The following is a 144,179-nucleotide window of genomic DNA, read 5'->3' as shown; positions in this document are numbered from 1 at the left end:
GGAATACGAAGGTCCGAATGAACAAGCACATGTAAAATGTGCAGATAAAAGTAAGTGACTAGAGATATTTTTTTAATGGCATCACCCGTCATGATAATAACAGATAACACCTCACCCAAGGGTATAGGAAGTTTTTATTTTTTCTTTAATAAATGCATAAAAGTATTCCTTGACTTTTTTTAAGCAGTTCAGTTTGGATGAATGAAATATATAACCATAATCGTAGTTAATTCCGTAAAAATCTAACTTTCTAAGAATAAAATGGAAGATTTTAAGGAAAGAAGAAACATGTACTATTTTGATTTTTAACAATCAGAATGTTTCAAATTTTGAACCAAAAAACATATGCAATAATTAAGAAAATCCAGTTGCTTTTTTTTTACCTATTTTTAACTTTCCACGACCTAAATTTTTGTTTAAAATGCAAAACGTGAAAATAAGCTTGACTTCATTTTTGGGGCGTACTTCTAATTTTCAATGAGTGAAATACTCTAGTGGAGGCATTAAAAATACCTCTGATTTCACTTAGAACTGTTTAAACCAATAATCATCAATGTATATAAATAATTATTAAGTCAACGCAACGAAAGAGGCAAAAAACTACAAAATGTACTTATGTACCAGCTTGCATTGACTCAGACTATTTTCAGGATTTTCCCTATTCCAAGACTTTTGTACTTATGAATCTTAATGACCATGATGTGTCAAACACAACAGTACCAATATGGACAGAAATAATATTCCTTAAGGATAAGTAAGTCCGGTTTATTACGGTAATTATCTTCGTTAAAAAGGACGAATACGGCATTCAGACTTCTAGCTCGGAACTACGCATTAATTTAATACCACGTTTAAGTATTTTCACGGAATGAAAGCAGTCAAGTTCAGTTGCGCAATGAAAGGGCAGCGTTCCTTAAGTATTATGTTCAACAAGATAGGGTATTAGACTGTCTTATTTTGGCCTCAGATAAGTAGACAAGCCTAAAGATGATCAACTGCCATCGTAAGTCTAGACTGGACTACAATGCGTTTACTAAACTAAAAGTATTATTTAAAAAGCTAAAGGAAATGACCAGTTCATTATCTTGTAAGGCACTATTGAGGGTCTGTATTCAAGTATCTCCAAGAGGCAATATTTTGAAAAATATTAGTGATTTTTACGCGGTCGTTTTCCTTAAGTTTTTTAAATTGATTAACGTTTTCAGACGCAAGGGTGGCGACAAGGGGGGAAGATGGCACAATCCATCTAAATTTGGGGGGGGGGGGATTTATTTTATTTTTTAAATTTATTTCATGTTTATTGATTATTTTTTGAAGGGAAATTATTTACTTTATTTTATTTTATTCTATTCATATTTTATTTAATTTATTTGTTTAGTTTGTGTGTATATCGTTGGTATAGCACAGAACGTTTCTAATAAAGTCATAATAATAATAATAATAATTAAAAATAAATAAATACATAAAAATATTTTTAAAAAAATTTAAAAAGCGCTAAAAAAAAGAAAGAAAGAAAGTTGAGAAAAGCAAATGACTTAGTTCATCAATTTCACCTAAAACCTGGATGCGTTCCAACGGAACTCCTAAAAAAAGGAATAATAATAGTAAAAAAAGAAAGAAAACTCCCAATAAGATATTAGATCTGTAATGAGAACGAAATAGGGCTTTTAAGTTCTTCAGATAAAAAATGTATTATGTTTTTGTACATTTAATGAGCCATGTTTTTTAGATTAGAAAAAAAAGGATTTATTTAATTATATCGTCGCCTCAGAGCAACAGTAAGATATCTAATCCCAGGAATAAGATATCCTACTGTTGCTTTGAGGTGACGATGTATGAAAAAATATCAATATTTTAGGTTTTTTAACGTAAGTACAAATAAAATAATCTGGCCACTAGTCTTAAAATCTAACTTTGCTCGTTATGTGTTAATCCTGCATTTTGTTGAAATGGCAATGTACTTATACAAAGAAGAGAGATATAATACCTCCCATACAATAAATTGTTTGGTTTGTAAGATTAGATTTTATTCCATTTTCCCGAAATAAATAAATTTTTTAAAACAGTCTTACTTCCACAAAGATTTTAAGTACGATTCAGCAAATAACACAACTTTTAGGTTTCGGATACAAACAAGAGCATGTTTGTTTTAATTCAATCAAGAACTCTTTACTTTGTAATTGAATGTTTTTCGTCAGGTCTAGTTTTATGATACTTTATCATGCTGAGAAGCAAAACTGTTGTACACTTCAGCCTGATTGAAGACACGATGTTTCTTTCGGACCCCTATTGCTTTTAAATACGCCTCATGCAGACATTTAATCTTGTTTTTTTGGTCTCCATGAAGCTGATTCTTCAAACGTGTCACTTTTTAAGACTTGCATGTGGTTTTATTTCTACCCTTATCTTCTCTATCTCTTATATTTCTGTCTCTTCCTAATAAATATTAAAATAAGATATTTTGGAGTAAAGAAGTCTACCCAGGTGTTTTCGGCAGACGCTTTTTTTTTTTTTTTGAGATTTTATTTTGTATTTTTGGGAAAAGCTTATTAATCTTGCGAGTAAATGTATTTAATCAAGCATGTAGGATCTTAAATGAAGCTGATTCCGGAAGTGTGTCCCGTTATAAAAGTCAAAGTGTTTTTATTTATCCTTCATTATATTTTCACTTTCGTATTTCCGTGTCTCTTCGAATAAATATTAATAGAGAAGAATTTCGAGTAAATAAGCACATACAGATATTTCAGAAAGGGGTACTTTTGTGATTTTTTTTTTTTTTTTTTTGGCAATAAAAGTTGCTTATTGATGTCACTTTGCCGTGCCTCAACGTTTCTCAATCTATTTTCTTTGTGATTGGCAGATAGTGAGTCACGTGATCCATTACTTCATGTGGCTAGTGGATCTTTGGTCCTACGATATTGTGTTACCGTCAGTGGATAGCGAGTGACATGATGCATAGTTTTTTACACATTTTTTTTTCTTTCTTTTTTTTTTTGGAGACGGTTAAAAATGTTCGCATCTCATTTTTTTTTCTTTTTTTACCCATTTAATTATTTATTTTTATTATTATTACTTTTTTGCATGCGGTATTTTTTTTACATCTTATTATTAATTCTTTTTTTTTGCCCCAAACGTTATTCACAGGTGGTTTGTACTGTTTAGAAAGTTTAAACGACGTAATTTGTGTACTTCAAGTAAATGAAAATTTTCTTCTTCTTTCTAGACAAAAGATTTTTTTTTTTTGTCTTTTGTAAATGTTATTTTCATATGAGACTTTTGAAGATAAGAGTCCTAATTCAATGTTAATTTGTGTAATTTGAAAAGTTAATTTTGTGATTGTTTTTTATGAAGTTGTCACAGTGTGCATTTTTAAGTAATTACTTGGTGCAAAAGCCAATGATTACGCAAACGTCAAAGGAAATGAAAAAAAAAAAACGAGCGAAGTTAGAGATTTGAATATTACAATGCGTTTTATGTCTTTTTACAACAGAGATGCATTTATTTCTATGATACAAGTGAAATGTAATCTTCACATAGAAAACTAAATTTTATTGATGATTTATTTTGGCTCAATTACGTAATTTTCCTTTTTAATGAATAGGCTAAAGCTTTCTTTTTCCTTTTTTGTTTTGCTGGAAATAAAATTGTTTTAAAGCAGTTGTTCCTGCCCCATGGTGATAGATAGTTAACTTAAACCATAATGATAGTAACAATATTAACTTTTAGTACCATAAACATGTAATTATTAGTGATAAAATAAAGGAGTGTTGTATTTTAATACATAGTATTTATTAGATGCGCAAGATATTTAGTTTTATTCATTCATTCATTTATTTCTTCTTCGGAGAATGCTGCACATTTAGTCCTTTTACTGTAAGAAGGATTGAATTATTGGAAAGGGTTCAACGGAGGGCTATACTAGGTTAATAATTTTTTTAATTTACACTATGATTTTAGGCTTTAAACGCTCAATACGTATTATAAACTAGGATAAATAAATGAAACCGAGGTGGTAAAACTAGGGGTCATTTTTAAAAGTTTTTATAATTCCAAGCTAATCTAATAAAATTAAGTTCAACAGATAGCGGCCATTTGGAGTTGTTTAACAAAAGCAGCTACTATGTGAAGTGAATAATAATAAACGGGCTCTTGGGAACTGATAAATTGTAGAACTCAACCGATGCATCGGGCTGGCCGATGCATCAGTCAGGCCGGGTACATCGGCCGGGTACGCATCGGCCAGGCCGACCGTACCTTTAAGGCCGATTGGAAACAATAGGTCTTAAAGGTACTCCGATCTTATGAACCTTTAAGACCTATTGTTTCCAACATAGGCACCGCTTCTTATGGACTGGCCAAATTTCTCACTTCTAGGTTTGCCCCATTGCTGGACTCCAACACACATTCTGTCAAAAATTCTGTTGATTTTGTTAATATTCTTCGTAGGTTCAAACCCAATAATTTACTTATGGTTTCTTTTGATGTTAAATCTCTTTTTACCAATGTACCTGTTATTGGAGCCTTACGGTGTCTTGAAACAAGACTCCGGGAATTCCATCACATCCAACACGAAATTTCCGAACTTGTAAATTTGACTGAAATTTGTCTTAAACATTCAACCTTTATTTTTGAGAGTACTTTTTACCAACAAACTGACGGCCTTGCTATGGGCAACCCTTTGAGTCCCATCCTCAGTGAAATCTACATGGACTTTTTTCAACGTAAATTGTTTCAGTTATTTGACTTTCCACTCTGGCTTAGATATGTTGATGACACTTTCACCCTCTTAGATTGCACTGTTGATTTTGTTCCGTCTATCATTGATCTAATTAACTTCGTCGATTCTAATATTCAGTTTACTGCTGAGATTGAAAACAATAATTCTTTGCCCTTTTTGGACGTTTTAATCTCGAAGAACAATAATAAGTTTTCTACTACTGTTTACCGAAAACCATTTGCTGTCTGTCTTCCCCCACACTCTCGTTCATGCCACCCGAAGACGCAAAAAATGTCTGCTTTTTATACTTTTGTCAACCGAGCCATCTCCATATGTTCTGATCAGACCCTTCTCAATAATGAACTCAATTTTTTGTAAGGCGTGGCTCTGGACAGGGGTTATCCTCTTCAAGTCATCGCAGTGGTTGGAAAAACTACATTTTTTTTGTAGCGAACTACAACTACAACTACTTTAGCACAAATGTAGTTAACTACAACTACAAACTACTTTTTTCAAAATGTAGCAACTACAAACTACTTTTGAAATGTAGTCGCTACTTCACTACTTTTTAAAAATTAAATAAATAAATAACATACACATACACACCGTTTGAGATTGAAGGAAAAAATTAACAAAATTTTCAGATTGATATATTAGCTCATTTGAACATGGAATATTGCTATAAATTATTTATTCTTTCTTCCTTTACTGAAACGATTCGTCAATCGAAACATTTTTTACCAATTGCACGAATATTCCCTGCAAGAAAGGATTTAAAAGTGGAAGGAGTTCAACCTTCAAATTTTTAATCCTTTCCTGACAGTAAATAGTATTTCATTCAAGAAGAGCAACTCGGCTACTTGAAATTGAGATAAATCCAATCGTAATTTAATTATAAATTTTACATAGACTAGACATACATATACATAAAATTGATTTAGATGATGAAGTGCATCAACAAAAGAGAAAAACTTAAATTTTCATTATATGAGTTAATTTTAAAGGAACTTATATTTCATAGTTAGGGATTCATAGGATAACATTAGTTATTTCATAGGAATTGATTGCTTTTGAGCTTGAAGCTAGGGTTCCAGACCTGGACACCATCTCTTTTCTTACGCCCCTGATAAAATGAAATAACAGCATTTTTCTATTTTGCCAATAACCTCAAAAACTCACAACATTTAATAATTGACTTTTAATATGTTAATATATCAACACTCAATCAGTAAAAAAGACAAAATAAAGAAAAATGAAAAATATCCCAATCGGTACTACTAATTATCCAAAACATGAAACATAACTAAAAATGATTACTTTACTTCAATGTGCAATTTTTAACAACAGTGGACTAGGGCTACAACGCAATTCGACTAACGCGAAATGTCTATATAGAGCGAGTTTTACTCGAGGAACGAATTTTGCAGCTGACACGAATTCCTCACCCGCTACACGAAAATTTTCTTAACGGAAGCGCAGGGCTTATATCACCTTCTTTCTTGGGTACTAAATATTAGTTCGACTGCATGTGCAAATGGCATTAATACCGAAAGCTTTTTGCTTAACGGGCAAAGTTTGCAGGAAACGGGAAAAAAAATCGTTTCTTTCTTTTTAAGCCATGCTCTATTCAAGGCGAATATTGGGAAAATGTGAAAGTTTCTATGCCAAACAAAGTAATGGCGTCAAACAGATACAACACATGACGTCAAAATTATATGTTAGAGGTCAGCTCGAATTTTTCAGTCTTACGAATCTGATTGGTGCAACTTTTACTCGCGTAAGAGTTGCACCAGTCAGATTCGTTTGAAAATGCGTTTTTTTAAAACTTGATTCAAAAGTAGTTTCCAGAAATCGCTACAAACTACTTTTTTTTGTAGCTAACTACTCGCTACTCTACTTTTTTAAAAAAGTAGTGCGCTACACTACAAACTACTAAAAAATGTAGCTACTACAGTAGCGTCGCTACTTGTAGCGCGCTACTTCCAACCACTGAGTCATCGACAGGGCTTTTTGTAAACTTTCAACCCGGAATAAAACCTCCAACATACGAAGTTTTTCTTCTACAAATTTTGTGGTTTTACCGTTTTATTCACACATTTCTTTTCGTATTTCTAGAATTCTCAGTAAATTTGACTTTCGCGTAATTTACAGACCCATAAATAAACTTTCTTTTTCCAAACTGAAGGACCCAATCCAACCACTTGATCAGTGGGGCATGTATCACATTCCTTGTCAATGTAATATTGGTTACGTGGGACAGACAAGGCGTTCACTTAAATTTCGTTTGAAAGAACATGAAAACCACGTTAAAAAACAGGAACTGAACAAATCTTCAATTGCTAAACATTGTTGGGACACAGGGCACAATTTTGTCTTTTCGGAGGCCAAGATCATTTGCAGACCTACAACAGTAGGTGAATTAGATTTTCTGGAATCCTTTTACATTCATAAAAACTTAAATAATCTTTACAATGAGTCTTTTGCTGTTCCGCATTTTTCTCCAATCTTATTTAATCTTACATGTTAGAATACGTCATATTTTGCCTCAGCACTCGCTGATAGCTGATTGGTCAATGTTTTTCCGGTTACGCATTTAAACTCTCCCTTGACCTTGATTCATCCATTTGTTCATTTCGCACTGAAGAAGGAGGCTATTGCCTCCGAAACATGTCTGCGTTTTTAAAAACTTTTTATCCTTTTTGTTTTTTTAAACGTTGTTCCATTTTTATCTAATTTACCTTGCACAAAGCTATCGCTTTTCAATCATTTAAGCATGTTTTACTTCATTTAAGAAATGTTTTAGTCTTTTAATAAAATTTTCACGTTCAACTTTTATGACTTAACAATGATCAATTTGTAAATCACATCTTTATGAAAAAAATAAATGCACGAAATTACTACATTAAAATCGCCCTTATGACAAAGTTAGTTGTTGATCAAAATATTATAAGTTACTGTCATAGGGAAAGATTATGAAGTCTTGAACTAAAAAAGAAATTTTGAAGGAGTTAAAACGAAAATGAAGGAGTTTAAAGGGTCCTTCAAAAACACTTTTTAAATGAAGGAGTTTTGAAGGAGAGTACGAACCCTACGTGCTACCAGTAGCGTAACTAGGGTGGGGCGAAGGGTGTGGTTCGCCCAGGGCGGCATTTTTTTACGGGCGGCAAATTTACCCTCAATATTTTGGAAAAACAAACGTATTTTCCCAATACGGATAGTATATTTTTAATCTATATTTGCAAGCAAAAAGAAAATCTCTTAGAAATGTAAGTCTCTCGTATCACTGCCAGAATAAAATTACTTAGATACCAAACAAGAGGTTTTCTTGATAGCATATCAGTACTCTCTTAAAAAATTCCAGCGATTTTAACTCAGACTGAGTAAATTTTTACTCCTTTCCAGTTTCGAACACGCACTTTCCTTATAAAAGTTATTTTCACTCCTTTTGGATAAGCTAATTTCACTCCCTTTTGATAAGTTATTTTCATTCTTTTTTAAGACTAAATTAATATCCTAAATGAGTGGCTGCTTTTCGTTTTGGAAAGCCGAATATTTCACTCTTTTTTAGAATAAAATAGGTAAAATCATTTCACTCTTATTTGGTCAAATTGCTTTTTAAACGTGTTTTCATGTGCTTATGCTGTGTATTTAAATTTAAAACTGTTTTTAAAACTGTTATTTCATTTGAAAAAAAATAGATTTTAGGTTAAAAAAATGGGGAAAATTTTTTTTTAGTGTTTCCGAAGAGGATGCACAAAAACTGTATGGTAAGTACGAAGAATTTTCTTTTTTATTAAAACTTTAACTGGTAATAATTCTTGAACTACTCGTATATCGTTGCAAATCACTCACGTGCAATATTACGTACATTTCCGAATCTAAAGATTGAAATAAAGTTAAAAAAAACCCACACAGTTCCAAATAAATAGATTTAAAATTTTGAAACTCTATATTGATATTATCGGTGTGCCTTTTAACATTAATAATGTTTTAAAAGTTTCATCAGTCCAAATTAATTTAAAAAGTCACTCATAAATTATGACAAAATACGTTTGAATTCAATTTTGATTCTTCGGGGCTGTTGGTCGCTGGTAGTGGACTGTATAACTTATTTTGAGAAATAGCTGAGGCTGACACAATTGTAGTTTTTTTCTTGGTTTTATTGAAGAACCATTATATTGTATACATTATGCCGCCGCAGTCTTACAGTTTCTCGCGCTCGTCCCAGAGACCGCAGTATAAAACTGCAATCCCAGAGGCGTTGCCACAGGAAAAGTATAAATATATAAATTTGTATATGCACAGTAAAATACATACTCCCGGCGTTGAAATTGATAGATTTCAAAAATATTTACCAATAAATTTATCAGTAAAATACCATAAAATGCACAGAAGTAAATTGAACAGATATAATACTCAATTACAATCAAAACATTCAAACATGAAAATATGTATACACAATAAAGCAAATATACTTTACACTGAACTCTTTCGATTTGATTTTTGATTATTAAAAGTTCTTCGTAAGTAAAAATCAATTTGCCCATTGCGCATTTTAAATGAAATTTAAATGATTTGACACCACTTTCCCAAATGCCTCCAAAATGAGGAGATTTGGGTGGGATAAACCTCCATTTTATTCTTTCAATAGAAAGAAATTGATAAAATCTCATCTGGTTGACTCACTAACCTTTGCAAGCGGTCGAGCTCTTTGTGAGCACCGATATATGTTTTTGCGTTATCGCTAAATAAACCAGCACATTTTCCTAGACAAGGCACAAATCCCTTTAGCAAAGCAATAAACGAATCAGATGCTAAAGCCGACACAATTTCAAAATGAAAAGTATGGGATGATAAACATACAAATATTGTAAATACCTTTTGCAATGCATCTTTAAATTGATATTGAATTTTGATATAGAATAGACCTACGAAGTCAGTGCCAGTATTCAAAAAGGGAAAGGTTTGTTTGCAGCGTTCGGGTGGGAGGTCTCTCATTTTATGTTCTAAAATTCGTGGTTTGTATTTTGCACAAATCACACATTCATGTACAATTTTCCGAGAGAGATCTCTCCCCTGAGTTATCCAAAATTTTAATGTAAATGCATGCAATCGTGCTTGCACACCTAGATGGGAAATTCTAACGTGTAAATCTAATAAAATAAGTCTTGATAAATTATGATGTTTAGGCATTGCTATTGGATGCTTCGCATCAAAGGATAATTCGGAATTTGATAAACGACCTCCAAGTCTTATGATATTTAAATCTTTATCATGAAAAGGTAACAATTTTAATTTACCTGAGATTTTAACCGGATTTCCCGATTTTAGCTGCTGAAAATCATTACTAAGACATTCATGCTGGACAAACGATAAAAGTTTCAATTCACTGGCAGTGACCTCATCTGCAGTAAAAGGTTCAACCTTCTTCATTTCATTCTTGCAGTTATAAATGAACCTAAGAATATAACTAATTACATTAATTGATTTTCGATAGTTATTACTCAAATTCAGGAAATTTACCAACAAATCATTTTCTGTAGCAATTAAAACAGTTTCAAGAGTATCTTTCAGTTTACTGAAATATAACGATTGATTGAGATTATTCAGTTCAAAATAATGTTCACTTAATAGAGTTATTAAAATCTTTGGTCCTTCCCACCTCTCCTGATTTGACAAGAGAACACCCGCTGGTCCATGGAAAATAATATCCGCTATATTATCTTTGGAACAGGAATGTTGACACTGGTAATGTCGATCCATAGGTTGACTTACCTTCATTCTATTGGATACAAACGGCTTCAACTTCTCGGGAGGGTTTTTAATCCAGGTAAGAACAATGGTCGAGCCACTATACAAGTAAATATGGTCCATTGGCAACTGCAACACAGGTACAATCTTGGATGTAAGTCGCGCTAATAGAAGGAACGCTGAAAACTCCAAACGAGAAATTGTTGAGGTCTCTAGAGGAGCTACAGCTAATTTACTGCACAAGAGACTCGTATTTGCGTATCCAAACGCATCTATCGAATTCAAGTAGACGACTGTTCCAAAGGCTTGTTTTGAAGCAACAGCGAATCCGCGTAGCTGAATAGTAATTGCGTTAGAAAGATGACTGTACCTTGGAATTTGCACTTGATTTATAACAGGAAGTTGTTTCAAACAACTCCACCACTCCTTAGGGGGATAAGGATTCGACCAGTTGAGTAACAACACCCAAAGTCTCTGATGGAACATTTTATCCTTCGAAATGAATGGTTGTATTGGACCCTGGGGTTCGAAAATTCTAGAAATCTTAAAAGGAACTTCACCTTTCGTGTAATTTTCCTAGATATCCACAGTCACTCTAAATGTAAAATAATCCAATTTTGAACACCAAAACATTCCCAATGTCTTGACAGTTATTTCTTAAGATGTGAACGAGTATTCATGATGAGTATCCCCTAGTATTAATTCAGGATGGTTAGACACCCATTTATGGAGTTCCATTCCTCCTCTCTGCAAAACTTTAATGAGATTAGACTGTAGGAACTTAGCCTGATCCAAACTTTCTGAACCCGACAGCACGTCATCAACATAAAAGTCGTTGCGAACTACTTCACATGCATCGGAGTAATCTTTAAGTTCGTCATCTGCCAAAGCCCTTAGCGTTCGAGTGGCCAGAAATGGCGCACATTTTGTGCCGTACGTTACAGTTTTTAAATGATAAGTTTCAACGGGGCCAAACGGATCCGTTTTCCAAAGAATTTTTTGCAGTTCTCGATCCTCAGGATCTACTAATATCTGCCGATACATCTTTTTTATATCAGCACTGAAAGCATATTGATGTTTTCTAAACCGCAATGCAATGGAAAACAAGTCCTGTTGAACGATACCTCCGTTGAATAAAATTGAATTTAGTGAACTACCCTCATTTGTTTTTGCTGAAGCATCGAATACGACCCGTAAAGGCGTAGATACACTATCTGGTCGTAAAACGGCGTGATGTGGAATGTAATAACCATTGTCCGTGTTTGAAGGACACTCAATTTCCCTTTCCATGTGCCCTAGATGCAGATATTCGTCCATAAAACACTTGTATTGACTTGCCATATCTTCGTTTTCGCTTAATTTTTTCCAAAGTTGATTCAAACGTTTTTCTGCGACATCTCTGGAGTTTCCCAAACATGAACTCCTGTTTTCCCTTATCGGAAGTTTAACTATATATCTACCAGAATCATCGCGTTTAGTTGTTTTAATGAAATATTCCTCGCAGTACAACTCTTCAACAGAAACATTTTTGTCATCTCCAGCATCTCCAGGAAACGATTCAATCTCAAAAAATCTCTGAATTGTACGATTTAAGTTTTCCTTTTCGGAAGTCAAACCCGCAAAGAAATTTACTTTTACGTTATTTATCGTTCCTGATACTACAAATCCGAACACTGTGTTTTGCAAAAATAAAGAATTATCTTTTGATTTAAATTTCCCCGGCTTAAGCAATTCAAAAAAGAATTCACACCCAATTAATGCATGAATTTTGTTAGGAATAAAAAACTCAGAATCCGCTAATTCGATTCCGCTGGGAAAATCTAACCGCGACACATCCAGACGCCTCATCGGCGTTAGTCCCGTAATTTTTGGTAAAATTAAGAAGGTTGTAGTTTTTGTATAATCTCCCTTCTCGTTCGAAATTGTTGCTGTTACCGACTTTTTTACAAAACTTTCTTTACCATTGATACCAGAAATGAAAATATTCGATTCTTCCTTTTTTAACTCAAGAAATTCAGCGGCTTCACGAGAAATACAGTTTACAGTGCTGACACTATCTAAAATTCCTCTTGATTTTACTTTCCTTCCACTCGCATTGGTAACATACATCAAAACGGTACATAAAATTCCTGACTTCTGAGCTAGGAGCGTACTAGCGAGTGACGCTTCTTGTTTATACGATGATTCTTCTATCGCGGAAAACGAATTATTAACATTTACATTTGAAGGTACTGATTTACTGCCATTTTTGTCTTTTTCATAATGTAGCAATGTATTATGCCTTTTAAAGCATACCGAGCATTTGAATGTTGAACGACAATCAGACTTGTGTTGCCTTAAGCAATTTCTACACAATTTGTGATTCTTTACAAATTCTAAGCGCTGAGAAATATTTAAATTGTTGAACTGGTTACACTTAAATAAAGAATGTTGTTCATTACACATAAAGCAAAGTTTAATGTTTTTATCGGCATTAATAAATAAATTTCTGGGTTTTGACATATGATTTTGAAACCCTTTTACATTTTTGTTAGAAATACTCGTATTTAATTGATCAAGCACATTAGATCTGTTATCTATAAATTGTAATAATTCATGTAATGACGGAATTTCTTTAGTAGCTACAGATAATTCGTATGCCTTTCTAGAATCTTTGTCTAGCTTTTGAAGAACAATGTTCGTTATTATCGCATTTGAAAGATCATTACATTCTAAATTAAGCACTTTTAAGCCTCTTAAATTCTTTTTAACTTTATCAGATAAATTTCTCAACAATTTTGAGTTTTCGAAATTTATTTTTTCTAATCCCAATATTTCCTGAATATGGAGATCCACTATTGCACGTTTATTTTCATACCTAGCCTCTAATGCACTAAACAAGGATTTAAACGTGTCCTCACTAGTTTCTAACATTTTTGCTTCACCTTGTAAGGCAGCTTTTAAATAGAACAATTTTTGAGTTTCTGAAATGTTTTCATTAGCAGAAATCATGGATTGAAACTGACCCTTAAAGTTAGCAAATTCTTCAATTTTACCGCTAAATTTAGGTAACGGGATAGTAGGCAATTTTGCAGCGAAATCAAACTTTAATGAATTGTTAGCGCTAAAGTCTTCAGTTTTAGACTTATCCGTTTTATCAGTAAACCCAGTAAGGAAATATTTAATGTTTACCTCCAGAGTGTCGCAGATCGAATCCAATTCCATGAAGATTTCATCACACTCGAATTCTTCTTTTTCATCCAACTTTAACTCACCGTATAACTCGAAGAGCCTTTTCAATTCTTGTTTTAATTCCGAGATATGACGTAATTTACTTTCCCATTCAACTTTAGTCTTCTCACACAATTCTTTATCTTTTTCATCAAATTTAGTTATAATCGTGAGCTTTGCTTTTACGCGTCCCCTTAATCGGTTCAACTCAGCTTTATTATATGTTTTAGCCATTCTATTATCCGGCTGCTGGACCATATGTTGGTCGCTGGTAAGTGGACTGTATAACTTATTTTGAGAAATAGCTGAGGCTGATACAATTGAAGTTTTGCTTGGTTTTATTGAAGAACCATTATATTATATATATCACGCCGCCGCAGTCTTACCGTTTCTCGCGCTCGTCCCAGAGACCGCAGTATAAAACTGCAATCCCAGAGGCGTTGCCACAGGAAAAGTATAAATATATAAATTTGTATATGCACAGTAAAATACAGGGGCCATTCATTAATTACGTAAGGACAATTTTTGACCTTCCCCCTATGTAAGGGTATGTAAGATCCCCCCCCCCCCATCCTACGTAAGATTTTTTTTTCTTCACAATAATACAAAAACAAATATTAACATCACTGGGATCGTTTTTAAATTAACTATCATTATTTTTTTTAAACTTTTTTGAGTAAAGAAATGTTTACTCTAAGGAATATAGACCGAATGTTTTTCGACAAATAATTTTTGTATATGATGCGATAAAAATTAAAAATAAGACATGCAAAACACAGTGCGATTCTTTTATTATATTTTACACGTTTCATTCTTTGAAACACAAGTGAAAAACAACTCATCCTATAATACATACTTTTACCTTCTTGAAGCAAATGAAATATAATATTTGCCAAACCACTTGACCGCGGATTTCTAATATAAAATATCGGCTTGGAAAATATTACGTAAGAATGGATCTAACCCCCCACCTCCAAGCAAGGGTATGTAGAGAATTTTCCACCCCCTCCCCCTCAGGACCCTTTCTTAATTACTGAATTGCCCGTTTCACATATGAATGAGTGTATAAAACAAAGTTTATGATACTCTTTATAGTTTATTATACACACAAACAATATTTGATTAATTTAAAATAAACGCAGTGGTTGGAGCTCCGACCATCGGGAGCGGATTCGGTATCCGATCTATAGATTTGCGCATGGTCGGGTCTGTAACACCTGCCTAAAATATATATACATTACACAAACACACCAAAGATGATAACGACTGTTTCAAATGTCATATTTTTGATTCGATGAACGAAACAAAATTGTTGATGAAAGTTTCATTAATTTGGAAGAAAAAGTTCGCCGTAACATTGCACGTGGGTGATTTGTAACGATATACTAGCAGTTCAAGAAATATTAACAGTTACAAGTTTTAATAAAAAACTTACCATGCATTCTTCGTACTTACCATGCAGTTTTTGTGCATTGCCTTCAGAAACCTCATTCGGCAACAAAAACTGTCTTAATTCATCAAATGAAGACATTTAGATAGCGACATCCACTTGGTACTCGCGGCCAACGTTAGTTAAGCCGAACATGGAGGTATAGAAGATTTTTCCCTAAACAAAATCACGTGACAGTATCGAACCAATGAAAATGTTTTTGAGTCCTTCTTTTAAAGAATGTTTTTATTTTTCGTTCATCAAAAGGAGTGTTTCCGAATTTCATGCCAATAGGAAAAGTTTTAGTCTTGGTTTTTTTTCGTAAAGCGTCTTTTTTTCGATAAAGATAGCACTCAGAAAGAATGAATGCACCCGCAATAGATTTCACTCTTTTTAAGAGTTATTTTTTCGTTCTTTTGAATTAAGAGTGTACAATTCCTTGTTTCTCAGTGAGAGGATGGCAGAAGAAAATCATGGAACCAATGTTTTTTTTTTTTTACTGTATAGGTTAACTCGAGGAAGAAGAAAAACAATGAAGTTTTCCTAAATTTCGTTTTCAGAAAAAGTTAACACTTGATTATAAGAGAGTTTCTTGAAAACTTCCTAATAAAACAAAAACTTCCTTCTTTAACATCAGGAAAATGGTTGCAAGATTTAGAAAGGGAGGGGGGGGGGATCCTTTAAATCCCTGACAATCTTAACAATTTATTTTCGTTTGATTTTTTTTTTTTTTTTGACATCGGCCGTCGACATCGGCCATCGGCCATCAGCAATCGGCCATTTGGAGAAAAACAATCGGCCATCGGCTATCTTTGAACAACCGGTCGACAATCGGCATCGGCCCATCGGTCAAAAAATGCCATCGGTCGAGCCCTAATAAATTGGCTTAGAGTAGCACAGCTGAGCCCCACACATGTTGCTGGTCGCCAGTCTTGTATTTATTTATATCTGAATTTTGATTATTTATTCCTTATCGATAAATTTTGTAGGAAGTTATGAAAGCGGTCGGATAAATTTGATTGTACGCGAATTACAGACATACAGGTAACTTGCACAATGATTTCAATAGAACTGCAAAAAATCCTCGATTCTCACGTCTCATAACAACTAGGATTCCAGTATAATTACAGTAAAACCCCTCCTAACGGACACCCCTCAAATGCGGAAAATTTTTAATTCCCCGATTTCAATGCAAGTAACATTATTAAACCCCTATCCTGCGGACACCTCTCTGTTGCGGACAAATTTTTTGCCCCGTTAGTGTCTGCATTAGAGGAGTTTTACTGTAATTATATTACCTTTTCTCCGTAGCCCTTAATATTTGATAAAGCAAATGCTACTCGAATATTTAGGATATTACTGCTGTGAGCAGGTAAACGGCAGTATTCACAGAAATGAATTTTTGAGATGGTTCAAGAAACGCGTTTTGTATTCCATAGTAACAAATGAAAATTTGAATTTACAATTGAAATTATACGGTTTTTTCGCGCTTTTTTTCCAGCTAAAACCAATTAAGCGAGTTTGTACAATAAAGCTAACGTACAATAGATGGAAAAAATGCAAATAAAAAAAGAAAAAGAAAAAGAAAAATTTACAGTTACTGCCGTTTCTGCCCGTGGTAGATTAATACTGAACATTTCTTCGGTTTAAATTTATGGATAATGCATATCATTTGTTAAAATTTTATTACTGAAATATTGGTTCAAGTAGAGCTGACTAAACATTTACAAGTTCATCTTCTTTATTTAATTGAAAAAGTTCAATTCAGGAAACCTGACAAGGAAGCTTAGCTTTTAGGAATTCACAATGAACATCAATTAATCCTCCCTTATATTCAGAATGCACACCAGAAAGGATGTTAGTGCGAGAAAAATGACAAAAACGATTAGTATTCATATAACGTGCCACATTTTACTCAGCTAAATCTCATTTAAGTCACACCTTTAAACATTTCGTCGAAGAAAAAGCTCCCCAGAGCTTGCATCAAAAATCATTTCACCAATTTTGGTGCGGAAGTCCATAAACAATTTCTCCTGAGTTAACGAACTTGGATACACCTACAAACAAGAGCCCATATTCTGTCTTAAGAAAGAGATTGAGTACTGACAGTTCGATTTAACAGCCGATGACAGCATACCAACAAAAGAACCTCCGGATGGAGACAATGCATAAGTATACCAATAAAAAAGCGTTGCACCCATGAAACGACAACCCACTCAACACGAAATAACCCATGTAGTCCCACAGGTCGCCCACCGATGTTTGAGATGAACCTTAAAAGCTACACGGGTTGTATCTGTTTAATTCGTAGAAAAGGTAGGGTTTCCGAAACAGCTTCTCATAATCGTATACACCGTCTCGACATTCATTATTTGCCATACTATTATTATTTTCAAGAACTTCCCCGATTTAAGTCATTGCTCTCTAATGAGGATACCCACGCCTATCTTTTATGGATTAGTTTATTGGTGATGTCAAATATTTAATTTGCGGCTCTTTGGAACTGAAAAATGCCTTAATGAAGCACCCGAGGTGATAAGGTATAGGATTCTGAATTAATTAGACGTAAAAATAAGTTTTATTAATTATATCAGTTTTAGTTCTAAATCAGGATGTTCTTAGGATTTTGACGCTAAGCAAAAATGTTGCAAGAATTTAGGGATGGATAAAGAAATAGTTTTTGGAAGGGGTACCAGAGAGTAAATGTCAAATGTCCATAACAAAAAATGTTCCATAACAAATTTTTCTCGAAGTTATTTTAAAAGGTTTTTTTAGGTTGCCTTAATGTTAATTGCTGATTCTATCAAAAACGAATTAATGGACTTGAATTTGTAACTCATGCTCTTTTTCTAGGACAGGAAGAACTAAATATTAATCTTCTATATCTGAGACCCATTCATATATTCCTTCACACTGACCTCTGACTCCAATGTTACTGCTATAGGAAACAAAAGTGATTTTATTCAAATATGCTATGTGTTTATTTGTTTTTAAAAATAATAGTTTAAAGAATTTATTTGCTTTGTGTTATGTGGAAATCAATTAAAGAATACTTTAGTTAAACTAATTTTATCCCTGGGGGGAGGGGGGGGGCTTCCCCCCTAAAATCCAGTACTGCAAGAACTGAAAATATATTTGTTTCTGATCAATTTGCCTTCATGTTACCGCTAAAGCTTGAAAGCTGTTGATATGCACATTATTAGCTGACATGTGCGCATTAACATCTTCCGTATCGTTAAAATTGAAATGTTTGGTTTCTGTCAACTAGTTTGCAGATTGATTGTATAGATTCTTAAGATATCGATTTTTGACATTCAAGTTATAATATTATATTTACAAATACTACGCTCTCCATTTTACTTCACGTTCAAAATTAATAATAATCAAATCATAAGATTTGAAGCAGGTAATAAGAAAATATTGGTTAAAATAATTTCATTATACAAAGATGCATCTCCTGTGTTTGCAAAAGTCACCTAGCATTTTCATCAGACAATAAAACAAATTTAAGTTCTACACAAGTACCGAACTTTCAACTAATATCAAGGCAGTCCTTTTATGCTTGAAAACAATTAATAAATTCAGAAAGAATCTATTCAAAATATTTCAGAAAGCATAGTGGCAATATTCAAGATTGTATCGAACACATGAAACATTAAAAATCAGGAATTTGTATTTTAATTTTAAATAGCAAAGAAAGTCAAAAGATAAGTTTAATCAGGGCTGAATTTCTAATAAAGGTTTGAGGGAGTCATACAGTCTAGCAAACTTATTTTCTTGCGAAAATATTCCGTCTGATGCTTGAAAATTCACACGTAATGCCACAGAAGTACAGGAGTTAAGCTCTCGTGAGCTCTAATGAAAATTAAGCCCTGATCTGAGTAATAAGAAAAGCAATCACGACAATAAATTTTTTGAACTTCTGTCAGATTAATCTCGGGGGGAATCTTACGGGAAAAAAAAAAGGTATTGTCTCCTCGATGAAGAACCCTGAAACCTAAGCTGTATTTTTGAACTGAAATTAATTAGCTATGAATTAAAAAAAATAATAAGGGGTCAGTCTTAATTAAAATTATATTTCATGGGATTATAGAGACAAACAATTTATTTCTCTTGCTTATCCATTCATTCTATTTCTTTTTGAAAGAGAGGAATAAATGCTTTAAATATTTTTCACATTTTTTGCTTACAAATATTTTCTACCAAAAGTGATCAAATTTAGGCATAACACCATTCATTTGGGCTAGCATAGCTTTGAACAGCATTTAAGTATTGGTGTTTAAGCATTTCTAACTTTATGGTACTCTTATTTTTGTTTTCATTTAAATCATCAATTTGCTGTTTATTTTTAATTTTTTTAAGTTGTGAAAAACAATGTAGAAAATAAATGTCAAGGATCAATTTATTCTTAGTTTATTTTAATTTCTAAATAAATAGCTCATTTAGAATCCATAAAAGGGGCATAAAAACTCACAGGGCACTTATTACTGGGGAGACCTAAAAAATTATACACTGCTTAATATTTTAGCCCTTGAAACTTTCTTACCAATGAAACAACGTGTGAGCAATATTTTTGCAGTTTGTGCTTTATAGCGTTGATTTTTAATTTAATATTTTTTTTATTTAAATCATTGGAAGGCATATTATCCTCTCACTCTTATTCTGTCTGGTTCGTATATTTTTCCGTTTGAAACACCGAGACACGTCCAATGAAATATTTTTACAATTTGGGCTTTATAGTGTTGAATTTCGAATTTATTATTCAAAATAATTTAAATAAATATCTTCGCTATCTATGAGTTCATAAATTTTTCCTTTAAAACGCGGAAACAACGTGAGCAATATTTTTGCATTTTGTGCTTCATAGCCTTCGTTTCTTAATTTATTATTCAAATTAATCGAAATATTGTCTTAACAATCTAGTTCCGGCCAGTTCATCAGTTTTCCCTTTAGAAACACTCGAATAAACCCTTGGAGGCTACTCAAGGGCTTTTTCCAAGGATATCTAGATTTACTATTTCCGTATTTTCCTTTTTATTAAAAGTCAGGAAATTCCTTCTCAGTTTCTCTTTGTTTTCATGATCCCTACAGAGCCTCATACTTTAACCACTCCTAACATTAATATTCATCGCCGGAAACGGTAGTTGGAACATTCTGCAAACCCATTTTTCCTTTTTTTAAATTTTGGCTCCACCTTTCTAAGTTCCGCCACTGGGGCTCCAAGCCCTTGACAATCGAGAATGCAACCTGCAGAGGCGGAGCCTTCAACTGTTTCCAGATCACGGAAAGCAGAGCTTGAGCTTAGCGTGTGCTCACTTTTCGGCTCTTTTTTTATTTTTAGTTTATCCTCTTGCCTTTAAATGGTGAGGCTAGTTTAGCTCTCCGGACACAGGTCACCAGTGGACCGTGAAGATCAAACACTCAGTTGAACGGGTTCAGAGCGAGAGAGAGAGAGATGGCATTATTAACGAAATGACAACTCGCGGATCCTGGATGTTAAGATGGTGTAGGTCTTCGTAGCTCGAAAAGGTTTCGATGTTGGTGATAACGAAACTTTCTGGTTGGCGAGTTAAGGATTCGATTGGTCGACTTTCTGTATAAATTGTTCACGCGTTTGCGTATATGCGGAAGATTGTTGTTTAAAAAACGCAGCGTTATCAGCCGTAAATTCCTGTTTGCTCGTATTCTCGCATGTTAAGGAAATTCGAGAGATAACAGTCAAAAATTACTAACATTCGAAAATTTTCCAATTAACTTGCTAATTTTTGTAATTCTGGATTGTAATGTTTGTAACTTGTACAATGTTTTAAACTCTAGTTTTTAATTGTAGAAGACCTAATAGCTCATTTTAGTGCTTATGTAAAGATCTTAAAGTGTCATTAAACCTTAAAAACACTTTAAGGCAGGGGTTTTCAACTTTCTTTCAATCCAAATACCTTGTATTATTTACTGTTTGAGCTCACAACAAAAACAGTTTGCTTTTGTCAAAATGTATTATATTAATTAACGTTTCATTGCTGATGTAATAATTTCATTACAAATAGGCAATTTCAACTAGAAACAAAAAATTTTTGTAATGAAAATTTTATTACAAACCTTTTATTAATCAAGCATAAACTTTAAAAAGTACACGAAATAATTAGTGAGAGCGCTGGGTTTGTTTTTGTTCATCAATGTTTAAAACTGCATCATCTTAAAAAGTCATCTTACAAACAACATCTTAAATTTAAGGTTCTTTCTTTACTTCCTCTTGAAATAAGTAAAACTCGAGACCCATTTTTTGCGAAATTAAGTTGTAAACACTGCAAGATTTTTCACAGCAAAGTCTGTTAGTTCTTTAGGATCTTTTTCAGTACCAGCCCAGAAATTAAATGACTAAATATTGCAATACCTTTGCTTCAAATTCGAACACACGAACATTGTTCTGTTTTTTGTCACAACTAGTCATTATCGATATAATTTTTGTATACGCCTTTGTAGTCAATCGCATACCCGGTACATACTTTTGCGTACCCTAAGAGGTACGTGTATCATCGGTTAAAAACAGTTGCTTTAAGGCATTTATACAAACATACATTTAACCTGTGACTAGTAATTAATTTTCAGTTATTTTTTAAAAATCTATCCAATGATTATGATTTCATCGTCGTGACGTCTAACTATAAGAATATGATAAATGATGGAATGTGCAAACGGACCGTATTTCGATTTCTTCCCAAAAAACACAAACTTAAATTTTTATATTAAAACTTATAAGTGCAAAGCCCCCTTTTTTGCACATGTGATTTACTTACTGAACTAAAACTTTCTTTGCTGCACAATCTTTAAGAGAACGAGGGAAAAAATCTTAACATGAAATCTATTTTGCGATTCAATTAATTTCAACAACTAACCACTAATTTTGCTCCCTCTCCCTCCCCATAAAAATATGTTTTTTTTATTTTTGGGCAGTTATTTTTCTCGGGCGAGCTCTCTTGTTTGATTTTTGTAGAATGTGTTATTCTGTTATTAAGATCAAAACATAGAGAAACAGGCTATGACCCATCATTTAAAGATTAAATTTTTTTATAAATCATCAAAATTGAGCAAGTTGATTCATTAAATGCCAGTTTTAAAAATTTAAGTTGTTTTTAAACTCCTTTTATTTTAAACATTTTCAAAAATAATGCACTTTTCAATGTGAAAAGGGTCTAATTTTTAAATTTAAATTAAAGAAGAAATCAAACTTTTTATTGTGCCTTAAACAATAAGAGTGTATACGGCTATGTTCAGCTGCCTAGCAGTCAATAGCAAAGTGCATTGTTACAAAACAATAACTGCAGTTGATTTTTTTTTTTTTTTTGTCCGTAATGTCAAGGTACAAAAAATGTCATTCCAATTTATGTTTCTCCACCCCTCACGTCCTCACGTAAAAAAAAAAAAAAAATCTATCTACAGAATGATTCTTTTTTACAACCTTTCAGTTATTGTGCTCGTTAAATTTAGCTAGAGACCTAAGTGTAGTTTTTTTTCCACCCTCAAAAACAATGATTTACTTCTAAAAATGCTTAAAATATTTCCAAGATGTAGTCGTCGCAAAAGCAGAGGTGCTGCCATCTAACGAGGAAAATAAAAGCTATTAATAATGCGCTTCAGTTCAAAGCGTTTCTCAAAAATTTTCGACCTGTGGACCGGTAAAGATTTTTGATGAAATTTCGCGTACCGATAAGTCTTTTTTTTTTGTTACCTAAAAAAAAAAAATTACTAGGTATTAAACAGATTACTGTATAAATTGCTTGTAAAAGATTTGTATTATCACATAAGTAAATAAAAATTTAAAAAATCGCAGATTTACAAAAAAATAATCGCAAAGTAAACGCATAACTATCGAATAAAACGTTATCATTGTTAATAGTAGTATTTAATTACTTTATTTATTTTGAATAAAGTATTTTTTTAGCTTGGATATGTAAAAAATATTAAAAATATTTTTAATTCTGAAGACTATTTCTATACTATAAGCTTGGTTCTCAGTAAAAAGTATGAAATAATATAAGTATATTATTTCTTGATTACAACACACAACATGTGAATTCTCACCTTCGTGGCATGTCACACACCTGGTGTGACTGTTTATGTTGCTTAATAACTTGTTCAATTAAATGTATATATTTATTTATTTATTATTCCTTTCCTAAGTGTCTCAAACACTAATTTTTTAAGTATATTTAATTTTTTAATATTGCATTTTAGTTCGTTTTTTTAGGATAAGTAGTCATGTCACACAAAAATATTCACCTCCGTTACCTAAACTTAAAATACCATTCCTCATTAACGCGTGGCAGTAATGACATCAAATTTTATTTTCCACGATACAAGGGAACCCCTTTGTTTATTTTCAGCCATAGTTGAAGTTGTGAGATTTTTGTCGAAAATCAAGGAGATAGATTTTTCTGTAAAAACTTAGTGTGGTTATTATGACTCCGTGAACTCAAATTTCAGGGATGTAAATTAATGTAAAAAAAGAAGTGAACAAGTTTTCATATGCTTGATATGTGTAGATTATAGCAATGAAGAAAAAACATATTTCTCTTTAATGGAAAATTTCTCATCTCCGTGAATCTCACCTCCGTGACAGACCATATCAATGTCATTATTTGTGAGGTGAAAATAAATGATGGAGGTTATCAATCGTAGGCATTCTATTACAATTATAAATTGCCAGTGTATTCTCAAATTTACTAAATACTATTTTTAACAAATATTTCATCTAAAACGATAACTACTAACTAAGCCGTACTTTAATTAAGAGCTTAATATTAAATTCCAACTAATCATTAAACTAGCTCATTGTTTGCACAATTAACAAAATTACTACTTTGATATTAAATTGGCCTCAATTTTTAAACATTAAAATTTTTTTTTTTTTTTAAATTTCCGTGAACAGGGCATTTTTTAATTTTTCATTTATGAGTAAAATAAATGGAACTTAGCTGGGCCATCGTTTATGGTTACTTCTAGTAGGTAACACTTTCATGTAAGAATGAAAAAAAAAGAAAACAAAAGGTTTCGAAATTGAAAAATATTTGCGTTCAAAAGTTCCTTTTTCTGGAGAATGACCCATATCTTTATATTTAGGTTAATTCCAAGGCAGTTAAAAAGAAAATAAAATTTAAATTAAAAACTTGAGAGATGAAATAGGCGGTGCATAGCTTAGTGCAACTATCTTTTACCATACCGCCTTTATTTTTTCTTCTATCAAATTTTTATCTTACATTTTTTGGCTGCTTTGGAATTGAACTAAACATAACGATATTAGGATTAACTGCAATTTTTGAGTGTTGTAATTAAGAAATCACATTATCATTTTATTTCATACTTTTTATTTCAAACCAAGCTTATGTAAATAATTTTTAGAGGTGAAATTTTTGGAAATTTAAAACATTTTTTCCTTTTTCCTATCTTTATTTAAAAAAAACGGTATTGACTTTCATTTTAATAAAAATGTATTTCAAATAAAGAGATAATCTTTTTTAATTTACCGTTAATGTTCTCTAAACATCGCAATTTTATATGCACGAACATAAAAGCAGTTTTCAACAAGTATACAGTGAACAAAAAAGCCCTTTTAAAAGGTTTTTAAACTGATGACTTGAACCAAAAAATGTTTCGAAAACCTTCATTGTTTGAAAAGTTTAAAATGCCCAAAACTCGCAAATCTATGCCGAAGTTCAGCCTTGAAATGAGCTTTTTGAATTTATTTACAAAGGTAACTTTTTAATTTCTATTATTTTTTTAATTCAGAACCGCTGGCGTAGACTATATTTGGAAAATGACAATGCAAATATTACCAGAAAAATGTTAATTTGATAAACTTCTGTGGAAATGACGAGGTATGTGATTAGTACAGAGAAGCTTTTAGTAGCATCTCTTCATTGCAACTTTATAATGGAAAGATTTTAAGAAATAAAAAAGAGGCTATTTTGAAAAAAAAAGTAAGTTCAGAAAATATCTTTTTAAATTTTTTACCGGTTTTGGGAATCTGAAGAGACTTTACCTTTTTCTTATTTCTTTTACAAAAATGTATCCATACTATTAATTTGTTTTCAAGCTGCCTCTTGAAAACGTTAGTGCTGCCATCTGTTGGCATAACCATCAAATAATAAGATTGAAAACATAATTTTTACTATTTCTTTCAGGGTAATTTCGAAACAAGTAGCATCAATTTTAATTGGAAACTTATAGTTTTAATTTTTTTATGGATCCTTAAAATCCAAGTGACCAAATACTGATAAACAAAACTTTAAGAATCATATAACGTCGATTGAATAAAAGAAATGATAGATATATTTTTTATTTCATTTTTGAGTTCATTAAAGAATATTTCAACAATTTTATTCCTTAAAGCTGTGCTGTTACAAAGTTTATATGAAATATAACAATTCATTCATAAGCAGAGGAATGCTAAATTAAAGAATTAAGATTAAAAAAATAAATAAATACAGAATGCAGGATTTGAATAAATAAATAAATATGCTCCTTTGTTAATTTAAAAAACAGAAAAAAGGGGAAAAGAAAAATTCAAATGATAATGTCATTGCTACAGGGAGATATAAATTAAAAATGAAAGAGAGAGAGAGAGAGACAGGGAGAGAGAGAGAGAGAGAGAGAGAGAGAGAGAGAGAGAGAGAGACAGAGAGTGTAAGTGGGTCAAAAAAATAAAAAGATCCAAAAATCAAATATTTTCATTTCAAAATTTATGATACCCAAAACAAGCAGAAAAATAAGATAGGTGCAGCATAATTTCGAAGAATAAATATTTAAAATGTTTCGTGTGAAAACTTTTGATTAATAATTATAAATAAATAAATAAATTATATATATATATATATATATATATATATATATATATATATATATATTTGAAAAATTCTGTTTGCTTAATTTTATATTTACTTGGCTTTTTAGTTTTGCTGCGTTGCGCATCTATGGGCTCTTGGTGTGGTCTTTTCAATATTTTTCACTTTTATATATATATATATATATATATATTAAATTGCCTATTATTATCTGTTAAAGGGGTGAAAAATTACTTGCACATATTAATGTTATATATCGTTAAAAAGGGTAGAATTTTCTGCGTTCTAAGCAATTTATTCCAATGCTCGAACTTTTTTAGGCTTAGCTGAAATTTAGGCACTACTTTCTTCATTAAATCTATCAATAAAAAGTGAAGGAATTGTCCCACAGTTTTCTTTTTGACAACATTGGAAAAAGCGAGATTTTTTACTCCAGATCTCTCTCGACCTATGGTCGAAAAAATTAGCTTCTATCTTCAAAGGAAAAGAAGTTACAAGCGTTTTTAAATCAATTTCGAAATATGTCATTTTGATTCAAGTATTATTCATTTTATTTTCGCGTTTCCATGGTTACGCTTTTTGAATCCATAGTTTATTTCCTTATTTTGCATCTGATTTCTTTAACTTATTTTATTTCATGTTTCCATGGTTACGCTTTTAAAATCCATCTTTCGCATTTTAATTTCTTAAAAGTATTTTACTATCTGTCGTCATTGTTTGGGAGGGTAATTTTGCATGGTGTTTTTTTTTCTTTTATTTAAGTTATTCTTTAAGTTATTAAGTTATTCTTTTAATCAATCGTTTAATATATGTCACTTGACACAATTTTTGTTCTCAAGGTAGACCGGGCAAAGCCGGGCAACGCAGCATTTGAAAGCTAACTGTTAATGTGATTTTATATTTTTTTGTTTGTTTGGCGAAACATTTATTATTGCCAAAAAAAAAAAAAAAAAAAACATCCGCTTCACTCGCAATTGGGCTGGGTTCCGGTAGCGTGATCGCTTGGCACGTTAGGCGCTGAGCAGTTCAGTCTAGGAATATTGTTTTAAGGCAACCGTTAATGTAATTTTTTTTTTTTTTTTTTTGGCAATTTGTTTTGAAAGAAAAGAAACTTTTGATTTGTTTTTATCCGAGTGAAATGTACGACATTTTCTTCTTTTTTCTGACGATGATTTTTAAATGTTCCATGGGATGTTTTTTTTTCGTTAGACGGATGGATTATGATAGCGTGGATACTGGGCAAGTTTGGCGATAAACAATAGAGCTGCGGAATTATTTTTACATTTGAAAGATATTATTTGATGTCTTTTTTTGTTTAGTTTACGAAATATTTTAAATTACAGTAAAAACCACTTCACTCACTAAATAGAGTTTTAAAGCAACTGTAAATCTAATTTAATGATTTGACGAAAAGTTTTAAATTCCAAAGAAACTTAAATAGTTTTTTTTTTTTTTGAAAAGTTGTGTATGCCTTTTATACAAAGAAAAAGAATCATTTCACATCAGAGGGGGAGGGGGCGTCAATTTTTATTTTATTCAATGGACTTTCATTAAATTTTTAGCACGGGCATCGCTGTGCGACTACTGCTAGTATATATATATATATATATATATATATATATATATATATATATATATATATATATATATATATATATATATATATATATATATATATATATATATATATATATATATATATACAGGGTGGTCCCGAATTCATGGTACAAACTTTAATGGTAGGTACAGGACATTATAACAAGGATTAATTGTATAGGAATGTATAGTCGCAAGTGACGTGGTTAGGCGTAAACAGGGGAAATAACGGCCGAAAGGAAAAACTAAGATTTTATTGAAATCGTTGTTGACAATTGTCATGTTTACAGTAAGTGTTCAAAATTGCGTCCACCATTAGCGATACATGCTTGACAGCGTCGGTGCAGCGATTGGCGTACACGTTCAAAGATGCCTGGTATTTCACGCACACCTGCAGCAGCTACAGATATGCGAGCGACGAGATCCTCATCTGAGTCGACTGGAGTCTCATAAACAAGCCTCTTTAGATGTCCCCATAGAAAGTAATCGAGGCTCGAGAAATCGGGAGTTCGGGGTGGCCAAGGGACTGGTCCACCACACCCAATCCATCTAGCACCAAACGTGGCATTCAGGTAAATCCGTACATCAATGCTGAAGTGTGCTGGGCCCCATCGTGCTGAAACCACAGCGGTTACGAATGGCGATCGGAACATCATGCAGCAGTTGTGGTAACACTTCTTGCAGAAAAATAAGATAGTTTCCGCCACTGAGTCGCGTGAGTAGTAAGTATGGGCCAATCAAAAAGTCGTTCACAATACCAGCCCACACATTAATACTGAAACGTTGTTGAAACGCATGTGGACGCGTTGCATGTGGATTATCGGTTGCCTACACATGGGAATTGTGCGCATTAAAGACACCCTCGCGTGAAAATGTCGCTTCATCTGTAAATAGCACATGACCTACGAAATCCGGCTGCAACGCACATTGCTGCAACACCCACTGGCAGAAGTTCACGCGAAGAGGATAATCTGCCGGATTCAATACTTGTACTTTCTGAAAATGGAAGGGGTGTAAGCGATTTTCCTTTAACACTCTGCATACAGTCTGATGACTCACACCTACGTCACGCGCAACAGTTCTTGTACTTGACTCGGGTCTATCAGCCACAATGTTCACGATGCTTTCTTCCAGCCTTGGAGTGCGTACAGCTCTTAATCGACCAGCGTCACGTCTGTTGACGTCGAACGCACCTGTTTGACAAAGTTGACGATGTAACCGTTGAAAAATTCTATGATCCGGCATTCGTCGATTAGTATACTCCGCGCGATATATTCGTAACGCAGCTCTGGCGTTACCATTTGCACGGCCGTACATGTAATGCATGTCTGCTTTTTCTGCATACATAAAGTCACCCATCGTCTACGGCAGCACAATTGTGAATGGCGCTTTTCTTTACTGCGATTTATCATGTTCAACGGCGGCTAGAGATCCACTACCCTCTACCGACAGTGATACCAACCGATCACTCCATTTTTCTTTCCTTTTATTTCCTCTGTTTACGCCTTACCGCGTCACTTGCGACTATACATTCCTATACAATAAATCCTTGTTACAATTTCCTGTACCTACCATTAAAGTTTGTACCATGAATTCGGGACCACCCTGTATATATATATATATGTATATATATATAGCGAGATAAAACTTTCATGCATGCAAATAAAAGTAAAAGAAGTGAAAAATCGCTACTTGATGTAAGCATATCTATGCACAAAGTGGAGAAATTGATTGCTCAGAAATTTTTATTACAGATTTTCAAAAGCAGAGAGAGAATGCAACGTTTTAATTGTTTTGTTAGTAATTATTTTGAAAATATTATTGTATTCCTTGTTTTTAAATTTTGAAAGAAAACTCTAGTTTTCCAATAAGTTACAAAATATAGCACAAAAACTCTTTACAATATTAACGGAAATCTGCCATGAACCGAAAACTAGGAAAACGGAATTTCTTTTCCATAATAATAAGCCTGGAGAAAATATTTTTCACAGGTGTGTTACAAAATCCTTAAAGGTAGAAACTAAGACAAAATTGCGAAATGGAAGCAAAGATCGATTATTATTTTTTTAAATTCTAAATTTTATTCTGAAATAAAACGTTGTTAGACTGTTACGCAATAAATAATTTTACTTTATACTGAATACGATGTTGTTCATAACGGTATTCAAGGAATAACTGGTACGTACATATACTATAAACATCAGAGGTACCTGCAAAGAGTCCGTAGTATACGAAACAATATTTTACACCATACCTCAAATTCAAATCAGCTATCTTCATCAAAAAAAATTTTCCTCTCTTTCATTTCATAAAATAAATAAATAAAGATAAAAAAAATAGATGAATTTTTTTGTTTTATTTTATTTACTTTTTGATTTGTATTTTTATTTTATTGCGCATGTTTAGATTTGTGACGGAATTATATATTTTTTTACAAAAATTTCTTTTCGTCACAAATAAAAAAGAATTGAAAATAAATAAATAAATAAATAAAAATGCAAGCATTTTGTCACATTTGAAGAGATAATAAAAGCGGCCGAAAAAGGACAATCACTTATTCCAATTCAAATTAATCTAAGAAAAATAATTTTATTCCGAAATACATACGAGAGGAATTTTATTAATTTGATAGCAATGCTTTTGCTGTTCAAATTTATCACCTGGTCTTTTATTAATTAATGTATTTCATCTGTTTAAATTTACTAACATGGAATTTTCGTTGTTTGTAAGTTTGAACTTGAAAGCTCTATATCCATAACTTTGTCATTCCGTAGGTTCGAACCAAACAGAAATTTTTTGACAAAGCATACGTGCTGCCATCTGTTGACAATATTTTAACGTTGAAAATAATCTTGAATCTGGAATTGTTATTGAAAAATATTGTAAGAAAGTAACGTTTCGTTTTCAAATGCATGGATTCTGTTTATGAATATACTAATACCCACAATGTTAGTTATCAAAAAAGTTGAAATGCACCGAATAAAAAGGAATTCTGTTCATTTCCATAAACTGTAACCGATACAACTGCGGACTCTGGATTGAGTCTTATCATCGGTTGGCGAATATTAATACTCAAACGAAAATGGAGTTGCGTTTCCGAAGTAATTCAATAAAACAAAGCGTTTCTGCCGTTTTAATTTATTGCAAGTAAAAATGATCAAAGTTTCTTCGTATTTTTAGAAAAGAAAATACGCACGAAATATTACACATTGGTTGCGTTCGACGAATCTCACCGGTTAACCGGTAGGTAACTGGTTACTAACCGCATCGTTCTATGATCAACCGGTTACCACAGCGGTTACCATTCTAGGCAGTTGATTGGTTGATTGGAGCACGTGATCATTAGCTGTCACGTGATTAACTAACCGGTCGCTCTCGGTCGAGCTCGTCGAACGCAACCATTAAAAACTATACAATTTAATAAATGAAAAAAAAAAAAAAAAAAAAAAAATGGATCGTCTACATTTGCAGGCGTTTAATATGTCATTTCTTTGTATGTTCTAAATTTTAAAATTTTTAGAATGAAAGCCATCTACTGATTTTCTTTTTAATTTAGAAGACGAAAATGAATGTAAAAGTATTCTCAAACCATGTAATTTTCATAAATAAAAGTTATATTTAAACATTAAATAACCGGGGCCATTAAATTAAAAAAAAATCGTAAATTGATTTATTCCATCGAAACAATGGCTTAATGTCAAAAAAAAAAAAAAAAAGTCTATATACGTAAGCAATCGGTATCTTGAAACAGCAGAATATTTTTTTATGATTTATATTATTTTAAAACTAACCAATTTCTTTTAATAGTGGATGATTTATTCAGTAATATATGCAGAAAGATCGACACATGAACAAATAAATTTTTAGTTGCCTATTTTTGAAATTGGAAGTTTCGAACCCAACAAAATGTTCATTTAAAAAAACAGACACGCTGCCATCTGTTATTCATATTCAAACATGAAAAAAATCTTGAATGTGGAATAGTTACTAAACATTATAGTACAAAAATTTGAAAGTTACTTAAGAATATGCTTTTCCCATAATGTTAGTTATGAAAACACTTAAATACGCTGATTAAAATGAAATTTAGTTCTTTATTATTAACTGGAAACCACAGTTCGCACTAGGAAAAAACTAAGGTGAGCTATCCCACCCGGACCAAAATTTTAAAATGGGATTTTTAAAAAGTGAAGTGGATTTTTTAAATATTTTTTTGCAGTTTAGTTTACTGCTTGAACATTTTAGATTAGAACAATAAAATTTTGGTTTGAACAAATATTTGCATATCATAAGCAGAATCATTTGTTTGCTGGAACAAAGGTGCGTCTTATTATTTTGGCGATATCGACGAATTTTTTGAAGAAAAAATAACCTTAAAATCTCTTTCTATGTTTGTAACATACACTATGCATATAAACAGCGTATCGCGTCCATCCGTCTGTTGTGTATCTACATTCGAATGCGGAAAATCTTTCGCACCTTCTCATGCCCTGACTTTGTCGGATCTAATCTTTACTTCTGTCTGTGAAAAATATTCATTTTGAAAGACTTCAAACAGGGATGGCAATTTACACAGCACGCGTGCCAAACTTGACGTATCATTACATCTTTCTGGCACGTTAAAGAATGAGAAATGTCCAGAAAAGTAAAAGAAAATGAACGGCAGTCATGGAATTGGCCGACAGGAAATATGCTTTTATTGAATAAGAAAAGCTCATAATGTTTAAGTTGATAATGATGAATTCATAATTTAACCTGCTTCAACTGAAACGCAGTTCGATTCGTTGTTTCAATATTCCTTCAACATTACGAGGGTCTTGGTATATTTTATATCAAATCGTTTAGTAATTCCTCTAAAGCGAAACATTCGTTTGGCAAACGGCTAGTGCGTTCGGCTGTTAACTGAAAAGCTAGTGGTTCAAACCCACTCGAGAGAGTGATAATATACTTTTCTATTTCAAAGAAAAAGTCAGCCTCAGGACTGGCCGACAGAATAAGCTACGTTTTTTATTGAATAGCATAAGCTAATAATGTTGAAGGTATATTGAAACAATTAATCGGAATTAAGTTTCAGTTAAATTTATCACCTTCAACACGAAAGCTTACGTTTTTTCATTGGTCAGACCAGTGGCGTAGCTAGGGTGTGGCGGAGAGGGCGGTCGGCCCCGGGTGGCATAATTTTGAGGGCGGCGATTCAGCATCTTTGATGTGAAAAAAAATCTGAATAATCTCAATAAAAAATCTCAATAATCACTTGAAATCTATCACTGGAGGCAAAGAGAAAAAAAAAACCTCTTTGAAATGTAAGGTATGGGTACAACTGCGCTTCTCAGTGTTCAAAGTAGAAATATTTCCATACTGAGCCCCTGAACCTTCCTCATTCCCTTAACGTCTACTAAGATAGACTTAAATTGTATTTTTTAAAGCTTAAATTTTTCGGAAATTATTCTAGATAAGACCCCGGCTTCCTAACGTCACCAAAGACTCCAACTGATTTCAATTTTGATAATGATTTGGGAAATAACCTTTCCCCCAAATGTTACTTTTAACTTCCGTTTTTAAACGTAAGTTCAGAATATTTTGCTGGAATAAGCACCTGAATCCCCTCCTCCCACCTTTCTTTTGTAGAAAGAATACGGATTAAATTTGCTCCCTTTCTTCCTTAAATAAAGTTTTCAATTTTAAGTTCAATAATTTTCGATGGTTTAATGTATTAGATCTGTCTTAATGAAAGGGCGGCAAGTAGAGGAACCGCCCCCGAGTGGCAGAATCTGTAGCTACGCCACTAAGTCAAGCCAATCTCGCGATTGCAATTTCCTTTTTCTTCCTTTTTTTCTTCTTCTTTTTACTTTTGCGGGGAAGAAGAAAAAAAAAAAAAAAGAGTTGGTTGTCTAAACGTATCTTTACCCGGCAACATATCTAAGACAGTGTCCGCTCAAAATCAAATAGTTCCAAGAACTTCTACTACTCAATCTTCGCTGCCGAAAACGCCCCCAAATAATTATATAGGAATATTTAGGGGAATAAAAAACGATCCATGACATTTGAAGTGAAAGCTGAAGGAAGAATGTTTTACGGTTCAAGAGCTCTTCTATACAATAGATTGGATTTGTCAAAATAAGAAGAAAATTTCTGCATCATGTTGCTCATTTTTTATGCGAAAGCAATCAAGCTCAAAGTTCTTTTAAGGAGTAGGAACACTAATAATTGAAACAAAAAAAAGTTGGAAAGTCCCTAAAATTTTCAGGAAAATTGTTGTTTCACATGCATCCGAATGCAGTGGAGCTTCTCTAAAGAGACCACCCACTGGCAGGCCCGTCATTTGAGCGATCTGAGGGGGGGGGGGAGCAGTTGACTCCCCTTGGATTTCAAAAACAGAATGTAAATGCCTTTTGCATGCATTTTCTGACAAAATGCATTTAGTATACTCTCTTTGGAATACACTAAATGCATACCGCACTCACTCCCCCTGAGAAACGGAAGTGACGAGCCTGCTCGCTGGATCACAAAAATTGTTTTTTGTTTTTTCTTTCTTCAACGAGATTTCAAACGAGTATTTCAAACGAGTCGGTGTTTGAAATACGTAACAAATTCTTTACTTTATTAACATGGTAATGAATTTTCTGTCAATCTACTGATTTTAAAGTTTTTTTTTCTTTTGTGAAATAAATAGGGGTCAGTTTAACCTGTTTCTCTTGCATATAAAAGGCAATGTTTCGATTCGCCTAGGGAAATAATCTGACCCCCCCCCCCCCACTGAAAAATTACTTTTCATCATTGGAATTGTGGAGTATACACACTTAGACCCCCCCGTCCCCGCAAAATACTATTAGTGCGCCTTTTTTAACGTATGTCCGCTAATTGGTGAATAGCGGGAACAGCGCGATAAGGGATTTTTATAGAGCGGAATTTTCGGAGAAATTGCGGGAATCGCACGATCCCGTGCCCTAGCGCAAACCCTACTGAAACCATAAAAAACTGCTGACTCTGTGATTTGCGTCTTTTTGCACAGGGAGCAGTAAGAGCCAAAAGAAAAACCTTTTTTGTTTTTATTTTTATTTTCCCCTCACAGACGTTTATCAACGTTTTGACCACTATCTTTTATTGTAAGTATAAGTGATCAAATTTTTGTTTTTGCCGTTTTAGAAATGAAAATACACACAATACATTACATAATAAAACTAAATATTCCACCATTTAAGTAGCATAAAAAAAGTGGATCATCTACGTTTGTAGGTGTTCAATTTTTATTTTCTTTGTACGTCAGAAATTTCACAATAATTTCAGATAGAAAGTCCTCTGTTGATTTCATTTTAATCCCGAAGACGAAACTTCATGTATAAGTGAATAGATTATTTCAGAAAGGACGTAAGTCCTATGGGAGTCCATTGGACTTACGCCCTTTCTGAAATAATCGATTCAAGTATCCCTCACAAAACACGTAATCTTCATAAAAGTTATATAAAAGCATTAAATAACAAAGGCTTTTAAATTAAAATAAAAAATAAAAAAAAAGGTCGTTAAATCGTTTGTTTTCGTCGAAACAAAATTCCTTTATACAAAAAAAAAAAAAAAAAAGCTTTAAACATAAGCAACTGGTTACTTAAAACAACCGAAAAAATATCAGCTAATTTTAAGCAGTTTTCTCTCTAATTTGTATGGATGATTTGCAAAATAATTCGCACAGAAAAATAGAAACATGAAACATTGTGAGATATCTTATAATTTGTATTTCAGATGGGTTATTTTTCCTACTCAGACATCGCACTAGCAGCAAAACAACTTTTACAGAATTCATTTACTAATGCACACTAGGGTAGATCGAAAAGCACTTTTTTTTCCCGAATCAATTTCTAATAGCGCGGAAAACTTGCGCATCGGCATCCTAATAACGGGAAAAAAATAATTAAAAAAATATAATTAATTTTTGAAATCGCGCAAAAAGCCCTTAGGTTCAGAAAAAAAAATTAAAAATTGGCAATTTTTAAAGATGCAAATTTCTTTCACAAAATAATTTACTTCATTTCTAATAGTATAAAAAATACACTTTGTCGTTACCGAAATGTTTTGGAAAAACTTGGGGGGCATATTGTCGATCATTTGAATTCGCGCAGAAAGCCTTAAAATACCATTTTTTAAGTAAAAGTCAAATTATTTCAAAAATTCTTAAGCTTACATAAAGCTATAAAAATATACTATTGAACATTCCGTTTTTTCATGTTTTACATACATTTCTGTTATGCTGAAATGACCCAGGACTCACCGCGGTGCAGGCCCGTCATTTCAAATTTTTCCAGAGAGTGGGGGGGGGGGGGGAGGGGGGGGAACTTCCTGGGTTTTCATGCTTGCAACAGTTTTTTGCTGCTTCTGCCACAAGTTTTGCACATTTCTCTACGGATGTTGTATGGTATCAAATATTCAAGCTATGGCAGGACTTTCAATGAAATTCAAAATCTTCTGTTGCCATATTTGACAACAATGGTGGTGGTATCAGCTTACACTTGAGCCGATTAATAAGTTCAAAATAATCTGTGACTTGAAAAATAATTAAGGAAAACTTGAAGAATCCTGGGCGGCTCATTTCAGACTTTCAGTATTCTCCTGTAGCCTAATTCTGGAATGTGCTGTGTTGTAGTTCAATATCATGGCTTCATCATATTCTCAGGATGACAAAAGAACGAGTTTCATGAATGACGGGATCAAAGATTTCTTTTAATGTTATTCGGTAAATGTTTAGTTGTTTGAATGAGCCTTTAGTATATGCTTCAGGCCGTATTTCACGGTGTACTGCATCTTAATATCAAACCAAAGACCCAGTTAGCATAGTTAACCGTTGGGAATAACTTAGGGGTCTGGGATTCTTAACAGCTAATTTTGGATTACTTGTTGAAACGTGCTCGGGGTATGGAAGTTTCAACGAAAAGGTGAAATTTCCGTGCCATACTCACCCACTAGAGAGATGTATAAAATTGTGACAGAGACTGGTGGAAAAGTTTGCATTCATGAAAACCCAGATGGTTTTATTAAGTAGACAACATTCAGATCAAGATCTTAGATGAAAAATTTGATGCTAAGACAGAATTTAAAGAACTTAAACAGAAAAATCACTCAGAAATTGGTCGGTTGGTTGGGTAGGGTGTTTGCGTGGGGGAGGAGGGGGAGAGAACTCGACTTCCCGCTACCTCCACATGGTGAGTCCAGAGACATTTTAACGTAATGGAAAAATAAGTAAAGTATTAAAACGGATTTTTAATATTCATTGAAAGCCAAAGCCCTACCATAACTTGAATATTTGATACCACACTTAATCAGCAGAGAGATGAGCGAAACTTGTGATAGAGGCTGAAGGAAAATGTTGCAAAGGGTAAAAACCGAGAAGGTTTTCATAGTAAATAACAATCAGATCTAGAACATTTGTTACGAATTCAGAATTAAAAAAAACTTCAGCATAATGCATGACATCCAAATTGGTTGGTTGATTGTGTAGGGTGCTGAGTGGGACTCGACTTGCTGCCAACGCCACATGATTAGGCCTGTCATTTAAGGGGTCGGGGGTGGTTTATTGCCCCCCACCACGACTTTGAGAAATAAATGTATTTACATTTAGTACAGTAAAATTAGGCCAAAAAATGGCCAAACCCAAACATCCAAAAAAAAAAAAAGGGAAGAAACCTGTTGCAAATTACTTCTTACCCTTCCAGCAAGAAGGGGTAAAAAGTCCCAGCACTTTGCGCGTCGGGTTTTGGGGGGGAAGGGGGGGGGACGGAATAATCCTCTATTTAAATAAAAATAATTTCTAATACTTAAAAAAATTCTCAAACCTCTCAGAAACCACTCTATAATAGTAAAATAATAAACTCTCACAGAAAAAAATTCTAATTAACAGGGGTGCACAGGCGGGGAGGGGGGGAAGGGGGGGGGGGGTTCATGGAGCAGCTTTGCGTTATTGAAATTTTTAAGGCAGTTTTTTCAAAGGGTATTTCTTTCCTTTTTGAGGGCTTTTATTCTGGATGGATACTCAGTCACACTTAAGGGGTGCGCCATCGCTTTTTTTTTTGGGGGGGGGACCCTGAATTTACATTCTAAAATCAACTATTGCAGTGGAGGTCACGAAAAAATTTCCCTGATTTAAACTTTTCCGAAGTACAAAATGCCACACAATAATATGGTAATGTCAGAATGATAATTCTAAAAGATCTAAGCGAGCTCAGTAACCAAATTATTTGTGACTGGAGTTATTAAACTGTTTAGAGCGTTGGAAAACAAAATTCCTGTGCAACATAAAAAAAGTCCAAATTGACCAGTTTCCCTACTTCTTGATTAACAAACTTCAACTATTCTACAAACTTTTGCCATCACCGTAAGGGGGGACAAACCGAAATTGCCAATAGTGAGACGGGCAATGCTGCAATTCTGCACCCTCTAAGTCAGTGGGGGGTTCTCATTTGCAAACACCGAGCTACCTCTCTTTTACGCAGCTGGTTATGTGAATTATGCTAAATATGCGGACATATACTTTCAACACTATCTCAAACTTTTGAGTACATTATGCGATAAAAAAATTTGATCACATCAAACATCAGCTATCCAACGATCTAACGCAGTGACAAATTCAGGTGGTCTAGAACCTGTAGTGATTCAACGATAGAACAAGTCTTGATGAGAGCAAATGAGCAATACAACAATAGAATGCTAAATATTTACATCTTTTTGTCTCCCAGTTTGGAAATCACAATCCGTTTCTAAAGCCCCTAGAAGTTTCTTCCCTCTTAAACTCGTAGTGGTATTGCTCGTTGATGATAAGATGAGTTCCGATGAGACCTTTAACGTTCGGGTAGTAACATCAAAGGATATTGAAGAAAAACAATTTTGTGGTATTTCTTTGTAAAGGAGGTAAACAGTTATGTCTTTAGCTTCTGTTACGAGAGTAGTTACTATCTGTAAAGATGTGTAAACCCAAATTATCTTTTACACCGAATGGTATGAACAGTAAAGATGGAATAACAAATTGGTAAAAACTTCTGGTACGAGTTATGCGCTGATCCTCCATCAGTATTCGATGAATCTGGTTTCAGAAGGAAAGAAATCTTGTATCGTTAAAGTGCTATTAACTGAAGCAAAAGGTTCATCCACCATCACAGAATGAACATCTGGTGTCATATATGAGGCAGTGAGAAGCAAAGGGATGTAAGTGGATATTTTCAAGTTTTGAATTAAACGCGTTTAAAGATAAGATCCTAGGTAGGCTTTCATTGATTTTCTTTTCTAAATGATGCTGTATAGAAGCAACTACTAGGTCTACTAGTACCATCTCTTTCCTCAAGATAGAGGAGAGGTTCACCAACCATTTGTACTGGTTATCTCCAAATTTTTAATTTTGCCACTTGCATCCCTTTGCTTCTCACTGCCTCATATGTAATAGATGGAAGATACCTGCTTGATCATATTTTTGGTAATGATCTGTAAGCTTCAAGAAAATATGCCAGCAATGCAGTGTATAGGTAATTTGTAAGTATGGGAAAGCTAGTGTCGTTTTTGATGGGTGCAAAGAAAGAACCACAGAAATATAATCTACGTCCTATTACAACAGTCAAGCCTTCTGCTCTAGAAGACTTTCTGCGTCTCAAATCTTGTGCTTGCTCTAAGGAGTTCATTGGATATAGTGGATGTTTAAAAAGTCTGAAATTGAACTGAAGTGCTCAATTATGTGCACAAACTGTGAGACATAGCTGCAACAATAACGATTTTGCTGAGGATCTAGATTCCAAAAAATATCTTGATAACGAAGACTTTTTGTTACAAGCTTTGGAGAAATCATTTGAAAGCAAAAAACAGTTCAGGGTAATTTTTCTGGCCATTTAATCAAATGTGCACCATTAGAAGGGGTGGGGGGGGGGGGAGGATAATATTTTAGTATATAATTTCGTTTTGGGAGGTGAGCTACTGTTCTTATGGGGTGGACAGTCATGATTTAATGCATTTTTGATTTGCATGAAATAATACTTCTACTTGAAATAAAAAGGGGGGGGGGGGGATTTATTTTATTTGGCGGAGGGGGGGATGCTGTAGTTTTGAGAGGAGATGCACCATCAATCTTGGAAGATGGACACACTCGATTTCTAACTTTAACCTAGCATAAAATAATGTTTCCATATGAAATGTATGGAGGTGGGTTCGGGGGGGGTACTGCTTCCTTTTACGGGGATAGGGGGGGGGGGGGGTTCTGTAGCATTGGTGGGTTATGTCATCCCTCTTGGGGGTCAAACACCTTTTATTTCATGCTTTTAAATTTAGTAAAACATAATATTCTCACTTTAAATTTACTCTAAAAATTCTGGAAAAATACCCAAAACAGCAATTTTTAGATGCCCCCCATTCCAAAACCCGACGCACAATGGGGTGGGACTTTTTACCTGTTCTTATTGGGAGGGTAATAAACAATTTGAACCAGGTTTAGCTTTTTTTTTTTTGGATGTTTGGGTCCGACCCCTATTTTTACTGTACTAATTTGGGTGGGCGTGATTTTTGCTGTTTTCCGTTGAAACTTCTATTGAATTTGCACTCTTTGACCCCCCCCCCTTCTGGAAAATTTGAAATGACGGACCTGCACGTGGTGAGTCCTGAGTCATTTCAGCATAAGAGAAATGTATGTAATACATTAAAACGAATGCTTAATAGTATATTTTTATTGCTTTATGTCAGCTTAAGAATTTTTGAAAAATTATCACTTTTACTTTAAAAATAGTATTTTAAGGCTTTCTGAGCGAAACCAAAGGATCGACAATGTGCCCACAAATTTTTTCTATAAATTTCGGTAACTACAAGGTGCATGTTTTATACTATTAGAAATGAAGTAAATTATTTTTTGAAAGAAATTTACATCTTTAAAAACCGCTGATTTTTCCTATTTTTTCTCAACTTGAGGGCTCTTGCACGATTTCAAATATTATAATTTTTTAAATTATTTTTCCCGTTATTAGGATGCCAATGCGCAGGTTTTTCGCGCTATTAGAAATTTATCAGAAAAAAAAAAGTGTTTTTCGACCCACTCTAATGAACACGCAAGGGAGCGACAAAATTTTCAGCCAAACGAGTAACTTAACTTAGGAAACGGAGAGAGGACTCTAAAACTTGGATGGAAAATATAGTTTTATGGGGCTTGTATTTTACTCCATACTAATTCATCTGTTAAGAAATATATATACAAAAAGATAGAAACATGAAGCATTTCGCGATATCTTATAATAGGGAGACTTAGGTAATTTTCTTTTCATTGAAGCTGCGCTCAGCGAGACAACCAGTGGTGGCGCTAGGAAATTCCCGACAGGGGGCAAGCTTGCCCGACAGAGGGGCATAGACAAATTATACTTTACGGGATTCCTAATCTCTCTTTCCCTAATTTCGATAGTTATAAAACAATCATTCTTGCGTCTAACAACAAAAATATCGATTTTGTATTTGTATATAGCCTACTTCAGCATAAAAATTAAGAGTAAAAAATTATAATTTAAACTAAATAAAATGATAGAAATGTACATATGGAAGTTCTATTTCCAGTAAGAATATCAGAGGTACACAAAGCTAAATCATGTTTAAAAAATCATGTTAAAAATGAAAAACATGAAACAAGGCTTTTGCGAAGAAAACATCTCGAGTTCAAAAAAATATTGGAATTTACTGAGGATTTGGTGAGAAATCTGAATATGACGGAGAATCCGGAGAAATATGTGCTGTACAGAACACATGCAAAGAAAGAAACTTAACAACAAAAACTTAGTTGTAAGCGTAATGTACTTACATACGTTTGGAGGGTTCGGGGGTTCTCCCCCGGAAATGTTTTGAAATTGTAGCTTTAAAAACGCAATTTTAGACGATCTTTGGCATTTTTATGCAGAGAAGGGGTCGGGTGTGCACGCAAAGAAATTGAAGTCCTAAAAACGAGATTTTAGTTGATTTGGAATTTGTACTTGGGAGAGGCGAGAGGGGTCAGGGCGCTCCCTGGGAAATGTTTCAAAATGGAAGTATCGAAAACGCAATTGTAGGTCATGTTTGGTAATGTAAGGAGCGCGGGATCAGGGACCAATTAAGATATTAGGGCTTTGAGGGTTCCTCGGTCACACACTTTCTCTCCCCCCCTCCTCCGTAGTCAAACCTTATAAATGCAACAATTTACGGATGGTGACTTCAGGGGTGTGGCGATACTCAACCACTATTAACTCAAATTATTTATTGGGGAGCAGAGAAATCCACACCGTAAGTAAACAGAAGAAGTAATTTTAAATTAAAAATTTAAAAAGAAACCCCTCATATTAAGAAGAACCTCACCGGTCAGAACACATATTAAATTTAATTTTTTTTTTTTTTTTTGCTAGAAAGATGGAAAAACCAGGAAAGAAAAAGAGAGAATTACAACTACTAAGTTTTATAAGTGCAAAAGCAGAATCAAGAGGAAAAATTGAAAATCTTTTAAAAATATTTGCTTGCCAAAACCAATTACAAGTATTTTATTTGATAACAAATAGAAACTAACAACATATTAAAATTTAAAGTCATTGAGGCTGAAAGCTTTCTCTCCTAATCTGCCAAAAAAGAAATCGTAACTAATAGCTTGAAATTGCTTAGAATTGCGTTTGACTTTAACTTAAAAATGGTCATAGTTTTAGCTCTATATGACTTGAAAGTTTCAAACAAGTTTTACCAGACGCAGAAAATTTGGTTCTTTCTATTGATTATTTTAAATGTGAGAGGAAGTGTTCACCGAAAAAATTGCAAAAGATGCTAATTTTCAGTTTTCAATAATACAGAGGGTGGCCAAATTATTATACTCAAACAAACTTTTCTATATTTTTATCGTTTTTATTGTTTTTACATAGTTTTATTATTTGAAGATATTTTAAAATTTATTTAAAAGTTTAATACTTTTTTTCAGGCAACACTATTTTATTTTTTTTTTATCTAAATGTGTCATTGTCAGTGTCCGTTAAAATTTCAAGTTACAAGTTTCTTCTGCTGAGTGTTATTGAGAATATCATCAACCATTGCACTAGCGCAATACTATAAGACCGCAACAAGTAGCCATATCATGCATGGAAATCATGCCACGCCGCATCCAAGCCGTGATAAGAGCAAAAGGCGGAGTTACTAAATGTTCTCTAAACTGGCGTACAACAATGTCAACAATGAAATGAAAATTTAAATGATATAATATTAATAAACTTCAGGTTTTCTTGAATGATTCCACCAATTATTAGAAAGATTATACTCAGCTTATGTATTACCACAAGAGAAAATTTGATGCAAACATCTTGATGTAAGAAGAAAACGGAACAAATTTAATATTTTCATATGAAAATGAGTTTAATCATTTGCCATTTTTTACAGGTTCCTATTAGATGATTTTAAATTTTTTCTGAAGAATTGGGTATCTGATTCCGAAGTATGTGCAAACAAGATATAGGAGAGGAGTGGATATAGTAAGACAACAGCAATTTATTTTCTGTTTAGATATTCCCAACCTGGTAAAACTTTTGAAATGTGAAGTCGACATACTGTGAACAATTTTATATAAAAAAGGTTGCTTTCAAGTATTATGCAAGATAAATAACTGTTACCACAGTTTGAACCCATCGAAGTAAATCTCCATTGTTAGTTATAGACTTAAAAGGTGAGTGTCCCACTGTTTCTAGGTTTTCTATATTGCAGAGAAAAAATTCTTATTTTAAACACAGAAGTTGTAAACAAATAAAATACCGTGTTTTGTTTCAGTATTAATCAAAAATTTCAATGTCTTTCAATATGATATTAAATTGAATGTCATTTCCATCGCAATAAGTCTAGAGCAAATATTTTTAAAATGAGTTTTACAAAATCATTAAAGCAGCAAAAAAAAAAAAAAAAAAAAAAAAAAAAAAAAAAAAAAAAAGAGAGCCACATAAAATCAAAAGATGATTTAAAATAGTAATTTTCAATTTTGCTCTGCAACCAATCTTTAGACTGTTACGCAAAAAATAATTTTATTTTACATTGAATGCAATAATTGTTTTGAATGCTATTAAAAAAGACAATGTTTTAACTGATACTTGAATATGATGGACATAAGTTTTACGAAGTATATATGGTAGAATCCATGTCAATTCAACAAGGGGTGTAACATGATGGTCTCTGATTTTTTTGAATTTAACATATGTTACAATTCATAAAAAGTTAAGAAATACGTTTTTTTTTTTTTTTTTTTTTGTTTTGCCCAAAAAAAAAAAAAAAAAATCTTGTGCCGAGATACAGGCCGAAAAAGATGGCGGTTTTGTCATGATTTCTCGCGTGGGATTTTCGCCAAAATTTTTAAAGTCCATTATCTCAGGAACGGTAGAACATATCTTATTGCTGTTTGTTTTATTTAAAAGGATTTTTTTTTGTTTGAAAACATATGCAAAATTTTAAAATATGTGCTTTAGTTTTTTTTCCACAGCCTTTTGAAAAAAAAAGTTTAAAATATTTTTTTGATTTTTCTCAAAAATGTCAATTTAAAATTTTTTTTTATTCTTTTACATTTTATTAGAACTACTGAGCACTACGTTCCCTGAAAAGGAAAGCTTCCAGTTTTTCGTTTAACAGATTTTAGAGGCATTTGAAAAAATGAGGGTTTTTAAGGAACTCTTTGCGTAATGGCAGACCTAAAATTTCAAAAAAAAAAAAAAAAAAAAAGTTATATAGCGAAATTTTCATTTTGAGTCTCCACTTTATCCAGAAGTTTTATTTTTTATGAAAACAAGAACGCAGCTTCCAGCCGATTCGCTGCATTTCCCCACGCAACCTTTCAGCGTAGCGCCAAGAGAATCGTTAAGCGCAATGTCATTTTGTTCTCACTAAATTCAATATCCTGGATAAAATGGTAAAATGGCGACTCAAATTGAAAGTTTCGCTATATGACTGAGTTGAAAGTGTTCTCTGACCACTTGTTGCGAAATTTTTTTTGAATTTTCAACTCTGAAATTACGTAAAGAGTTCCTTAAAAACCCTCATTTTTTCAAATGCCTCTAAAATCTGTTAAACGAAAAAGTGGAAGCTCTCCTTTTCAGGGAACGTAGTTCTCAGTGGTAATAAGCTGTAAAAAAATGAAAAATTTTGAAACTGGCATTTTTGAGAAAAAAAAAAAAATATATATATATTAAACTTTTTTTAAAAAAGACTGTAGAAAAAAAACTAAAGCACATACTTCAAAATGTTGCATATGTTTTTAAACAAAAAAAAATACTTTTAAATAAAATAAACCGCAATAAAATATGTTCTACCGTTCCTGAGATAATGTACTTTAAAAATTTTGACGAAAATCCCAAGTGAGAAATCATAACAGGACCGCCATCTTTGGCGACCTGCATCTCGGTCCAGGAATTTTTGTGGGGGGAAAAAACTGTAATTTTTAATTTTTTATGGATTTTAACACATGTAAAATTCAGAAAAATCCGAGACCATCATGTTACACCCCTTGTTGAATTGACATGGATTCTACCATACACTTTATACATTCGGAATTGTGAGAGAACGAAGAGAGAGAGAGAGAGAGAGAGAGAGAGAGAGAGAGGAGGGGAGGCTTAAAAAAAGGCATTTAACTAATCCTGTGTTTTTTTTTTTTTTTTTTTTAATATAAAAGAGGGACTGCTTGAACTAGTAATTTTCCTAATTTTTCAGTAAGTTTCTGGAAAGAATGTAGTGTGAATTAAAAAATATTTCTTTTGTATTTATTCTCTGACTTTTTATTCAAAAACTTTCCCCTAACCCCTATCATAAATACATCTTTAAAATTAACACGTCCTTAGGGTAACTCTTATGTGCATCGGAAAGGCATTTTTCATTAAAAATCAAAATTTAAAAGATAAATTTAGCAATTTAACTCATTGTTAACAAATCGAAGGTGACAGAATACTCGAAAAAGAATTTAAAAATATGGTAATGATTATTTTATTACATATTTTTAAATTATGTATCTCTTCATAGTAGATTTGTGATGGAATGACATTTTTTTCACAAAAAATGTTATTCCGTCCGTCACGAATAAAAAGATATGAAAATGAAAAAAACTACTTTTTTTCAGTATTTTGTCTTCTTTGAATGATTAACAAAGACATGAAAGTTTTTTTTTTTTTTTTTTTATGAATATTGCTTCACTGAAGTCGTTTGAATTTGAATGTTTGATTAAAAACCAGAAAGTGATGAAGTGAAACGAGATTTTGAAAGGGGAAAACAAAGATGCAGTAAGGATTTGTTTTAAAATTGCGTAAAAAGTGCGCTGCTCATACATAAGTGTAAAATATTTTCCAAATGTACAACAAAAAATATCAAAATGTGAATCGTTAGGGTCCCGAAGTTTTCGGTATTGTTGATATCACATCACATGGACAAACATGGAGATATGGAATGATTCTAAAACTGGGAGTTGATGCAGTACTGCTGCCATCTATCGACAACTTACAGGATGAAAATGAAGCACAGTTATATGTTGTATCAGTGAAAAAACGTTTTTCATCTATAAAAATAGTGCTTATATGTTTAATGATCGAAATATTTTATTTTACTAGTGAAGTTGTGAAGTTGATTTAAAAATCAAAATCTTTTTAAAAATATTCAGAAGAAATGTGTTCTGGTTAAAAAAATAAAAAGGAAAGATTTCAAAAAATTGACGTGCAGCAATTATGCCTTCTATACGAAGAAAGGAAGAACGATAGAATCAAAAACAAAATGAATCAATAATAGAATTTGGATTAAGTTCTAAGCTGGAGTCACCTTTAAAAAGAAGTTTGAAAAACAATCAGTATGTAACCTTCAGAATGGCGCTTGAAAAAATGTTACTAAAACTTCCCAAAATATAAGCTGCCAATTAATTTTAAACAGCTATCATTAGTGAATTTCTTAGGAAAATAAATTAAATCCAAAGGGTTCCTTCAAATGAAGAGCTTTAACATAAAATGAGTACAGGGCCGGCCGCGGACGGCAAAAACAAGGGCATAATATTCTATCAATTTACGAATTTCTCAAAATAAAACTTATAATAAATTGAACAAATATGCTGAATTTTAAATATAGTAAACCCTCATTAATCTGAACCATATTAAACCAGATTTTGCTTAATCCGGACAACCATTTAGGTGTACATTAAATTCAATCAAGGTTATTGTTTTAATTTAGAGATATTTTTACCAAAATTCATTTCAAATATAAAATGAATGAATAATAATTAAAATTGAATTGCCCTGTCTATTTGAAACTCCCTGACTGAGTACGTGGGAGTCAAGGCTATAACAATATTTTCCACCACTCAGATAGGAAATATACTTAGCACCAGTTTATAACGTAACATAGTAATAAAAAAATAAATAATCATCCAGAGAACACAAACATAATACAAATAAAAACAAGTACGTCAAAATTCTTAGCATAATCAAAGTACACTTTCAGTAATATTTTTTTTTTTTTTTTTTTTTTTGCCTTTTCTTAAACTAATTTCTACTATTTATGCTTTTTAAACAGTTAGGGAGTCGCTTTTTAAACGTATTGGTAGGGAGTTCCATAATCTTGGCCCAAAAGAGTTAATGACAATAACATTTTCGTTTTTGCGTTAATAGGTGAAATATTTTCACGGTTTCTGGTGGGGTAAATATGAACCATTTCAAGGATTATTACTACTATTTCCAAATTAAAATCATTGTTGAATCATGCATAAAAATACCAATATTATAGTACATTTGATCAACGCTCCTTAAAAACCTCCTATTATCGTCACCAAACACAATAAAAAACATACAAAACATCAGCATACATACTGCGCAGTAATGAATTTTTTAAAGACCTTATTTTGTATTTTTGTTATTTTCTCTTATGCGGTTTTGTATTTATTTCTCCTGAACCGAAAATACAGTTTTTAGTGTGTACAGTAGTTTGTTTATGTACCTTCTCAACTTATAAATTATTTCGTTTAACCAGCAATAAAAACAGAAGGGATTGTTTTGTCGAATGTCTTTACATCTACAAATTTAGTCTTGTAAACTTATCGATGCGAAGACTAAGCATCAAAAAAGGTTGCCTTGAACCCAGAAACAGTTGTATGCATTTTCTCCCAAATAGCGTTTTCTCCCATTTTTCAGCGTTGTTATGCCAGATTATAGATGACACGTTTATTTGCTGTCATTAAAAAATTGAAATTATGAAAAATACCAGAAAGAGTCGACTGTTATGGGAAATAAATTTTGATTACGCAGTAAGGGCGTATCCTTTTCAACAGAGAGGGGGTAGGCTCGTCATTTGGGCAATCTGGGTGTGTGGCTCAATAGATCCAGCCCCCCCCCCCTTCCACTACGATTTTGGAAAATGCAGTTATGAACTTGTGTATATATGTTGTTTTTCCTTAAAAATTTATTAGTTTATATCGTTTGTCCGTTCTACTCCCCTGGAAAATTCCAAAATGACACACCTGTAGGAGGAACTTTTCTAAATTCAAACTTTTTCGCGGTGCATGGTCCGCACACTTTTTCAAATAGAACACTTTTTTGTGAGTAGTTTGTGGAAAAGAGCAGTGTTTCTGGCGCTGCATTACCTTGCGTCAACGTCGGTATTGCGGTGTTTCCACTACAAAACGTCAAGAGCCAAACTCATCGCAAAATTTATAAGTTAAAGCAACTGTCAATAAATAAATCACATTTTTGTTTTGTTTTTATTTTTATATTTTTTATTCTAAAAAGAGGGGAGAGGGTCATCACTCTCCGATGTTACCTGTGCCTATCACCGAGGTGACTTAACCATGATGGAACGCTAGAATTGGGGGGGGGGAGAGGGGGAGGCACCCCCCCCCCCGAGGGCCCACTGTTCCAATCACTTCAGTGACAAACCCGATGGGAGTCCCTCGGGTGGGGGGGGGGGAGGCGGCAGCTGTCCTCCCTTGTCTTCCTCTGGCAGAGTCCTCCCTACAGTAGAGTGGTATCAAAGTTGAACCCGTTCGGTTTAAACGTCAAAATGAACGTGCATGAGAAATGATATGACACCGGAAAGGCTACCAGATTTGGCCATCATTCCTATTGAATCCGGAATCTAAAATCTAAAAAAATTGATGTCACCAAATTATTGAAAAATTTGATTCTTTCTCAATCAGAAAACCAGAAAAGTTCTTGTGCATTTAATTATTAGTCAAAAGAAGGACTGACTTATATACTTTTCTCTTCACGAGATTTATTCATGAGATTTATTTATGCTTTAGTACTTTTTTTATTAGATTATTTTTTTCTGATTAAATTCTGTACCTTTGCATTTCTAATTATGAAATGTAAATCTTTATTTAAAAGGTAATATTTGTTTATTATTTTGTTAAAATATTTTGTCCCTCTTGTAAACTGTTAACTGGCCAAATTTTGAAGAAAAAAATTATTTGCGCTTTTATTAATCTTTTACGTTTTACTCTTATACATGTATAAGGTGAGTTTATAACGTCAGCGTTAAGCATAAATCAAAATATGAAAAACATCTGTAGAGGGACAGCACATTACGCCAGGGGTGCCCACAAAGGGGGGGGGGGATTTTAATTTTTTTAAAATTTATTTATTGATTTATTTTTAATTTATTTATTTTATTTTATTTTATTCTGTTTGCATTTTATTTCATTTATTTATTTAGTTTGTGTATGTATGTCATTAAAAGTCAGAACTTTTCTAATAAAATAATAATAATACTGAATAATATTTTAAAAAAAAATAAATATTTAAAAAATATTTTTTAAAAATAAGTAAATTAAAAAAGAGAGCTAAAAATTAAAAAAAAAAAAAACAGAAAGAGGATTAAGAAAAAGGGGGATGGGAGATTTGCGTCTGTGAACTTGTGAGGGATGGACACCCTGCCTTCTCTAAGAGCAAGGGAGCAATCCGCTTAATATTGTGAAGACCCCCCCCCCCCAAAAAAAGAGAAAAATATTCCTCTAAACAAGCTCTCTCTAAACTTTCAACGGCACAGTCTGCGCCATGCCCCTCCGCCCCGTATGTGATTATTGAGATGAGACCCTGCATTAGGTCTCTGTACGCGGGTGACCGACACCCTAGCATCAGCCCTGAATGAATATTAAATCCCCAAAACCAAACTTGATCAGACGAGAAACTTTTCGGAATTCCTGTTCATGACTGAAAATTTCCGGTAGTTTTGATAAAAATCTATCATTAAATATTTTTGAGCCCCCTTTCCCTTCTCTTTTTAGAAGCGGTTATACTGTAATGCATATTTGAAATAATGCTCAAGTTAGGGCAGTAAAGGATTTTTTTTCTATTGAGAGAATGTATGCATCTATAAAAAAAAAAAAAAAAAACCGCAAAAAGAGAATGATGTAACTACAAGTTGTGCTGCCATCTGTTGTTGCATTCTGGAACATAAACACTCTTCCGATAGCTACGACTCTTCCCTTATTATTGAAAAGTGTAATTAGAATTAAAAAATAACTAATGTTTCAAAGTGTGAAAAATGTATACAGCAGTTAAAATGAAAAAATAAAAGAATGTATAACGTGTGTTGTGAAACGAAAATGAAGTACTTATGGGTCATGAACTACACAATGAAGGAAAGGGAAAGTGATCCGCAACGTAATTATATAGCGTAACTTTTATTATTAATCATGTTAAAAGAAATCAAAGATTTTCACGAGTTCAATGAAATTTACTGATCTGCCGATTGGTTTTACAAATAATTTGATACAGGGGAGAGCGGGATACGTTGGAACATGGGGTATGTCTGCATGTCTCTAGGTCTTGAATCTTTTCGGACAGTTAGGGTTTTTTTTTTTTTTTGAAGTAATATTAATTGTAAGTGAATTTTTCATGCTTCTTAAAATGTTGATTTACTTTTTAAGCATGATATTAACCTCAAGTTATGTTGTCATATTCCTGTTGGTACCTGAAGTTATGTTGTCATATTTCTTCAAAATCAGACTCTTTTTTTCATAGAACTTTTTTTCATTAGTCACAAATCGGTTTACCCTTCAATAAGAAGTTATCACTTCAAAAACATGAAGACATAAATAGGGTAAATTTATAAAACAGAGATGAATTTAACATGGAAAAAATCTTTAAGTGAAGATAGATACGTAAAGTTACAAGCCATAAAAACGAAGTGACGTCAGAAGAAGGACGATGAAGGGAAATGGGGGGAGGGGGGATTTTTAGAAATTGAAGCTTTAATAACGCAGTTTTTGCCAACCTTATGTTAGGAGAAGAAGGTTAGTTCAGGTCACTCGTCCAGAGATATTTTTAAAATTCACGTAAAAATGAGCAATTTTAGGCAATTTTCTGTACCGTCAGTTAACAGAAATACGGAGTTCCCACCCAAATGTTTTCGAAAATTAAAGTTAACTTCAACCGCAAATGTTCATCTAGTCCTTTAATTTAATTTTAGGCTGTATGTAGTAACACTCTGCAGGAAAGGGGAAAAGGCGTTGCTTTTTTGTACTAAAATAAATAAAATAAATGTGCATAATGAAACCGCAAGAGAAAAATGACAATTTTTCATCAGGCATTATAATAAACTTTTAATTGTTTTGGGTTAACAAAATATTGATGCAATAAATAATCTATGTTAAAAAAACTAATAAGTACGAATATAAATATGTGTATGTTCCCTATACAAATCCACAGTTTACGTCGGATGTCGGCCAAATTTGGCAGGGAGATACTTGGGCACTGGAGAAGGAATGTGTGTGTGTGTGTGGGGAAGGGGGGGGGGGGGGAGGGGTTCAAACAAAAAAAAAAAAAAAAAAACCTGAACTCTGTTCGAATTTCAGTTTTAGGACCCAAAATGGCATTAAATGGCTCTTTCTAAACGAAATAATTATCCGATCGGTTCGATTCTAGTTCGACGCAACTTGTAAAAAAAAAAAAAAAACATGAAAAGTTTGGACCAAGGGGAAAAAAACCATTTAGAAGTACCCCTTTTTAATACTTAGAGAATTAAAAACATAGGATTGAAGAAATAGTGCAGTTAAAATTAATGGTCTCGTCCATCTTCGCCTTACAGATGAGATACTGTCAGTTTCTAAGTTCTTGAAAAAATGCTGAACAGTTACTGGAAGTTAGACATAAAGTAGGTTTAAGATTAAGCATTAATAAATAAATAAATAAATAAAAATAAATAACAAGTTACGTCAAATTCTGATCTTTAAATCTTATATCCGGAAAATTTATCTTCGATGACATTCTCCAGACCGGTGGGAATATTTTTATAACAAAAAAGCAAAGCATTAATGTTCATAACCTCAACAGCATATGTTTTTGGGACCATCAGTCTCTTAATTAAATGTAAGAAATCAATATTAATTCTATAGATGTATTCAACCCATATTTGGTAGGAGCACCATGGCGCACCCCCTTGAAATCAACAGATACCCCCCCCCCGTCCCCGAGACTAAAAACTCCTCAAAAGAATCGCCCAAGAATTTCAATGGTGCTGTCTCTTCTCTATCCCCATTGGGTGTATATTTCATGTATTCAGCAAAGCACAAAATAAAAATTTGAAAATTTAAAATAGCAAAAATAAAGTTTCGACTAGTCATTCGGACTTAAAGTTGGTGTCTCAGTGAAAAGTTGAAATGTTTTAGACTGCTTTCTTAAGCAATAGTTTGAAGCGCTGTCCGGCAATGAGTTTTATTTCTGGTCAAAAGTTTGAAAAACCGGCGACATGTAAATGCTACCTAATCTAGGTCGCGACCGTATCTGATCAATATGCAAACTATGATGGAGGTTTTTTATTTTTCAATTCATAAAGTTAAAGTAGCTTGTCAAAAGTATTAGGAAGATTTAGTCTGAAGTCGGTCATGCGGAAGTTTAAAGCAGTTCTCTACTTATGTTTAACTAACTCTTAATTCCACAACATTTAACTTGTATACTTTTTACTAAGCGCTATTTTAAGCTCATTAATGTAAATTTATATTTCTAGTAAGGGAATGTGGGGCAAAGTGAAATAGTTAAGATGACTGAGCTTTTTCAAAATGAAAAAAATTGGAAATTAGTTTTAAAAATTACAACATATAAAGAAAAAACATTGTATTTGAAAATAAAACCTGCATTGAAATAGTATTTTTTATTTTTGGCAGAAAATTTTCGCTTTCAAAAAAAAAAAAAAAAGTTTAAAATTTTCACTTTTTTTTTCATTGGGGCGAAGTGAAAAATGAAATATTTTTAGGATGAAATATTTTTTATTCGATTGTGAAAAATGTTTCTAAGAAAAATAATAAACAAATAAAAGGATAGTTTAATAAATAAAAAAGATAATGACACAATAAATAAATAAATAAATTATAATATTAACTAATACATGAAGAAAAATAGATGAGTGGATAAAATAGTGAATGAATTATTAAATGAAGGAATATGAATAAATAAATTGATAAATGAATACGTAAGTGATTTAGTAAATGATTGAATAAGTATACGAAATGAAAACTATTTCACTTTGCCCCGCATGCGCTTAACCAATTGAGGCTGTGAGAAGCAAAGGGATGCAAGTGGACTATTTTAAGTTTCGAGTAAAACGCGTTTAAAGATCAGATCCTAGGTAGGCTTTTATTGAAATGTTTTTCTAAATCATGCTGTACAGCAGCACCTACCAGGGCTACTAGTACAATCTCTTACCACAAGACTTGCCCAAGAGAGGTTCACCTACCATTTGTACTGGTTATCTCCAAATTTTGAATTTTGCCACTTGTATCCCTTTGCTTTTCACTACCTCAATTGAGAAAAAAATAGTGAATGAAGAAATAAGTGAATTATTAAATGAAAGAATGTAAATGAAGTAACTAATAAATGAATACGTAAGAGATTTAATAAAAAATTCAATAAGTACATAAAACGAACTATTTCACTTTGCCCCATCCGATTTGCCCCGTATGCACTTGACTAATTGTACAAAACATTTAAAATACAAATAAGCTAAATATTAACAGAATAAATACTGCACCAAACATTAGAAGGTCCCAATCAATATCTAAAAGTTAATAAAAAGTACTTTATAATTTGATAATATCAAATTAATTTTTGACTTAAAACAAAATACTACAATTTGAATATCAATTTTTGAAAATTGCCTGCATTTTCCTATGCTTTGATTTTCAGAAGTAATTTTTTCGTAACTGGAATAGACTACATATATTACTACGTAGTTAAAATATTACTAGGTAAGAGGCACTAAAAGCGGAGTAAATATTTCACCATTTCACTTTGCCCCACATTCCCCTACTAGAATATGTCAGCAACTCGTTAAAATCAAGTGATCAATGTTTTCAGAAATGTATGCTACGAACGTTGCTGCGAACATACAAAATGTCTAGCTCAATACTCTTCGTAATGTTGTTTCAATGTAGCATTTAAATCAAACACATGGAAGCGTTCGTGAAGTACTTGAACCAGATCATTTGAATCCCCTTCAAGAGACATTAATAATTGTCATCCAAGATTTAACATAAAAGTAATTTTGTTTAAAATTAATCCTTTAAAATTTATTTTAAAGAAGAATCTTTAGTTATTTCTTTACAGTTTAGAATCTGTTATTTTGTATAGGTTTACAATGAACAAATATAATCAAAACAAACGATTACGTTTTTTGAAATTTAATTATTAAAAAATAAAAAAAATCAGCCAAAAACTCATTAAAATTCCAAAAACCATGACATTTTCCAACTTTAAAAACGATCAAGGAGTTAAAAGTGGGAGAAATATGTTTTTGAGTTGAAATTTTTATAAAATCACTTTCGTGTTTGAACCGTCTTTACTGTAGTATAAGTTTAAATTCTGTAAAATCTCGAAAATCCGAGTCTCAAAAGTTCAAGGTTCCGCTTAATTCGAGCTATCAAAAAGTTTTATTTTTTTCCCTCGCTAGTAGGAATGATTTTTTCCCCTCCGTTTTTTTGATGGAGCAACTACAGTTTGGAAAAACAGTTTTGGCATATTTCCTTTTTAGATGTCATAAAAGAAAAGACAGCAAAAAATTTAGTAACGATATTCCTTACTAATTTTCCTTACACTTTAGTTCCTTACACAATTTTAGAGTAAAAGAAAACGATCTGGTGTGTAAATTACATTAGGTCATTTCTTGTACGCTTATTAGTAACAAACATTTTTAATAGCTAAAGATGATTTCTGTTATCAACAAATTAATGGTTTTTACTAATTATAAAACTTTAACTGCTTATACTGTAAAGTCATAAAGAACGATTGGAACGACCGTGTCCCCAGCCAGCACTCTTCAAGATACGTGAAATTTTAAATTGACTAGAGTCGAAATAATTCAACGAAACTAATTGAAATGAACTCGGGGGTAGATTAGTTGGATTTTTTAGTTGCTCACACGTTTAGTAGACATCTTGAAAATAAGAATTATCGGTTATTAAAGTGGAAAAATAGGTGAAATCTTTTCATCCCTACAATATTCCCTATATACTTTATACTGGGAACTGAAAGATATGTACGCCCTTTTGTAGTCCAAATAGTGTAAAATTGTAATTGATAAGATTTTTCCGGATAATCCGAGTTTTCAGCAATCCGAGGTGGCGTCAGCCCCAATTACCTCGGATTTTCGAGACTCTACTGTACAATGCCTTTTTCAACAGAAAATTTTTATAATGCATGTCATTTCTTAAAAACCCACGAAATTTTTTTTTTTTTTTTACCCATTCTAATTTCCATAATTATGTTTTACTCGATTCTTTGCTGTTCATAGACGATTTTTCAAGGAATAAATTTCTATTGATTTCAAAAATACTTAAAAAAAAAGGAATAATGTTTTTTGTTAAAATGAGTTTTTCCATTAATGAGGAGCTTTTGATTGCATTGAAAGATGTATTAAAACCCATTCCTTCGCATTTCTCATTTTGTAGTTATCAAAAAAGAAAACAGACATGATATTTACTCATTATGTGAAAACGGATTAATGCTGTATAGTAAGTAAAGCGTTTCCCTGAATATGAGGTAGTGAGAAGCAAAGTGATGTAACATTTCAAGTTTTGAGTAAAACGCGTTTAGAGATAACATCCTAGGTAGGCTTTTTCTAAATCATGCTGTACAGAGGCACCTACGAGAGCCACTAGTACTATGACCTCAAGACAGAGGGGACGTTCCCCTACTATTTGTACTGGTTATCTCCAAATTTTTAATTTTGCCACTTAAATCCCTTTGCTTCTCACTGCCTCATATGTTTATTTGTGATTTATTTCACCATGCAACATGCATAATTGCCAAAATAACTACTTACGGAGGCATGTTTCTTCTTTGATGAGAACATTTTCTGTGCTAGAAGACGGCATGACAGATGATATCGAGGACGAACACGTTGAAGATGCATTGATGGAAGCCGATGGTCCAGATGAGGAAGTAGATATTGCGGAAGATGACGCTAGGACCGAGGCCAAAAGACTTGGTCCTGGTCCCTGATTGGTGGAAGAATTCATAGGAGGTGACACTGTCGTCGTCAGTCTCTGGTGCAACAATGGATTAGATATTGCCATGTTGCTAGTACCACTGTTGAACAAACAAGAAGAATCGGCCATGTTGAAAGACGTGGATGAGACATTAACCAGGGAATCATTTTTTTGTTGATGGTCATGCTGTTGCCCAAACTCTTCCAGCTGTTGTTGAAATTGCTGGACACAGAGAGGCATCGTCTCGGCGGTCTCCTCCTCCGGATTGCTCTTAGCATTTGCTTCACTGTTGTTAATGACAGCAAATATGCTTTCCAATTCAAACCCTGGATCTGACATGTTACGAAGCATTTCTTCGTCCTCTGTTTCAGGAACCAGCCCATGGAGGTCATTTTGACTGAGTTCCTGGAGAACATCATTTCCTTGCTCAACCACAAGATTTGGACCGCTATCCTGTAAATTTAAAAATAATAAATAAGATACATTTTTTTAAATTTACCACTATATTAAACATCAGCATTAAATAAAACATTTATTTTTATGGGTGTGATAAATTTATACTACGAAGATATTTTTTACCGAAGGATAGAAGACAGTCATTGCTCTTGCATGAAAAACTGTCTTATAAAGAATATAATTCCATGTTTCTCTTTTTACAATTAGTATAAATTAAGTAAACTATCCTGGATCCTCAGGTGAACTTTGACTTTAAAACATGACATTTCCTGAAGGGAGTCAACCCTTAAACCATTTATATACACTCATGCTTGTGAAAATTGCAACACCAAGAAGGAATTATGCAATTGAACCGAAATTCACATCAAATGAATAGCAGGATAAGATATGCAAATGGTTAGAATTACAGAGACGTCGCACATGCGTGGACCGAGAAGCGCCCTCTGAATTGTGGCGTAGACTCTTTGTATGAAGGACTGTAAAGGTTTTTCGAAATCATTCTATGATTATCTGCCGATGGTAGATGTTTCTGTAGTACTCAATATGCCTCGTCCAAAACGCAGAGCGTCATACGAAAGAGTAACGGAGTTCGAATGAAGCTGCATGATCGGAATGCGTGAGGGTGAACTTATGTATAGAGAAATCAGTGCCCGCGGGCGCAAGTAATGCCTCAGCTGTGATGCGTATTTTTAAAAGATGGACAGTGGACGATGAAATTAGCCGAAGGGCTCGCACCAGCCCACGAAACCGAACAATGCCACGGGATTATCGACACTTCACCCGCCTAGCTGTTATGGATCGTATAGCGTCCTTTCGTACGCTAGCACAACGTTGAAGTATGTCTACAGGTGTCACACATGCTGCATCCACGGTTCGTCGACGTCTGCTGCACCAGGGCACCTGTACGCAAGGATTCCCCTATACAGAATTCCCTTCACCCTAAATCATCGTTACTTTCGGCTTCAATGGGCCAACCAACTCGCGTAATTGCGTGAGGACTAGCAACAGGTCGTTTTCTCGGATGAGTCCAGATTTAATCTGCACAAAAACGATGAACGTGTACACTTCAGACATTACGCATGGGTGCATCACATCCCAGAGTGCGTAATCCGACGTCATACCAGCTTAACGACAGGCGTCATGGTGTGGAACGCTATTGGATATCAAAGGCATTCACATCTAGTCCGAATTACGGGTAACTTCAATAGCGAGAGCCACTTCAGAGACGCTGTGACGCCGGAGACACTACCCTTTCTTCAGAAAATTCTTGGTGCAGTGTTTTAGCAGGATGATGCACGTCCACATGTCGCACGTAACTTACAAGTGTTCTTCGGGGCACAACAGGTTACGCTACTCCCATGGCCTACCCGTTCTCCGGATATGACGCCAATCGGGCTTGTCTCTGATTGCGTTGGTTAGAGACTCGCCCATGTGTCTCGTCCGGCAGTTGGTACAAATGAACTTTTGCTTCAGATTGAAACCACATAGGATACACTGTTATAACCAGGGGTTCCAGACGAGTGAAAATATTCCCTCTAAGGTGAAAGCATAGTGCCTGAAGGAGCAATGCAGGCCAGAAAATAGAGCAGAGGAGCCAAAACAGCATGCAATCGCAGAAAGACTCATTGCGCATGCGCTTTTTGCCTTAGACATACATTCAACCACCTCAATATGGCGGACAAATAATGATTGCGTTTGTGTGTCTCTCACATTGAATGAAGTACACTATTGGATTAAAACACAACTTTTCTAGGATTAATTATCCGAAATTACAAGTAAGTACAGCTTTTGATCACTTTGTAGCTTTTAGGGCTTTCAAACATAGTTAAGTGTTTAAAAGTGCATTTATTGCTGTTCAGTAACCGTTAGTCTTCTAGTTCCCGTTTACCGTTACTATCGTGAAATTTCCATCATTCAAAACGCTACTAAAAATATCTGTCATTACTTTCTTGAATACTCGATAAGCAGCTTTTATTAATCACCAAAAGAACCTTAATAAAAATGTTTCTTGTGCTTCGTAATTAAAACAGAAAGCTAGCGAGAGAAAAAAATCTCTCTCAGTCTAGCTCTTTTTTTTTTTTTTTTTTCGCTTTCTCATTCAAGTGTTAGAATCATTTCCTGTTAGCGGTTGATGCTCGATAGCGTTAGAAATTCCTTTTGGTTTTTTATTTAACTGGTTGAAAAACTTTATGTGCATTTCATTTTGTTACTCTTGATTAACGTTTTATGAAACGATTTTGTTCTTCCGTAATTGTAATATCCCTGAATATTTTTGGCTCATCATGTAAATAATCCATAAGTACAGCTATGCTTCATTTTCGGAATACGTCATGTTTTAGTAAATGTATAATTTCTCACATGTTTTAAATAATTACTCGTTTTTAAATTATAACGTATTTGTGACAGATCTTTGATACCAAGTGGAGGGGTAGATATTTATTGTTTTATTAATTTTTAACATTACTTTTTGTTAAAAAAAAACCATCAGAACCCTGAATTTTTTCACATGTTTTTTAACGGCCCCAGAGTTATTATTCATGTTATTTATTTTATGAATTTTTAAGAAAACGATAAAGATTTCACCGGTCCGCAAAGTTTTTCATTTGCTTTTACCGCTCCCGTGGGTCAAAAGAGGTTGAGAAACACTGAGTTAGAGCACGATCAGATGAATGAAAGCTATGAGCACTTCTTAACTACGTTGAGAGCTCTGAAATATGATCAAATGCTGTAATTACATGTTTTAATCATTCCCAATACCGAGTTCAATGTGAAAATGTCCAAAACGTAGAATATCATAAATCAAAACAAAACTTTAAAAAAGAAAAAAAAAAAAAAAAACACAACTGTATTCAAAAACCCACACAATACGGGGGAGGGTGGAGGAGGATCTATAGTAAGGGTGCCATTTCTCTTTCCGAAGGTTCCTTTTTTTCACTCCGGCTGTCTAGTTTTTAAAAGGTGCCTGTTTTTCACCCTATTTAGAGGTGCGATTTCGGCTCCGTATTGGGTGCCGCTGGTGAACAAGCGTTTCTCCCCTGAAAGGTGCCGAATGCATCCTGTAGTTTTAACAGTGTACTATTCCCAATCGTGCCATTCAGCACCTCTATGATTCGATGCCAAAATGTGTACAGGCTCGCAGAGTTGCGCAGGGTAGCTACATTCGATATTAATTCACGCCTGTTATTTTCATTTCAAAGATCTGTATTTTTGATCGTTTATTTGTAGCACTATGAGTAATACGTGGAATAAATTTTAGTCCTTTCCAATGAGTCCTTCATGTTGTTGCAATTTTCACAAACATGAGTGCACTTTTTGTAATCATTTACAACGAACAAAACTTAAACCTTTTCACTTATGCATTGAATTTGAAATTAATATTAGCATTAATAACACAATATGTTATATGTTCCATTTCAAGAGAACAGTAATAGTAATAATAATAAATAGTTTTAGCAATTTGAGGACGATTGCCCCGCTGTCTTGACAGGCGGATCACCATAGAAGAATATAAGAAAAAAGAGTAAATTCCAAAGAGATTTTAATTACTAATGCGGTGTTGATGGAATATTTCTGCTTGCTAAAACTAATTATTTTCTTTTTTCTTATTTATTTATTTTCTTTTTTGAATAGTAATGTTCAAAATGTCCATGAAAACTTAATTTAAATGTGAGTCTAAAGCAAAAGCTTTGGTCTAGGTGGTTTGGTTTAAAGGTGAAATTTTGTTGATTTTTATTAGTTGAAAAAGCATAGCGTAAATTTTGAAATAGATGGGCTACATTTTTTTTAAAACTAAGCGGACTCTCCTTAAAAAAGTTAGGAAACTCCTAAGGACTAATCTTAAAAGATTTTTACATATTTGCGATTTGCGAAAACATTTTTTTCGTTCTAGATTTGTTCTTGATTTCAGTTCGTTCAAAAATCGTTTTTTTTTTCTTTTTTCCCCTCTTTCCGGTTCCTAAAATATTAATTTATTCATCAGGGTTTTCCAGCCCCCTAGGAGCAAGGGAACAACTCTCTTATTATCGCGAAGATCCCCCCCCCCCAAAGCAAGAGCCCCCTCCCGAGAATGAGAAAAATACCCCTCAAAACACCCCTAAAAATTCCAGTGGCGCAGTCTGCGTAATGCCCCCCCCCCTAGTTGGGCACCCCTGTATTCATCAGGGCAATCAGTCAGGATTTGAGTCAGTGAGTACAAATTAATGTTCTGGTCAAGCACAGATTCAGGGGGGGGGGGGTCACGTGTGTCATGACTTCCCAAAACTCAAAGAAAAGCAAGGGCGCATTGCGGTAGTTTGTAGTTTTGGAGGGAAGCATCATTGAAGTATGCACAAAAATCGAAAAGAGGGCCATACGTGTAATATTCAAGCAGAAATAGGAGGTCTCTCTCCTGGTAATTTCTCAAAATTGAAGTTCTCAATATGCAGTTTTAGGCTATCGTGTTAAGGCATGCGTTTGTGTGTGGAAGGGGGGGGGGAGGGGGTATGATCTTCCAGAAATCGCTAGTTTCGCCTTAAGGTGTTTTCATGAACTTAAGTCACCAGTGGAAAATCCCAAGCCGCCCGAGTCCACAAAAAAAAAAAAAAAGTATGTACTCCCCTTCTATCTCCAGGCCCGACGAGAGGCCATGTCTGCCTAGTCGGAAACTAGAGGCCCGGATTGAAATCAGAGTAGTTTTCATTTGACTAGTTTTACGGAAGTTTTATGTGACAAAAATGACAATTGCCCGCCTTGGCTCTCGGAGGCCCTGAGCCCCCCTCCCCCCATTCCGATTTGTGCTATCATATTTCAACAACAACCCATCCAGAACCAGATGCTTGATCCACCCTTGGCATTAGCTGAGAGAGACAATTAAAACCTCTAACTAGTAAAGCAGTCAGCATCCAACGTAACTTCACGTGACGCCACTGATAGTATTCCGCCATGTGTTTGAGAAGAGCGAAGAGAGTTCTGAGAGCGAAGAGTTTTGCCATTTGGACGAAGGTCACGGGTAAACAAAAACAAAAAGCAAACCATAGACGAGGTAATCCGGAAATAAAATTCTAGACAGGGCGGTTCGTCCCGTCCCGTTACTCGCTACCCTCCAAGGTTACTAAAAGCATTTCCTATTCGCCACCAGGCGAACGTTTCTTACAGCCAGAGCGGCCTTCGCTATTACGTGAGCGAGAGCAATTTGACGTCGATCAGCCAAAGCGCGCCAAGAGTTCTCACAGCCGAATTTTACCACAGTTGTTATTTTCATTCGATAATTGGAAGGCGCAGAGTTGGGATATAGCATTGTCGGCGCTAGTCAGGGGCTAAACTGTGAGACCGTTCTTCTCGGGGCTTCGCAGCACCTTCTAAAATTGTCAGGGTAAGGCAGGGGTGCCCACCTTTGGGGGGGGGGGGTGCATGGCGCAGACTGCGCCATTGACATTTTAGGGGGGTTGTTTTGAGGGGTATTTTTATATATTTAGGGGGACTCTTGCTTTGGAGTGGACACCCCTGGGGTGAAGGGCGCCCCGAACTTAGAATTTTGAGAGAGCAGAAATTTTCAAGTTGCCGAATGGAACTCCAAATTTTGCCGAATGATGATAATCTTGCCGAATTGTCCGACCAAATTTGCCGAATAAGGAAATGTTTGGGAGGTCACAGTGACCCCCCATCGGAACGCCCTGAGTCAGACTGTATCTTTCTTCTTCAGTCGCCCCCCCCCCCAAAAAAAAAAGCTTAGCAGGAGTTTATCTAAGGTGACCATTATTTTTTCAAACTTAATATGGGACTTTTAATATTTTAGGCAACTGCATGCGTACTAAAATCAAGGTAGCATTTTGTGCTTATTACAAAAAAAAAAAAAAAAAAAACTTAAGAAAGGAGAAATGGTAATATTATATTTTTAATGCACAAATCTGTACCTCAGAGCCAGACTGATGTAAGTACAAAAATTGCGATTTTCCGTTTATTAGTGCATTGTATGTAGAATCCTATACCACATCGAGCCCATGTGAACTTAATTAAAAAAAAAAAAAAAAATCCTTTTAAATTGTTTACCAGGGTTAAAAGAGCGCACGTCCCATCCTTTGCATGTATCAGAAAAAAGTTTTTCTTCTCTCCTGTAAAATCACCATAATGTGACTTACGTCCCTGTGACTCTGAGGTACAGAAATTAAAATGACTATGGTCAGTTGGGATCAGGAGCGTACACAGAAATTTTGGGGTCCGTCACGAATGACTTTTACGGGGCCCCTGAATATTGTTTACCCCTACATCTCTACACTCTACATATATTTCACCAACAGGTATCCCTTCTCTCCCTTGTGCACTCCCCTGGTTGGGATAGGTGGAAACAAGCTCGATTACAATCCTTGTGGTGATTTTTGAAGCAAAACAATTGGTGAATGAAGATTAGGCAACTTAAAGTCCTGAGAGTTCCTAGCGTTTCAAAGCTATAGTGTAAGCGTCAACATTGTTTAACATGATAGCGTGAAAAAAGTTGGTATTTAAAAGCTGAGTGATCTTACATTTTCCTCTCCAACAAGTCTACAAATGTGTCATTGGTTTCAACTACTGTTATTTGTCATGTGCAAGGTTACTAAGAATATTTAGTTATGAAATTCACCTTCCCCGCTATTTTGGATGTGCAATTTAGGTGCTTACATTTAACCAATGCGGGCTGTGCTCTGGGGTAAATGGAAACTACTAAGTTTTTGTTTCTTTCTTTTGGGGTAAGGGGGGAGGGGGCTAAATTTCACTTTTGCATGTACTTTACATAAATTTTACACATAATTTAATGTTTTGTATGATTTTTCTTTTTAAATGATTTCAGATTATATGCGGGTCGTATGCGATCTATGAGCAGCAGATAAAGTACTGTTGGTACAGAACCTCATAACCTTCGAAACTGATTGTGACTTTCTATTACCCTGCATCAACTTCATGGGGGAAACTCAGTTTTAATTAACCAATGATCTCTGGGGTAAAAAGAAATATGCTGCAGTTAAAGGAAACGAAGTTTCAATAACTAACAAATAGCCATGAACTCAACTTTTTCATACCCAGTTACTCTCAGAGAGTGCAGTCTTGAATACAATGCACAACATTGTATCTATCAATTCATCAAAAAAAGGGGGGGGGGGAATCTAAAGTTAAAACATTGAAATTTCTTTACCATTTACCGTCACTGACCTTCATTTGGTGCCGATTTAAAAAAAAGAAATAACTTCCTTTCAGAACTTCATACAATCTACGCTTACAGTCAACATTGTTTTAAGCGCTGCGTTTTACAATTGAATCGATGAGTCCGAAAACCAGTCATCTCCTTTGGTTTAACAAAGGAGATGACTGGTTTTTGGACTCATCGATTCAATTGTGCTTTGTCGCTTGTTCACAATTTATTCATCAACGAAAATACCCTTTCTACCAGTGCATCAAGGCCGTCAAATACAAAATATATTCACTACTTGTGCGAATTGTTAGCATGATAAATTTTTTTGTGTGAAAATGTTTAAATAATTTCACCAACCGACATTCGGTTGAAACATTCCCAGTGTTTTCCATTTTGTTACCTCAGAAAACGGGACATTTCATCGTCCAGGCAGAACGGGACAGGCCAACAGAACTGTCCCGTTCAAAACGGGGCGTGTGTAATCGCCTTAGTTACATCTTGCATTCTTCTCCATAATTCCCATCCTTATTCCCAGGTAGCACACGTAACGTTTATGCGTTTCATAAATGTTTAAAAATGGTTGTCACAACGTTAACAACCATTTTTCAGCTTTTATAAAACGTATTGTGCTACTTATGTTCAAGACGTCTTGGAGTTATAATGCATTTCATGAAATATTCAAAACTTTGGTGATTATTTCTTTTTGCGTTTTAATAAACAGAAATAAATATTGCGGCTCTATAGAGATTTTATCGGTCACCGACGGCAGTTAGGGGGTGGCACATCTCAAAAAAGAAAGAAAGAAAGAAAAAAAAAAAAACCCTAAGGCCCCGGGCCCTTAGTTTCCGACTAGGCTGAGATGGTCTCTCGTCGGCCCTGATTCACACTCAAATGCTACAATGCACAAAAATGATTTTTTTTTTAATGTTATGTTTACTGGTTAGTGTGTTGTCTAAATTAATAGTGAATTCTTAAAGTGTGAAAAATTTTCATCCAAACTGAGATTTCCATAATGCGCGACTCTCAATTTATATTCCACCGTACATAAGTTATAAAAACCAGCTTTGTGCAGAGTATTGTAGTGTAAAAGTCATTCATTGATTTATACGCTACTATTGATCTAAACGCCACCACACATCAGTTATATAAACTAGCTTTGCTTCAGTATTGTGGTAAAAGAGAGCAGTAAATTTAGCTTTTAAATAAATAATTATTACGTTTTTTCAAATTTTTGAGATGTGCCATTATTTATTTTCGGTTAGACATACAATCTATGGTTCTATGGCATAGATAATGGACCCTGGAGTTTGCAGGACCCCACTTCTCAAGATTTACCCAGTTTAATCCGTATGATCCGTAATTTCGTTAGTTTTAAGTAACTGACAGTTACGAATAAAACCTATAATTTACAACCTTAAAACTGTAAAAGCAATAAGGAGTTAATTTGTGACAGCGATAAAATGGACCACACTTTTATCATTACTCAGCATATTGTCTCATATATTTTTGATAATTCTTCATTATTCCTATAAGAAAATATTCAGTACTTTTTCATTTTTCTCAAGGTTCAACATTTCAGGAACATTCAAAGTTTTCAAACTAACTAAAACAAAAAGTTTGTATTGTACTGACGTAATATGCAATCTAAAAAATCAGAAAACTGCATCGATTTTAATATATTTTTAGGGTTTTTTTTTTCTTTTCATTTTCAGAAATAAGAAAACGTTATAAACATGGATGTAAATTTCTCTGTAAACTTAACATTGACCATTTTAAGGAAATGGGCTATTTGGTGAACGAATTCTAGAAAGTTTAAGCGCTTCATTTTTCACAAAAAAAAAAATGATTTTATTCTTGTCATTAATCGCTATTGATATGTACTTTTTTTTTCATTTAAAAATTTTAATTCTTACTTTTTTTTCGCAACGATTTTAAAGTTTATTTCCCTACAGAATAAAGTTTTAATTTCAATTTATTCCTTAATTTATTTTACTTTTCATATTCAAAATTTTATATTGACGTAAATTTGAAAAAAAAAAATCGAACTTAAAAATTATTTTGTGCTTGATTCGAAAGATTTAAGTTTCGTTTCCCTCCTTCTATAATCAGTATTGAAAAAAAGGAAGCGACATCTCTTCCGATGTTGACTCAATATAACGGTTATTCAAAAAATGTGTTTAAAATTTACATACATGAAATTCTATGAAAACACCCATGTAATTATTGTTCTTAATTTTACGGAAAATAGAAAGCAAAAGAATAATTTCCGAATCAAAATCTTCAGAAAATATGAAAAGCTGCTTAGTCATAAAATAGACTTGAATAAAATCTTTTAGCTCAAACTTAAACCTCAACCTCTCATCATTTTTCATCATTTAATAACATTATTTCAATTCACACAAGAAAATGCCTCTGGACACGAATGAATTTTATCAAAGATGCATAAGCAGTGAAATTAAGAAATCGATGGTAATCTTTTAAATGATAATTTTAGAAATTCTCTCAACAGTTGTTTTCTAGGTACTGCATTTATCAATCAAAGGATTATAGCTTTTGATTTCTGGAAAGAAGCAAGATAAATATAGATGCCTAATGGACACATCAAAGGCCTGAAAAGGGATGTTGAACTGTGAAAATCTTGACAGGGCTGTTAGCTTAAAATAGAGGATTAAATTTTCTCGATGCGGCTAATCCATAAAGAGCTTTCAAAATAAATACATGTTCTCGGCGTTTTGCCATTACAAGTACTAATTCCGAAATAGTATGAGAATGAAAGAAAGTCGGGGTTAAGGGAAACATTGCAACTAATAATAACATTTAAAATAACAATAATTAAGTTAAGAATATAAGAATACAGTTTTCGTCATTGCAGAGATTAGCCTATAAATACATACCCATTTCAACTGTACGTAAGAGATTTATGGGGGTCAATATATTTTTTAGTTTGAATATAACCATCGGTTCTCAAAAAAAAAAAAAAAAAAGTTTAACATTTATGATTAAGTGATTCTGTCAAATTTTGTCGTCAGGAAGAAAATTTTTTTTGTGTGTAATCTATAATAATATTATAAAGATAGAGGGCGGATTTTTGTGTGTTTATATGTTCGAGGTCATCTCCGGAGCCATTGCAACTATTTGAAAAATTATTTCACTACATGAAAGGTGCATTCTTACTGAGTGACTATGAGGCTATTGATTATGCATATATGTACTTATACTAATTTTTTAAACCAATAGTTTGTCGTCGCTACCAGTTTATGTTCCGTACTGATCGATTCTTATATACGTAAACAGAGACGTTGTTTACCCCGCACCTGCAATGACAAAATAGTTAAAGGTTCCCTTTGAACTAAATGCCAAGGAGCAGAAGCAAGTGAAAAAAACATTTACATGTATCTGAGGCTGCAGCCTTGAAGAATATTTTGTAATTTGTAGGAATAAACTCAAGTAATGTGCATATTTGAGCACATTATCCGAAGACGTTAAAATGGCTATTTTATTTTGACGAAATTGCACAAATTTTAAAAATAAATTTATTGGATAAATCCAAATTCCGTAGCTTTGAAAAGCTGACCAATTTTCGTGTCTGCTTCGTAAGAAGCAATACAGAAGCATTAAAGCAATATTTTAGTAGTTATGCTTTTTTCTTAAAATATCAATGTAGTCGAGTTGTCGAAAATCTTACAAGAAAGGCTTCGATGTGCTCTAAAAAATTTTTGTTTCAACATATCCTCAAAATTGTTGGTATAATGCCCTAGTCGAGAGTCAGTAAGGTATTTCGGCTATACGTTTACTTTGATTTTTTAAAAACGTATTTTATAGCTTTTTAAAATATTTTGAGCATTTTCTTACAATTTCGATAAATAATTTAAAGTTTTAATACAATTTTAAGGAAATATATTTTTAAATAATTCTAAATTATTATTTTTTTACTAAAACTGCATCAAAAATTGTAATTACAATATTTTTAAATATCGTTTTTTTAATAAAAAGGACTCCAAAAGTGTTCGGATACCATAATGTATATTCATTTCGTTTTAATAACAAAATTAAAATAAAAAAAGGCACGTCATTGGTCAAGCAATTTTTTAAAATCCAGATGGGACACCTTTTCTAAGGTTAGTGCATATTTTTCAATTTTAGAGCATATTTTAATCCTTTCGAGATCATATTTTCACTTAAATTTTAATGAGTTTTAGTGCATATAATCCAGGCTCAAATTATAACTATAGTGCCGGAGAATCTTATGAAAATTTCATTTTCGTAATTCTTGCAGAATTAAATGTCGAAAAAGCAAAAATCCCAATCATATTTTCTCATCTTGTCTTCATCATATTTTCAATTGAAAGTAGATGTTACACCGAGAATAGAAACGCTCACATTTTAATGGTAGATATCATTTAAGTTTAAAATGGTATCTCATCTGTAATAACTGGTAGGAATTTTTATGATATAAAGCATAGGTTTAAAAATGAAATAATAAACGCGCAGAACAGGTGACGTTATTGGGCAACATAATGTCTGCGAATAATCACGTGAAAACTAACAAAAGCCACAATAATTGCATCTTGAGTATGGTTATTATAACACATGTAACCGTTACTTTTCACCAGATATCAGTTTTAACGACTGGTAACATGCGTAAAGGAATAATGAAAACTTCATATTGTTGTATTTATAGTGGAGTCTTACTATCGGTATAGATATTAACTTATCATTTATTAATGATATTAAGCGATTATAACGGCATAACTTTTCACGTGCAGTTTTTCAAAGATTTACCGGTTAAATGGTGCGACATTCAGCACCGACAGAAGTAGCTAATACAAAGATTTCACGATTTATAAGCGCCATATTAAGTACAAACACAAATATACTACACTTAAGTAGTGCTACATTAAATACAAACATAACTAGCCAATACAAAGATTTCACACGTTATTGGTGCCATATTAAGCACAAGCACAAATATTCCACACTTAAGTAGTGCTACATTAAGCACAAACAGAAGTAGCTAACACAAAGATTTCACGCGTTACTAAGCACAAACACAAATATTCCACACTTAAGTAGTGCTACATTAAATACAAACATAACCAGCTAATACAAAGATTTCACACGTTATTGGTGCCATATTAAGCACAAGCACAAATATTCCACACTTAAGTAGTGCTACATTAAGCACAAACAGAAGTAGCTAACACAAAGATTTCACACGTGAGGGGTGCCATATTGAGCACAAACAACAGTAGCAAACACAAAGTAAAGCGATGTGCGTAAGAGAGAGCAGAATTGAGCTCACAGAAAAAGTACAGGGTGTCCGAAAAGTCCTTGACACATTTAAAAAATTCATAGAAAACCAACAAATTATCGTATGAATTTGCGGTTTGTACCATAATACTTCATAGGTTCAAGAGTTTTTATGACATCGAAAAAAAAAAAAAAAAAAAAATGAAAAGGGGGAAAAAAGGAAGAAGAAAAAAGGCATTTCGCAGCCAGGGTGTCAGTATATGCTATGCTTGTAATTCTTCGTTTAGTAATTTTCATTCCTTTTTGCGTTTTCCCATCTCAACAAAAACGATTTAAAAGATAACTGTTTGACTTCAGGCATACCAATTGATTTTAATCATTTTTCTTCTTAGCCACCTAAAATAACAAACCTTTAATTGTGTAGCAACTCACAGATTTTTGAGAAATTTCCCAATGCAATTTATAATATGCTTGTTTTAGAAACTGTTAAAATCGATTTAGTATGCATTATTCATGCTTTTCGGTTTAACGATCTAATTTTTGTCTTTCGTACTTTTATAGTCAGGAATGAATTGAGTCACTCAAATATTGTGCCTCAGAAAAATCTATCAAAAATTTTACAATCGAACGACCAGCCGCGCTGCCCCCCCCCCCAGAGGATTATGTAATTTTTTGGTTTAACCAGTTGGATGGGACCCTAAAGCCAGCTCTGATTTTTTTATCCAGACCAGAAACCGAGCAATCCCTGGTCCATCACCCCCAGAGATATCGTTTCACTTGGAGGGCTTTGTAGCCACGAGCATATTTAACGTCCCCCAGTCACCTGAAGACGGTGGATCTTCGACCGTCTAGGATCTAACCTGGGGTCCTCCGGTCACAAATCCGATGCCTTACTGCTCAGGCCACCACAGCCTCCAATGCATCGGACTGGGGATCGGGGGCTTCGGATATTTAGCGATGTCTGACTTCTCTAAATACCCTTCGAGAACATGCAGTGCACGTAAATCCGAGAGTCCAAAAGTTCTGTGGTTGGTTCGCTAGCAGAGTTCTTGGAGACGTTCCTTATCCGAAAGGTTATGTCTAAGTTGTAGTGGTGGAAATAGATACCGCTGCTATATAATTGGGCGAGACCAATGTCGGATTCCTGCCCTAATGGGAACCTAAATTTCTCAGTAACCGCTCCTTTTTGCTCACATTTCTGCTCACTTCGCGAAAGAGTCTTGGGTCTCCCAAGTGGCATTTCAAACAAACAATAACCGAATGATAGGCAGGGAATTTATTTTTAAACGTTGAACACAGCATCCTCATATATATAATATCCAAAATCACTGATAGAGTAACGCTCTGACGTCACCAACAATGAAAATCGCGCCATAGCATGGGGGGCGGCATTATTTTATTGTTGAAGCACCAAAAATTTAGTAAGTTTAAAATTTGATAATATTTTTCGTCAATGTTTGAAATGTAGGGAAGTGCTTGATTTTGACATGGCTGAGCTAAATCCGGTAACTTAACTCTTTTACTGCTAAGACTGTAAGTTTATGAGAAAGAAGAAACGAAACAGTGGTAAACAATGAACGCTATCTATTGAAGTTTAAGATTAATCCATTGGAGTTAGAGTTAAAATTTTAGCTATCAAAATATCACCAAACAGGCAATTGCTTCGTTCAGTTGAAGAATTTTTACACGTCATACCTTGACGGGCGACTTTCTAGTTGACTAATATTCTTCAAAACGCAACAGCAATTTTGTCCGTAGAATAACGTATGCTTTTTTTTTCATAATGTAATTAGTTACCAAGCTTACAATGGGCAGAAAGATGAATAACTTATTAGTAAGCAATAAAGCTAAAATTTTAAATGGTTCAAATAAAGATTATTTTCATTATATCGAACTCCTAACATTTTTGCTATGATTGTTTTAGGTTTGCCCAAAACTGTGTGTAAACACATTAGTTGGATTTAAAGTACCTTTATAGCCACATATATTATACGTGTCTATCTCAAAAGAGATGTAGTGAAAGATGTTGTAAAAGTACAAATGCAGCAGAACCTTGATTAATTTTTGCGAAAAGAGAGTACTTCTGGATATCGCAGAAATTTTGACTCTGATTTAAAACCTATACACATTTACAAAATAACTACTAAATGTGATGTTTTTAATTGCATATTATTACAGTTATGCACAAAAAATTTCCTCAGTAAATGTCACATGATGTCAAAAAATGCAATTTCATGCAACATAGCACAATAAACTCCAATCTGAATTGTGTTATGAATAATGCAGAAGTTTGTTTTGTTCTTAAATTTGAAAGATAAATACGTAGTTAAAAACAAATGCCAGACTAAACTACTAAATAAAAACATTTAACTTTCAGATTTGATTGCTTTGGAATTCAACAACATCTTAAACACCAGAATCAGTTCTGTGTTTTACTGGGTTACTCGTGTTCTTGGTGGGGGAAAAAAAAAAAAAAACAAGTGGTAGAAATGCACGGGTAATTAATTCGGTGCCTGCAGGAGGAATAGTTACCCCCGTTGACCTTGAAGTGATGTATTTAACTTTGAATAAATAAATGAAACTAGCTGACCCGCGTGCGAAGTCATCCGCGCACGACAGCGGTAGTTCAAAAATTCATTTTTAAGGGTAATTTTTCTTAAATCAGCCTACGATTGAATAGCTTGTGTATTTTTCGCCGTAGTCGGTGCTCCCCTCCCTCCTTAAAAACGAATACCTTACTTTGATGTTTTATGAAGTATAAAGAAAGCAGTCCTTTTTAAAAGAAAAATAAAAAACAAAGAAAAAAACCACTCTCAACAAATATTATTTATGGAAGTTCTCTTTTCTTGAATGCAACAACGAAACAATGGTTCAGAATCCTACAATGAGCTTTGCTTACATATTCTTGGAAATTTGGATTAGAATTCATCCGATAAAAAAAAACATATACAAGTACAAAACCACATTTTCTTGCGCATAATGGATCGAACCCATGACCTTAGTTATTAGCACGACCCTCTAACGAGTCCAGCTAATCGGCATCCATCTCGGTACGCAATACATTAATGCAATGCGTGATAAAATAACAAAATTAATTGAAATAATATTAAAAAAAAGTTCTGTTGCAATATATCTTGTTAAAATCAAGTTTTATTTTCCGATTGTAATACAACAACACAATAAGTTACTTAATTTATTTGTAGTTCAGAATCTTGCAAAGAGGGTAGACTGTATATTCATGAAAATTTGGATCTGAATTCTGTGGAGGAACAATAAGTTTTCTGGCTCATGGGGAATCGAACCCAGGCCCGACGAGAGGCCATGCCAGCCTAGTCGGAAACTAGGGGTAGCCTTGGGGGGGGGGGAGGGGGAGGGGCTCGGCGCCATTGACGCAAAAAGAAAGAAAGAAAAGACAGGAAGAAAGACAAAAAAAGGGGGGGGGGTGACTCTGAATAAGAGAAAACGTAAAGATTAAGTAACATTTACTCTTTTGGCACTTGATAGTAATTGTTTTCTAGTAAGCAGTTTTGAACCCCCCCTTTTTTTCTTTTTTTTCTTTTCCCCCTTTTTTCTTCCTTTCCCCTTTTCTTTCCTTTTTCTTCTTTTTTTTTGGGGGGGGGGCAGGAAGGGGCCTGGCGATATAACTGACAAGGGGCCCGCCTTAGCTCTCGGCGGCCCTGATCGAACTCATGACCTTCCCATTATTCGTACGACGCTCTAATCAACTAAGCTAATAAGACTGTGTGTACACTGAAGCAATGATTAATAAAATACAAAATAAATCAAATTTTTCAAAAAACAGCCACAATGTGAATTGTTTCTGCATTTTTCGCTGAAAGTGGTGAAAAAATCATTAAAATGATGCCTTACTTATAAACGCATGAAAGAAAAGCTTAGATTTTCATAGAATTAAACACAAACATAAAGCAAAATAAGTAAATGAACTTTATGATAAATAAGCTATATTTCTGAAACTAAAGTTGAAAATATTTCATAGTTGTTGATAAATTCTACTAACTCGTTGTTTAAAATGAAGCTGTTCTGATATTTCTAGAATGAAAACATGTTATCGATTAAAAGGTCTAAGAAAGTGAAGGAGGGTAGTGAAATAAACTTTATAAATTAAAATTTTGAGAGCTAGACGAATTGACTGTGATAAGAACTTCAACAAAGCTATTCAACTAAATAACGTAAACTTTCTCAAACAACGGTAATTTTGTTTACTCTTTTACTTCACGAAACGTTTCAAAATGGTTTTTCAACCTTCTCTTTGGCACTTTCATTTATTTAAACTTCATAAACAGTTTTTATAATTTTCTTTTAAATTTAAATATAAATTCTTTTCCACAGATCTGAAAACCATTAGGCTATAAGGTTTAGCTTATTTAAGAAAAAAAAATGCATAGCTAAACAGTTTATATAAAATGGATGAATAAATAATATTTTTAAGTAAAAGAAATCTGGAATTGTATTTTAATTATAGTTACATTTTAATCATTATTAATGTGTACAGAATGATCGCTAAAATCCGTGACATCTGGCACTTGCTGAAATTGTCCCTGTCATTGCTTTTTCAGAACAAGTCCCTCATTTGACGGTTTTTCGATTCTGAACGTTTGTGGATGCAGACAAGGGGGTGAAATTTATGAACAAATCATTTCGGAAAAATGAAAAAAATTTTAAGCAGTATAGGACAGATAAATGTTTAAAAAAAATTGTACAATTACAGGCTATTTTTCCGATTTTTTCTCAAAAAGTAGGAAAAAAAACCTTATAGAACCGCTGCAGTAATTTATCCGCCGAACTGGTCTTTTTTGTTGGGGAATTGTTGTTATTAAGTTCTTATGGCACAAAACATAAATAAAATAGACTATTACAAAGATAGGCGAGGGTGGCCCAATGCGGGTAGGTTCACGGCAGTGGTAAGTTTTGAAAGAAAGCTCGAAAATTGTAGTTTTTGGATTTTTATCGCAACAATTTCGGTTTTATTTCCTAGCAAAGTAACTGAACTTCAAAATAAGAAGTGATTTTTTGCATTATTTCGAACCTAATATTTATTTATTACCTATTTTTACAAACGTTTGAAAAACCTGCTTTGCCCTACCAGGGAGCCCAAAGCGGGTAATTTTAACTAATTGTGGTTTGGTACATTTGCCAATCAAATATGAAGTTATAAATGATTAAAATAGTTGACTAGCTACCTGCCATTATATTAAAAAAAATGCAAAACAGTTGCACTTATCCAATTTAAAGTCAGCACATTTGTTTATAAAACATAAAGAAATAACTGATTAAATTAATAGACTAATTAATTGCCATCCTAAAAAATAACTTTTTAAAGTTATACTTATCCTATTGAATTAGAAAATCTAAGTCAGAACATGAGTCAAGAAATTATAAATAAATATATGATTAAATCTTATACCTGCTTTGCCCGACCCGCTTTGCCCAAAGGCACGTATTTTATTTCAATAATTATAACCTTAAATTTAAAAAAGAAATAAAGGAAATGACTATCGTAGTTTGTAGGTGGATGAAGTCATAATAACGTATTATTATTGACAATTAAAAAACAAGCTGGTCTTCGACTAATCACAAGTTACAAAACTTCATTTTTTTTAGAAATGTATCGATTTTTTATTTTAAGCCTGGTCGCGCCATGCCGATTCACTGCTGCTTCGTTGGGACTGATAAAAACTCGGGAGTGTTCATGTAAACACGACATACGTATGCATCGCCGCTTACACATCATGGGGGGGGGGGGCATGCGAAGGTCTACCCGCTTTGGGTCACCCTCCCCTATGTGTCAGATTTTTCGCCGAATCTTATTATAAATAAGCTAATTTGGAGGCTAAAAATGTAACTTTAATAACAAAAAATAGAATGGTAAACCGACCAGTGAATGAACACTTCAGCGCAATTTCGCATTCAAAAATTCGTAGCATCGTTAAATACCAGTGCATGAGAGTAAAAAGAGTTAAATTGATATATGCAATTATTTTTTAAGAAATGTGAAAACATTTTCACTTCTGCGACAGATTTTTTGAGGGATTGAAATGAAAAAAAAGTGCACCACCCAGCGAACAAACACCTCATATTAGTAGACGAACACAGCATTTCCTTGCTGTTTTCTTTTTTGAACTGCCAATTTATCTAACAAAACACTTTTGAAATATAATTTGAAAAAAATAAAATAAAATAAAATAAAAAAATAAATTAATAAATAAAAATAAATAAATAAATAAAATAAAATAAATACATCGTAATAAAATATATGTATAAAATAAAATAAATATATAATAATAAAATAAATAAATAAAAAAATAAAAGTGCCGTTCATTAACTTGTCGATCTAGCATAACTGACATTTTTGTCAGTTGTTGAAAATATTTTTGTTAAGAAGAAAGTTAAAAGTTTGATTTAGGTGGAAAGCAAATATCCAATAAGATTTTCGTTCTTGCATTGCTGTGAAAAAACTAACTGCCTAAATTATTAATAAGCCTTTGACGTCCAAAAGGTGATTAAAAGAAAAAAAAAAAGATTTATTTTTTGCACTAGAGGAGTGAAGATGAGTTTTGTGAAATGGTAGAGCAATTTGTGTTTAAACAAACGTCTTTTCAATGAGTTTTTGAAATTCGGTTTGCAAAACAAATTAAAGCAGCCGTAAAATTTCGGTGTGCTTTATGTTCCCTTTTGCAATTTGTGTTTAAACAATTTATTTTTCATAATATTTTAAAAATATTTATCAAAGCTGAAATGTATCTGATTAAAACATTTTGCTCAACATAACTTTATTTCCCGTAAATTTTCGTTTTGCTGTGCATGTTTCCTTTTTGAATTCTGAATAGTCGATCGCGCTTGTCAAGGACACTGCAATATAACTAAACCAAAAGCATTTCAGTTAATAGAGCCGCGAAAGGTGATAAACTAGCCAAAATAGTTAGTTTTTCTCACTGTTATCTGTACGTGGATGTTAGTAGTGGGTGCTATGTCCTTGAGAAAAATCATGGCGCCAATTCGCAGCTTTATCGCATTTTTTTCTCATCAACAGATATGATTCTGGAGCACCTGCACCAAATGTGTCAAATCTGTTGTATTCTCACTGTGCAACTAATGAGATTATATCGGCGCATTTGCATTCGTTTTTCAAAAGCGCTTCAGAGGTTTGGAAATTAAGCTAAAAGCTTGGCTTCCATACTCTAGACCAGCCTGAATTTTCTGGACATGGGGGGGGGGATTGATGATAACAGGACAGAATGTCTATTCGACGGGGGGGGGGCAGAGTCGCCAAGAGTCAAGGTGGGCCCCTTGTCAATTTGGTCGCCGGACCCCCCTCCCCCATAAAACTTGTCTTATTATCACTTCTCCGATTCCAAGCTGGACTCCCTCAAGGGACGTTTCTTTAGTTTCCGACTTTCCGATTAGGATAAAATGGCCTCTCATCGGCCCTGGGGGGCGGGGGGCTAACAGTTCTTACATGCATTCAGGGCTTAATATCTAGCAAAACAAAGTGAGAGTCTATGGAATTTACTTTAAGCCGTAAATAGACTAGACCGTCAAGTATTATATAAAAATTCCCCCAAATTTAAAAAGATGTTCGGGAGCAAAGTTCCCATGCAAATTAAGCCTTCAACGAAGGTTTATTGGTAATATTGCTAACTAGCAAGGGAACTGAGGAAGGAGCGGGCGGTAACGCATATTACTCTAGTTAAGAGGCTCTCTGTTTAACGACGCTCTATTTAACGACGGCTTTTCACGGTCCCAGATGGTCCACTGTAGTGTTTCGTTAAACAGAGAGCCAACTGTATTTTCAAGAAAATCAATTCAACTTTGCACTAAAATATCTGTATTTCACTAACGTTTTATGAAACATTTTGAACAAATGGTTTGAATAAAAGGTGGTACCGTTGCACAGATGGTATTTTTATTACTTAATTGCTGAGACACGTAGATCTAAAAATCAACTATCACACGCAGATAATATAATGCAAAATGATTAAAGGTAAATAAAATGATACGCAGCCTATTACTTTAAAACGATATCTTGACTAAATGACTGCTAGTTATTTTTCCCTAGTGTGTGGTAGTAAAATAATGAAACAATATTTGTACTTTTCAGTGTCAAAAATAAATTTCTGGCTTTTATTTTCTGGTTTTTATTTACATTAGTAACATTTATTCACATTATATATTTGTCTTAACATTTTTTATTATTCTGTACAGCGAAAAATATTTTGGAAATTATTGCATCTATTTTTAGAGTAAAATGCTTTACGAGAATTTCATGAAATTTTACTCAATCAGGTTTTACACGAACTCAATCCCATTTCCTCCATTTTCGGTTCAAACTTGTTCCAAATTTTTTTTTGTTATAGAAGCAACTCCACAATTATTGTAGTATGGTTTAAGTTTAGAACAGGTAATTGACAATGGAAATTCAACATCTTGGTAAATTACTAGCGAAAACAGTGTATTTCATAGCATTACTTCATAGCCCAGGAAATAAACGGAAAAAAAAAACATAACGTTTTAAAAATTTGGTACACGTGTACGTTAAAGGCTCTTGATGAATGTAGTAAAAGTCCCCGACGGAGGGGAGAGGGAGGGGAACTCAAGCCACCATCTTGAAATTTACGTGCGTTTTTTCAGCTTTAATAAATCAAAAAACTTGAAATAACCTTCAAGGATGTGCTTTTATTTTTGCTGTAGCTTTTATAGTTACGAATAAATTCAATTTCAAATTTGGTGAATTTCGAAAACCTGGAGATCTTTCCTCCCCCTTTGTTATTTTTCTAAAGGATTCCTCTAAAGGCCTGTGATTTATGGTATACAGTAATAGAGCAGTGTTTCTCAACCATAGGTCCTTCACACCGACACCGCAAGTCCGATATTCGAGTTTTTCGGGGAGGGGGGGGGAGCAAAGGGTACATACTAAATGTGTGCACCAAAAATCAGCAAAAACTAAACCCACTTACATGCAAATACATTAATTTCAAAAACCAGGGTATGGCATTTGACCCCCTTGACCTCCCTAAAAATGAAGGGTCTGCAGAACCGGCGCAGAACAACGAAACATTTTTACCAACCCTAGAGATTTTTACCTATCTACGTTAAAAAAAATCCATGAGAAATATTGAGTTTATGATAAAATTTCGCACAGTGCATATTTCATAATTTTGAAGTTTCATGTGCTAATTAATGATAATTATAAAAAAACTTAATTTCCTCTGCATATGAGGTCAAAAGTAGTTGACAGTCGCAAAAGTAGGTGACACTGCACTAGTAGTTAACGCTTACAAAGAAAAAAATAAATTGATAAGACAAATCATAAAATTATACAAAAATTACAGAATTATAAAATGGTGTTTAAATATGCATGGCTTATCCTTCAGCTCACTCCTAGTTGATTTTTTGACTCCTGTGCCTTTATTGTGAGTTTCTTTTTATCTCCAGAAGTGTTGCCTGCTAGCGCAGGTGTCAACAACTGAAAATTATACCTTAAATATTATTTCAAGTAAATCATCATAAAAAAACTGACAATTGACATAGGTAACAGTTATTTAATACCTAGTTAAGGTTTTTGTGAAAAAAAAAAAAAAAAAAACTCGTCGGCTCAAGAATTTTTTTTTCTCTACTTACACTAGTTCACTTGAGGTCAGAAAAGATTGGAAAAACGCCTGAACAAGTACGTTAATAGAATTTTTTCATTTGTTGAAACAGAGAGCAAGTGGAATGAGGTGTGTAACTAAATTTTTAACTTATTTTTGAAATTAATTTTTACCAAATGGTTCAAAAAAAAATTAAAATGGCTTTATCACATGGGACGACACCACGAATTGTTTTACTCCATGAAAGAATTACATTCATTTTAGTACACTTCATTTTAGTACACGATGTAATTTCTCACATGGTCTAAGGTTTTCCGGTCATAATCATAGTGACCAAACTCGTTAGTTTTTCTTTTTAGGAGATTTTTCTTTAAAGGAGGTCCTTTTAGAAGATAATTTTACGCTTTTAAATTTAGTAGCTAATGGTTTTGCGCGAAAGCAAAGTTTGGAGATACATAAGGAAAAATGAAAAAAAAAAAAAAAAAAAACCCTAAAAACAAAGATGGCGGCATGAGCTTCACCAGCACTTTCTTTAACTTTTATTATGTTTCGCAGGGATCCTAAATAAACACGTATGTCAGTTTTAAAAACTTGAAACTTTTATAACGGAAAAAATAAAGTTGATTAAAAATTCTTTGCGCTAAAATGTGATTAAGATTAACAAGTAACGTAAATGACGCACATATAGTCAAGAAAAAGCTGCAAATATCTGTTTCAAGACTACAATGGAGCCTTCTCATCACTTCAAAAATACTTCAGAAAAAAGAAAAAACAAAAATTTTTTTTCGAGTCTTTTTCGAATCCCCCATTTAGTGTAAATTTTGCAATATTTAGAAAACCTGATATTAATTATTGCCATTTAGTTAGATAAACAAAAATAAACTTGATTAATTGCCTTTTTTGCATAAAAATCAATGAAATGAGTTTCCTCAAAAACCAGAGGTGTGAAAAGAATTGCGGCGAAGGAGAAGAGCTTCTTAAGAATAAATATAATCCCATAAGAATCCAACGTTTTTGAAATCAAAATTTTGAATGCTATTAAACATACATATAATTTTTAAACACCGGTAAACATAAATTCATGACATTACATAAGTACCGAGGTGTACATTTTACTACTACAAAAGTATATACGTTAATTCTATTAATGGATATATATATATATATATATATATATATATATATATATATATATATATTCGTACCTGTAATAAATTTAAATACATAATTTATTGAAATGAAAATAAGAGTGTTTAAAATTACATTAAAGTTATTAACATTATTTTATGCCACAATAGGGGAGAATGTTGTACCTTGGGACACTGATAATTTCTAAGAATCTATTTTTAGTAGCCATGTTTTTGTAATCTCCAATAGTAACCTACAGTTAAAATCAGCATCAAATGAGTAAAATTGGCGATTTTGTGAGAAAAAGAAAATTTCATGACTCCAAAGCAAATAGTTTCTTCATTTAATTTCATTTTCTGTCTTCGTATTTGTAAAACTAATCAAATGAATTTTATTTTGTTGTAAAAGAGAAGTACTTTAAATGTTTTGTGTATGAGAAAATAATGATAGTGCATCTAGATTGACCACCATTTTGGTTTTTCTTAAACCACGTGGTGATTGTACCTTGGGACAGCCTAACATATTGTACCTTAGGACACGTTCCAAGGTACAACATATACATGATTCTTAATAATTAAGATATGTTTAGGAACATGGAATAATGTTCTAATCTTATGTAGACTTTTAAACATATTTAATGTTAAATAATGATTCATTAATTCATTATTCAGAACTCATTATTCATGATTTAATTCATTACCATGATTTTTTTTTTTGGTGCAAACTTTGTTTAAGTATATGACTGTTTCCTGAAACACGAAGACTTTCCCATAGCACAACAGGATGTGTCCCTAGGTACAATAGGATGTTACGAAAAATAAATACATTTGTGCTGAACAGTAAAGTAAGAAAAACAACGTTAAAAAAAGCACAAATTTGCCAATAGGGAAGTTTTCGATTTTTCAATTTTATTTTTATATGATAGAGTAACATGTATGGTGAACATAGATGAAAAAATTTTTGCGATACGATAAGTAGTTTTTTTTAAAATTAATTTTTAAAGTTCAAGCTCTTGTGACGTCAAATGGCATAAGAAGTGGCGTCATCCCCTCTTCCGATAGGGGAGAAGCGAAGGTCACGCATTCGACTTCGAAGACGAAACGTAAAAGGCTTTCTCCTCGCATTTAATTCCTCGCGTTTCTGGAACATTAAACCTCTCATCCTCTCGAAAATATTCGAATATCTCATTGGTGTTACTTGAGGAAGATTATTTAGATTGTGCTTTAACGAATCCGGCCTCCATAGTGTGTTCAAAAGGATTATTGAATTTCTAAAAAATAAAAATATCAGCGCGCTCAAAATGTTCCTAGCGAAAACAAGGGATCTTCGGCGGAAGGCTGCCCATTCGCGCCCTGTGACGTAGGCTCGTGACGTTTCAGAAGCGCGCACTTTTGCGCGTGGATTTTTAAAAATTCATTAAAAATCAACCACGGTGTTTTAAAATTCGGCGATGGTGAATTTTTTAGTTTTGAGGGTCAATTAACAATATCCAATAGCCAAAATATGAACATTTAATAGGTTGCAACTTCCGTATTACAGCAATTCTGTCATACCATATATATTCTTACAGCAATATCTTGCTGTAATTGGCAAATTTGTGCTTTTTTAACGTTGTTTTTCTTACTTTACAATAGAATGTTGTACCTTGGGACAACTTGGAACTCTTACTATAAATGACTGGCAATATTTTATTTTCAAACTGTCTGAATTAAAAATATATATATATTGCGTAGAAATATGTTGGGGTATTTTGATGTGACTTTTAAGTTTTAAATTGGATTCAAATTATTTACGTTAAAAATTAAATATGAAAAGTGTCCCAAGGTACAAGTCTCCCCTATATTACAGCTTTTTTATTAGCAAAAATATAGAAATGCAAATTAACTTCTAACCGCACAGTCAGAAATGACTTTTTTTAAAATCAAAATACTTTGTAATAGATGTGAGATTTATTAATGAAATTTTTAAGGTGATAGATTAAAAAATGGTTTACAGATTACATTTTCCTCAGTAAATGATAGGTGAAAAAAAAGCTACTTTTGCTGCTTTTTAAAGTAATTTTTTTTAAAAAGTTTTAACAACCTTATAAACATCCAAAAACATTTCAGACTATCACATGAAACAGTCTCAGTGTAACAACAAAATACAGCTGTAAACACGAAAGTATAGAAGCACAACATTTCATTAAAGGTTATGACTCCATTCTTATTTTAAGCGCATTAAGAGCTGCCCACAGAGTCAGAACTGGCAGTGAAGGACTAATTATCTCAATTTCGTCTACACTTGTACTGTTAATCCCTTTCCACAAAGCTAATCTTATTTTTTTCACAGGACTCTTCGGTCAAGTCCAGGAATTAAAAAAAAAAAGCAAATCTTTTAGAACAAAAACTTAAAAATTTTAGATTGATATATTCGACCAAAATATCATATAATCATTATATTGCATATTTTTCCTTTACACTTTAATAATTAAGAATAATATTATTTATTCGATTCAAATTTACAAAAATTAGAAAACTGGAAAAATGGGCTAAACTGTATTAACTTCTGAGCGACTCAAATATTGCAGCGTTGTGCTAATTCGTTCAAACTATATATATATATATATATATATATATATATATATATATATATATATATATATATATATATATGTATAAATAAATGTATGTTTGTGGGGGGGGGGGGTATGTTCCTTATACAAATCCACAGTTTTAGTCGGATTTCTTTCAAATTTGGCACATAGGTAAATTGTTGCTCAGGAATTTATAGTCTGGTTTTTGGAATTTAAAAAAGATCCAAAGGGTTCAAGTTTATATTTTTAATCATAAAATTGCTCTTTTTGACACGAACGAATTATCGTATAGTTACGAATTTGGTCTCAATGAAAAGCCTGTAAAAAATAACCGAAATGAAGTTTCTTCAAGGACGAACTGTAATCGTTAAATTTGTGAACCTTGGTTCAAAGCAAATGAAAATGATTAGCAACATATAACCACCAGGAGATATTTTAAATGCAATCAACACAAAAAGTATCCTTAACAATAGCCGTTAGTACCGACTAGCGACAAGGGTAGAGCATGTTTGGTAAGAAAGCCGAACGAAAAAGAAATGCTGTCGTTCAGCAGTTCTTAAATTGCACTCTGCAAAGACACAGGGATGCATCGAAATCACCGTCGGTTCTACTTCAATTTGCTTGCTTCCTTTCGCTAATAAGTTTTCATGTATTAATACCGTGACAATAAACGAAATTTTGATCAGTATTTTCCACATGAACAGCACAAAAATACCAAAATGAGATAGGTATTAAAAATGCATTCATAATCGAAGTACAATCTTCAACAGTTTTAGCATTAGAATACTAAACTTACATTAAAACGACATCCTTGCAACGGAAATTTAATTTAATATTGTATTATCCTTAAACAAATCAATATGCATGTGTTATTTATACTATTCCATGATTAACCTTATTCGGTTCACCTCAGTTTGAAAGAAATCGCTCCAGGTTATCAAAGATCAGGGGTAAAATACTAATATGACTAATGAATTGCAAAATAATCATTTTTTGTGCACAGTAGCGTAGCTTGAATTTATCTTTCAAGGGAGAGGGGGATAGTCATGGGGTTCATTGCATGTACATAAACTACCATACTAGGATTGCCAATGTGTGGTAAAATAAAAGGCTGTGCACCTTTAGACCCGCAAAACGGTCGCACGGAAATTTAATACGGCGGAATTCATATGGTTTTGGAAGGGTAAGAGTTTAAAGTTTGAAAAAATGCAAAGAAATATTAATTTAACTTTCAAAATGCGTAAACTGTCTCCATTTTTACGTAAACAAATTGCATGCAATTTTTATGCAAACAAATTTTTTAATCGTTTAAAATTTTATATTACTTTAACGCTCGAAGCAATAGTACACCTGATGGAGCATCTTTGCTGACTAGCAATAATTTTAAGCCAGTTAACGAGTATGAGGCAACTTTTGACGCGAAGAAATTGCTACTGAAAACAGCATGATGAAATATTACGTCACATTATGAAGTTTTTTTCTTTTTCGTGTTCATTGTGAAATTAGTTTTGCAAAGCTCCATTCCCAGTTACAAGGCTCAGTTCGATAACTTTTATTATAAACAATTGAAAAATATTGGAAGTTTGTAAATGCTGTAGATAAGAATGAATGCGTATCAGTGCAATTGAAGCAACTCTCTCCACATTAAAGGGATAAGGTGAAACATTTTGTATCTCACGTATAACCACTAATCGCAGTAGATCAATCTTTAAACTTCAAGAAATTACTATCTCCAGTGAGACTTAAGTTCTGTATCACGATCAATAATTCATAAATGCAGACTATTAAGTATTTTAAATGCATGTGAAATTTTACCTATTTCCCATATGGATATCTTTATGTTGCATGCTTAAGGTTGGGTTCACTCAAAAATGTATTTCTTTTTGCTGCTTGAAGGGGGACTAAAAATTGTATTTAGGAGCAAGTTTTGAGTTAAATTTACGAATTAGAAAATTTTGAATCATTTGACTTTTTAGCACTTAGATTACATTTTTAAACGTGGAAATACATTTCCTTCCTTTTGAAGCTGCAGATCAGGGGAACAAAATGTGCAACAAGCTTTTGTAAAATATAACAAAAGTCTATTATACATTTGTAAGTACAAATAAGACGGTCTTTTTTTCTTTGTTTTAATTTCATGGCCTGCAAATAATTTTAAAAAAAATGACGCGGATAGTGACCAAAATGTGCACGCCGATTTCTTTTTCTATGAGGCAGTTCTATTGACGCTTTTTATATAGTTTGTTCCATAAGTTCCCGTCCACGTAATCCATTTTTAATGCTTATGTAACTTAAAATGAAAACTGTAACTATATCTATGGCTACTATTATTCAGTGGAGACTCATGACGAATGTACCTCTGTAAATTAAAATTTCCATTTTCTCAAAGGAATACTCTAGAGCAGCAAACTTAAATAAGTACTCTTACTACCTGCATCAGTTTGAGTTATTATGTAAAACATTTACGGCAAGTGTGAGGTTTTAAAAATTTTGAAATGAAATTTTAATTTAGACAAATTTTAAATCGTTGCAAGCAGGGCTGCTATTTTGTACACATTTTTGTAAAAAGTCCGGGACGCCGGAAGAAACTGGACAAATGGACAAAACTGGATAAAATGGACGAAATGAAAAATAAACTGATTATACATACATAAATTTATTGTTATGGTGTAATAATATTAGTAATTATTCAAATACATTTTCTATTATGAATTAATCATTTAATTAAAATATAATCATTAGCTTTAGAATTTCATAACTCTAAAATTTTTTTAAATTACACATTGGTGCAGCTAGTTTTAGATCATAATTTACTTAAAAGTAATAAAATTTAACAATGTGAATATGCTATTGGGTATGATTAGACTATTATATACAATAGTAGAAAATAAACTCAATGGGAAAGTCAAATGAAATGCTTGGAGACATACATACAAAACGAAGATTTATAGACTAAAAATATTTTATAACTGTTATATGTTTCGAGTTTTTATTGATTTTAATATATAGTAAAATATATACCCCCCAAATATACCCCATAGTAAAATATTTATGTACTCGCATATTTTATGGATATGTTAATGTCATACAAATTAAGAAAAATTACTACTTTTGTAGGTTTGTGGGTACTCACTAGTCAAAACAATGTACCGGAAGAGGCTATAATAGGCAAGAGGGTAGATAGCTTTAAAAGGGCAATTAATCTTCATTGGAGACTAATAAATTGACTACGAACAGCCTAGTCAGAGCCTGTTGCTGATCATCACATTTGTATTTGTATTGCAAGAACAGATTTCACTTCATGCCAATATTTCTTTTATTAATATCAAGTAGTCTTTCTTTTCTTTTTTTAAAATATGATTTTTAATGCTTTGAAACTCCAACCTTTAAAAATTTTTTATTTTTACTTTTTAATTTTATAAATGCACTTATTATGGGCAATGAACATCCACATCACAGATAAACACCATAGAATTTACAGCTGATGTGCTTGTTTTAAAAATGCTATTACATGCATTATAATTTATTTTAACACTCATTTCTTTTATTAACACACTTACGTAAACTTCAACTGATCTTACTTTTTTTTTTACTTTAAAATATTTTAACAATCAATTGTTTATATACAGATTTATGTATGATATTTTTATATTAAAATATTACTTGAATAGGAAAAATCTATATAGTTATTCATTATTTTCGAACTTCAAATTTTTAACTCAAAACTTTCAGTTTACTGATGAAGTGGACAAAATGAACAAAATGACATTTGGTCCGGGATGGTTTCTTCCAGATTTTTTCTGGCGGTTTTTTCCGGGGTGGACAAAATAGGACAACCCTGGTTGCAAGACACTAATATTACTGTCTAACTGGCATTTTTACCTACGAAAATAGAAATTTGACATAAATATAAGAAAATAAAATGTAGTTACGTACGTCTTTTTATGCAGCTTACACTTATCTAATTTTACTCCATGGCATGCTACTAAATTGCCATGGAAAGGGCAAGCAGACACATTTTGTGAAGTTATTTATACTAAGTGAACGTTTTCTACGGAATTTGCTTGCATACCTGAACACTTACAAAAACTTATTAAATGAGTCTACCTAAGACGTGAAACCTTGAAAGTGAAAACACCGCCAGAAAATCCGTAAAACGGAATGTTAACGGCTATTAATAACAATGACTGAATTCCTAGTTTTCTGTACAGTGGACTATCTGTTTAGCTTTTGGGCCATTGAGGATGATTTTCATATGTGAAAGTATTGTAACGTTGTCCAATAAGCATAATTTGCATATATTTGTAACTGATAAAAGTCAGTGAATTTTACTCACGACTCTTTGTAGGAAGACACTCCATGATTTTTTTTAAAGAAAAAAATTTGTGTGAAGAGTACTATAGCATGCTTTAATGTCCTGGGGTAAACAAAACCCTCAAAGGACGCACAACGGTTTTAGTATTCGAAGCGTAAAAGGTTGTCCCACAAGATGTGCAAAAGACAATCATATGTCTTTGCATTAAGACATTGGATGTACCGCCCGTCTGATTTAAACGCAGACAACGTGCCAGTGAACACGACAGAACCCCGATAACTTGCCTCATGATTTTTCGTTTTTACTTGATGCTATTTTTCTGCAAATGCTCGACTTTCTGTGCTGTTTACATTCTTTTGAAGATTTGAGCCTAGAGAGTGGTGTGAATGTACTGTCATTTAGATAGAATTCATCCATTTAATTATCTAAAAGAAGTCTCTAAGTCCACCCGAGCAAGACCGGGTAGTAAGCTTGTGTATATTTGATAGCAATATAAAATTGAACAAGAAAGAACGAAAATTTGAAAAAACCCCAAAATGCCCTGGGGGTTACTCCCAAGGGTAGAAAAGAACGTTTTCATAATGTAACTGAACATGTTTATATGTTTTAAATGGAAACTTCTTAGGTATGTTGATTAGGCATTGAATTAATTGCATTTTCATTTTTCCTAATTTTGATTACAGTAAAATCTGTAAAGATGACCGCCCTTGTAAGTTGACCAGCTGTCCAAGATGACCGCTTCTTTTAGGAATGGCACTACATATATAGTTTTATATCACATAAACCAATGTCTCTATAAGTTGACCACTTAAGTAGTGCACCACAATTGACCAACTTATACAGATTTACAGTGTTTCTAATTCAACAGTTACTTGAAAGATGTCAGTCAAAATTAGACGTATAAAAATGTAACTTATAATCAAATTTTTACACTAAAGAGAAAAATAACTTTTTACCAAAATGTAGAAAATAAGTTATAATTTTTTCATAACAAAACTTTTCCCAATAACGCATGAAATATAGTTGCCTAATTTTCATAGTACAGTCGAATCGCACTACAACGCGATTCGACTTACGCGAAATGGCTATAACGCGAGTTTTTCACGAGCAACGAATTTCAGAGTTTTTGCGAATTCCTCGCCAACAATACGAAAATTTTCGGTAGAGTAGATCAATTCTTTCATCTTCTGACGAGTTGACTGATGTGCATTAGGGCTGATAGTTGACTCAACAAAATTTTCGGAAACTATGAGGAAGCTCAGGCCTCCGTAAAAACTCTTCAAATATGCTTACAAAAATCATTGAAAAAGCCATTTTAAAAGTTTTTTTCTAATTATTTATTAGTTTTACAATGTGTTGTCAGCTCATAATTTTCGGGAACAGCAACCTTAAATTTTCGGAACACAAACATTCCCTGATGTGCATGCGGCGTGCACTGTCAAGGGAAGACTGATAACAATCTGATATCGATCATAAATTATCATCACCTTCATTTTTAAATTACTGATTACAGATACATCTACTGCACAGTACTATTATGGTGCTGAATTTTATTGTTACTACGAACTGTATGTACTGTACTGTTTTATGTTATGTCTCTCTCTCCCGTTGATCACTGATTTTGTGCATCGTAACAGTATTTCATGTTGAATTATACTGCTTTTTTTTTCAATAAAAATTCAATTCTTTATGTAAGAAATGGTAATATATAGTTGAAAACTCATTCAAAACAGTTTTAAGGGTCTTAATGAATGCACCTCATTATGAAAATAATGAAGTATGTTCATAAAACATTTTATATACCAACCCTTTTCCACAACGCGAAATTTCGACTTACGCGAGGGGTTTTGGAACGCATCCCTCGCGTAAGTCGAGACTCGACTGTAGTTAGGTTTTAGTGCTTCTCTGAACAGCTTTTTCTCTAAACTCAAGTTAATTGCTCTTACAAACAAGCTCAATTAATTGCATAAGTTTTTACTTTATGTTTGTTAAAGGCCAGTTTAGTGCTGAATACGCGTACTTCTTTTTGTTTTTAATTAACTTTCCAAAAGTCGTCATAGAAAATAAGAGTACATATCAGAAATCATAGATTATACTTTAAATACATAGTTATAATAAATTAGCTGTTTTTTTACTCAAAGCTGTGATCGATTTTCATACGACTTTGTGGATACCAACCCAAATGCTCAGTGATGTAAAAATACGTAGATGCTAGATTTCAAGAAGGTAAAATTACTTGTTTAGGACTTGCACGTATTGCTCACTTTCATCTCAAGCTAGTGAAAAATTTAATAGCATCAAAATGTTTTGTAATAATGGGCTTTTTATGCATTCTTTTCTTCTTTTTCAGGTTATTGGACTTGAAGATGGGGACCAAAAGAAGAATTTGTCTACTAAGGGGCGCCTTTTTAGCAAACTGCGTTCTCTTAAAAGGAACAAATACTTGTAGGTTTTATTTACCATCACCCAGAAATTAAAGAGTCACTCTCATATGCTGCTAAAGGAGTCAGTAATAAACTGTAGAAATTTGGGAGAAAAGCAAATGTCCCTGCTAAGATGATGGAGAATCTTTTTTGCTAGTTTGCAGAAGCATGTGTACCAAGTGGTGGTTTAAATCGCTGCCCTTCATCCAGGTGACCTGGGCTTAAACCACGACTTGGATAAAACATGTTGATCACTTTGCCCGTGCTATTCGGCAATGCATGGTAATCGTAGGGCTTCACCCTAAAAAGTAGGGAGTTCAGGAAGTAAAGATGTACAGAAGTTGGACAAGTAAAACAAAAATCTGAGCTTTGAACAGATTTTTTTTGAGAAAAACAATAAATTGAGATCAAATGAATCATCAGATTTGGAAAAGTGACCACTGTAAGTTATTTGACCTTTTTTTCTTCTGAAAAATGTTAAGGACATGACTAACCGTATGAGTTCAAAAACCTCAACCGGTCCTTGAACTTGACCGTCACGGCTTCAAATTTAAGGAATTAAGTTCTGAGTCATCAAAAGAAGGCAAACAAAGTTCATGTTAGAATAAACACCAGAAATGTATTGATAGGGTCAATTATTTTTTTTATTTTTTATTCGTAATGCAACTTTTGTATTTACAACAAAATAATTTCGAACAACGGAGGACTCATCATCATTAATCAACAGGAAAGAAAAAGAAGAAAAATCTTACATTGAATTCCTAGAATAAGACTGATCTAGTATGATACCGTAAACAGTTAAGATGATAAAAAAAAGTTAACGTAACAGAAAGTTACCCAAGTGAAGAGAAGAAACTGCATCATTCAAAGTTGATGAATGTAAACACCTGTTTTGTTTATCATACTACCTATAATATTTATCTTAGTGTGTGGTTTTTACCTTTTTTCATTCCGGATATTTAGTTTTTGCAAATAAAATATTTTAGATTGAAAATTGACCAGAGTGCTCTTTTTCCCCTCTAAGTAGCTTGCGAGTTCACTCTTTGGTATACAGAGAAACAAATTCGGTGAATTTAGGGATATAATACAAAACGTGGAACTTCATTACTAAGCTATAATATACTACTAAATACAGCGAATTCAAAGATCAAATTACGTTATACAAAAGTATTAGACTGATGTAAATTAGTAGCTATATCATCTTAAAATCAGTCGAAAATTTATGAAAAATTTCAAAAATTATTCACACCTAAAATACATCTCCGACGTATGGTACATCTTTAACGAATTTTTTTATAACAGTCGTAATTGATATACGTTTTATCAGATAGTAGCGCGTATATAGATAGTCCTCAAAAACGAGAAGGGTCGCTCTGACTCAACTGTAAGGTTTATCCACACTTCCTCTAAACCGTTTTAACGAACAAAAATATGCTTATATACAATCATGCATTGCTATCAGGGCTGCGGAGTTAAAAGAAAAATTACTGGCTCCTACTCCTACTCCATTACCTCAAAATCAGGCCGACTCAGACTCTGACTCCACAGCCCTAGCACAGCTCCGTACTTGGAAGAAAAATGACCAACTCCGACAGTGACTCTTGGAATTTTAAAGCTTTCGATTTTCGTCTCCGACTCCTTTATCCCAAAATCAGTCTGACTCTGACTCTTAGAATTTCAAAGTCTATGACTTCCGACTCCTTTATGCCAAAATCAGTTCAACTCTGACTCCTTTACCTCAAAATCAGTCCAACTCTGACTCCAGGAATTTTGGGGCTCACGACTTCCAACTCCGACTCCTTTGACCCAAAATCAGCCTGACTCCAACTCCGGAGCCCAGATAACTATCAAGATTGTAGTTTGAACACAAATGTAACATACAGCAATTGCACGCGATATTTCACTCTTAAAATAGGAAAGTTTTAGAAGACAGCTGCTAAAATTCACATTAATAGTATTCAAATTTAAAAATCTATCCAAAACAACATTTTCCACTCTCACTTACTGCATCGCCAGAGAACATGCTTTTTAAAATTTAAATTATTACTCCATAAATACCCAATCTGTTCGTGACAAATTTCTCTACGAAAAGATGAAAAGAGCATCTTTTTTAAAATCAGCCGTTGGTTTTTACATTTTTTATCAAAATTTCTCAACTCAAAAAAATAACGGACGCCTTCACATAAATCTACTTTACTATACACGCTCTCGATCTATGGCAAATAAAGACAATGATTTGAACTTTAAAAATCTAAAAGTTGATCCTAGCCATAGATTTTGCAATTATGTAAGCTACAGTCCCTTTTATTAAATGGTAACGTTGAACTTGCTTTTCCCTTTTACTCTACTTTCTTTCATGTTTTCTTGGAGTTCTTCACTTATCCAGCATTTACGATATGGTTCCTGTCCCTTCCCTCCCCTGCCATTACTTTTCTTGTCTGAGGGTTACTACGAGACAATTGCTTGAGGGTTACTACGAGACAATTGCTTTCGGAACATAACTGTAAAGTATCGCTCATATTTTTGAAATGTATTATCTCTTTTCACATTCTTCAAAAAGTTGTTTTTCCTGCCCTGTCGTTCTTTCCGGTCAATAATGATTAGACCTCAGAGTGGATTAGACATGCGTGGGAGGGGGAGCACTACTATGAAATCTGTATTCAGACATAAAGAAAGCGAAAAAGAGGTTTTCTACTTCTCGCAAAGCTCTGGTATCGCAGTTAGTTTTTTTATAAATTCGTTTGGCTCTATTTTGAGCACTGAAGTTGACAAAAAGGAAAACTTATGTTTTTTGGTTCAAACTAAAATTTAAACTACATTAAAAAAAACTGACTCTAGTTTTTATATAAATTGATTTAGTCTGAGCAAGATTATGTTGAATAGGATGGTAAAGTCATTAGTTGATAGGGAAATAGTCGTCTTATATGACATTTTAGTTTGGTTTTTAATGTTAGGAGCAAAAATTTGTACTGCCACTTTTTATTTCATTGAAACACTTATTTTTGTGCTGGCAAGATATTTTTCATTCTCAAACACATACTTTTATTTCAATCATGTACTGGTGAATACATGATGAAAATTTTGCTCATAGAAGTTAACTACTGTCTAGTGGGATTAATTCAGTTGGTAAAAAGAAGAAATTACTTTCAAAAACTAATTTAAGAAACTCAAGAAATAAAGAAAAAATATTTTTTTTTTCCGAAAAATCAATTGATTTATTTAAGGAAATTAAATCCACTCGTACACACAGACCGTTTGGTTTAAACCGTGTTAGTACCACGGACGCTCAAAATAACAGTTCGGTAATTTTTATTACACATGTCGCTATCAAATGCAATACTATTTAACGATGAAATTTGTGATGCATGCAAAGGTAATTTATAATTTTCGAACCTGTTTTTTTGTCCAATACAATAAACATTCAATATAAAATGTTGCTTGCAAAATGGTCTGACACGTTTTAAACACATGGTGAAGACTTCTTTCGGGTAGCGCTAGAAACTTGCAATGAACATCGCTTTCACGTGTGTTTCGGAGTTTTATGCAGGGCCTTACTTGTAGGCTCGTGCAGCCCTCTAGCTAAAGGGGCTCAAAAAATGACTAACTGTATAGAAAATTGTACTAAAATAGGGCTTTAATTTGTTTGTTACGATGTTTAACATGAATAGCAATTAATAAAATGTAGAGCAGTGAGGCTTTTAACTCAGGCCCGACAAGAGGCCATGTCAGACTAGTCGGAAGCTAGGGGCCTGGACCTTGGGGAGGGGGGGGGGGCGACACTAACGCAAAAAAAAAAAAGAAAAGAAGAAAAGAAATATAAGAAAGAAGAAAAAAAGAAGAAAGAAAAAAAGGGTGGGGGAGGGGGGCTCCGAATTAGAGTAAACGTAAAGATTAAGTAAAATGTACTTAATCTTTATGTAAAAATTACTCTTTAGTAAGTAAAATATACTCTTTTGATATTTACTCTTATGGCACTTAAAATAGAGTTAATTGTTTTCTAGTACACTGTAAAAAATCTCGGAAAACTCTCTGAATATACAAAAAAGTTTTCCGTAATACACAGATTCGTACGCCCTCCGCAGTTTTCTGCTATAATCAAAAACGTTTCCCGTTTAGCAAGAAAGTAAGAGTCGACGCATGCGCAGCTCTCACGGCAAGTTTATAGTCCAGCAGCAAAACTAAACTGAAACTTTCGAAAGCACGCAATGAAAACAAGTGCTGACTCATGTATGCGAAGTAACACTCATCAAGGGGATTAGTAGAAGTTTTGTTCCTCGCATGAATTCACTGAAGATAATTTTAAAGTCTTATATTTTCTTGCATATGTATCGTCATGAGATTGAATTTGAAGCTATGTCACTTATTTTTAAGTACGAAGTGCAAATTCTCGACGCATGCTCGCGGAAGGAATACAAACTGAAATTAAAAACCAAATAACTGCCGAGAGGACGCCATCTAAATTCATTGCGTCGCATAACTTGTGTAGGTAATTCACTTTTTTCTTGGATACTTTTCTTCTTTCTACACCAAATGGGTAATTTTTGTTGGCAGAATTTTATTCTGTCATAAAAATCACCTTTTTGGTGACCAAAGCCTGCAAAAGACCACCACCGACGAATAGGTAAGTCGCTTTGCAACTCTATTACTTTAAAGAGATTTAGTTCATATAAATCTCGTTAAAAAAAAAAACTATTTTCTTCAGTATTATTTTTTTGTTGTGAACTATTGCAATTTGAAAATATTTTACATTATATAGAACACATATTTAAAGTGCAAGTGTGTCTAGTTTTATTCTGTAAAATTTATGAATTGAAGATTATAAAAAAATTTAAATAAGTGTTATTGTGTACTTTGTTTTTATGTGTCAATCTCAGTTAATATTTGGCTGAACATTTATGTATCAAGCATTATGAATTAAATGTTATAATATGCAAATTGTCAGGTTTGATAGTTCGCCTTTAAGGTTGCATGTTTTCATTCTCTTGTAAACAGTGTATCTAGATTGTATGAGGGGCATTCCACGGTATTTTGGACATTATGTAGAGTCCGTAACGTGACCTTTTTTTGCCATAACTTTTTAATTTACCGTTAGATTTGCAAATTATTTTAATTTGAGCTGGTGTGTTGGTAGGAAAAGATCAAAATAAAATAATATGCTAATCAAACAGTAAATTAAAAAGTTATGGCAAAAAAGGTCACGTTACGGACTCTATATAAATGTCAAAAATACCTTGGAATGCCCCATGAAGTAAAAAAAAAAAAAAAACTATCTCTTGTAATTAGGAACATAGTGCTTCAGTATTATCTAAATGACGATATCTCTTTAAATATTTGCATTAGCGAAACGCTTTAAATTAGTTAAATGTGTATTAATTTATTTAACAAATAGATACATATATGTATTTAAAAGTGTCTTCATTTTTTTCGTTTTACGAGCCTCAATTTTACCAAAAGCAAAAAAAAAAAAAAAAAAAAAAAAAGACTTAATAAAATAATTTTGTATTTTTACACCATATTAAAGTATTTGACTTATAATTTATATGATACTTTGATTTATAATGTATATGATACTTTGATTTATAATGTATATGATGTTGCTTTTTCAAGGGGGGGGGGGGTGGGCGCTTCATAGCATTTTATGGGTGCACCATCACTCTTATGGTGGGGGGGGGGTATTCTTGTATATATGAAGTGGAATAATCATGTAATAGAGTTCAATGTTTTAATAAATAAAATATATAATGCATTTTGCGCACACTGTAAAAATAAAATCAGTAACCTATTTTGAATAAGTATTTATATTTGTGATGAGATGGAAAAGGGCAAGAACAGAAGAATCAACCCGAATGGTTCCAGCAGGGGGACTTGGTGTCATATTTAAATTCATCAATTTCTCTGTTGGTACTTTTCGGTACACTTTGTTCGTCAGAGAAATTGACTTGAGGTGAACGAATTTAGGAACGCGAAGGGTAGGTAAGTCCTGTCAAATTTTATCCGAAGATAAAAGCTATCAAGTTTGATACAAGATATGTTTTTAAGTTCTGCATTAAAAATACAATATGTTGATAGTTTTGTCTTGAAAATATTGAGAGAAAAACTGAAGTTTAAGATTGTTTAACAAACAATCCCCACTTTTCAGAAGGTACCCCCACTCCAATTCCCCGACGATTTTGTGATTAGGAATGAAACTACTAGATTATTTCATAATTTTTCAAAAATTTATAACTGTGCATATGTTATGCTGTTAACCATGCTATTTGTCATTAGAAATTCCAAAAAAAAAAAAAATCCACGAATGATTCTAAAATTGCTTGTATTATTGCTCTTAGATATGAAAGAATTGAAACTGATATGGTATGCAATACTATAATAAAGAATTATATTTTAGAAAAAATAACGGAAAAAGGATTCCGAAATTCTCGGAAACGTTTTTGAAAATTGTTTGGAGAATTCCGAAATACTCGGAAACGTTTTCGAAACTTTCATGAACCACAGCTGCACAGAATACTCAGAAACATTTCTGGAAATTACGGAAAGAGGGTTCCGAAATACTCAGAAACGTTTCTGAAAATTACAGAAAGAGGATTCCGAAATACTCAGACACGTTCTGGACATTACAGAAAGAGGATTCCGAAATACTCAGAAACGTTTCTGAAAATTACAGAAAGAGGATTCCGAAATACTCAGACACGTTTCTGGACATTACAGAAAGAGGATTCCGAAATACTCAGAAACGTTTTTGAAACTTTCATGAACCACAGCTGCACGATATACTCAGAAACGTTTCCGGATTTTTTTTACAGTGTAAGCAGTTTTGATTATTTTCTTTCTTTCCCCACTTTTTATCTTCTCCCCCCCCTTTTCTTATATTTCTTCCTTCTTTTTTCTTTCCTCCTTTTCTCCTTTTTTTTCTTTTTTTGAGGGGCGGGAGGGGCCTGGTGACATAACTGACAAGGGGCCCACCTTGACTCTCTGCGGCCTTGTTTTAACGTTAAAACAGCTATCTTTTGCCATGTGTACCCTAACCTGTAGCATATGCAATTAGAAAAAGGGTGTACGGTTGCAACTCTACAACACTTTGTCGAATGTACTGCTCTAGCTGGTTGGGGGGGGGGGGGGGGCTGCAGGCGCGCCTGGTTTACTGTTCTAAAATATCTAAATCTGGCCCTGGTTTTATGTAACACCTTTTTCTGTGCAAGGAGATGGAAATATTCGTCAAAAATGAGCGTTTTTTTTAATACATAGCTTTATTTTATTGCATTGAAAAATAGGATCCTTGCAACTCCAAAACATGTGTATGCAATATTCGTGAAAAATTTCTATATTTTGTCACATTAGAACTGTGACAGACGTGTAGTCGGTGTAAAGCTAGTTATTTATAAAGCTTGAATCTATAAAACAACTAAAACTTCTAATCCACACAAGTTTTAAATAAATATAAATTTGAATTTATACATGTTAAAAAATAAGAACAAGGTTCGTACAAAATTAAGAAATCATAAAATAATGCGACAATAAATGATATAGGAGTTAACAAAAAAAGGTAATGCAAAAATATAGTATAATTAATATAATAATTAAGTATAATTAATGAACATGTACATCACAGATTTATCTGAGTCGCATTAGCTATTTCTAAAAAGCGTTTAGTTTCCTATTAACTGCTTTTACTGTGTAGTCGGACGGGCTTTTAACTTCTATAGTCGGTGGAAAGCTAATCATTTACAAGAATCTGAATGTATAAAAAAATTAATACTCTCAAATCGCAGAAGCTTTAAAAAAATTGAATTTTCAATTTGTACTTGTTAAAAATTGTTAAGGAGCAAAGGATTAAGGCATAATTAAGAATATAATGAGGGACGATAAAAGATATGTAAGAATAAATTATAAAGGAATGAAAATAGGATTATGAAAAGATAAAGTAATTTTTTTAGAACATATACATCTTAAATTTATCTGACAATCATCCATTTCATCCCATTGAAAACTAGGTTCCTTGCAACTATGAAACAAGTGTATGCAATATTCATTCAAAGTTTTTATTTCATTAGATTGGAACTGTTCACTTGTATATCAGGAGCAAAGATAATCATTTACTAAGCTTGAGTGCATATAAAAAATGTAAAACTCCCAACGCACGCAAGCTTTAAAAGAAATCTAATTTTAAATTTCGTCACCTCAGAGCAACAGTAAACTATCTTAGTGTTATTTCTGGGATTAGATATCTTACTGTTGTTCTGAGGCGACGATTTCTACTTGAAAAAATAATACAAACAAAGAATTTATCCAAAGCTAATGAATTAATAAGGAAATGAAATACTACCTGAATGAATTATTAATGAGTTGAAAAAGGATTTTGCAAAAATTGAGTAATTTATTGAATTCATTATTTAATTTTTAGAATATATACATCACAGATTTATCTGAGTCACATTAAGTATTTCTAAATAGCTTTCAGTTCCCAATTAACTACTTAAGGTATTTTGTAATTTTAAAATTAACCGAAAAAAAGTACCTCGTCGTACTTTTATTATAAAAAATAACACTTCTCTAACTCAAAAATTTCTTAGAAAAATATCTTTTTTTTTTGCAATACCAAAAATGCAATTGCAAACAAGCACTTTACAATTCAGACAAGAAAGCAATTCTGAGAATTCTTCTTTCTGAGAAACAGCAAAATTAGTATAGATCTTTGCTTTTAATGTCTCATATATCGGCAATGTCTGGAATGCCCATTTACCAATTTAGCTGGAAAATTTAAACTAACTTTTCCCTGGAAAAATAATCAATAAAAGCTCACAGAAATTTGCACGATCGAATGTCTTTAATGGAGTCTATTTTCTATTAGTTTGTTAAACCGCTATTAATAGATGTTTTTTCATTTCGCAAAGGAGTTTTGCAATTCAGGAATACTTGGAACATGAGGAGCAGTTCTTCGCATTGAGTATAACACAACGTTAGCTCCACAGTGGCAGTATTTTTTTATTACTTTGTCATATGATAAGCAGAACACGAGTAAGAGTTTTTAAATAACATTTTTTGCATCAGGTTTACTATGCAGGTATCTTATATCGATCGAGATTTTATGAGTAGTTTCGTAATATTCGATCTTGTTTTGCGTATGGCTGCATTTTAAAAAGCCCTACAGAGTTGCAGAATTGGAAAACTTGAAAAAAAAAATCTGCCTAGTGAAAATTTGATTAATTTTTATGCATCTAATCATCTCTTTCGTAAATGAAAAACTATATTATTTTGTTACAAAATATTTGTCTTTTAGCCCTACTATCAGCGCTGTAGAAGGAAAAAACAATATTTGGGGGAACGCACCGTTTTATATATGCTTGACGATTTTTTTGTATGGCCAGAAAAGGTCAGTTTAGATTACTGATGCCAACTTTCATTCAAAAAGCTGACATTTTTAAAAAGTAGTTTAAAACCAATTTACTTTAAATTTTCATCAGTCTTATTACAAGAAATCAAATATTTTTAGAACAAAGTTCCCCTGCATTCTTACCTAATTTCCTGGCTATTAATCATGCAAAATGTATGCTGAAATATTAAAAACAGTAGAAGCTTCAAATTGAATACTTTTCTTTGCTTTCGACTACGCCTAACCACCTAACAATCTGAAAGCGGCAAAGGAGTCAATTTTACGAAATTATTTCTTTTCTTTCTAAGATTACGCTTTCTTATACTTACATCGTTGGAAAATATAATAGCTCAATCTCTGAAAGTATTTGAATGGATATTTTCTCATTTTCAGGTTTTTTGGTTTAATAAAAATAACTATTTTAGAAAAAAAAGAAAGGTCGTTCTCTCGACTCTTTTTATCTTTTAAACAATAATAACACTAACAACACAATTAAACGTCTTGTTTTTGAGATTGAACTTGGCTATTTTGCCCCCGTCTCTTAAAATAAATAAATAAATAAATAAAACAGCAATCACATTTCGTTTCTACTGTGGTTACTCTCTGTCGGGTTTTGCTATTCTTTCGGCAACTGAATTGAATGAAACAATAAATATAACAATAAATAAAACTAACTTTATCACCCACCTGACGTGAAACTAGATATAGAGCTCAACAAGCTTTGACAAGTTTTGCAAAAGTTTTTCAATATACTGCAACTGCAAATTATTTATTTGAGGTGGATTTCGGTGCTCACAGTGTGAGACGGAATTCCTGAATTTGGGATACATAGGGGTAAAGAAATCTTTCGATTGTGCGTAGCTTTATCTTAGCTGATCCGGAAAATATGTAATTTATTTAACTAAGTTTGATATAATAAGATCGAGAATGATGGTTCATCCCTGTCTCATGTGATGTGAAAATGCATAAGTTTAACCCTTAAAGAGGATTAAATAAAACCACATTAAGCTTTAGTTAATCAAGTAAAGCTTTTAAATTTGCAAGTAAATTAATCATTTAGGATGTTTATAAAGTCTTTCACGATGAAGATTTTTTTTTAAAAATGTATATCATGCTTTCTTTTTTGTGCTTTTCTTCTATAGTTTTGTCTCATAGGTACAATCGTAGCCACAGTGATGTAAGAGGTACTAACATCGGAAACTGAAAATGGTGTTTATGCAAGAAAAAAACTCAGTGCATTCTTTTACCTCAAGGGGTTTGTCAAAGATCAAGTGTTTGCCCACTAGTTCTCAATCTTGACACATTAAAGGAAATAAATATCGATGCGATATCATCGGTAAAAGCAGGTACACTGTTATAACCAGAGGTTCCAGACGAGTGAATATATTCTCCCTAAGGTGAAAGCATGGGGCCCAAGGGTGCAATACTAGCCAGGAAGTAGAGCAGGGGTGCGAAAACAGCAGACAATCGTAGACAGGGGTGCCAAAACAGCAAGCAATCGCAAAATGACTTGCTGGCGCAAGCGCTTCGGGCATACATTCAACATTCAACCACTTCAGTATGGCGGACGAATGATAGGTTGTATCTATGCGTGGCTTCTATGTCTTTCACATTGAATGAAGTACAATTTTGGATTAAATCTCAACTTTTCTAGGATAATTCTTTTAAAATAACAAGTAAGTACAGCTTTTGATCACTTTGTAGCTTTTAGGGCTTCCAAACATAGTTAAAAGTACGTTTAATGCTTTTCAGTTACCGTTAGTCAGTTACGATACCGTAGTACCGTTAGTTGTTGATTTTCAGTTGACCGTTACTGTCTTGAAATGTCCATCATTCAAAACGCTACTAAATATATCTATCATTATTTTCTTGAGTACTCGATAAGCAACATTTAATCACCAAAATAATAACCGCAATTTATCACTAATCAACAAGTGAGAACCTAAATAAAAATGATTCTTGTGCTTCGTAGATTATTACACTACAGCGAGCGCAAAAAATAAAAAAGAAATCTCTCTCCGTCTAGCTTTTTTTTTTCTTTTTCGTTCAAGTGTTTGAATCATTTCCTGTTAGCGTTTAATATTTCGTTAGCGTTAGGAATTTCTTATTTCTTTAGGTTTTTCAACTGTCGAAAAATTTCATATGCATTTTATTTTATTGTTACTCTTGATTGAAATTTTTAACGTTCGAGAAAGGATTTTGTTTTTCCGTAACTTTAATATCCCAGAATATTTTTGGCTCTTCATGTAAATAATTCATAAGTACATCTACACTTTACTTTCGGTGCGGTAATTTCTCACAAATGATCATTAACTTAACTGTGATTATTGAAATAATTACTCGTCTTTAACTTTAAATATATTTGTGACAACTCTTTGATACCAAATCAAGTCTGTAGATATTTATTGTTTTATTCATTTTTACTTCCTTTTACAAAAAAGGAAGTATTGTATTCGCGAAAAAATTTTCACTCAAAAATCGCCCTTAATTTCCATTTTGCTCACCCCCAAATGAATGTTGAGTTTTTTTTTCGATTCGACCACATGCGGAAAAGTGCCTAAGAATGTATAGACACGCGAAATATCCATTTTGACCATCACCGAGGTAATTACAACGACTTTTCTCGTGACGTCTGTATGTATGTGCGTATGTGTGTATGTGCGTATGTGTGTATGTGCGTATGTGCGTATGTATCTCGCATAACTCAAAAATGGTATGTCCTAGAAAGTTGAAATTTGGTACATAGACTCGTAGTGGGGTCTAGTTGTGCACCTCCCCTTTTGGTTGCTTTCGGATGTTCCTAAGGGGGTCTTTTGCACCTTTTTGGGGGGAAATCATTGTTAATATCAATGCAAACTTAAGTGGTGTTACAATTTGGCGGACACTTGGCGATATATCGCCAGTCTTTTGGTCGCCAAGTTTTGTCGCCAACTTGGCGGAAAATTTGGCGATTTTTTTTTATCTGGTTTTAATTTGGCCATCGTTTTTAATATTTAGAGATTAAACTATTGAATCACATTAAAATTGCCAATAATGGGAAAATGACATTAAAATGGAGTAAAAGGAAGTCATGTGAGGCACACATCAGCTCGTTAATATTACTTTGTAAACAAAAAAACTTATCAGTACTCAGAATTTTTTCACAAGTTTTTTTACCACCCCGAGAATTATTATAATAATTATTATTTATTTTTAAGAAAAGGATAAAAATTTCACAGGTCCGCAATGTTTTTCATTTGCTTTTACCGACCCGTGGGTCAAAAGAGGTTGAGAAACACTGATGTAGAAAACGATCAGATGAATTGAAACAATGAACACTCCTTAACTATGTTGAAAACTCTGAAATATGATCAAATGCTGTAATTACAAGTTTTAATCATTTTCAGTTCTGAATTCATGCAATGTGAAAAGTGTGCAAAACTTAGACTATCATGAATCAAAACAAAACTATTAAAAAAACAAATACACAATTATATTCAAAAAAGCACACAATACGGGGGAGGGGGGAGGAGGATCTACAGTAAGGGTGCCATTCCTCTCTCCGTAGGTTCATTCTTTTCACCCCGGCTGCCTATTTTTTAAAAGGTGCCTGTTTTTCACCCTAGTTAGAGGTGCAATTTCGGCTCCGTATTAGGTGCCGCTGGCGAACAAGCGTTTCACCCTTGAAAGGTGCCGAATGCAACCTGTAGTTTTAACAGTGTATGCTAAATAAGTTCCAGGGAAGGGGCTTTGAAGATCAAACCTCCAGAGCCCTTGGATTTAACACATATTGGCAGTTTTCATCCACGTAAGGACAGTTATAACTAAAACCCTACCCTTCAAAAAGTAAAGTCAGGCTGCGCTAGTGGATGATGCAAAGTTGAATTTCATCCAGATCTTCTCAGTACAAAAGTTGCACACGTAGAAATATATTAATGCTGTTTTAAAAATTTTGTGAGATAAGGATATAAAAAAATAAATAAAAATAAAAATACGAAACAGTTAAAAACAATGTTCTTTATCAATGCAAAACTTTATAAATAGCCTGTATAATGAAAATGCATACATTTGTGGAAAACGTTAAAATTAATAAAACGTTTAAAATACACAAATAACAAGAAAAATGCACACACATGTTTAAGGTATTCTTTATAGGCCCGAAACACGTGTCCACGAGTTTATTGCTCAAATTCTGGCAAGCAAAGATCACTATTTTGCAGTAAGCTACAACCGTAAGCCAGGGCTAAGGCAGAAATACATAAATATCACTATATCCATTTTTTTTTTTTTTTTTTGCAAAATAGAGAACTAAAGACTGCATTACTCAACTTATTGTACTCTATTCAGGGGTAAAAAGCACTTTGTCCAGTTCCTAAGAGTAATCAAGATTAGAAAGGGAAAACAGTACTTGGTAGCACATTTCATATGATAGTTTTGAGGTAAAAGGGATTTGAACACATATCATTGAAACTTATGTTTTTGTGACATAGTGCCATTTACCTCCCAGGTACGACGTTGAGGCAGTGTGAAGCAAAGGCATGTAAGTGCGAAGATTAAAAATTTGGAGATAACCAGTACAAATGGTAGAAGAAACTCTCCTGCTGCTCTACAGCATGGTTTAGAAAAAAACTTTCAATGAAAGTCTACCGAGGGTCTGAACTTTAAACTTAAGAATGTCCACTTATATCCCTTTGCTTCTCAGTGCCTCAGTTTTGTTAACTGTTTTAGTGATCAGTTTGTTTTAAAAGCAATTAAGGTGAGGTAAGTCTTGGTTTGAGCAGCATGGTGTGCTGCTTCTAAGAGACGCGAACTATATTTTGAAAACAGGCAATGCACGGTTTACGTTAACTCTATCACGCGTATTATCACAAGCAACTGACAAAGTCCATATCGTTTCCCAAGAAATAAACTCAATTATTTGCAGTACTTTTATTTCTTGTTTATTTCAATTATCCCGTATTTATTTAAATTGTTCCGGTGTCAAGATGTGTCTTGGTGCAAATTTAGATCTTAGTCAACCAACGCTCATTTAGTGTTGAGTTCAATTACAACAGAGTTACAGAATCTATCGCGGAACTTAGAGCAACTGTAATAGTAAGAAATTGAGCAATATTTTCTTAGACGTAAAATTAAGTACAATATAAATATGGGTCATTCTCACAAAAATAGTCCCACAATGATGAACTTTCTTTATCAATAATAATATCGGCCAACTAAACATTTTTTTAAAAATTGATTCTTCATTTCTTTTTTTGTGTATAATAAAGTATCATTGGTTTGTACATAGGTAAAATATGAAGGGTTTTTACATATTTTGACCACTTCGTGTAATAGAGTCGACAAATAATCCATGAAAAATTGTTCTAATCATTAAGTTACAGTTACAAATCAAGCACAAAATGAAATAATGATCCTGAAACTTATTCTGAAATTTCAAGAAAAAAAAAAGAACTTTTTAAAATCATTAACGCAACTGTACCAAAGTGGACATTCAACAGTTAAAATTAACTATCGGGGAAAAAAAGGCTCACCTAGTTTGTTAACTGTAGATTTTAATGTAGTAAACTAACCACGAAAGTTATAACACTTAGTCTTCTTAAAAATATTATCAGATTATTTTATTTTCGAAAAGGCTGTAACATAAGTAAATAATGTGAAACATAGAAAATGTTGCGACCTTATTAAAAAGTAATTATCTTCAGGGCATATTTTTTTTCTCTCAAGTTTTGTTGGAATTTTATTTTTAAGTAAATACAGAGGCGTAGCTAGACCCGACTTTCGGGGGGGGGGGTTACTTCTTTTATTTTATATATATATATATATATATATATATATATATATATATATATATATATATATATATATATATATATATATATATATATATATATATATATACATATATATATATATATATATATATATATGTATATATATATATATATGTGTGTGTGTGTGTGTGTGTGTGTGTGATCTTTTACATACTTTGGAATGGGGTGCCCCAAGTTCGATACTTGTGTCAAACAAAACAAAATCAAAGAACTTTTTTTATTTATTTACTTTTTGTAATGTTTTGGAAAATTACCTTTTTTTTTTTCCTTTTTCTCCATTTAATTTAAAGTGAAACTTTCTAGCAACAACTCTAGTCAAAACCAGTCTATCCAAATCAGGGGGAAAATCAAATATCTGATGAGCGTGTTCCGTTCATTTTCAGTGTGACTGCTTAATTTAGAGGCTAACACACATCTACAAAAGCTGGCATCCCTGAAAGCTAATAGATGGATCCATTTCCGCCTGTGAACTGGATGTTTGATTTTCAATCTCATCGGTGGTCAGACTATTTTTACTAAATTGGTTCGCACTAAAAGCATGAAATAAAATAAAAAAAGACTTCTTGAATATAACCTGCAAAAAATGAAATAACTTTTCATATCGTTATATTTATATGTTGCTTTTTATATGTATTTACATTTATGCTAGTTCTAAAGCAGTTAATAAAATTTGAATTAAAAAAGAGGGAAGAAATATAGGCGGTAGAAAGTTATTTGCACAAAGCTGCATACCATCTGTTCTCCTTTCAAGTTTTTATTTTTAATTTTATTACCTGCTTTAGAATTTACATAAATATCTATTTGAGAGAGCAACAGCAATTTTCGAGTGTTATAAACAGAAGTCTTGTTTATTTTCTACTTTTTAATGCAAACCAAGCTAACAGAAATAGTACAGAACAGTCTAGATTCATTTCGTTTTTAAACATTTTATTCCTGTAATGCTATGCAGTTTTTCTTTTAAATTAAAATTTCCTTCAGAAGGGTTCGATGGAATTAATGCTGCTTCAGCAGACTGTACTTCGTTTTCTTCAGAGGACGTTAACTTTCTCTTTTTAGAGCAACCATTTTCGTTATTTACATTTTTTTGGGAGGGGGGGGGGGGGTTAAAAAGCTTGTTATCGGTTTTGCTCGCTTCATTATACAACAACGTTCACTTAGAATATACTATTCTAAATAGTTCAGACTGCACGTTTTTAAAAGAATACGCAGTAAATACTGGCTGACATTTTCGACAAATCTATGTGATTGCGGTGGATTTTCTGGTTAGCAAAGGCCGTTTTGACTATGACAGCACAACGCCAACAAAAACCTTATGTCTCGAATTCCGGCTATGCTATCATTTTCGGATTCGAAGCCCAATGATCTTCAGAGCAGCAAGCAAAAGCATTTTCTTCAACTCGAAACAGAAAGGGCTGAGGGGGCAAAAAAAGGAGAAATGCGTTCCACGAATAGGTTTTCTAGGAAGATTAACGACAGGACAGTCGTTTCGAGCACTTTCTTGGAAGAAGAGTAAAGGGGTGAAATTCACAGGTTGAGTATTAGTTGCATTATGGATGAGTATTTCAAGTTCATGGTTAAAGGTCATTCAAGTTAAAAGTCATTTTGCTCTGTTATCTGGTTTAGTACTGTTCTGTGATCGCTCTCTTTCTTAAAATTATGATTCCTTAAAGAAAACCAAGATGATAGGAGGGAAAAGAAAGTTTAAGATTTTTTCAAGTAAAGAAAAAAGGAAAATCCTAGAATATTGGCCAGGTTAGATTTGCAGCAATTGCTAACCTCAAGAGGATAAATAATCAAAAAACAGGAAAAAGAAAAAATCAGACACCAAAAAGCAATAAAAGACGTTTTCTTCAAAAAGATATGCTCAAAGTTTCTTTTACTGTCAAAATGTTTCCTTAAACTGGCAATGAAACACTTAATAATGTAATAATAGAATAAAGACCTAACAAAACTAATACAGAGGAATTTTGATCAAGAGCCCATGTTGTCTATAGTATCGATTTCAAATTTTCACCATCATATTCCGAATTTCTATAAAGTTTCTTAAAGCCCCCGTATCTTAAAACCTCTTTATCTCGATTTTTTTTCCTTCCTGTGAAATTCGAAACGTACAGATTCAACTGTATGTAATATTCCCACTGCGCCGCTCATAAATTTAAACATACTTAACAATTTTCAGAATCTATGACAAAAAAAAAGGCTACATATACGTAGATTTAACAAATCAATCTCATTTCTAAAGCGAAGTGTGAAATTTCACTCAATTATCAAAAAAATGTTGCAGCACAGTGAGGAGTGAGGCGTCTTGAGGGTCACTCATTGAGCTGATTTTCAATGGCACTCGCGTGGGGGGAGCGAAGTGAATTTTTGATCACTGTTATTCAGAAAAAAAAAATTGATTTTTTTTTCTTTTCTTTTCCTTTTCTCTTCTCTTTTTTTCTCTTCTCTTTTCTTTCTCTTCTCTTTTCTTTCTTTCTCTCTCCTTTTTTTTGGGACAAACATTTCGGGGGGGGGGGGTTGTCCCCAAACCCTCCCCCTTAGCTACGCCCCTGAGTAAATACATAACATAACTGATAATTTCTAATGTTGTTGCATTTCAGCGCAAACTTAAATCATGTTTTAAGTCCTAATGGGTTAAAGTTGTGACATGCAATATAATACTTCTTGTTCCAAAGAAAAATATTTTCGAACACTTTATAAATTACTTACGTTACAAACAATTGATACTTGATTACACGCAATTATATGGAGAACCATTACGTTATTAATTGGTAGTACGTAATAATCAAAATTGATTATAACAATCCAAATTGTCAGACATGATTTGTACCATTTCCGCGAGAATTACCCATCTGCTTTTTTATATTATTACGTTTAATATTGAATTCGCCTAGAAACATAAATTAAAAAAGGAACTGTTTTGTTTTCGAACACTAATGCTTCTTGTAAAATATGTCCCTTAACATTAAACATCGAGCCAAGGTAAAAATCAAAGAAAAAAAGGTGAATGTACTTACAAGCCATGACAGATCTACCATCTTTCCCGTTGCATCTTGACACCACAGGTTGTCGTCCGCTATGAAAGGCATTGCCTATGACAGTCGCTTACCTGAAATATAGGAAATAATTAAAATAGGAAATTCAATAAACTTTATACTTATATTTTAGATATTTTATTTACGTTTGTAAAAATAAAACCTGAACATTTTTTTAAACCTTACCGGACATTAAATTTACACTTTTGAAAGTATTTTTTTTTTAAAGATTATATATTTGAGAGTTTACAATTAGATATTTTTTTTTTTCGTCTTGATAATATTATCACTGCAATGCTAAGAAAAGTTCAAGAAAACACCAGATCTATGCATTGAAGAACAATTTCTTTGTGAAACGTCAAACATTCTAAATGTTAAAATTCACAACAGAGCACTCTCTTCTGTCCCTACTATCTTAAATTTCCTTCTTAGAAAGTTGATTTTTTATGCAAATAATTATTTTGGTCCCTGCCATCCCTCGCTCAATGTTTTCATATATTTTACTCCTTCAAAGTGAATTTACTCCTTTAAAATATCTCAAGAAGTATTTTTTCACCTTGAAAAGAAATTCCTAGCTAAATCTGTACATAAGATTTTATGCATGATGTTGCTATCTGCATTAATCACCTTTGATTTTCAATATGTCGTTTTGTCTGAGTGCCTCCTTTGGGATTTTGAACGCAGTCGTTTCTAACGAGAAGAGTTATGAATAAAAAGGTTCCATGCGTTTGAAAAATTCAGAAGAGTTATGACTAAACAGGTTACTTGCGTTTGAAAAGTATTTCACTTAAGTTATTTAGTCCTTAGGAAGCAGAAAATATTTTATAGTCCCATGCTACATTAAAAATAAAAATAATAAATAAATAAAAAAGCTTTAAAAAAATAAATAAATAAAAAAGTCGTTCCGAAAATTATTACTACTATTTTTAGTACTATTGCTGATATCACTACTTAATTACAAATTAAACACCACCCTTACTATTATCAAGATACTCAGAACCATTTTTTATTACTAATATTAATAACTTATTAATTTTGTGTACCACTTTTGTCTTTCTTATTCTTAATTATATCAGTTAAAATCGTACACATTTAAAATTACAGTGGCTCCCAAAAGTCTTCGTACACCTACGACTTTCAACGAAGTAGGCCCCAATCCATTAGTTAGAATTAATATTTCGGAATAGATATTTAATTATAAGATCTATGATCAATGTTTAACAAAACTACATGAAAAGTTTTTAAAAAATATTAAAACTTAATTTTAAAAAAATCAAAAACCAAAAAATACCGGAAATTTTATCTCACAAAAGTCTTCGTACACTTTATAAAATGTCTATTATTATTGAATTAATCTAACTTTTTATTAAGTTATTACTTAGTAGAATATCATGCAGTATCCTCAGCACCTTTTAAACGTCTGGGAATAGATTTCATTCTTTTCTCTTTCTTTTTTTGCGTAATTTCAGAGTAGGTATTCAACTATACTTCGAGTCTTACTGTTTCTAGCTCTATATTCGTTTCAAAGCCGTATTTTCTTAATCTAGCCTCCAGATATCTCTAAATATGTTACATTAAGTTCAAATCTGGAGATTGAAGTGGTATTTTCTAAACTTTCGGACAATTTTTAAAGCACAAGACGCAAACGTTGAAAACCGTGTGCTTCTTATCGTTATCTTGATAAAAAAACAAAGTTGTTTCTAATAACCAAGTTTTTGGCTAAGAATTCAAAATTGGTTTTTAAAATATTTAAAGGAACAGCATGATTCATTATTTCATCAAAAAAATCCAAACTACAAAGTCCTAATGCTGATATGCACCCTCACACTAGAACACCTCCACCGTCCTGATTAACTGATCCAACTAAGTTCTTGAGATTAAGCTCCTAATTTTTTCTTCTACTTACAATTATACAACAATTTAACCAAAAATGTTGAATTTATTTTTATCTGTAAGTTAGATGTAATTCTAAAATGTTTTGAGCTTATTTATCATTGATTTTGCGACGAAAAGCGTAAGCTTTCTATTTTTCGCACGATCAAGAAAATTTCTGCGGGAAGAGGCCCCATTTAATCCAGCTATCAGAGAACTTGGCAAAAAATTTTAGGTGAAAATTAAACGTAATTTTTTTTCAACTCCGTAGAAACTTTTACAACACTCAAATGTGTATTTTTCATAATTTTTTTAACTTTAAATCTCCGATCACGTTTTGTCAACTTTGCTGATTGACCTTTTCTTACCTTGTTTTCGGTCCGATTCCTTTCTTTAAAGCATTTTATCAAGCACTTTACTATACAAACAAATAAATTAACTAATTTAGAGACATTTCAAACCAATTTACCGCTACTGTGGGAAAAAAAATTCAAATTTTGAATGGTGTTTGCGGGTTTTTTACGAATACCAGCGATTTTATAGTAATAAGCACAATATTAAGGAATAAATAAACAAAAAATTAAAGCCAAATGACTTATAAGGGTCAACACAATGCAAGAATATTAATAAAACGGCATATGATAATTTTAATCATGAATTTATTCGAAAATATTTGAGTGTATACGATGACTTTTGTGGCGTGTTATTTCTCTTTCTCTTCGTTCTTTGACCCATTTCAAAAAGAAGATCTGTCAATATTTTGAAAAAACCAATGGGTTGTATTTAGAATGACATAGGAATGACGTGAAAAAATATTGGACTTCATATTCGAATTCAGTTTCGAGTTATTTTGGTTTGACTAAAAAATTTCAAAGTGTACGAACACTTTTCGGAGCCACTGTATATATCCATCAACTTTCATTTATTAAAATAGTAGAGCCTTTTCATTGCGTTCTTTGGTTAAAATCTCTTAAGTTTGCAATCACTTTACTGCTCGATGTCGCAAATAAATAGATACAAAATCGATCGAATCCCTTGAAATAAACTCCCTCTTTTTGATTAACTGACTTATTGCGTAGTAGTAAATAGTAAATATTTAACCTTCGCTTCGTCTGTAGACGTGAATATATCCAATTTAGGAGTTAACCGTCTGTTATTTCATTGTAAAATTTAATTATTTTTCCGGAAAAAAGGAACAAAGCATAACTTCTTACAAAAAAAAAAAAAAAAAAAACAGGTGCCCTATAGTTTTCAGAATTTATATTGTTTTAATGAGCAGTGACAAAATTTCCATTATATTGCTTTATAAATTAAGTCCTGATTAGCAGTATTTAAGAATCGGTGATTTTCTGGGGAAATTAATTTGTTTCTCGTAAAAAAAAGTTATTTTTAAACAATATTTTCAGAAAATATGAAAAAAAAAAAAAAAAAGCCACGAAACTTGCAAAGTATATCGCATTACAAAAAAAAAAAAAAAAAAAGTTATTTATACGAAGTTTAACTTATTCTAAAACTAATTCGTTTCTTGAAAAATTAGTAAACTTCAGTAAGTCTAGCTTTTAAAAAAGGTTATCAGAGTGTTCAAAAACAAGCTCTTCTTCGGAACTCTCCTCATGCTCATTTTTGGATTTTCTGAAACACATTAAAACAAAAAGTAAAAGTAAAACGATGTATAGTGCTTTAGTATATTGATTTAACTACTCAAACTACATTGATCTAACGCCCCAAAGTTCATGTTTTCCCTTCTTGTCAAAATTATGAAACAAAAGCATATTGTTCTTCCGTGGCGACAATGCAGATCTAATACTGTTGAGAAAACATGTAGATTTTAAAAATATATTTAAATTTATTGTTAACAGTGACCCAATTTTGATGACGAATAACTCTGAAAACCAAGGTTTCTCGCTTTTCTGTCTAATGAATGGTATTTAGACAAAGAGGACCGTCAGCGTACAGGGATTTTACTCCGCTTCTTGCTTAAATAAACAATTATTGATTTCGTAATAATAATTGTGACGAAAGTAACAATAAGCATTGTCCCAGTTTAAGCTATAAAATACGTCAGTATGAATTGTCACTGACCACCGACAACAGTGTTTTTAGATTATTGGATCATTATCAGAGAAACGCAGCTATTCTCATTTTGAAATTTTCAGCTAGTTCCTACAGATCCCCTTTTGAGGGTTTCATTAAAACTTCGACTTAATAGTGAACCTTTAAATTAGTATTCAAAAATTTTCAACAGTATTTTTTTATTCTATCCTTTAATGCAAAAGGAAAAAAGTAAAATGATTCCATTTAAACTATTTTTATACTATTCTTCAAATTATTATTCTTAATATTTAGTATACTTTCAATCAAAAGTGTCTTTTTTATTTATTTATTTATTTATTTTTGCGAAGTTCGAAAGGAGGTTTTTGCACAATTCTTTTCAAAAATAAACAATTTTTTAGCGATTAACTATTGATACAAATCCTTTGACAGTCCAGTATTAATTGTTCTGAAAAATTTTTGGCCTTTTTTAAGCTTAAAAGGGATTTAAAGTAATAGAAAACTTGTATTTTCTGCAAAACAAACTTTATTTTTTTATTTCAAAACAACAAAAATTACAGTTCTACTTTTTTCTTCATAGCAAGAGAATGATTTAAATATGATACAAATAAAATTTGATGCAGATCGTAGTAGGTACTCTGGAGATATGACTTATTAATTCTCCCAATTGAAAAAACATAAAAACTGACTTTAGATAAAGAGTGGCAACACACAACTATTGACAGAATACTTTCTGCCATTCACAATGAAAGAGAAAAGGATTAGCTTGAAATTGATACCAAATTCAGCTTAATTAGTTGAAAAATAAAGAAATTAGAGAGGTTTTCTAAATTTATGCCAAAACAGCGACTCCGAAAAATGATCAAAAATCGAATTTTTGAAAAAATTCTCCAAAACGTAATTTTCATTCAAAAAATCTAAAAAAAAAATAATTTAGGCTTTTCTCATAGATATCTATTTGTAAAAAACTAATGGAAAAAATTTGAGACATGACGGCACATGGCTTTAGGCGATTTGACGTGAAATGACCCTGTCTCGAACGTTGTCAGGAGAGGCAGCAATTTACAAAAAGTTAGGATACTTTAAAACATGTTTATAAAATCAACACCGGATGTAAATAGTCTAGCTTACAATAGTATGCATCAAAGTATGCTCAGTGTGGCATTGACCTTTTTCCTTTTTAAATTCCAGTTAAACGGCGCTTTTGCGTTTTCAATTACTGCGCTTCGGAAAGGATGATATGGTCAATAGAGATGTTTATATTATTACCGAAAACTGGCTTTGTGGACGATTGAAAGTTTTTAATAGGATGCTTTCCTGTTTTGTTTAGCAATACTGCATCAGCGCCATTGCCAGCTGGTTGTCAGTTGGGATTTTTTTTTTTTTTTGTAAAACTGAAATGCCATGAGTTTCGGTAAATTATTACTAAGTTTGATGTCATTTAGTTTTTTTCCATGACCATTTGAATTCGAACTTCAATCATAAAAAACCTGCAAATTGCTAGAAAAAATAATCGCGTATTTAAAATTTGTCAACCGTTTGAAATTTGTCCGTTAGCTCACTGAGCGAGTGGTCTTCTTGAGCAAGTTTTCAGGATGGATGCCTTTATATTTTACCCTTTGTGTTAATAAAATGTTTCAACATTAATTAAACTTCTGTCTAAGTTATAACCCTAACTACAATAACACGGTTACTTAATACCACAATCAAATATATAGTCCTAGTACTTAGTCAATATAAAAATTGAAAAAAAAAAGTACGTTTCAAGATCATGAATGCAGTGATTCTATAAATCTTTGAATTAAAAAACGATGTTTTGTAGAGTACATACAATTAGACGCCAGAAGACGAACAGACATATGTCCTTAAAAAGTCTAACTAAAGCAGCTGTGATAGTTTTTGTTAGTAAGAGAAGGAAGTGCCTACTTAAGTTCCAACTGTTCCTCGGTTCCTCGAGGTCAAGAGAGACAGTGTTTTCTATTTTTTAGCATCAGAAAGTTTTTTTTATTTTTATCATAAATGTTTAGAATTTAAAACTTCCAAAATATTTATATTGCCCATTTGTTTACAGTTTCGCAATTAAGGCGTTGATAATGAAAATTAGGTAAGTGCCGAAAATTCCTAAACCGTGGTTTTTTTCACTGAAACAAATCGACGCCACTGACTTGAAAAAAGAGTTAAGTTCTAACTTGCCATATACGTTTAGTTTTTTGCCCATGCCAGAAGGTGGTGAATATTCATTTCGATATTGGACCATCAACACTTCTTGTGCTTCTCCTGTAAAATTTAATTTTTGATTTTCCTCTTCTATGCCTCACTAATTTTCAAACCAAAACTTTTTTTATAATATGAAATTCACTAGGTTTTAAATTTACTGAATAACAATATGAAATTCTTCAGCGGATAACTAGCATTGTTATTTTTTTTAAAATCTGACTACTTATGGTTATGGGTTCAGTATGATTTTTACTTTTCGCAAATTATGCCTATTTCGACACTGGATGATGTTTAATCTACGCAAAACAAAAGTGTTTCTTCATAAAATTTAGTAATTTTAAACGATATGATTACTGCTGCAAATTGAATTATAACGAGTAACGTAGCTCAAAGTAAAAATTGGAAGCCACGTAATGTTAAATTTTGCTCCCTATCTTAATGTGAGGGCAGTAGTACTCCAAGATGTCATTTTAAATAAATATATAGCTTAAAATTTTTTCCTCTTATCATATTTTGTTCAACGGTTCTCACAAAAGTAATCACTGCTACCGCTCTTCCGAGGAAACCACATTGAAACAAATTCAACGTGTAAAATTTATTATGCCCTTTACTGGAGCAAAAAGAAGGTGAAAGATTTAAGTTTTTTTTTTTTTTTGGCAATTCAGGTACACTTTTTATACTTAATAAAGATGTTTGAAGGTTCGAATAATGATGCATAAATAATCTTATGACACAACTCTTGAAAACTTTTATTGTAACTGACTTAATGTCCTGAAGAGGCCTATCATCGTTGGATTTATCTTATAAGCTTAACTTTCGTATTTTATATATTAAACTAGTTCAAACAATTCATTAGAAGTTCAACAAATAGAATTAGTCTTGTGAAATATTGTTAACTACTAGTCATTGAAACAATATTAAAACACTTGTCTATTTTTTAAATAAATAAGTAAATAAATCATCTTCAATAAATCTCCAATTTATAATTTTATTCTTTCATATTCACACCTTATCTAAGAGGAAAAAAACTTAAGACTTTTCATTACTATAATAAAAGGCTGAAAGAATGGGGACAAGTCTTTTTTTTTTTTAATATAATCAGATAATAGAAGATAACAGACAATATCCATAGCGCCTTTACAATTGTATGATAGAGTGATTGAAACCAAATTAATTAACATTATTACGGCTAAATATATGCACTAAATTCTTATTGGAGAATCCTTAGAGGATTACTTAAAAGTGAATACATTTTATATAAATAATTATAAAGTGTTTGAATTACTTCCGGCAAAAGCAATCTATATTGTTTCGGACGTCTGGAGTCTGGATTGTGTATGGAATGCAAATTAGCATTTATTAGAGGAACGGCAGATAATTGGGGGTAAAAAAAACACACATCAAAAGCTTCGGAATTAGAAAATGATTTTCTCCAGATAATGTTCGATGAAAAGGGAAAGAAATATAATTTCCACACACACACACACATATATATACAGGGTGTTCCGTTTTAACCTGCAAGACCTTTATTTTCGCAACCGTTAGTCCTAGATGCGTACTTACAATTGCAAAATGTTCAAAATCAGACGTAGAGTTAAGATATTGAAAGTTTGAAGCAAAAATAAAAATGAGTCAAAAATAACAAAATTTAACGTTTTATATGGGCTCCAGGTCCCCTAACTCATACATAGGGAAATAATCTACATTGAAAAATGATTCCAACCCAAAAAAGTTTTAAATTAGTACAACCAATATTCACCGAGATATGAAACGCTGCGTTTTTTAACTTACACCACTTTTCACTCGCCGTTAATCCTTTGCCTTTTGGGGGAAATATATAGCGGTTAACAAGTGTTAAAAATTATATGTGCGCATAGTGTGACTTCAAATTGTTCGATGTTTTGTAGAGCGTTTTTGCGCGTAAAAACGAATATCATTTGCATTTATTTTCGAATAGCAATGAAAAATATAAAAACCTTGTTCTTCTTAGTTTGACGACCTGTCATTCTTCTGAAAAGGCGATAAGTTCCAATGGCATCTTCTGTATGGTCCCTAAAACCTTTGAACTGGAATATCTCCTTGAGTTTTCGTTGCACAAATGTCAAGTTTTTTATGTCAGTAATAGTTTTCACTGGAGATTATTTTCCTAAATATGAGTTGGGGGATCTCGGGTCCGTATAAAAAGTTAAGTTTTGTATGTTTTGACTCATTTTTATTTTTGCTTCAAGCTTTCCATATATTAAGTCTGCATCTAATTTTGAACATTTTTTCATTTGAAAGTATACATCTAGGACTAACTGTTGCGAAAATAAAGATTCTTGCAGGTTAATACGGAACACCCTGTATATATATATATATATATATATATATATATATATATATATATATATATATATATATATATATATATATATATATATATATATATATATATATATATATATATATATATATATATATATATATATACATTTTATATGAAAAATTATCATATAAGCTTTGTGCTACAATATGATTAAAATGAAAAACCTACGTGAGAGAACTGAGTTCTGTTGCAAATTTTGGTTGCGTTGGTGAACTTTTTACACTGATGAAGAGGCACCATTGTAGCCGTGAAATAGCTATATGCTGTATTTTCTTCAAAATTTGTGCTTTATTTACGTTGGTTATCACTGTAATCATATATATATAGGGCAGAGTGTTGTACCTTGATACACTTTTCATATATTAATTTTTAATGTCAATTATTTGAATTAAATTTCGAATCTAAAAGTCACATTAAAATACCCCAACATTCTTCTGTGCAATATATTTTTTTAAATTCAGGCAGTTTGAAAATAAAATGTTGCCAGGCATTTGAAGTAAAAGTTCCAACCTGTCCCGAGGTACAACATCCTATTGTACCTTGGGACGCATCCTGTTGTACTACTATGGGAAACTTTTCACGATTCAGGAAACAAGCATATACTTAAACCAATTTTTGCACCCGAAAACAACAACAACAAAAAAAAAAAAATTATGGTAGTGCATTAAATCATGAATGATTAACAATTAATTTTGAATAATGAATTATGAATTATTACCTAGCATTAAATGTGCTTAAAAGAGCACATAAGATTGTAACGTTGTTCCATGTTCCGAAACATATCTTAATTATTAAGAACCATGCATATTTTGTACCTTGGAATGTGTTCTAAGGAACAAAATGTTTGGCTGTTCCAAGGTACAATCACCTTTCGGTTTAAGAAAAACCAAAATAATGGTCAATCTAGATGCGCTATCATTATTTTCTCTTAAGCAAATTATTTAAAGTTCTTCTTTTTTTTAAACAAAATAAAATTCAGTCTGTTAACAAACAGTCTGTTTATGTCTGTTCAGTCTGTTTACAAACACAAAGAAAGAAAATGAAATAAAAATGAAGAAAATATTTACTCTTGAGTCATGAAATTTTCTTTCTCCCACAAAATCGTCAATTTTACTCATTTGACGCTGATTTTTACTGTGGCACCATTTAGTGGTGAAGGTTACTAATAGATATTTCAAAAACGTGTCTGCTAAAAATAGATTCTTATATATATATATATATATATATATATATATATATATATATATATATACAGGGGCGGACTGGCTGACTTTGGCCCAGTCGGCAAAGGAGTATTTTGGTCCACCTCTGTGCATTAAAAAAGTGAAATTAAACAGAGCCGGATCTCGATTCTTCCGACGTCAAGAAAAAACATTAAACTACTGCTAGTTCATATTTTCCTTCAAGTTTCTAAATCACGTTTTAAAGTTCTAAAAAAAGAAAATTGTAAAACGTAAAATAAAGCTAACACTGGCACATTTTTTATGTGCCTTGAAAGAAGGATACTAATGGTTACAAGTCTTAAAAGACATCTTTAGACAACATAGGATTGGATAGGACCTGATTCCTACCTAGGAAAGGTAGGAATCAGGTAAACTCCCCTGGAAATATTTCGAAATTGGTTGATCTATATAGGAAGGAGAAAAGAATCCGCAGAGGGGGTTCTAGTTTCCTTCTAAGCTATATTTTCAAAACTGATGTCAAAAAGCTAGATTTAGCAATTTTCGGTAACCTTAGAGGAGAGGGAAAAGAAGTTTCACCCAAGATTTTGTTTTAATTCCATTTTTTTTCCTTTCAAAATTGAAGTCCGTATCAGTCTATCTTTGTTTACAATAGAATGTCGGTAGCTATTCCCGGAAATTCTCCGAAAGGTGAAGTTTTGGACATGCAATTTTAGGCTACTCTTGGTAAATTTAATGGAACAGGAAAGCATATCGGGGCTTTCTACAAAAACTTTTCGACGTTGAACTATAAAAAAACGCAAAACTATCTTTGGTCACGTTAGAAAAAGAACGAGGTTCAGTGATCTCATTTGAAAGTATCTCAAAACTGAAGTCTACTTGACCCAACTTTCAAGTACATTCAGTTACTATAGGAAATCCGGCGACTCTGTTTTGGAATTTTTCGACATTGAAATTTTAAAAACATAATTTTATAATATGTTTGGAAAGATTAAAAGAAAAGGAGACAGGTTTCCCTGGTGTGCCTTGCCCTTCCGCTTTTCAGCTAACTTTTGACACTTAACTTAATCAACTTTCCTTGCCCCTTAAAAGTTTCAACATAACTTAACAAGAGCAATTTTTTTCGAAAGGAAAAGATTCACACAAACCTGTCCTTGAAACGTCACTCCCTCGTTTCAATCACTTATCCACAAAAATCTGATTAGAATATATCTGATGTTTTTAGCATTATTTTTGAAAATAAACATTAAAAAGTTTTTAATATTTTCAAAATAACTACTATCCAAAACACTTGGATATTGTATGCACCTAGTATACCAAGTGTACCAAAAAGTAAAAAAGGCACCCTTTTTATGTAACAAAACTTCTATCAAAAAGTGTCCTTTTATCTGAAAGCGCACTGCCCCTTTTTTGGTCTTAGGGGAAACATTTTTTGCTGAAACTGTAATCAATTTTAGGCTATAAAGCAAATAAAAAGGTTACGTAACTCTCCCATGGAAATTTCTAAATGTGAAACTTCAGAAGACATCTTTAGTGACTTTAAGGGAATGGTGAAGGTTGGAAGACTTTGGAAATTTTTCGATATTTAAGTCTAAAAAAAGACAATTGAGGGCCTTGATGCAAGAACCAGTAAGTCCAGACTTACTCACTATTGGTAAGACCAACAAATAACACACCAGTGTCCAATAGAAACTCTATTTTCTTTCCTTCATTATTTACAAAAAAGCAGAGGTCTGATCTTATATTTTTGTTCTGTTGTTGCACCAATCGGAACAACTATATTGTCCACACGCAAAAATAAATTTAAAAAGAAAAAAAGAGGACTTACCTGGTTCTTGCATCAAAGCCCTCACATATAGACTATCGTTGGTGATTTTAGAAGAAAGCCTTGACGTTACCAAAAGTGGAGTCAGGAGACTCTCTTCCGAAGTTTTTCGAATTTGACTTTCTAAAACCTCGACTTAAGGCTTCATTTGGAAACGATGGGAGAAGGGGTGCGAGGTTCGTCCTCCTCGAATCTTTAATCATAAAACCTTTCTCAATTTTAAGTCAATTTCAAATCTTTTAGGGTATTAAAGGGTTCAAGGATGCTTTTTTAAGATTGAAAGTCTTATTTAGGTTATCTTTGAGGACGTAGAAATGTCAAAAAGTCCCCAGAGCTTTTTTGTCATTGAAGATTTAAAAATGCAATTGTTGGCTTTATAGTGCACGTTACGACTGTATGTACGCTAAAGCATTCACAGTCTGAAGTACGTGTAATCTCCCTAGGAAAATTTTCAAAATTGAAGACCTAAAAAGGTTTTCTACTCTATGTTTGAGGACGTAAGGGGAGGATTCTGGGACTTTCCTAGGAAATTTATCCACTTCGAGGCTTCAAAAAGGTTTTGGGGAATTAATGGTAGATTTAGGAGCTCTCCCTTTTGAGTTGAAATTTTGTCCTGTTTCAGATTCAGTTTATCGTAGTCCAGACTTGCTTCCCCGTATGCGATTCTGAAATGAAAGTACTCGTAGCGATAATTTACAATATACCAATGAAATCTCTTGCCAACTTACAGCATTTAATTGAATCTGTCACAACCAGCTGAGTACATAGTGAATGTTTCAGTTGTCTTTTTCCAGTTGGCCCGCAATTCAGGATATTGTCCTCTTATATTTGTTGCCCCAATTCGAAACGGGCAGTCAACAATTTTCGTGGCTGCAGAGAGCAAGTTTTTGATTTCTGTCAAAAGTTATTCTAGCCTTAAATTCATTTCACCATGAAATGGATGCATAAAGATAGCTGGTCTACGACTGAAATATCATGTACCGCAGTGGTGCCCGACCTACAGTCTGCGGACCACATGGGCCCGCGAAGCTGATCTATGTGACCCGTTGTATTCAATGTTATGTGAAACGTAAAATATATTCTGAAAAATTTCAAACGTACTAATCATCTTTATTCGGTCTTAGGAATGATAGATGCAAAATTTGAAGCCAAGTAGTCATATAGGTATTGGTTTTTAAAAAACAGATCCAAAGTTCGTATCAATAAAATATGCATGCAGTAATAATGGAAGCAAGTTTTGGTTTATAATTGTCTTTAATTTTCTTTGGTTTCCCATTCTATTTAGGAAAAAAATTACATTTATTCTGACCCGCGATATCCCTCTTAATATGAGGTTTGGCCCGAGGTAAAAATAAAAAAGGTTGGGCACCACTGATGCATAGCATTAATCTCAGTTCTGTAGAAATTTTACCATTTTTTACTTTATGCACAATTTTGACGTGAATTTGAGAGGCAAGAAATTAAGTTATTTTTAAAAGAAAATTTGCTTCACAAAAAAGAGTCAACTATTTTAAGTTGGCCCCCTAAGCAGTTGGCCCAGTCGGGAATCCCCGACTAGCCGACCTGGCCAGTCCGCCCCTGTATATATATATATATATATATATATATATATATATATATATATATATATATATATATATATATATATATATATATATATATATATATATATATATATAATCAGTTCAATTTGTCTCACCCGTGACGGTGGAATCTCCCCCCAATCTTGAAATATTTTTAAATATTTAGAATAGACCATACCATATTTTACCATGTACTACCATATACTACCATATTTTACCATGCTAAAAGTAAATATATAAATGCATAACTAAGAATAAAAATTGAAATCCACATGTTATACGTAATATCCGTGCTTTCTTATCATATAATTCAGCGATTTCTTGTATGTGGTTCATATATCACCTGGGATATGCAGCGTATTATTCAATGGCAAGCGAAGAAATCATTAAGAAATGCAGAATACAATAAATCCTTATCCCAGTAAGATCAAATCACACTAACTTCAGCAACCTCAACTTCGCATCTGTCTTAAATATTATAAAGTAACAACACTATTTTTATAACGATAACTGATTGATATTCTTTTTGAATTTTCATTTTTATCTCATACTCAATCACTAATTGATTGAATCATCATTCATCATTTTTTCTTAGCAAAACGGCAACTTCCTATCAGTATTACAGTCAACCCTCGTTTATCGCGGTTAATTCGTTCCAGACTTTGCCGCGATAACTGAATTTCCGCGAAGTAGGATTCTATATTTTCCTCATTAAAGCACATAAAACTTAAATAGGTTTTCAAGATAGAGCACCCTAGACATAACAGCACCCTTAAGCACCATTAAATTTATAGTATTCAATATATTACACAAAATAATATACTAAACTAAAAGATATCACGTATTTAATTATTGAGAAATAAATTGCACACACACTTGTAGTTCTTACACACTACTACTAATCTATGAAAAGAGCTCAACTTGTTTGATGATGAATAAATTGCCAGTTAGTGACCGTATGTGCCCCCGGTTTTCCTCAACATTCATCCTCATCAAAGGAATTACGTATACAACTTTAAAAACTAGTACATTGTTGAACACCATCTACACTCTACAGATGTATTTATCTCCTAGTAATAATACAGTAATGTATACTTTTCAGTTAGTGCTTAACGATTAAAATGAGATAGCGATTCAATTCACTTTCTTCGGAGATTTTATATCCCAACTCCCTCAACTGGTACAACTACAGCCCCTCAAAAGATCTCACCTTACTTAAAAGACATACTTTGATATTCTTTTGAAGTAAAAAGTTTACACGAGCGCATAAAAAAGGTTAATTACTATATTTGAAAAAATAAAAATTTAGAAAAAACCGTGATGTAGTGAAGCCGCGAAAGTCGAAGCGCGAAGTAGCGAGGGAAGACTGTAATGGTTAATAGAAGAACAATCAAGACACATAACACTAGTTCTGTAACGAGAATTTAATCATTTTCTTTTTATTTTCCTCTCAACTCATACTCAACCATCAATTGATTTTTGCAGATATACAGCTGCTTCAAAAGCTGTTTTCAAGCACATTAAAACACACTGCATAAAAAATGAAAACATAGAAAAGATTAGCCCTGTTTGTATAAATTCCGTCAAAATTATTTTTCTTCAAATATACATTAAATAAAACATTGGAGACAGACAATGAGCTGCTTTTGAAAAAGTTCCACTATGGTTGCTAAGACGTTGTTTTCGTCTTGAGAACGTGAGGAAAAATTGATTTAAGGAATACTTATGTTATTTTTGTAAACAACATTAATATTTATTACTTGTACGTTTTTTCTCTCACACGATTATTCTTTTAGATCAAATATTTAGGGACTGACAAAAATTGTAAATCTTAGGAGATAGGAAAAAATGTTAGGCGCCAGACAAATTGTCTCATATAGTTTACAGGAAAGTTCAGAATAACGTGGATTCTGAAAGATTCCTGTTTTCAAAGAACTAGTCACCAAAGTTTTTTTAGTCACCAGGGCGACCTGGTGCTCAGGATTGGTCGGACTCTGCTTATATGTACAGTAGGGTGGTTCAAAAATACATGTAAAAAAAAAGTTTCTCCTAGATAACAGGACACCCCTCAATATTTTTAGACTTGTGGATAGCAATATATTGGAAGAATTTTAGCTTCTTATTTCAACTGAAAAAAGTTTCTCAACCCCTCCCCCAAATTTCATAAGTATGGGGAGGGGAGTTAAAAAAATACATTGAACTGAAAAAACAATGCGACATATTTTAATATACACGAGTAATGTGCATATACATTGCAAGAAAATAATTATTTCTAAAAAAACAGCTGAGGGAATTAAATGTTTCTAAATTTGTGACATTTTCTATGCTACGGTTAATGTTAAATCGAGGGGTCATTGAGCACCCTCTTAAAATGTGAGTAAAAAGCTAAAACTTATACAGCATAATACTGTTAGTAAGTCTAAAACAAATAGGGGGTGACCTGGACTCTAGATGAAAAAAAGTTTTTTTGAACCACCCTAATGGTATAGTAGAAATCCAATTATCCAAACTCCGATTATCCAAACTCCGGAAAAATTGAATAGACTGAAACGTACTGCAATTCTCAAAACAATGATTCTGTCTACTGGTGTTATTGTTCTTCTCTCCGCGAAGCTAGTGTAGGCGCAGCGCGAACATTAATGGGATGATGAATCACCGTCTCATAGTGAAATTTATTAATTTATTCTTCATAAATTTTTCGGAAAAATCTAATTATCCGGGTTTGGACTATCCGAAGGGGATGTGGTCCAAATTGATTCGGATATTTGGAGTGCTACTGTATCAATTGTTTAAAAATGGTAAAATTTAAGAGTCATAAATATGCTAGAAACATATTTAACAGGGCTCCAAATTTTGGAATTCAAGACTGATAAATATAAAAGCATTATTAGTTTAATTTTTCTTTCATTTCAAACAAGAAAAACATAGCTAGTAAGACCGGGAGGCTGAGTTTCAACTTAACAATTAAAGTTATTTTGAAGGTAGTAAAACTTTGGTGTTTGTTGTTTTGGTTTAAGGATACCAAAAAAAAAAAAAAAAATCTCTTTTGAAAAGTTGATGATGTATGCACTAAGCACTGAGGGCTGGAGCTTTTTGACTAATGTTTTTATTTCCATGTTACTGTTCGCTTCTGCCTCCCTTTTGCCACTTGTAGTAGACAGTACGGTGTAAGAGGAGATTCAAATCCTCATCAATATTTTCTACCATTAATCTACTGTTTATGTAGCACCATTGAACACTTTCATGAATAATTTCCTTTCTTTTCTTTATTCATAGACCAAGCTCGTGAAACATGTTTATTCGTTCTGTCAGCTTTAGCATTAACTTCATGTTTACGTGATTTACTATTATCCTTTAACTTGTCATTTGCATTTTCACTTTGATTAAAATGACTCCTCGGATCAGTGTCCTTCCACCTCCTATTTTTCTTGATTTTAGCATTTTTAGTTGCTTTTGTTGTAACTTACGCTTCCAAAACATCACGCAAACGCAATCTGAGCAACTAAACATTCTATGTACATTCCCATTAGTTTGCTAAATTGCCTGAAAATATCAACAAGAACAAGCAAGAGTCAAACAGCAAAATTAGCCACACTTCTTTTGGTTGGTTGAATTGAAATCTGTAATGCTTCTTCTTTTATGGTATTTTATGTTTCATCAACCGATAAGAAGAGTAATGAAGAGAAAAGTAATGTAATAGTCCTCTCCATTTGTTTTGTTCTCCCTTTTCCCCCTCTTCTAAAAATCCGCCCCTCCTTCTCTCTCTTAAAGAGTGTTATATATTATTTATTTTTCTTTCTAAACTTCCTGTTATTCCCACGTTTAATTTCTTTTTTCTTCCCTTTTCCAGTTGATTGTTTCTTGTTATCTTGCATGCCATTCAGATTTTTTTAATATTTTACTATGCAAACAGTTATCATTCTCTTTCATAGTAGTTTCCACTGTTTCTGAAATTCCTCAGTTTTCTTTTATTTTCTTTGACGTTTCTGTTTCCTTGCAGAATTTCCTTTCAAAAGCTACTATATTGAAAAGAAATTCGCTTAAAGAAAACTTTAGAAGAACTTTCCAAATAGAATCCCTTCGTCACAAATTACAACTTACAACCACTAATTTTGGAAATTACCTTTCATTTGTCCCGTTTAATTGAAAATTTATATTTACATTTATATGTTGTACGTTCCCTGAAGTTGATAGTTGAATTCACATTAATTGTTATTGTTGCTATTTTCTAGTAAATTTAAAAAAATTGACTGTGAAAACACTAATTATAATTTAATTTTGCTCTGATATATGCATATATAGGATTTTTTATGCAACATACATTAATTTTATAAAAATTATGCATCCTAGCTAAAATGGCTACTATTAATGCAAAAGAAAAAAAGGGAGGAGGGGGGAGATCCTATGCAAAAAGCTAATTAGGTTCTGTCCACTGACTTAACTGAAAGTTTGAATATTCAAATCGATTGTATGCTCTGAGTTTGATATTTTCGCATTGCAGTTAATTTTACCCTGTGTTTATTGTACAGCTTTCCGCGGTATTTAGCGGTGGATGGTAAATATTAGTTTACAGATCAAAAAAATCTAAACTTGAAGCGAGCGAAATAATTATTGTTTCGCTAATTTCTTTTCTTGTCTTGACAAATTTTTTTTAACTATGTTTCTTCCGTTCGGTGCAAACCATTGTTTTATTTTATTCTTTTTCAAGATACTAATTTCAAAATGTTTTCCAGACTTTGGAATATTTTGCCCCTTTCCAGTGCACGTTGGGTTAGACTAAAAACTGTTCTGCCTCATATTATACTAAAAAGTTAAAAGGGAACATCAAAAATATTGACAAAATGGATAAATACAAAATATAAATAATTTAAAATACTAGTAGACAACGATCTTTGTATTAATAATGCTGATAAATTGAAAATAAAATTATAATTCCTTGAAATTGTAGGGTCAAAGTGATTTCCAAAAAACAATTGAACAGTCAAATTCGAGTAACCAAAAAGATAGAAAACATCTTAATTCCTATTAGTCGGCTCAGTGAAGAGCTTTTCTATTGGTTTAGGACGGAGTGTAAAGACAAGTCGCTCCAAATGTCGACAGAGTTAGTTAGCATTAACGGTAGAGAACGGGAAATTCCTTGTTGGGATTCTGGTACCGAATTGCGTTTGAAATCAACATTTCTTTCTCTTTTGGGTTACCCTGCAAAAGTGGAAACCAAAGAGAAACATAAGAATGGAATAGCGTAAATTTAGTATTCAAAAATCCGGTAGTTTGAATATGAAGGCATGAAGGAGAAATAAACAATTATGAGACCAACAACAACATCGAAGAAACTGATGCTGTTGAGGGTGTTTATGACATTCGAGTCACAAAAAGTGAAACTATTGCTAGTCCACCCCACTATCTAGGAAGTAAAGAAGAACAATATATAGTTAAAGTGACTACACGTTTCGTTTAGAGGGTTTGTCCCGTTGTCTGCGCACAAACTGAAATGTCCTGTTTTCTGAAACGGCAAAACACAACACTGAATGCTTCAACCAAAAGTCATAGGATGAAGTTTGCTTAATCATTATCGTGTCAATAAATTAAATTATGCATAAATATTTGATTTATTTTATGTTTACTCGGGCCTATTGCACTCATAGAAAGGGTATTTTCCCCTTATGACTAATTTGTGAACTAGGGAAAAAGCACAGTTGCAAATCGCAATTCTTTTAGCAATGTTGGTTTTAAAAGTAAATTGTGTGAAATTCTGCCTAGGATTTCATTCTTAGTAAAATCAAGGCCAAATATATGCAAGCAAATTTCATTCAAATTAACTTGAAAAATAACACCAATTCTTCGCTTTTAAATGTTTATTTCTGTTTTGTCTGTCTTATACTACTCTAAGAAAAAGGATTTTTGTTTATTTTTCAAATATACACGTGCAGATGTCTAAAATTGGTAAATCTTCCGTTTTGAGCGAAAAAAAAAAAGAAGAAATAAATTATCAACTAATGTATACATACAGGAAATACACCACCAGCTCTGTCAATTCCAGCTGAGGACTGTAGTTTCGTGCTTTTTAGCACTCATCAGCCCGGCATAGGAAGTGAATGAGCTGGAGGTGGAAAACCTCTTAAGAAAGCCTAGAGTGCCAAACAAACTGGTAGCTAATATGTTTACTGAATAATGTATACATAAGTAGACTGCAAAAGGCAATGGGACTAACAACTCTCTTTCTCTGTCTTTTCTGTCTTTCTCTGAGTTTTTTTTTTTTTTTTTGAAAGCTAAAATAAAGTTAAAACTTTAAATTATATTATGTGCTTTGCTCTGCCCCCTACCTTCATTTTATCTTTTTTTCTTTTATTTACTTACTTATTATGTACTTATTTATTTATATTTGTAACTCTTCACTTCTAAGGTATTATTTTTTAAAGTACTCATTTACATAATTGCTAATTAAAATTTCATGATTGCTAAATTCCGTAAAATTTCTTTATACCACACCAGACATTGAAAGGTTAATGCTTTCATTGACTTTTTATTTTAGTATAAACTTTTTTTAAAATTTTAGTAGCAATTAAAAAGCTAGTTTCTGTACCTCAAAGCCAGTCTAACGTAAGTCACATCATCACTATTTTGCAGGGGAGTGTGAAAACGTTTGTCTAGTGCATACAAAGGTTGGAACTCGCTCTCTCATAACAATAGAAATAATTTTGAAGGTTTTTTTTTTGAAATAGAATCCTGTTGTTAGGTTTAATGTGGAATAATATTCTGCATATAATGCGGTAATAACCTAAAAATCACCGATTTTGGACTTAGGTACAGAATTGTTGCTCAGGTACTTCTTTTGGTCTCCAAAAAGAAAAAAAGTGGCAAGTAGAAAAAAAAAGAGTGGCGGCTGATAAATTTGCATCCACTCGACACTGGCGTCCAGAATCGTTTCCTAATCTTGATCTTTATAAATATCACCCTCAAAATTAGAGAGGTCAGTGACAATTTCTTCCAGTGTGCCAACTCTCCTCAACACCTTGATGTAGTATCCGAATGACACGCCTGAGTTCCTTTACACGAGACTCAGGCGTCACTTAACAACCACGTTTGTTTATTCTCAGCATTTATTATTTTTTTATAAACTTTTCAAACATCTGCGTCGTGACCATGTATAATTGCCATGGGCAGGTCAGCTGCAGTGCCTAAAAAAAGAGTTTTAGAGATGCTTGAAGAATGGTGTATTTGATTTCCCACGCGAAAAATAAATCACTGAAACTTGAAATTAGGTCCACTGTTCAAAGAAAATGTTTTATTTTCAGCGGGAGCCAAATATGCATGTTTGTACAATAACACTGAAAAAAGAGGGATGAAAAAAGGAAACTAGTTAAAAACGAAAAATTTTTTTATAAAGCCATTTCCTGTCCAGCGCAGTACTATAATTTGTTTGTAGAAAGCAGAAACTTGAACGTAAGTTTTCACCTGACTGAGGACTAATTCATTCATCGCATTCTTCAGAGGGGAAATTTTAGAAACATTCGGTAGTGAATGAGATTGTGTTTCTTCCGCGCTAATAAATTATAGTTTAGTTTACTGCTTCAATAAAAACAAAATTTATTTTTCGTTTTCACCCGTGCTTATATATATTCATACGCTAAAACTTAGCCATAAATAAATTAAATCATTTCTGGTTCTTCTTAAGAAATGTCAGATTAATTACCACTTATGAGGATGTCATAAAGTACTTTCTGTACATGAAACACGACCCCCCCCCCCTCAAAAAAAAAACTTAGTGAATTGGAGAAGAAACTACTGTACAATTTGTTGATTAAAAAAAAAGGACGATGATAAAAAATGATTTTTTTTCAGTACCTGAAAATTTTTATCCGAAAGTTTCCTAAATAAATCACATAATATTGCATCATATTCACATTAAGCCCCTGTTATCTAAGAGCTGTAAAGTTTTTATGCAATTTTTGGGAATCGTTAAGAAGAACTCATGCGCAAGTAGAAAAACCATAATTTTCAGAAAAGTTCGAGCTAAAGTTAAAGTTATGCTGCCACTTAGTACTAAGAGCGCGCTTACTAATTTTCACATAACTTCGCCCTTAATGCGAATAGTTTAATGAGATTTGTTTGATTTGGTTTTAAATAATCATGCTTCCATTTCAAGTTAAAAAATATATCCATATGGTTTTTTTTTTAAACCATTTGAAAGGTATGTGACTTTTTGGACATTTTAAAGGACACCTTCGGCAGTAATTATTACTATTTTTCATCGTTTCAATAAAGAGACTTTTTTTTTTACAAAATTTAGTGCACCGCAGTAACTGCAATCATTTAATAAAAATTCCATTCACACTTTTAAAAATTAGGTAAGCTTCAAAATAGTATTATAAGTTTTGCATTAAGAATTTCACTACAATTTGTATGTCGCTGATAATCACCTTTAAATGCTACCGCTTCAATTCGCCCTAAATTTTGCTCGGGAGTTTCTCTGATGACTGTGGACGGAGTAGGAGTTATTAATGTTCCACTAGTGTTGAAATCACTTTTACGTAATTGAATAAATTAAATGAATGGACTCAAAAAATTAATGAATACAAAATTAAATGAATAAAACATGAATATTTTTCAGTGTTAACACTGGCGATTTTATTGATTGCTTTTTCTAAAAAGTATCCTTCTTTTTTAAATTTCTAGTGAAGCGCATTATATACGAGGATCTACTCTGCTTTATAACTGCATCGTTTTCTTATACTAATATTGCAGTCGTAGACATTTTGTGTAATATGTCGTAAGTTGCTGCTATACCACATTCGTAGAACAATTGTCGAGTACAAAAATAAAGGCGTTTATAATATATTTGTGTGGTATATTTCATTAATTTTTGTGCATGTTTTATATTTATTTATTCATTTCTGAATTTATTAATGTTTGAAGAAAGTTCATGTGGTTTTCACTCAATTTTCAGAGAATTATTTTGCTATCAGTTATGAGCTTAAATGTGACTATTATAGAAGCAACAGATCAATTTCTTATTAACTTCAACCGAAAGAGCTTTATTTTAAAAAAGCAAAAATATTCAAAGTAGGTCAAACTTTTTAACGAATAAACTTGAATTGAAAATAATGAAAATACACAAATTGATTTGAAAAGGGGTCACAAGTTATAGAACCAAATGAATGAACACCATAATTAATAAAAAGACATTTGTTTACCAAAGAATAAACTTGATGTAGAAAAAGTAGAATTAATTTAAAAAAAAAGAAAAACGTATCGTTTTTGAAATGGTGAAACTTATGGATTTGTAAAAAGTAATTTTGGGTAAATTAGGTGAAACAGATTCTGAAAACTACGTTAAAACAAAATAAATTTGGAGCACTACATCGAAAATTTTAAAGTATTTTAATCTTGATTTCTACGTAAAAATATTGCTGACTTAATGATATTTCTTTCAGCTTGAAGATTTCTGTAATATTTTAAATGGGTTTATCTCCGAGTGTACAAATCGTTGACCTTCCAGTAGGTGGATCTCGGTCTATCAGTTGTCTGTCATAAAATCACCTCCGGCCTAAAATTGCAAAAGCCATAGCACCTACTGATTTAAGTAAAATATCTAGCAATTATTCCTAAGACATCAGGCTGGAGCTGAAAATCAATTAACACGATGGGGCTGTCTACGGTCTTGAAAAAAATGCCCTGTCTTTTGGCAAGTGTCATTGCCTCAAAGTAATTGCAGGACAAACTATGTACTTTCTGAGAAAGCGCAGCCATCAAATATACAGGGAACAGATATATAGGTCTCATGAGTTTAATATGCCGACCTGTGTGGTAAGGCAGTGAAATCACCTTTTTTTCAAATAAAATATATTGAAATGCATTAGTAGCTACTAATAAAATTTTTTTTCCCAATTTTTGGATTATATTTTAAAGATCCACAGTTGTATCAACATGTCATAGAATTTGGATAAAAAACAGAATGAAATTTTTGACTCTTCAGAAAAAAAGTTCTTTTTACCTTGATTAATTAAATTTGATTCATATTTTAAAAATCAAAGAACTTTTACCAAATATTTTCCTACAAAGTTATAGATTAGTGGGCTTTTAAACACGGCGCGAACACCACTCTCATGTATTTCATCATAAACTACAGAAAAAAGTGCATATTAAAAATAAAATATAATGTTAGATTGGATGCAATGAACCAGGACTGCGGACTCGGAACTGACTATGGACTCCTACTCCTGGAATTTTCAAGACTCCTGTACACCGAAATCAGTCGGACTCCGCAGCAATGCAATGAAATATAACTGCTATAACTTATGTATATTTAACGCTGAGTAATTGAAACAGATGCGATTTCCATATTTGAAAAGACTGACTCAGTGGAGCTATTTCACAAGTCATCTTCAAGTGCACGCACTCCGTTTTATGAAGATTTTCCGAGTCTTTATAAAAGAAATGTTTCTGATTTCATTTTAATGAATATAAAACTTTGACCCTAGAGCTATTCTAATATTAAAAACTGATTCGATGTGAATTAATTAGCTATGAAAACAAAATTTTTCAAGTTGAAATTTTTATTTCTATCCAAATTCAATTTTGGCAAGTACTAAAATAAAAAGCTTATAGTTTATAAAAATGTCTTTTGTTACAAAGTATTTTTTTTTAGCTCAAATGTCGGAAGATACGATTCTGTAAAACAGACATCCCTCACTTGAAAGAATTTTACCAGATGAAGTAAACACATCGATTTTTAAAGATTCATCATTATAAAGCGAATCAAGGCAAATGGTTTTGAAGTTGATTTTAAAACGATTCTTGACAAAGGTTCTTAAAATAAGAAAAATATTTTTGCGAGAATTTCGCGAAAATTGCGTGCGAGGGAGAAAGAACGACGAAAAAGAAAAATGAAAGAAAAAAAGAAAAGGGGTAAAAAAAAAAGAACAGGAAAAAGAAAGAAAAAGAGAACTCTCCATTAAAATACAACTGGTGTTCGATGAATTAAAATCCTCGAAACAACGAAAGCAATCAAACACTGGAACAGTTCTATAAATCACAAAGGTTTTACAAGAAATAAACAAGCTTATGTCACAGCTTTATCTCGAAAATGGACTGTCTAATTACGAATAATCATTTCTAAGTTATTCACCGCCATGTCCGTTTCTGATTTTTTCCCTCTCGTTGTCGAGAAATAAGTTAGCTCTCCACACAATTTATAATGTCTGCCTCAAGGATAGACACAACGTCTGGTTCTGATTCCTAAGTTAAAATTCAGCAGTTCAAATGGAATTTTCGAAGCTTTACAAATTAAGGGGGTCGGAGACACATTTTGAAAAAAAAATATTAAGCAGTTGAGAGTTTTGAAATTTTTTGCACTGATTCACCATCTATTTATAAGCAAAATCATAACATAAGTATTTAAAAAATACATATATTTAAATTTAATTTGTTTTTTTTAATGGAGTTACTTTATAAATCGATATAACTCAAATATTCTTGGTCAATTTTCAAATTTTTTTCAAAAAATTATGCAAATATCTAAGTTTTAACTTTTATTCTGCGATTTAGAAAAGATTAATTCAATAATAAATGGAAAATATTTGAAGAAAAATGTGAAGATACTTTTAAAAAATCATACTTTTTTGCAGTAAACGCTTCCTTCAATTTTTCCGAATAAAAATTTAAGTGAACTGTTTGAAAAAGATATGCTCCAAATTTCATTATTTTATCCTTTTCAGATCTTGACTTATAAGAGTTTGAATGCAAAAAAACGGAAGAAATTGCATCACGGAGGAAAACGAGTTTCGAGTTTTTAAGTTAAATACAATTATTAGTTAAATGCATGCAACAAAAATAATTATATCTCTCGTTCTAATTAAGATAGAAACAAGATTCAAACGTCCTTTTAAGCAGAAAAAAACGTAGAAGTTTTCAAATGACAGGAAAAAATTGCAAAGTTTGACGATATTTGTGTCCCGGATCCCCTTAAGCCGAGGAACGGATTCCAATCAGCTGCGAATTCAATGATTTTCAAATGATTGCTCTTAAAACTGCTAATATAATTTGCAGCATTGACGAGATGTATGAACTTGGTTATAGTGACATTGTGTACCGTAACAACTGTGTTATAACGGCATAAAATTTCAGTCCCCTCAATTCACTCATGAACATAAATCATGATCGTCTACACCGTCACTTGGCTATAGCGTCATAAATATTCTGGATCCTTGGCTGACATTTTAAGTGTTTATCGTACATTAAAAAATATAAATAATTAATTCTCTCTAAAATGCTGCTGTATGATTTTTAATAATTAATAATTATTGATTTGATGAATATGTAAATTTGATAGTAAACAATCACATTTTTTTAAATGATGCAAGTAGTAAAAGTTAAGCTTATTTCATGCCAGAGGAGACCTTTCAGTTGGTGATAAAGTAAAAACTATTGAACTCTATCTTAAAGTATTTTTTGTAACTATGCCTTTATATTTTAAATGGAATAAAAATGAATAAACATGGATGGGAAATTTATATTTTGCTATAACTTTTTTCCTTCCAACAATTGAATCATGTTATAAATTTAAATTACATGGGAAAAGTCTAATTTTAAAATAATAATAATTTAGAGACTTTTAAAATAAAGCAGTTAAAAACAAAAGTATATATAACCCTTCTACATATTTTTTTAATGTAAACAAAATGATAAAGGTTTAGCGTTGCAGCAATGAAAATTTTTCCATTTTCCAACGGCAGCCCTACATAAAACTTTTTCTAGGGGGAGAAGTTCAAGGGTAGGGAGGGAAAGGGGTAGGGGTAAAGGGTAGGGGGAAGAAATAGGGGGAGAAGTCAATTTACCGAATTGACACTGCGAACTTTACCTAATGATAAACTACGAGCATGCATATGTATCCGCATTTCTAAAAAGTGACAAAAAAAAAAAAAAAAAAAAAAAAGAGAAAAAAAAAAAAAAAGAAAGAAAGAAAGGAAAAACGAAACAATTGCAGTATTGGAATCCTGCTTCCAAGTTAGCCGATTCGTCAGACAAAATTCGCGGAATAAGGAAATTATATGGGAGGTAGTAGTGATTTCCCGTGACCGGGCGCCTGTGATGTTCTCCTTCCTATATATTATCTTGGAAGTGGCCGAGATCTATAGGGAAAGGTTTGGTCTGCCCCTCTCCTTTCTAATGACAACCCGGGCAGTAATTGCATTAAAAATATAAATAAATAAAAATAAAAAATAAACAGATGCGCGGCTAACAATGCTTCTCGATTTTCCGAAAGAATTGGTTCAACGTCCCAGGTAGCACATGCAACGCTTAGACGTTTCATGAACGTATAAAAGTCACAACGCTGCAGCCAGGGGCGTGCATAGGGGTGGCGGGGGGGGGGGAGAAGAAGAAGGGACACCTGTTGGCCCAGGCCCGAGCCTGAAGGGGGCCCAATATTTTAAAACTAGGGGTGAAATATAGGGGTAAGAAATATGGAGCGGGCCCGGAAAAGTCATTTGTGACGGGCCCCAAAATTTCTGTACACGCCCCTGGCTGCAGCCATTTAAAAACATGTATGAAACGAAGTGTGCTTGCTACCTGAGGTCCAATGTGTGATTTCTTATCGATTTGGATAACACCATAAGTATTGTGAGAGCACTGATTTTTGCGAGCCGTAATTTTCGCGAAAATTAAGATTTTTAAGGTAACAAATGTTCTCATTGTTCTTTATAAAATTATATTTCGATATTAAGTAGGAATGAAGATTCAAATATTTTGTTGCTATACAGTTGTCTATAAACACTTTTAGTTCAGGATCGACTTTTTTACTATTAGTTGCCATTAACATTGCTTCAAATGTTTATGAAATTAAAAAAAAAAAAAAAAAAAAAAAAAAAAGAAAAAAAAGAAAAAAACTTATTTAATAATTCTAAAATTTTGGCTGAATATAAAAGGCAGAGATATTGAAAGAAAATTATAAAATGTATGTTGTAATTGTATGCATAAAAAGTGAATACAATAACTAAAAAAAAAAAAAATCTGACGTGTTTTGGGGCAGAGGTGCAACTGATAGACACATTAATATGTAACTTTCTCCTAACCCCTTTTTTGAAAAGAATATGCATTCACTGAATAAATATTTAAAAAATAAAAGAATGATTAAACCTTTTTAATTCTATATTTTCGTTATTATTATCATTAATTTATAATGACATGTAATCTTTTGTTGCAGAAAATTACATTTATTTATTGTTTGTGAACTCATTCAGCATACTTTCTAGTTTTGGGCATACTAAAAGTAATCTTGTTTTAAAAATTCTTCAGCCAATTAATCGGTGAAAATTGGCCAATTATAGCCGAATACCGATTATTGCCGATAAATCGATGTGTCGCTACACAGGGCCGATCCTAGCAGGTGTGCAGGGTGTGCACCGCACAAGGGCGGCCAAAGCAAGGGGCGGCCGCGGGCCGCATCATATAGTTCTTATAATCAAGCAAAATTCTTCAAGAATTTCTCACAAGATAACTTATAATAAATCGAATAAATATGCTGAATTTTAAATGTTCAATTATCAAAGTACGTAAGGTTCGATTTCCCGACAGCATAGCATAGTTTAAGAAAAATAGAATGTTAGGGAACATTTTGTTGGTTTATTGTCCATTAATATCTACTCTTTACACACATGCTTCATTTGGTTGCAAAATTTGTGACAGAACCGTTAGGCATGGATACATGGGAGGAGAAATGAGGGAAATGGTCCCCCTCCTGAAGCATGAAAGGGTGCCTTCTAAAGGAGCACCGAGGGCGGCCACTGATGTTTACCCCCACCCTTTTATAGACCTTAACAATGAAGACATATTTTATTTATATAAAAAAAAAGAAGCGATACTGATTAGATACTCTCGCAAGCATTTCAAACAACAAATTATGTGTTCAATAATCATGGATGCGTGGAGAGAAAGTGGAAAATTGCGACTCCCCTGGGAGTCAAACATATTTGAATGACGAACTAAAATTTTGTAATTTTCCCCCTTTACGGTAATTTTTTCTAATTAAGATACCGAATGAACTACCCGGTTTCTGAACAAGTAGAGGTCAGGGCTCTTGCACCGGGAAGCAAATTTAAATGTAACTCCAAAACGAAGATCCAAAAGGATGCCATGACCTCCTTGACGAGACTAAAGAAGGCTTAAAATTGTGTTTCTAGGACTTAAATTTCGAAAACTTTCGCTGGTTGAACCACCGATCTTAAGGACCCAATTAAGTCTCTGGTTCACCCCTTTCACGTTAACTTAATCAAACATAGCCTGAAAATGTTGGCTCTAAAATCCAAAAGTTTTCAGTGGACAGCTTTTCCTAATGTCATCAAAAATTGCTTAATGACATTTTTCGGAGTTCTTTTTCGAAATTTTTGCGATGGCGGACCCAGAAATCTATTCCTAACATTACTACCAAAGACAGTCTCAGCGTCTTTAGAGATGTCTCTAATCCCACCCCCTCTCACTTAAGTATTGAATTACTTTTAAATTTAAAAAAAACCGCCTTCAAAAAATACCCAGGAACTAAAAAGCAAAAAATAACTGATTACACTTACATTCTATTTCCTACCCAAACATAGAAATGAAATTTATTTTACAATTCCAGTACAAAAATCAATTAAACTAAACACCGAATTATGAAATAAACACTGATTCAAATTACTATACGATGAATTATTTTAAATACCTAACTAAATATATACGATCTCTTAATTTTTAATAACCTTTTGAAGTCGGGGCCTCCTATAAACAACAACATAACGTAACTGATAACCCACCGAATCCCGAATTTAACACTAATTTAACTAAAGGCGAAATTAGTCTTTAAAAGTAAACCCACTCAGTTACGTTAGGTAGTAGTTTATAGGATAATATAGGATTAATTCATCATATAGTAATTTAAATCAGTGTTTATTTTATAATTCGGTGTTTAGTTTAGTTAATTTTTCTACTGGAATTGTAAAAAATTTCATTTCTATGTTTGGGTAGGAAATATAATGTAAGTGTAATCAGTTATTTTTTGCTTTTTAGTTCCTGGCTATTTTTTGAAGGCGGTTTTTTTTTTACTTAAAAGTAATTTATTTTTTGCTTTTTAGTGGTGTAAATAACACGGCGAGCGTCTCGGAGACTTCCGACGATGTGAAGAAAGGCTTTTTCAAATGTGTAACTAATGTACAAAAAAAATCGTCTTCATCATTTGTTCAACTTTATCAACGTTTGCTTTCCGAAAGCAAATGCACGAGTCACGCCCGCTCTTAGTCTCATCGTTCTCAAACAATGCCTAAAATATGATTTTAGGACTTTAATTTCTAAGAAATTCCGGATTAGAACTGCCTGGCTTATGTAACTTTTTACGGCGCTAGGCCCATCAATGGCCGAAGTGAGGTGGACAAAAGTTAATAGTTGTATTTTTTAGATATTAATATCGAAAAATATCCGAGAAATCCGCCGAAGCTTCCCAGTTTCGTTAATGTCTCCAAAGATAATACATAATGGCGCTTTTAGAAATATCCGCTTGGGAGCCCCAAAACCCTTCCTTCCCAAAAATAGCCCATAATGGATTTAGGCCGCCAGATCCCCTACCATAAGCAAAGACAGCCTAAATTCCGTTTTAAACTCCAATTTCGAAAACTTTCGATAGGAAACGATTGAATCTCCCTCCCTCTAGCAACGTCAACAAAGGTAACCCAAAATTGCGTGTTTAAAATTTTAGTTTCATAAAATTTTCAGGGAGAGCGCGATCCTTCCTAAGTTACACTCACCAAAAATAGCTTCGAGTTGATTTCAATTTTGAAAGAATTTTAGGAATGAGCTCCAATATTACTTTCCCCTGAAGTCTCGAAAAAATTCCAGAAATTGCGTTATTTGACGTCAATTTTGAAAATTTCTCTATGCACCTTGAATATACCCGACTCTTTTGTCCTTTTAACCGAACACAAACAAAGGTGAACTAAAACTATTTTTCATACGCCAATTTCGATAAATTTCTCGGAGCAAGCCCCTCTCCTCCATCCTTCCTCTGATGTCACCGAAGACAGGCTATAAAATGCATTTTTACGACTAGTAAATTTTGGCATCTATTACTTTCTTAAAAGATGTAAATTGTACCTAAGGAGTTTCTTATTATAAAACTTTTCTTCCTTCTTATAAGTTCATCATTCTTCTGTTTTGTTTTCTTTTTTCTTTTTTTTTTTAAATTAGAACTTGGTATAGAAATTTGAAGAAAGATTTATATGGACTTTAAAGATTAGTCAAAATATGCAAATTACCCTTGAGGGGCGGCATATTAGGTCTTTGCACACGGGCGGCCGACACCATAGGATCGGCCCTGTCGCTACATTGTACTTATTGAACGGTAAGGAAGAGAAAAAAAACTTTTTTAACAGTTAAACAAAAATCAAAAACCAATAATGATGTTAATAAAAACAATTTTCAAAGGATTTAAAAATCCTTGAACATTCAAAGGGGTATGTTCAAAGAAAAACTATTTAAATAAACAAATATAAGTTTTATGGAGATAAGTTTTAGAATGTCGAAATTAGAAGCTCCCTATCTTCAACTCATAAAATTTAAAGCAATATTCTGTAATTTAAAATTTAATCGAACGCAACAAAATCTTCAAAAAAGAAAACTTAGAGTGGATTTTTTTTTGTGTGTGTTTTTAAGATAATCCACAATGATTGATCCAAAACTAATGAAAATTAAACTTTTATTTAAAAAATGTTACCATAAGTAACTTCATAGTAATTTATCGAAAATCTATAGTGATTCAGTTAGAAATTTCATTAACTCCAGCCACTAAAGAGTTCATATTATAGTTCAAAATTTAACTACTTAAAATAATGTCATGCGAGTATGATATAAAAGAAAAATCTACATTTTAAAAATTTAGCTCATTAGTCATTTTAAACAAAATTCAATACTTAAAAAAATCTTACAATAAAATCAGTATAGTTGAAATCGCAAATGATTAATATAGTGTCTTGGAGTACAATACATATAAATATTAGTTATTTTCAAGAATGAACTGGAAATTTTGTTTTCCATTTTAACAACCATAATTCATAAACATAAATTTATCAAATGAGCATTTTTGAATTTTTCAAGACGTTTATCAACTCACGCTAAGCAATAACTTGAAAAATGATTTAAACATGTTTGTAACGTTTTCCGAACAAAGGGGGGAAAATTAAATATTACTGCAAATGTCTTTGAAACTGCAACGCTTTAAAAAAGTAATGATAAAATCAAGACAATATCTTTTTCATAGAGCAAAATTCAACTGATTAAAATATTGTCTTGCGATAATGACATAAAATACCAATTCACATTTTTCGAAATTCAGTCATTAGTCATTTTCAACAATAAATTGCAAATTTCGGAAATTTAAATTCATAAAAGTAAATATGGAAATTAAATCAAATTAGACAAAGAAAAATTTTATAACGAGCTTGAATAAATAAAGTTGAAAATTTAATCTGCACATTTGAAGCTATTGAAAGGAAACATCCTGCCAATCAATGTAAGTATTTATCTTTGCAAATTCAATGCTTAAAGATCTTATGATAGAGTAACATAGTGCTTAACTGATTAAAATAGTACCTTGGCGGTTATGATATAATATACTAATTCACAAATTTCAAAATAGAGTTTATTACTCAGTTTCAACAAAAATGGCAAATTTTAGAGATTTTATTTTTTTAAACTAAGTTTGGAACATAAATCAAATTAGGAAAAGAAATATTTTAAATATGTGCAATATGTTTTAATAACAAAGTTTGAAAGTAAAATCGATATGTTTCAAGCAATCGAACGTAAATTGATGCGGGAAAATATAAGTAATTGCAAACGTGTTTAAATATTGAATGCTGGAAAAAAAATAGTAACAAAATCAAAACAGTGTGTAAAATATAGTGCGAAATTTAACTGCTTAAAATAGTGCCTTGCGAGTATAATGTAAAATAAAAATTCATTTTTAAAATTCAGTTCATTAGTCATTTTTAACAAGAAAAAAAAAAAAAAAAAAAAAGAAAGAAAACTGGGCAAATTGGTTTCTATTTCAATGACACGTCTTTAAAATTCAATGTGTTAAAAAATTTAAGACAGTACGCAAAATATAGTGAAAATTTCAATTGATTAAAATAGAACTTTGGGGTAAAAAAAAAAAAAAAAAAAAAAAAAAAAAACACACATTCTCATTTTTCAAAATTCGGTTCATCAGTCATTTTCAATAACGAAATGGAAATTTTGTGTTTTCTATTTTTTACCATGATTCATTAACCTAAATTTTTCTACTGAAAATTAAATATGTACATTTCAAGCACTTAAATACCAACATCGCACCTTAGATGCAGATGTTAAATCAAACTAAATTAAGAAAAAATTAAACGAGTACAATATCTTTGATAAAGTTAAGTTTTAGAATTAAATCTTTTCATTTCAAGCAGTTAAATGTAAACATCATTAACTATTTTATTATTATTTATCCAATTATTATTTATTATTAATTATCCATCATAAATGTAGAAATTTAATGAGAGATTAAGAAACATTTCAATGAAAATAAAATGTTTGAAAAACTAAGTTTGAAAACCAAATTTATGCATTTCAAACTATTAAATACAAACATCCCGCCATACAAGAAGAAAAAAAAAGTATTTACCCCTTCCCGTCCTGCAACGCGAACACACAAGTCAGTCACGATTGTCAACTAATGTGACAGATACATGGCACAACTCTTTTCCACGATTAGAAACAAACCGATGATTGGCACTTGTCGCCGGCTGACCGCGCTACATTTCGACCGCTGCCTACAAGACGAAACGGAGAAGTACTCCCTTCGAACTCAACTTCGCTACTGAGCAGTTGGACCAACTTGCTCTTTCTCTGATAGTTAGATCGGTTAGATCACCGAAGTTTAGTTAAGCCGCGGACACATCTAAAGTGACGACACTGTTTACAAATCGCAGCTCAGACGAAGAAAGGCGCCGGGGGAGTTTTCAGTGAGTTGCTGTGAAATTTGGGGGAACTCGGGGGGAGAAGAAAAAACGAAACCAGAAACAAGATGCGGACGAATCAAACATTTTCGAATTCAACCCGCTCGCTGCGCCGAATCGCTTCCGGAGTATTAGCGTATTTGAGTGGCATCTTAGGAAAAAAATTAAAATAAATAAAATCACTCACTGCGCCATCTATTGAGAAACTTTTTCGCTTCCATACGAAGGAGGCTGAAATTATTTATGCAGGGAAAATTAGTATTTTTAGACTATTAGAGTAAAAATGTTTTTTATGCGTAAACGCGCACAAGATTTGATCTTATTTGCACCATCGAACCTGCGCGCCTACGGTTTTTTTTTTTTTTTTTTTTTTTTGTTAACCTGTGCGACTTTTTTTCTCTTTCTTCCTTTATTTTTCACCTTTAAACTAGTGCCTCCACTTTTTTTTTAAATAATTTCTTTGTACATCCTTAAACGTGTTCGCTTTCGGGGTCTTCTCTCTTTTTTTTTTTGCGCCATTGAACCATTTTTTTTTTTCATTTTAATTTATTTGCACCCTCATACCTGTGCGCCCTCGTGTTTTTTGGCACCCCTAAACCTGAGCACCTTCGTTTTTTATTTTTTGCGTCCATGAACCCATGAACCTGTGTGACTTCAATTTCTTTTAGCTCCCTTGAACCTTTTTTTTTTTTGTTCATTTTATTTTATTTCTTTTACTCCTGCGAACCAGTTTGGCTTCGTTTTTTTTTCTTTTTTTTGTGCCCTCAAACCTGTGCGCCTTTTTTTTTGCGCTCTCAAACCCGTGTGGCTTCGTGTTTTTCTTTCTTTCTTTTTTTTTTTCGCCCTTAAACCTGTGCGCCTTCGTTTTTTTAACCGACTTTAACAAGGAGGTTATGATTTCGTCTTGCGGCTTTTTATGTTTTCGTATTACTGCAAAAAACAATGAACTTCATTTAATTTCAATATTAAACGCTTAAATATAAAATCCATTGTTAAAGAAAGTGCCATAAAACAAAGGTACTTTCCTTACTCAGTGTTAAAGAAAGTACCATAATATTAATCAGTTCTGCCCCCTTAAGGGCGGGGAAGGATGTTTTGAGGTTTTTTTTCCGTTTTAGGGTGGCTCTTGCTTCGGGGAAGTACCCCGCCCTCTAAGTATTAATCATCAGTAGTCATTGAGAACGTCTTTTTTAATACAGTCGAGTCCCGACTTACGCGAGGGATGCGTTCCAAGACCCCTCGCGTAAGTCGAAATTTCGCGTTGTGGAAAAGGGTATATGTAAAAACTTTTATAAATGTATCCAATTATTTTAGACATTCGTATACACCCCCTCAACTGTTAAAAACCATTTCTTAACTATACATTACTGTTTCTTACATAAAGAACTGAATGGTTACTTATATTTAAAAAAAAAACCTTTATTCAACATAAATGCCGCTACCATGTACAAAGTCAATGATCAATGGGGAAGAAAGACATAAAATAAACCAGTATACGGTGCGTACAGTATGCAGTAAGAAAAACAAATACACTACAGTTTTACTGTAGAGTAGATCCAGTAATGATATTTATAACTTAAAAAAGTGAAGATGATAATTATTTATGCTGCTTGATAAAACCGTTATTCTAATATATTTTTAAACATTTGCTTAACTAATTCTTTTATAACGTTTCCATCTACAGCAACATCCCTCTTCCTGGTTTCTTTAATTCACAATACAAGAGCAGCTTCCATTTTCATAATTTTTTAAATTTTACTAAGATATAACTCGGTAAACTTTTACGAGTTTCATTTTCTTGACTTTTAATTGTATGTATGGAATACAGAAGATTCACTCATATCTAATTGTCGTGCTACTTTCGACGCATTTTTTCGTTGAGATTCAGCTTTTCAAGCGGCTTTAGCGTCGAGAAGATTTAGCTTTCCTTTAATGGTTAAAAACTTTCTTTTTCTTTCCATCTTGACAAACTTTAGATGAAACAGCGCTCTTAGGTGTCATTACATTACATCCACTTTCTCATTTAGAATGAAAAAAATAAATGGAAAAAAAGGAGTAGAGAGAGAGTTATTTGTATAAGCGATGTTCAGACTAGTGCGGTGTGGGAACTTCCGTTTTCAGTGATGAATTCAAGAGAAAAAAACTTATAGTAGTCAATTACAAAGCCAATACTTACACACCACGATTCCCCACCGAAAAGTTTCGCGTTGCGGGTGAGGAATTTCGCGTTAGGCCTAAAATTCTTTACTGGTGAAAAAATCGCGTTATAGCCATCTCGCGTAAGTCGGATCGTGTTGTAGCGGGAGTCGACTGTAATCGCAAATTTTGAATAAAGACTCCTCGAAAGCAAACAGGAAATTCATTTAATATCATTGCTTTAGTAGTATTCTGATCTTCATATATACAACATCAGAGTAGATACTCTGTTTCTAGGGTGGTGTTGATCTCTATCCAAATAAAGAGAAATGCGACTTTCTTCTCGAGTTACATGATACGTATTATTGTGAAATACAAAATAGTTAGGAAAACCATTGACATTAAAATGGTTCTAATTAAATTAGCGCACAAATAAATTCTGGAACAAGGATCAGTTTTAGTGCCAATGGCATAAAATGTTATGCGCATTAAGATTTTTTTTTTTTAACCGACCAATTTGGAAAATTCCCTTTTTTTTTTTCTCGTTTGAAAAGGTATATACTTCCCTGGTGATCCCATGGTTATCAGTTCAGTATCTGAAGATGGAATCCTTGAAAAATCAAGAAAACTCTTTAATTTATATGGGCAAAGTTAAAGCGATTTCTATTGTTTTTAGTGACTCGGTTTTTTTTTTCGGAAAGCATACGTTGATAAAGTTAAACTGATGATGAAGACAATTTTCTTTGTAAATAATTCCTATTTGAAAAAGCCTTTCTTCAGTCTTCGGAAGTCTCCGATACGTTGTGCTCTATTTTGCTCATCTTAGCTGTTTTCAGACTCCTGTGCTAGACACTTTCTCACTCGAGATATACGTAAGGAGTGTACTACATACTCTACCCTACGTATTTGTTTTATATTTACACCACTAAAAAGCAAAAAATAAATTATTTTCAAATAAAAAAAGAACCGACTTCAAAAAACAAAGAGGAACAAAAAAGTAAAAAATAATTGGTCATACTTACATACGATTTTCTACCCAAACGTATAAATCAAATTTATTTTACAATTCCTGTACAAAAATCAACTAAACCAAACACCCAATTATAAAATAAACAGTGATTTTAGTTAATATACGATGAATTATTTTAATACCTAACTAATTATATACGATCTCTTAATTTTTAATAACCATTTGAAGTCGTGACCTCCTGTAAACTACTATCTAACGTAACTGACAACCCACCAAATCCTGAGTTAAACACTAATTTAACAAAACGCGAAAGTCTTTAAAACTAAACCTATTCAGTTTTGTTAGGTAGTAGTTTACAGGAGGCCCCGATTTCAAATGGTTATTAAATATTAAGAGATCGTATATAATTAGTTAGGTATTAAAATAATTCATCGTGTAGTAACTAAAATCAGTGTTTATTTTATAATTGGGTGTTTAGTTGAATTTTGTAGAGGAATTGTAAAATAAATTTGATTTATACGTTTGGGTAGGAAATCGTATGTAAGTACGACCAATTATTTTTTACTTTTTTATTCCTCTTTGTTTTTTGAAGTCGGTTCTTTTTTTATTTGAAAATATTTTTTTCTTTTTGCTTCCACGAACCTATGAGTCTAGGTTGGCACCCTCTTGCGGAATCCAGTCCGACCCTGATCATGCATATATGTATGTCATAAGCTCTTTGGGGGTCCAGGCTCGGAATCAGAGTTGTAAAGTTAATTAGTTTATGGAGTGGGGGGGGGGGGGCGACGATCAAAGTGACTGCGCCTTGACTCTCGGCGGCCCTGGCAGCATATGCTCTTTGGATCTTTCCTAGGCCCAATCTACGTGCCCACAGACCCCACAGCGTGGGAGGGGGCA

General features: G+C 32.8%; 3 protein-coding genes across 3 annotated transcripts; all 3 read right to left on the bottom strand.

The window, feature by feature from the left end:
* Window positions 1-9,361: 9,361 nt before the first annotated feature.
* On the bottom strand, window positions 9,362-10,954 carry LOC129218719 (uncharacterized). Its single transcript, XM_054853042.1, has one exon. It carries the CDS (start codon window positions 10,952-10,954, stop codon window positions 9,362-9,364), a length of 1,593 nt encoding a protein of 530 aa, XP_054709017.1.
* Window positions 10,955-11,125: 171 nt separating this feature from the next.
* On the bottom strand, window positions 11,126-13,936 carry LOC129218718 (uncharacterized). Its single transcript, XM_054853041.1, has one exon. The coding sequence runs from the start codon at window positions 13,934-13,936 to the stop codon at window positions 11,126-11,128; it is 2,811 nt and encodes a 936-aa protein (XP_054709016.1).
* Window positions 13,937-55,790: 41,854 nt separating this feature from the next.
* On the bottom strand, window positions 55,791-139,962 carry LOC129218717 (uncharacterized). The gene is made up of 3 exons (XM_054853040.1): window positions 139,843-139,962; window positions 107,058-107,149; window positions 55,791-56,417 (listed from the first exon to the last, which is right to left on the bottom strand). Exons 2-3 carry the CDS (start codon window positions 107,127-107,129, stop codon window positions 55,791-55,793), a joined length of 699 nt encoding a protein of 232 aa, XP_054709015.1. The 5' UTR covers window positions 107,130-107,149; window positions 139,843-139,962.
* Between the last annotated feature and the right edge of the window lie 4,217 nt (window positions 139,963-144,179).

This window comes from Uloborus diversus, chromosome 3 (genome assembly GCF_026930045.1).
Source record: "Uloborus diversus isolate 005 chromosome 3, Udiv.v.3.1, whole genome shotgun sequence".
NCBI classification, from domain to species: Eukaryota; Metazoa; Arthropoda; class Arachnida; order Araneae; family Uloboridae; genus Uloborus; species Uloborus diversus.
Note: the sequence above shows the minus strand (reverse complement) of the source record. Positions and strands in the feature narration are given on the sequence as shown.

Excerpts from the sequence above, each read along its gene's own strand:
- LOC129218719 (XM_054853042.1), bottom strand. The coding sequence starts at position 10,954 with ATGTTCCATCAGAGACTTTGGGTGTTGTTACTCAACTGGTCGAATCCT.
- LOC129218718 (XM_054853041.1), bottom strand. The coding sequence starts at position 13,936 with ATGGTCCAGCAGCCGGATAATAGAATGGCTAAAACATATAATAAAGCT.
- LOC129218717 (XM_054853040.1), bottom strand. The coding sequence starts at position 107,129 with ATGCCTTTCATAGCGGACGACAACCTGTGGTGTCAAGATGCAACGGGA. Across the intron at positions 56,418-107,057 it reads TGGTAGATCTGTCATGGCTT|GATAGCGGTCCAAATCTTGT; the intron begins GTAAGTACATTC and ends TTAAATTTACAG.